The 143,461-nt window shown below is 45.3% G+C and overlaps 3 protein-coding genes across 6 annotated transcripts in view; all 3 read left to right on the top strand.

Moving 5' to 3' along the window:
* The window catches only part of CLEC4F (C-type lectin domain family 4 member F), a 12,746-nt gene extending 11,366 nt beyond the window's left edge, over nucleotides 1-1,380 (top strand). For all 3 annotated transcript variants that reach the window (XM_054586934.1, XM_054586933.1, XM_054586932.1), the window contains 2 exons: nucleotides 275-393; nucleotides 960-1,380. In XM_054586934.1, the coding sequence (XP_054442909.1) occupies nucleotides 275-393; nucleotides 960-1,107 (267 nt within the window). In that variant the 3' untranslated portion in view covers nucleotides 1,108-1,380. The remainder of the gene's footprint in view (nucleotides 1-274; nucleotides 394-959) is intronic.
* A 9,220-nt stretch (nucleotides 1,381-10,600) lies between these two features.
* FIGLA (folliculogenesis specific bHLH transcription factor) lies at nucleotides 10,601-15,536 on the top strand. The gene is made up of 3 exons (XM_054586925.1): nucleotides 10,601-10,801; nucleotides 13,398-13,550; nucleotides 15,222-15,536. The coding sequence occupies exons 1-3, from the start codon at nucleotides 10,601-10,603 to the stop codon at nucleotides 15,534-15,536; spliced, it is 669 nt and encodes a 222-aa protein (XP_054442900.1).
* A 14,941-nt stretch (nucleotides 15,537-30,477) lies between these two features.
* Nucleotides 30,478-130,108, top strand: ADD2 (adducin 2). Of its 2 annotated transcripts, XM_054586815.1 has the most exons (16): nucleotides 30,478-30,780; nucleotides 83,514-83,631; nucleotides 89,063-89,273; nucleotides 91,010-91,148; nucleotides 97,718-97,869; nucleotides 98,287-98,367; nucleotides 101,728-101,877; nucleotides 103,278-103,421; nucleotides 105,295-105,393; nucleotides 109,853-110,029; nucleotides 111,529-111,786; nucleotides 112,629-112,748; nucleotides 113,637-113,726; nucleotides 115,562-115,709; nucleotides 117,006-117,131; nucleotides 123,818-130,108. In XM_054586815.1, the coding sequence occupies exons 3-16, from the start codon at nucleotides 89,097-89,099 to the stop codon at nucleotides 124,123-124,125; spliced, it is 2,169 nt and encodes a 722-aa protein (XP_054442790.1). In that variant the 5' UTR covers nucleotides 30,478-30,780; nucleotides 83,514-83,631; nucleotides 89,063-89,096; the 3' UTR covers nucleotides 124,126-130,108. The 2 variants fall into 2 exon arrangements, with proteins under 2 accessions (XP_054442790.1, XP_054442791.1); XM_054586816.1 differs by lacking the exon at nucleotides 105,295-105,393.
* The last annotated feature ends 13,353 nt before the right edge of the window (nucleotides 130,109-143,461 follow it).

The raw sequence follows: 143,461 nt of genomic DNA, 5'->3' as shown, positions 1-143,461 counted from the left end.
GAGTCTTAATGAACTGTGGCCAGGTCTTTTTGTTTCAGTAAAGCCACACTCCTCATTAAATCAACATGGGAGACACTGAACTTCCCTGGAGGGGACCTGGCTCCTGCTCTAGATCCTAGACGAACCATGGGAGGTGCACGGAGGGATGCAGCTTCTTCAGTGGAGTGGACTGCATGCCCCGGGACCAGGATGGGATGACCTTGACTCCTCTTCCGCAAGACTGGGAGAAGCAGCTCCTCACTCAGGGTCAAACAACGTGGCCTTTTATTTACAGGCATATCTGATCCAGTTCACAAGTACCTCCTACCATTGGATTGGCCTCAACGACAGGGACAGGGAGGGCTCTTGGCGCTGGACTGATGGGACACCATTCAGTTCTTCTAGGAGCAGAGGGTGAGTAGTCACAGTCTGGTGTTGTCCCAGGCACTATCTTGGGCAAGACTGGTTAGAGACTCCAAGTCCTGTGTGTATATACCTGCCTAGTAAGTATTAGTGTTGTGTGTGTGCTGTATGTGCGATGTGTTTGTGTATGTGTGATATATATGGTGTGTGTGCGCGCACACATGGGCATATTCGTGACCTTTGCCTCAACCCCTCCACAAGGCAGGTCCTAGGGTTGGCAGGCAGCCTATGAGTGGATCTTCCTGATTTGGGTTTTTTTTTGGCTAATCTATATACCCTATACAAGCCTACTCTCAAGAGGTGCTGTCCCCATCACTAGGTATCTGAATGTGAATTTGAAGGTGGGGGCTTACAGTTGCAGACACCCTTCTGTCCCTTGATCTTCAATAACTAAGGACAACCTCAGTAGAGCCACCCTCATGGCAACTCTGGACCTAGCTTTGTTCCCATCCTGGGGCCACCAGGGGATTAGGGACCCATGTCACTTCAGCTCCCTATACCACAGTGGGGGAAATGATGCCTCTTTCATCTAGCAGAATAAAGCCTTCTTCTTCCAGGTTTTGGTCAGATAAACAGCCAGACAACTGGATCAGCAATGGGCAGGATGAAGATTGTGTTCATATTCAGCAGAAGTGGAATGACATAAACTGCAACACCCTCTATCACTGGGTCTGCAAGAAGCCCATCAGTCAGGGTGTGGCCTGAAGTAGGCCAGAACTGAGAGGTCACCTCCACTGTCAGCTCTGGACCCTTCCCACCATGGTGTCTTGTGAGCCTCTGAACCCAACTTGTTCTCTGGAGCTTTCCATTTGGCCTTTTGTATTTACTGCTCTGTCCTTTTAATATTTAACTCTCAAACATGCTTATCTTGTATGACCCTATGACATCAACATTTCCTCCAGACAAGAATTGTGCTGTGCTTCTGTGTCCCCCTCAGCAACCAGCACTGGCCTGTCAGACAGCAAGTCTTCAATAAACACTTGATGAATGAACAAAATCTTTGTATTTGTCTCTGTGACAGCCACCATACTCTCTTCTCCTTGGGTTAGTTCTTTCTCAGTGTCCCTTCTGTTCTGAAACAACTATATCCTTATTTTAGGGCTTTATAGCTAGGAACATCTAGTTAGTTTGTTGGATAAAAAAAAACACACCACCACACAACAGCAGAGCTTTAACACAAATGACAGGAACACCGTACAGGGTTCAAGTTACCAGGAAGTCACAACCATCCTGGGTGCTTCCTGCACTTCCTTTGTTGCAGATGGGGCTGGAGCTGCATTCTTCCAGGCCTTTAAATCACTCCAAAAACACATTTCTCTCCTATGGCTGGCATTGTCTCATCTTCAGACTGTTAATTCTCAGAGCCTCTCCTTTGACCCCATTCACCCTTCTGGGGACTCAGCTTTCTGCCAACTCAGTTTAGAATAAGAATTTCTAGAACAGTTCTCTGTCCTGCCCTGTAGAGTCCTTCCTGTGCGTGCACAGGGAACCTTACAATTTCTGGAGCTCTTTCACTGCATAGCTCCCTCCGTTTCATTTTCCTCCCCAAATTCCAGCATTCTCTGTCTCCTCAAACTCCCATCTTTCTCTACCCAGCTTTGCTGAGGTTGTCATGCACCATGTGGGGCCCTCTTGCCTGCTCTGTGGTCTGAAGAGAGCCTCCAGGAAGAAACCCAGAGCAGTTTGTGGGCTCATCCAGGCTGCTTTCCTATCCAGGAACTCGAATCACAGTTTTGCTCTGCCTATTGTCCACTTTCTGAAAACAATTGTTTCATGTATTTTGTCCAGTTTTCTAGTTGCTTACAGCAAAAGGACATGTCCACTTACTCCATTATGATCAGAAATGGAAATCTGTTCTATCTTTTATGACATGTTTGGCTGAATAAGACTTTGATCTGCCTGTATTTGTATTTTCTTTTGGGGTTTTCCTTTGACCTTTTCTTTTATGGTTTCTTAGCTTTTTATTAATCTTAGAAACTCTTCCTCTGTCCTAGAATTGAAATAACATCTTGCCCAGCCTGGTCCTTTCTCCCAAGAAGGCGTCAGAAATGCAGAGGAATTAAGTTGTCTTCAGACTGAGTGGAGCCTTCTGAGGAAATAGAGTGTAGTTCTCAGTTGTCCTGGGGGGACATTTCTTCTAGTACTTTTATATAGCTTTATTTTTTACATTTACCATCCGGAATTTTCTCAAATATCATTAAATTTTAACATACTCTTTTCCACTCATTTGAAAAGCCAACTCTTTCAAATACTAAATTCTTGGGCTTGTTTCTGGATCCTTGATTGTGTTCCCATGAGTTCCCTTTTCCTTTATGGGAAGCATGATGTTTTAATTATTGTAATTTTGTAATATGTTTGGTTATCCAGCAGGGCAAGTCTCCCTTTAACCTTTTCAAAAATTTTTAGATCTTTGTGGGACAGGTTTGGTGATGGGTGGGTTCTACTGCAGGGCATGAAGTGGCTAGTTGGATTTTTCATTGGAGCCTCCCTGCATTTCTGATTTCAATTCATCCAAGGGTCACAGAAGACTCCTCAGAAAGGAATTCTTCAATATTTTCCCTGGAAAATAGAAGCTCAGCTGCCAGCAGTCTACAGGCCCCAGAGGGAAAAAGGGGCCGGGCAACTCACTGTTTGATATAGAGATAGTGCCTGATCCCCCGCTTCCTGTCTGCTGTGCAGACCTCTCTGGATATGAACTGCCCTTCTGTAGTGTAGGCAGCTGTGGGTGTTGCCTGGTTACAGAAGGTGGAAGAGGGGCTGAGTAAGCCATTCTTCTGTTTACAGTCTGTCCTGCACCCTTACCTTTAGTGGTAACAGGTACTTCTGAGCTCTGAGTTGACTGGGTTGCCCTGATTTTTATTCACTGCCCGTACTATTGCAGTAGAGTTCCATTTTCTCAGTTCTGCTGAGTCAGCTACCATTCATCCAACCACTGTCAGCCTCAAAATTTTGTTGAAATGTCTTGTCTGCCATTGATTCTTCTCCCATTCTCTTTGTCATCTTGAGTTTTTCTTATTTTCATTCCTCTAGTGTCATTATAGTAGATTTATTGGGAAACCAGACATGAATGTGTGCATTGAATCTACCTCTTTTAACTGGAAACAATATATTCTCTAATAAGATATTATGATATTAAGGATATCATATTGTATTTATTGTATATTAACTACTTTATTGAATACATACATAAGAACTCTGATTAGTTCTTACATATTTTTTTAGTTAATTGTACTGGGTTTTCTGGATAAAATTATTTGCAAGTAATGATAACTGGAATTTATACCTTATTTCTTTTTCTTTTGTTCTTAGATTGGTAAAACCTCTAGGACAATGTTGACTAGTGCCAGTGAGAGATGACATGCCTGTCTTGTTCCTGACATTAATGTGACTATTTCCAGTTTTATATTTTGTTACTTGTTGTTGATTTATGATAATTACCTTTCATTAAGTAAAGGAAATTTTCCTTCAATTCTAAATCACCAGACGTTATTTTCTAAATAGGAATGGGTCCTAATTTCTCAAGTAGATTTTCAGCATCTATCAAAATATTAATACAAATATTTATCTTTTTATCTATTAGTATAATAAATTACTTAATAACTTCCTAATGATGAAATATCTTTGTGTTTCTCAAATAGGAATCTATTTGGTCATGGTAGTCTTTTACTATATTGCTGGATTTGATTTCCTGATAGTTTATTCCATGATATTTTGAACCTATAACAATAATGATATGTAGAAATGTGTTTATTGTTTTGTTTGTATGCACTTCTATTTTTTTAGGGTTTTCCTGTCTCATACAAAAAAAGTAGGAGCCAGTGTTAAATAATATGTCCTACATTTTTGGAATTTACTCTGATTTTCTTTGTGGCCTACTATATGCTCACTTTTTATAAATGTTCCATAGGCATATTTCTTAGATTAGGCTTGTAATTTTTGTCATTCAGATATTCTATATCCTCATTTATAATTTGTCTGCTCAACCTATCAATTTAGCTAAGAGGATTTTTTAAAACACTCTTATGTTTAACATATGTCTATGTGTATCATTTTGTCACACTCTTGTATTTCCAATAGTTTTTGATGTATTTCTGTTGTTTTATGTCTAAGGATCCACAACCACTAAATCTACTTGAAGAATTTTGCTTTTTATCTCTATTCAGTCAAGGAATATTTATTGTGCCTCTACTATGCACCAAGCAGTCTGCTAGGTTTTGGGGACTCAGTAGTGAAACAGACAGATAAAAATCCCAGCCCTCATGAAGCTGGTATTCTAATGGGAAGCAGGGATAGTTAGGATGTCCAGCCCTTTCTCACAGCCACAGAAAGGAGTTCTGTGGAGCTCGACCCTGAGGGAGGTGACATTCTGGAGCAGCAGGCAGCTCTTCGTATCAGTCCAGCCAATGGTGGTCTGTGGTCTAGAGCTGGCAGATCAGGGACAAATGAACATGAAGGATTCTCTCCTGCTCACACTCCAGGGTCAATTCTCATGCCCAGCCTGGTCCTTTCTCCCAAGAAGGAGTCAGAAATGCAGAGGAATTGTCTTCAGACTGAGTGGAGCCTTCTGAGGAAACAGAGTGTAGTTCTCAGTTGTCCTGGGGGGGAAGTGGTCAGCTTGTCACCCTGGAGTGCCTGCCCCACCCTGCCCTGCTGCACTGTGGAAACTGTATATAGCTGCCCCTCTTGGTGACCGTGGATTGTGTTGGTGGCAGTAACAGGCTGTGACAGACAATTGTCACCACACAGGCCATGCTGTTTGCACCTCGATGCCCACAGCCTTTTTTCCCAGAGCCAATGGTTTCTAGACTTTCTGGCTATGAGGACCCAACCTGTAGAGACCAGTGTCTACACACTGCCATTTAGAGGAGAGCCTGACTCTAGCATAGGGAGAAGAAGGCATAGACTTCTTTTCTCAGGCCTGGTTTTCTAGGGGCAGGGAACAATTTCTCAGTCAGGAGAGAGAACACTTTGGAAGAAATTGTCACAGCATTTTGAAGATGATGAAAGTCACTAGCTTGGAGGAAAATGTACCCGTGCTTATAGTCAGCAGCTCCAAGTATCCCCTACTCATGCCCCAGCGTTCCATGCTCCTGAGTTCTTACAGCACTTGATCACACACACTGTACCTAGATTTGGGCCCGGGCCTTGGTCCAATGCCCCCAGTGTACCTGTACCATGCCTACCAGAAAAACGCTCTCCTTTCGTATTGTTCTCTCTTATAAGGACCCCTTATAAATGGTTCTACCTCTACCTGTGGCTAGCAATTCCCGCAGCTCAAAGCCAACAAACTCCAGGGACCCTCACTACCAATGAATGTCCCAGGCTCCAGGGAAAATCACAGAAGAGTAAGAAGGCCTGGGTTACTCTTGGGAAGGGTGATTTAGGATAGAAAATGCCATCTGGGCTTCAAGAAGGCTTCCTCCTACAGGACAAGGGCCCACGCAGCAGAGTAGTCACAGCACAGACGTGCCTCTTAGCTCCCCTTATCCTCCCCACGTCAGCTGCACCCCACTTCTTCTTCAATCTTCCCTAAGCCCTGCTTTTGTTGTAATTTACCCTTCAAGATGAATCCAACGAGTCTTTTTAAATATCTCCGCTACCAGGTCATGGGAACTGAGCCCTGTGCCTTGGTGTCCTCTCAATCATCTCTGATTGCAGCTTTTGCACTGTTGCTCAGAACACCCATCTGAACAGTGGAAGACCCATCAGAACAACCCTCTGAATGGGTCACTTGGGACCTGTCTGTACAATAGCCTAGTTTCTGGACATTTTATCTGGTTCACAAATTATCTCTGCTACTATAGACATTGCTTACAGTATAGTGGGAGTTATGTGAGACAGGAGGCTCTGTGGCCAGACTGTCTGGGTCCAATCCCAGTTTTGCCCCTTTGTAGCTGGAAAAACCAGTTACCTGACTTTTCATCTCATTTGTTCTTCTGTGAGAAAGTTAGAGTACCTCCCTCTTGAGGATGTTGTATAGATTAAGGAAATTATTGCCTATAACAAGTTTAGAATGGTGGGTGGCACACAGATCCCTCTGTACAGGCCTAATTGACTCCTCACTACAACTCTGCGGAAGGTTCTGCTATAATCTCCACTTTACAGATGGCAAGACGAGGCCTCGAGTTTGAATGCCTTGCCCAAAAGTCCTACGAAACCCTGCGCTACAGAAACTCTTCCCTGTGACCCACGACTAACCCTGGGGCCCTGTTTAAGCCTCAGCCCTTTTGTGATGCTGCACAGCCAACAGGGCTCTAAGCTTCCACCTGCCCCTTTGTGAGGCTGCCCAGGCATCTTTCTGCATCTTGTCAGAGCTCAGGGCTACTGACTGAAGCAGAAGCATGGCAGTGCAAACGAGGACCTCTGACGGTCCCTGTGAGGAAAGGACCTTGCACCAGCTTCCTGGGGACAGAGCCTGCAGGTCTGTTCCTCTTATCTTTGGGAAGAAACACTTTTGACTCACTGTTAACCCTGTTGGTGATGTGGCCAAGATTAACCCCAGCTCATACCCATTGGGGTGGGGGAGGAAGAGCCTCCAGGGAAACGAAGTGCGGAGCAAGGCAAGTGGAGCCTCGAGAAAGAAGCAGGGTCTGTGTGTCAGGGGACTTGGCCAACTGGAAGTGTGGGGCTGGGTTCAGTGACCTAGGGAGGAAGGCCACTCAGACCTTGAGGAAAAAGAATTACAATGGAGACAGCAAACCTAACTTCTAGGCTTGGCTTTGCCACTGACCAGCAGCATGACCTTGGCTAATCACTCCACTTCTCTGGCATCAATTTTCTCATCAGTACAATGGGAGTTAAGTCTAATTCCCAGGAATATAGTGAGATAAATTCATACATACTATGTAATAAATAATATGTAATAATAATACAAATTCATGTAAATATGAATAATAATATTGCCAAGTTAATTTGGATGGGAATTCAGACAGATGTGTCTGTCTGAAGGTTTTAATCCCTTTTTAAAATGTCATTCTTTGCATTCTCTTACTAAAGTTGTTTTTTAGCAGCTCTTTTGTGCATTGACTGAGCTAAGGAGATTAAAGGAGTTGTGTCCGAGCCTCACTCTGGTTGGTGTCATAGGATCTCCAGAGTGCACCCAGGATGGCAGATGCAGGAGAGGGTGCTTCTCTGCTGGGACATGAGATGCAGCAAGGAGCAATTTCTCTGTGTCTCAAGGTGGAAGATAATATGGATTGGCCTCTCAACCAACATCCTCTCTCCCTTTCTCCAGGGTTCCTTTCTGCATTGTAACAGCAAAGAAAGCCAAAGCTCTATTTTCCAGAACTCCTTGTACCCATGCTTCTCAATGCCAATCAAGGTGATTTAACTACAAACAGTTGTGTGAGATTGCTAGCAGAGATATGCGAGCATACCTCCCTGTCCTTTTGCCTGTTTCCTGTGGACAAGCCAGGAGGTAGGAACGTTCTTTGCAGCCGTGTTCCAGGGTCCCTTCCCGGCTTTGTGGGCTTGAGTGGGAGCGTGGCTCCTTGCTCCCTAGTCCATAGATTTGATGGTGTGTTTTTGAGCTCAGAGCTCCTCCTGTTCCTCCAGTGCCCCCGATACTTGTGTAAGCACCTAAGTCCCTGAAATAAATTACTTGGCATCTACTTGGTATACCTAGAAGAGTTTCTGAGCCTGCTCTGAACTTTGACTGGGGTGAATGGCCTGGGGCTTTGTTGCTATGGGGCTTGCTCCCTGTGGGGCACCAGCTCCATTTTTGGAAATGACACCCAGGAACAATGATGCAGGAGCATGATTTGGAAAGAATCTAGTTCTTACGTGATCATGAGAGGCAGAGACACATTGCTGACCTATGCCTTTCATGCTGTTAGAGGAAGAAGAAATAAGTCTTTATGCTCATTAGGCCACCTTATTGGGTGATGGCAAGGTTTCGGCACTAAGTCCCTAACAGGTGTAGCGACTTGGCTCAAACTGCTCTGCATCAGAACAGATGGTTCAGTGCAGACATCTAAGAGCCGAGAGGCCAAAAAGTTGTAGTTGGAGTTGATGGGGAGGAGCAAGTATGAAAGAATAAAGTCTGATCTTCTCTCACTGGGTTCTTGATGCACACCAGCTGGTCTACTGCAGGGTCTGGCAATAAAATAGAATAATGTCAATAATGTCCTTTTTGATCATCAAGGAAAGTTAAGGAAATGTGTAAACTATCTCCATTTTCAGCTTTGTTTCCATACATTTTGCTCTTGTTGCCTTCTATCTGCCTCCCAGCAGACAACACCAAATGAACTTAAAGCAAACAAAAATATGTCTTAAAATAAATAAAATATATATTTAAAATATATTTTAAAAAATTATAGAAGTGACCCACGCTTATAATGAAAAATGCAAGCAATATAGAAGATGGGATGCACAGATCATTCCTCTCGATTCCCAGGCCCACTGATCAGGGGATCCCCAGTGACATTTGGTGGGTCTTCTCTTCCCCTTGCCCTCCCCTTGGAGGCAATGCCATGGTGGGAGCTGAGGAGGAGGTGAGGCTGAGGAAATGGCTGTTGTTACTAGGAAATAGCTGATACATGAGAATTGAGCAAATAAGTAAATACACCAAGGATAACCAGAGTTGGGTTTCTCATTATTTGAGAGGAGAGTTACAAATAAGGAAAGGGGGAAACGAGGGAGAAACCAGAAATACTGGATTAGAATTGGAGGTATTAGTGTGAACTCATGCTTATAAATATATCTATTCATCTATATTCACAGAGAGCTAGACATAGCTGTATGTGTATGTATGCTTTTGTGTATATGCATGTGTATGTATATATATGTATATATATGTGTGTGTGTGTGTATATATATATATATATATATGTCTGTAAAAGGGCTTAGAAACAATGATATCCCAAAAGGAATGAACAATCAACATCTGTTCTTGGTTTTTAAATCCTATTTTTCACTAAATGGAGAAATGACTGATTCTGAGGCTGGGACTAGGAAAATTCAAGATGAGCCTGGAACATGTGTTGTTTTTGGGCACAAGTGAAAAAGTACTCAAAGAATGATGGGATCATGTCAAAAGGACAGAGGAGGCCAGCCTGAAGAGCTTCCCACAGGCCAAATCGGGGACATTTTGATATTAAAATAAATTATGATATGTATGGATGGATTACACTTTATTGAGTAATACAGAAATTCATGAGACCATGCTGATGAGTAAGGAATGAATAAATTAATGGGAAGAAGGGAAAGCTCTTCCCAACAGTAGGATGCTAACCTTTTGGCAATGATCAGAATGGTGCTTAATTTGGGAAGGAGTCAGCAATGGATGCTAAGGATGTCTCCTCACAAACTATTTATCATTAAAAGGAAAAATTAGCCAATTTATGGTGTCAGAACCTGGCAGGCACCATCTTGACTGGGGGATCAAGGTTAGCATCACCATGGGGGGGGGGGTAGGCCGCCATCATGGGTCCCCTGATGTGACGCACTGAGAAAAGCCCCGCATCTTTTCTATGGAGTCCTTGCCAAGGGGACACTGCCTGGATCTGGACATGAGGGAACTTTGGAAAGACCCAGGTTGGTGGACGTCTACAGAATGAAAGGCTTCTATTCTTTGAAACTGTCAAGGTCATTAAGACAGGGCAAGACAGAGAAAATACTCTAGAAAAAGAGTAACACAAATGGGAATATTCATAGAGAGAAGGAGGATGACGAAGCAAAGGTGAAAAAAGTTATCAAGTAGCGAATCTCGGTGAGGGGAGTACAGGACCTCTTTGTTACTGCTCTTGCAATGTTTATTTCAGAATGAATTTTAAACAAGTTTTGTGTGTATCCATCAGTTGTTTTCCTTGGTAAATGTATATATGTGCATATGTGTGTTTACCTACATGTGTATGCTTTTATCAGAAACTCATACTGGTTAAAACTGAATTTTGGGGATTGGTACCCAAGTACGTGTATTAAAACAGACATACATACAAAACTCCCCCGGTGATTCCAGTGGGCAGCCCAATTTGAAAACCAGTGCTGTTTGCAATGTGTTCACCATAATACCGGTGCAGCTTGTTAAAAAACACAATTCCTGGACCGACTTCCAGACAGTGGGACCCGGTTTTCAGTAAATGGGCAGGGGAATGGGAACAGGTGGTCCAGGCCCCGCCCCCGTGGCCTCGTGGGCCACGTGCAGCTCCAGGTGCCCCTGATGAAAGGCCTGGACAGCCCTGGGGCCCCGTGCGCCGCCATGGACGCCTTGCCGGGCTTCGTAGTCACCTCGCCGGCCGAGGTGCTGGAGGACGTGCTGCGGGAGCAGTTCGGGCCACTGCCCCAGCTGGCCGCTATCTGCCGGCTCAAGAGACTGCCCTCGGGCGGCTACTCGTCCACCGAGGACCTCCAGTTGGTGCTGGAGCGGCGGCGTGTGGCCAACGCCAAGGAGCGCGAGCGGGTGAGCGCCCTGCCCCGCGCGGGTCCCCGAGGCCATCTGGGCTCGTCCCCTCCACAACCCCGCACTGGGACAAGAATGACTTCCTTCCCTCTTCCCCATACCTGCTACCCATTTCCGAACACCTGGCCAGGTCCCGGTGAACCCACTCATCGCCCACCTGCGGGGTCCGGAGGCGACTTTGGCCTCCTGAGGGCCAGCTCGTGTCCTAGCTTGAGAGAAGGGGAGTGGCCTTGTTACCCTCCACCCTGGTCCAGCTGCCTGTTCGCTGCCACTGGGATGGGCACCTCACGTGCCAGCCCATCTGGACTTGGGCAGGAACTCGTCTGGGGGGAGCTGAGGAGGCCCCGGACCACTTCAAAAATGTCTCCCTGGGCGGGTGTTTTTAAGAAGCTTAGAGCACGGGAGTTGCGCTGGAACCTCACAACCGAGGGCGCTGGGTGGGTGCTTGGGGCTCGCAGAGCTCTCTCCACCCTTTTCCCTGTGCTCTGCGTCTCAGTCTCGAAGCTTAAATGGGGTGAGCACGACCTAATAGAAGTTACTCCTTACTTTAAACAAAAACCACGACGCCCCAGTGTACGCCTAGACTCCCAGTCGACCTGCTGCCCGGAGGGAAAAAGGGCCCAGGTGCCAGTCAGCCGGGGTTCGCGCTGAATCTCCAACCAGAACGGTCCTGTGGGTCGTAGTAGGAGCGGCATCTACTGGTAGCTTTTAGTATTTCTAACTTATCTTGGATCCCAGACTTGTCAGATCTTTGGGACCCCTTTGGTCCCTTTGCAATCTTTGGGTTGGGTTGAGGTAGAGGAGGGAGGGTCTCAGGGACAGAAGGGTGAGTGGAGGAAGAGGCAGCGGCGCGCATTTAGGCTGGGACTTGAGAAAGTTCTGCTGGGGCCTGTTCCTGCACACCCCTGCCCCTTAGAAATGTTGCCCCAGTGAATTAACTAGGACCTTTGCCTGGGAAAGGGTGTGCAGATGAAGGACCAAGGAAGAGTAGAAGACTTAGTGGAAAGATGGGAAAATTGCAAGAGTGGAGAAGCATGGTTTTACCAGGCACTAGACTTTGTGAAAATAACCTTGTGATCTGATGTGATGATGTGGCCTTCAAACAAGATTCTGATCCAATATTTTACATTTTATGTGGGCCTTCCCACCAGGAAGGAATCGCTTTCTGCAGGAATTGGCCCTATTTTAAAACTAATGACTTTTTTTTCTTTATAATGATACAATTAGCACACGTGGAAAATACAGAGATGACCAAATAGGGAACAGAAACACCCACAACACCAACATAATGACTATGAACTATTATTCTTGGGTATATGCTCCCAGTCTTTTTTCTAGCTCTCTGTGTGTGTGTGTGTGTGTGTGTGTATAATCTTACAAAATTGTGATCATCTAGTACATATCTTTATATCCTTTTCATTTAATATTATCAAAAACATTTCCTCATATTCCTAGGTATTCTTTCAAAGAACAGCTTTTGACTGCATAGACTGACCTAGAAATGGACCATAACTTCTCTAGTTTCGTATTGTGGAGCATGTATGCTTTTTTTTTTTTTTTTTTTTTTTTTTTTGCACCTTCTTACTGGTATTCAAATCTCTGTGCATCCCTGATCATTGCTTTAGAATAAAATATTAGATATGCAATTACTGGGATATATAGAATCCCAACTTTTGATACAAGTCACCCAATTGCTTTCTAGAAAAGTTAACCAATTTTAATCCCATTTTACAAGATCTAGGACTGTTCCCTTTTCCATCTTTAGTACAGGGCATGATTAACAAAATGAAACAAAAATGTTACTAGATTGGTACATGAAAAATGGCATCTAATTTCTGTTATGATTTGTAGTTTTTGATTATTAAAGTTCAGTATTTTTATGTTTCTTGGTCCATTGACCGCTTTGATATGGGGTGGGAGAGAGCTCACTAGGTAAGTGAGTATATTGATTGGCTTTATGGTGTGGTGGGAGCCAGGTGTTTCAGGGACTGTGTCACTTAGAGGGTGCTCACCAGTTTCGGGCTTTAGAGCCTAGGAATTAGATCCTGGAGACCAAAAAAAAAAAGGCATCTCATCCGACCTTTCAAGCCTCACCAACATACGGACCCTCTGGACTCTAACACTCTAAATCATCTACTCAGCAGGGCAAAAATTTCAAGAGCTACAAGATGGGTATTTTCACTTTGCAGATAATCAAACCAAGGGCTGGTGATACGAAGTATGCTACATACTCTTGTAAAGCTAAATGACAGAGCTGGGCTTTAAATCCTGCAGTGTCCACTCAGAGCTTTTAGCCACCCCCCCAGTGCCCCTACATGACAGCGCAGGGGATGTGTTCTTAGAGGACGAGGAGGGGATCAAGTATAGACACTCCTTCCAGCCTGTCTACCCACAGTGCTGAGTTTATGTCACTCCCTCTCCCCTTCCTTGCCAGGGACTGTTGTCCGTGGAATGGCAACTCTTTGGCATGTGCCTGCTTAGATTCCCACACAGACAAGAGAGCTGTGGAAATGAGCCTTCAAAACCCCCTTCTGTGGTTTGGGGAATGTCTGTACAAATTAGTTTCTATGTGTCTCACTGCCTTTTTGTTTTCCAGATAAAAAACCTAAACCGTGGTTTTGCCAAACTGAAGACACTGGTGCCATTTCTTCCTCAAAGCAGGAAGCCTAGCAAAGTTGATATCCTTAAAGGTGCAACTGAATACATACAAGTTCTCAGTGACGTTCTGGAAGGAGCCAAAGACTCTGAGGTAAAGATTGAAGAAGTTAAAACAATTATATCCATCATTTATTGAGCCCTTTGCGTGTGCCAGGCAGTTTATTTATATGTTCCAGTTAATCTACAACAGTTCTCTGAGTTTTTTATGGTCCTCATTTTGCAGAGGAAGAAAACAGAGTACAATTAATGTCCACACAGGTAAGAAATGCCAGGAGTGGGGACTGAGTCCAGGCCTATGTTAGATTTGGGGCCAAGTTCCTGACCTGAGCTATATACTGCCCTCCTGCCACAGTCCAGGGTCCTGAGTTCCTAATTGCTGAAGCTTTAATAGGACCTTGACAACTGGGCTAGGAGAGGAGGCTTCCATAAACCCACACTCTGGTGGGGGCTTTTCTTCAGCAGGAAGAACATCAAACAGGACACAGAAAGAAGAAGCATTTCTGTCCTGAAGGGGCCTTCCCTAAGGGTCTTGCTGGAGAGCGCAGCAATAGTCTGGTGATACCAGTCTTGTCGGATTTTCTGACTATTCAGTGGATTGACATAAATGAACCTTCTTTGCAAACTGCGAAGCACCATAGTGTCACCGCTGTTGCCAGAGTACACAGCTCAGAAGTATCTGTTAGGCAATTGAATGTGTGGGTTGGTTTTATAGGCTCATTCCATGGAGAGGCAAACCATCAAGGCCTGAAAATGGATTAGTCATCAGAAGAGGTAAAACATGAAGAGAGGAAAGGCCTTAGAAATGAGCCCTAAGTGACATCATTGACAGGAGGAAGGAGCAGCCATCAGAAAGAAGGTGACAAGGAGGAGTGGGAAGGCAAGATGGGTCCTAAAGTCAGGAATGGGGGAATTTTGAAAATCTGAGAGTGGGAAGGAGTGGAAGCTACAGAGAGGCCCAGAAATGCAGCCAGGCCCAGCATTTGAGCTGTGGAATAGGAATGGGCTGGAAGCCAGCTCATAGCGGATTGAGGGTGTATTTTTGCTAAAAATCGGGAGTCTATGCAGAGGGAAGGGGCAGACTTCAAGTCCATGCAACCTGGAAGTCTGAGACGAGAGAGAGAGCGAGAGAGCGAGAGAGCGAGAGAGTGAGAGAGAGCGCGCGCACTTGACTGTTAGAGTCAGTAAAGGTCTTTTCGAAGTAGCAAAGGGACCATGTTTAGGGACAGAAGAGAAAGACAGATACTAGTAGAGAAACACTCATTTGAGAAACTTAGGACAAAAATATCATGGTGTATAACTGTATTTTTTTGGTGTTTTTTGTTTCCTTGTCTACTAGTTCTACTTAGGTGACTTACTGGGAGGATACATTCTGCAGTGGTGGGAATGGATTGCCCTATTGGCCAAATGGGATAGTTCGGTTGTAACATGGTTGTAGTGTTTGCAAATGTGCAGGTGGCTGCCTTAGTTTTTTCTCGCATGTTTATTGTGTAACAGAAGTGCTTTGTTTTGTGCTGGATTCATTAAAATACAGGATCTGTTCTGTGGTATAATATTTTGAATGCAGTTGCCCATTACACAACATTTTAAGATTATAGAAGAACAAAATGCAATCTATTTGGCAATGATTTTTCTCTCCAAAAAAAACTTAAGCATTGCCCTTATCACGTTAATGAAATTTTATCCATTAAAACTTCAAAATATATTGATTTAAAATTTCAATATCTGACACTTGCACTGTTTGACAACTAAATTTGGTTTCTAGAAACAAGACTCAGATCATCAGAACTATATCAACAATACTTCTGAACCACATATGGCTAAAGAGCTATTGAGAAACAACGCCCAGCATGCGAGCCATGCTGTGGGCTCAAAGAACGAGGAAAAAGTTCCCTGGGCAGATGGTGGCAGCAGTGAGTCAGCATACGCTTGTTGCCAGTGCTTGATGTCTGCAACTGGAGTTACCTCCACGACCAGGAATCTGGTAAAGTATTTCTTTTTAAATTGCAATGTAGATGTCAAAAAAAGTCAAAATGCTTCTCTTGATGTATGGTTATTCTCCATGCTGAACCATGATTGAAACAAGATCATTTTGTGAAAGCACCTAGGTGGGAGGCAGAGTTTGCTAGTTTGGAAGATCTATTATGATGTCCCCAAATTAACTGGTAACACCTCAAGGGGATGGCAACTTTTCCAGAATCACCGAACATAGAATTAAGCTTATTTTTTATGACCCTAGTTAACGCATGAAAACGGTTTCTGGATTCTGAGGTCTGTAGAAAAAGAAATAAGTACTAGATTACCATATGTAAAGCTGCATGGTGATAACTTATGTAAACACACACACACACAAACACATGCACGCACACATTCACACACTCACCTACATGTGCACACACACACTTTTTAAAAAATTGGCCTTGTCAGAAGGCAGCATTTTCTAAGTAATAACAAAGAAGTTTATTGTAACAGCTCTTATTACTCTGCCAACCTAACAAAGCCACTCAAATTAGCAGCCTGCTTCTCCAAGTCTGCAAAGTGGACTTTTGGCTCTTGCTGTGTCTCACTATTACAAAAATGAGACCCCTTGCTCCAACCCACAACACGATTGCTACGGAAATAAGAAAGGCTTGTCAGACTCTGGAACTAAATGTACTGTAACAAGCAAGTTGCATATTCTGATGTGAGGGGCAGTGGGAACTATGGAGTCACACATGATGGTTGGTGGTGGGAGGCAGTTTCGAATAGCAGTTGAGTGCAGGCTTTGGAGACAGGATGTGGAGGTTCAAACCCTGGTTCTACCGCTTGCTAGCAGTGTGACCTTGGGTGAGCTACTTAATCTGAATCTCCCAGTCCTCAGTTCCCTCATCTATAAAATGGGAATGATAATCGTACCCGCCTTGTATATAAGATAACTGCGAGGTTCAAGTCAATGGCATCGGGTCAGTGAAGTGTCTAGCACAGTACCTGGCATGTCAATGTTCAATTGAATATACATTATTAAGCCTGCCTGACTCACCATGAACAATCAGTATCGATTGAGCAATCAACCATGAGCTGCAGGCACTTTAGCTCTGTTTGTAGCCAGTGTTCTGGGTTTTCTCACTTGGCTCTCACCAGTGCTTCACCCTTGTTTGAGGTCTTACAGGCTTCCTGCTGACTGGCTGGCCTTGGTTCCTATTTATGATTTGATTACTCTTCTAAGAATTCCATTTGTGCACATGCTCCATCTAGGTTTTCAAATTCTGGGCCATTTGAAATATAAACCTTCCCTTGCCAGTCAACCCTTAGGAGACAGAATTTCTGTTGCTACTACGTGAGCTGGCAGGAAATGACTAAGAGCAAAAGGAAAGAGTGCAGAGAGGTCCTGGACTGAAACTGGAACCTGGCTATTTAAGTTAATATAATAATGCTTCCACAAATGTAAGTTCTAATATGTACTAGATATTAAGGCAAGAATCTTACCTGCATTTAATCCCACTGATCCTTATCAGGTGAGCATTACCATGCCCTTCTCAGGGTGAGTTACCTGGCTGTTCATTTCTGCTGGTCCTGCTGAGCCGGGTATCACGGCAAGCCTACAGTGGCAATGCCAGCAGCAAGGATAGGAGAGCCATGTTTTCCAAGGACAGGTGATCCTGGAAATAGGCCATTACTAGTAAATTGATTTAAAGTGGAGTTTAACATTTTCCTTTAAGAAACAAAAGTTCTGATTGAAAATTTTTTAAAAAAGGGAACAAGACACTTAACTTCTAGTCTTTTGACTAAGTTTAAGTTGTTAATTGAAAGAGTGTGCTAATTCTTAGACTTAACAAAGAATTAATAAATTTGAGATTTTTAATATATGCATATAACTTCTGCCAAGTGTGCCTTCTAAGGCCTGAATTTTGTAAAGAGTGCAATTTTCTGCAAAAATGTGCTAGGGTTTCATTAGTTTTGTCAAGAGTTTCCCATTCTTTGACATTCAAATCATTTTAAAAATAAAAACATTTATTCTGGAATAATAACCCATTATAAAAAAGTTGCAAGTACAGTACAAAGAACTTTTTTTCCTGATGCACTTGAGAGTAAGTTGCTAACCTGATGCCCATTTACTCCTTCTTGCCCTTGAAGAGGACCTGGTGCTAGCAGAGATGGTCATATTTGGAGATTTGGGAACCCCAAATCTCCAAAACAGGCTGTGCAAGATCAGCAACATTCCCGAGAAGCAAAATCCCAAATGAAGTACTAAGAGTCTGCTGAGGGCAGAGGTGGAGGTTAACTTCTTGGGCAAGAGTAGGTTCACTAGGGGATTGAATCAGCAAATACACTTGTGTGTGCGGATGGAGAGGGCTGTGGGCCCTGTGAAGCCACAGCCTTTGACCTCGGCGGGGATAGAGATTAATGGCAAGGTCCAGGTGAGGCTCATTTACAACTGGACTTCCAGGTGTAAGGTTTTGCTGTTTTGGGATCGAGCATTGCCAGGGGGCAAGATGTTCAGTAACCCACCGTTGTTTACTCCTATTTGTCACCTGTGGCTACGACTTGGACATTTCACGTGTCTCAGGGCTCTGAATTTTGTTCAGAGTTGCCTGTGATCTTGTGGAGGCTGTGTCCCTGGATGAAGACCCTCCTCAGTGTTGGAGTGAGATGCCAATTGTGCTGGGTCAGAAAGGCACTGGAAAGAGATATAGGAATGAACATATTGTCTGTCATGAGCCCTGGATGTGTCGCCACCATACACTTCTAAATTTTGGCCTGTCGTGGCAGCATTCCTTGGAAAGAGCTTCTGGGAGAAGGAAGCCTGTGTGGGTGGTAGATTTCTACTGTCTCCTCTGCAGGTTGTGGGATTCTCTCTGTGAAATTAATCACGGGGGGGGGGGGGGGGCATTTCTTCTAATGGCATTTTAAGCTCTAAAATGAGATGGTCTGGGATGAATTTATAAACACTTAGGGAAAGCCCGGAAGCATCTATCTCCTGTCTTCCCTCTCATTTTCCCCAGGCAGTGGCTATGTTCTTTAGGAAAAATCTTACCACAGCAGTAGGGTGGGTCTAGGCTTTTCCTTGGGGAGCATTTTGTCTGCCCCAGTGTTTACCGATGGCCCAGGGGCCACATTCTGATAAGTTTAGCCGGCAGAGTATTTTAAACATTTGAACTTCTCTTTTGATGAGGTGGGTGTTCTCTGGCTTGTCAGTCCCCACCATGCCTTATTATCTTACCAGCATCGGCATTTAATTTTGCAGCCCTGGACCGAGGACACTGAGGCTCAGAGGGAAGGCTCTTGCAGTGGTTGCATTGGGATCTAGGATGTTATTGTGTCTTCTGTACTTTGGGGGTTTCGGGTTTGGTACTGTGATGGTACGGATGCTGGTCATTCTCTCTGGAACTTTGGAAGGGTGAGGTCTGGGGCAGGCAGGACTGGATCCATCTAACTCGGGAGTGATGCCACCTCCAAGGGAGGGTTCCCCAGGCTGCAGCTACTCAGGAAGAGGTTCAGAGAGCACCCAGAGAAGACTCTTAAGGCCAAATCTGATTAAGATTTTTTTTAAAAAGTTAGAAGAAAGACAAATTTCTATTTTGTACAAATAAGAGAGTTTGAATTCTTTTTTTGGCACTTTAATTTTCCTATGAGGACAAAATGTTGACTCAGTCATGAAGTGGGTTTTGGTGTGTTGTGTGTGCATCCATGTGTATGTGTGTGACATCTGGTGTGTTTGGTAAGATCTCTACCTGGTTTGTGCTCCTATCCCCGTCAGTGAGCATAATTTGAGAAAGCCAATAATTTCTTTTCTATTTCACTGACATATATGGGCCTGGTGGTTAAATTAATTGAAGTAAGTCCTCATCTATTCTAGTGGACTTCTTGAAGGGATATTTTTCAGTTTTATAAAAGGTTCCACATTTATATAGAGGAGCACGACAATAATTGGATAGAAGTTTCCCTCAGAGGTAGAGGCAGGACTTCTCTGATGTGCTGCTGACCTTCCTTGGACAGATGGCTCCTTGGGGTAGCAGAAAACCAAATGCTAGGACCACCTAAGGTAGCACCTGAGGGAGGTCTTGTGTACTTCCAATATCCACCGTCCACCTTTTCCTCTTATACTAATTCTGGGTTCTCCAGAACAGATCAGGGATAAGATGGCCTCCAAAGACACAGTATTAAAGGTACGTCTTCTAGTGGAAGGATAAAGGACTCAAATACAATTCAATTATTTTTAGTAACTAACTCTTCTGGTCCTCTTTGGTCACCCATCCTTTTTGGAAGACTTTTTCTTCCAGGAATGTGTCATTCTAACAACTTTGTTGTGGAAGACAAACTTGGGGCACCTGCCTCATTGGAGGTGCTCTGAGACAAGAGTAACCAAGTTCCCTTGAGTCATGCAGTTTGGACCAGGTCCCCAAGAGGAGAGAGAGGCCACATGAGGTTTGGTAGCCAAAACCCTGTTTCATTATAAAGGAGCTTAATTTACTGGAAGATTATCTTAATGGCTCTTTCTCCAGATATGAGACGGTGAGGCTGTGGCCACAATGCTGTGTTCTGATCTCTGGGTCCTGGCTGAACTTTCACACAGTGGAGTAGGATTGACAATTATGAACACCATTTAGATGGAAGAAATGTAACTTTACTTTCTACAATCTATTCCACTTGTTCATGAAAATCCAGTAAGGCCCTTAAGACTCAGTTGGTGGGAAAACTCTCTATCTTGTCCTATTAGGTCCATCGTCTTTGAGTAAATACAGGATCAGTTCAATGTTAAAAATCCCTATGGGGGCTCTTTGCTTCTTAAGCAATCTCCCCACTCCTCTTGCTCCTCTAGATACAGTGAGGAGTGTATGCATGCACTATGGAGACTGGAATGAAAATGCATATGTGTTTCCCCTCCTCTGACCCCAGCTAGTCCTCTGGCCCCCAGTCTTGGTGGTGTTGAGCTGACATCTGCTGTGAGTGTCCCTGCCCCCTCACCCACACTGTGGCTCTCTTCTCTAGGCCAGACTTGCTTGACCTTCTGCATTCAGAACCCAGGCCTCTTCTTGTGTCCCTCGCTTTGCCACTTTCAAATGGACTATGAGGCTGTCCTCAGGCCCATATACCTGGCGGTATCCCTCAGTCATGTGGTCACTAAACAACTCAGAGGCTACATCCCAAAAAGTGGGTGCAAATCTTTGCTTTCCTCAGATTCTACTTTAAATTTCTTGTGTTCTCTTACCTTATGTAACTCTTGCCCCTCCCTGGTCAAGGCCCAGGATGTCATGGTAAAGGGGCCCTTCTTAGGGATCAGGCAGCTTCTACACAGTAGTTTCATCCCATCTGAATAACTATGTCCTGCTCTTTCAATTTGCCTCTCCATTTCTTGCATCTTTTCTGCGCTGTGGGTGCCTGATGAGCAGACGTCTAAGTTCTGGCCCACCAGAACCCACACATTAATTCTCCCTTTCAGCAAAGTCAGCTTCTTTCAAATGAGAGCCTTGCTTTTCAGACTCTTGTTAAACTGGAAACTAAATTCCAAAGCTGAGTGAATGAGGACTTCTGGTTGATATCAATCCTGCTGCCCACCCTGCGTCCCTACCCACAACCTTCGATTCCATGGATGGAGAGAAAGATACATTGGATAATGTCAAATTATATAGCTACACAACTAACAACAGGTACACCTGCCTCATTACAGGAGTTGAGCAGGAAGTTGGGTTTCTATTCCTCACACCATACTCTTTTTGGTCCTTTAATTCTTTGACTTAGGTGAAGTCAGCAGGCATTTTTTAAAAAATAAACTATGAGAATAAGGCATTAATAAACTTTGTTTTCATATTCTGATACTTAAGTGTTACCTTCCTGGAACTTTCCAGGTAACTCTTAAGACAAAAACAAGACAATGATCTATAATATACTAGATGATCGGCTAAAAAAGATTAAATTATCCTTTAACCTTCAGGTAAACACACAAATACATGAACTTGTTTCTTAGGTTGAAAACATTCTAGATCTGTAAAAACTTTTAAAATAAAGCATCTAAAGCTAAATTTGAACTCAAGAAAAGAAAGCTTGATCACATGTATAGTGAAAAGGCTTGACCAAGGTCAGGAAACAAAAGTTATTAATACTTATGCCTGTTCCTGTCAGATTGTACCTATTAACCTATTAATTTTTTGTAACCAACCTGTGATGTATAAACAATGATATCCACTTTACATGTCCGGAAACTAAGGAACAGAAGTTTAAGTAACTTGCCCAATATTTAGTGACTCAATGGAATGTGGGTAATAGTGTTAAGTCCTTTAACTGCCTTTCATTCTAACAAGACTCGCCCTGGAAATGTGAATGAGGGTGGGCTGGGAAATAGATAAAAAATTTTAATCTAAATTAAAGCATTTGGTATTTTATTCTCCACAGTGATACACATCTGGGTTCCAATATATAAACAGTCTGACTATGATTTGAGTGACTTTATTTTTTAGTTAAGCATTTGTATTTTCTTCAAGTTGAGATTTCAGGAAATTGAGAAGATACAAAATGATGTTAGTAAAATCACTGATGGAAATACTCTAAAATACTTCCAAATATTTCCCCTATACAACTGAATTAAGAAATTATCACAGGGCAGATAACATTGTGTATCTGTTTTTCCTTTCTCTATCATGGGCAAGTGTAGAGGTTAATATATACCGATAGTCTTGATTACAAGTTTTAATGGACCATTAAATGGGACAGTTTTCTAATTGTCAGACATTTAAATTTTTTTTCAGGTTTTTGTTCTCATAAACATGGCAAATAACCTGATATATTTTGCTCTTTTTGTATTTTTTTTTTAAAGGATAGATTCCAGAAGTAGACCTCCTGAGTCATGGTAGGTACAATCTATGACTTGCTGCCTGATTCTAGTTTATAATACTCTAGCGACGTAAGATTGCTGATTTCCTCAATGGGATGTGCCTTGCCAAGAATGGGGTCTATTAAAATGATAGAATTTTAGTGGGTAAAAGAATGGTGTCTTTAAATTCAAACATCTTTGATTACTAATGACATTAACTCCTTTTTAGATATTTCTTTTGTGAACTGTCCTTATCTTTAGCCATTTACAATAAACTCTCTTCTGTGTTTCAGGCTCCCCCAAGTATGAAAAGTGAAAAGCTGGTCCAGGCCTATCTTCTAGAGGCAAATAAATACAGTTTTTAAAGTTTTGGAGTCTTGAAAAACATTTTTTGTGATAATTCAAAGTTTACAATTACCCTTTAAAGAGACTTGCTTGTTACAAATCTGCTCAACTCTATTTTCTCCTTAATTTCATGCTTTGAAGAAATAGGCCTCAGGGCCTTCGGCCTTCAGCCTTACCCCTCAGGCCCTCCAGAGGTTTCCGTCCTTGTCCTTGCAGGGCCTTCACCTAATACCTTTCATTCCATCTGTTTTCAGGAACAAGTGACTGTTACCCTTCCTGGGCAAATTAACCTTTAAAATGAATACAAATTAAAGCAAGAAGAATATGGAGTTATAACTACTAGCCAATGGGAGGGAGAATTTTCAGGGTTACCTCAACACCCAGCTAGGGCCATATAGCCCCTTTGTACAAATTAGACACCCAAACACCTTGAGCATAGAGACAGTCTTCATCTTTGTAACAGTTGCTCAAAACTACATAGCATTTAATATACGCTGGCTTCTCTTTTCCATATTTTACCTATGTTAACTTTCCTATAATTTTCCTACTAGCATGATTATCACTGTTTTACCAATGGGGAAAGTGAGGCACAAAGTGTGTATTAGTTGGCTTTGGCTGCCATAAAAATACCATAGACTGGGTGGCTTAAACAACAGAAATTTATTTCTCAAGGTTCTGGAGGCTGGGAAGTCCAAGATCAAGGAATGGAAGGTTTGGTTTTGGTGAGGATGGTCTTCCTGAATTGCAGCAGCTGCGCTTTTCTCCTTAGTTACACATAGTGCAAGCTAGTGCAAGTGAGCAAGCTCTGGTATCACTTCCTCTTTTTATGAGGACAGTGATTGTATTGGATTAAGGTCTAGCTTTTATAACCTCTCTTAACCTAAATGACCTCCTAAAAGCCTTATCTCCAAATAGTCACATTGTTGAGTAGGGCTTTTAACATAGGAATTTTGGGGAATCACAATTCAGTCTATAGCATTCTGCCCTTGACTTCCTCAAATTCATGTCCATGCCACATGTAAAATACATTGATTCCATTCCAACAGCCTCAGAAGTCTTACCTCTTTCCAGCATTAACTCTAAAGTCTGAGGTCCAAAGTCTCATCTAAGTATCTAAATCCCTATGGGTAATATATGGGTAAGAGTCTAGGTGTGATCCCTCCTGAGCCAAAATTCCTCTTCAGCTGTGAACCTATGAAACCAGACAAGTTATATGCTTCCAAAAGACAATGATGAATAGGCATAGGATAGACATTCCCATTCCAAAAGGGAAATAGGAAAGAATAAAGGATGATGGGTCTCAGGTAGGCCTCCAATCTAGCAAGGTTAGTTCCATTAGATCTTATGACTTCACAGAAGCCCTGGTTTAGCGGCATCATTCTCCATTCCTGACTTTCTCCTCCCACCACCTGCCACCACCCTGTCCCTATGCAGTGGTGGCCCTGCCCTCTGAAATCAGGACTTGCTTCCTGGGCTTGTGGTCAGAGCAGCAGCCCTGATGATCTCTCAGTTGCCTTTGGGGTCATGCTTTTTCTTCATAGAGTAGTGCATGTTTGCAACCTATGATTTGGTTCTGTAGAATCTGGGAAGTCCAACACCTGCCTTCAATCTGTCCTGTCCCTTTTGGTTCAAACTGGCAGTGTTGTTGCTGGTATAATCCCATCTCTATTCCTGGATTCTGTTGAGATGACTGATCAAGTCTAGGAGTTGTACCCATGATCTCTTTATCAAATGGTTGTTCAACTATACCCTTAGTGCTCTCTTCAGCACAAGCATTCTCACTTTCTATAATATAGGTAGGCTGAAAATTTCCCAAATCTCCAAGTTTTGCTTCCTTTTTGTTTAACAATTCTTTCTTCAATTCATCTTTCTCTTGCATTTTACTATGAGAACTAAGAAGGAACCAAGTTGCACCTTCAATATTTTGCTTAGAAATCTCCTCTGCTAAATATCCAATTGTGCCACTTGCAATTTCTACCTTCTTTAAAACACTTAGGACACAATTTAGCCAAGTTCTCTGCCATTTTATAACAAGAGTTGTCTTTCTTCTGGAGTCTGGGGCCTCTTCACCAACTGCATGTGGGAACTCACTGCCCTTCATAGTTCCTCCCTCGTGTGGCTGGTGTTACAGCTGCTGGTTGTCTCATTATAATCAGTAATTACAAATGAGATTGTAAATATTTTTTAATTCTCACCCTAGGAAATGTTTATTGTTAGAGAAACATCAATCAATTGCACCCTGACTGGTATGGCTCTACGGGATGGGCGTTGTCCCACAAATCAAAAGGTCACTGATTTGATTCTTGGTATGGGAATATGCCTGGGCTGTGGGGTTCCCAGTTGGGCAACTGATCAGTGTTTCTCTCACACGTTGATGTTTCTCTTTCTTTCTCCTTCCCTTCCCATCTCTCTAAAAATAAAATCTAAGAAAAAAAAAAAGTTGCCTCCCATACGTACTCCAACTGGGGATTGAACCTGCAACCTAGGTAGGTGCCCTAACTGAGAATTGAACCTGCCACTTTTTGGTGTACAGTACTGTTGGAAAACACCCTGTCTAGTTTCAGGAACTGTAACCCTGCCGATAGGTGGGCGGGAGGGGGAATGGCGGCGCCCAAGGCTGGAAATAATCAGGGAGGCCTTGGAGAAACAGACCCCTGAGGAGACATAACCTGTCCCCCCAGGCAGGGGTGTAGCTCCTGCCTCTCTGCTTTGCCCTGTAATGGTCGCTTGTTGGTGACCAATAAGTTTTCTCATGTAGTGATAACAACCTAAAGCCAGACATCGATTGGTATGGGAGGCAGACATGAAATTGGGGGACATGGAGAAAGGGCAAACAGGCCTGCACCCCTCAGCTCAGCTTAGACATGGCTGGAGTCCTCATTCTATCTGAAAAAAGTCTCCTTGTCTCTTGGCAGCTCCCTACCCCTGCCTCGCTCAGACCTGAAACAATACTGAGGTCAGTCCTAAACCAGATCTGGCGGTTCCCAAGGAAATCAGGCCTAAACGTAAATTCTTTAAAGTGTGCTTTGTTCTTCCCTGAGAAGCTATAGCCACCTCATGCTGGGAAAGAAATTTACATTATTCACAGACCCTAACACTTTACCCTTAGGCACTCTTATGTTTACTAAGCTCTCATCTTTAGTCTCTCTCATTTACTAGTCTCCTCTCCGACCCATGTAAATCAGTGTGTTCCTGCCATTTGTTTTCTTCAAAACATCACCTATTCTCTGTAAACATTAACATAATGATATAATGGGATAACCTGTGCATTCCTGCTTCCTAGCCCTACTGATAACCTTTTCAATAAAAGCCTTTGAACAAAGGGACTCTGGGGCCTTCCTCCCCTCTAGAGGAATGTTCCTTATCCCTTCTCCTGGCAAACAGAGAAGTGTTTGCTATAACTCCTGTTTATTCCCACCATCCATGACACCCTCGGGACCGGCTCTGCGGGATTCAGAGCCCCCGCTCCCATCTCAGCTGGCCCCGGACTGTGGACTGTAATCCTCAGATCCCGGCGCCACATGCCCCTCGACGCTCTCTGTCTCCCCGCGGCAGTTGCTGCCTGGACCCGGGACAAGCAGTGACCCATGACGGTACTCCCCTCACGCGCCCACTACGCAACAGGTGGCGTCCCCACACGCTACACAGGATGGTGCTCCAACTAACTGAGCCACCTGGCCAGGGCATAAGACTGTTACGTACTTTCATCTTGCCTGCGTGACAACCCTGGGTGGTAGGAGAGGCTGGGCTGCCACAACAAACTACCACAGACTGGATGGCTTGAACAACAAAAATGTATCTGAGATCAAGAGACCAAGGTGTCAGCAGGGTTGGTTTCTTCTGATGCCTTTCTCGGCTGTGGGTGGCCGTCTTCTCCCTGTGTCTTTACATGGTCTTCCCTCTGTGCCAGTCTGTGCCACATTTCCTCTTCTTATAAAGACACTAGGGCCCACTCATATGACTTTATTTTTTCAACTTCTTAATTATCTCTTTGAATACCCTGACTCCAAATAAAGTCACATTCTGAAGTACTAGGGGTTAGGACTTCAATATAGAGATGTTGGGGGGACACAATTCAGCCCATAACTGAGGGTAGTCACTGCTGCCCTCACTTTACAGCTGTGAAGTGAGACCTGGGGTCAGGGTCTTTCTTGAGGCCACACAGTCCCTGGGACGGAGACTACAGCCCCAACCTTGGACTCCCTGTTCTCCTTCCACAGCAGGCGTTGGCCACAGGATTGGCTGACCTTCTACTTGTTGAGAGAGTGGGGTCTGCAGGAGATCTAGACTTAAAATTTATCATTGGTCTTACTCTAAAAACATTGTCTTTCTTCCATCTACAGTCTTAAATTGGATTCCTCTACAAGTAGGCCATGATGTGTAGTTTACTTGAGGAAAGAAAACACCAATAGGGGAGTGGGAAAGTGATACAGGGAAGAAGGCAGCCTGCGAAAGACGCGTGACTGAGCAGGTTACTGCTGTGGGCAGCTGCGGCTCAGTCCTGCTGAGGCCCTCTGGGAGACTGCATACAACAGGCCACATAAGTGTCCTCCCAGCACCTGGAATGAGGGACCCAGGCTGTTTATCCACTAACTCCTGATGGTCATTGGTTGAGAGTTGCTCCCTGGAGTGTCAATTCCTCCGGCACTTGCAGCACACCCGGGGAAGGTCACCGGTAAGCATGCCTGGGCCTGGAGAGTGCTAAGGCACTCTATTAGTTATCTACTGCTGTGTAGCAAGTTACTACAAAGCTAGAAACTTAAAACAACATGTTTGTTATCTTACAGTTTCTATTGGGGAGGAGTTGAGCCCAAGCATGGCTTAGGTGGTCCTCAGCTTCAATGTCTCTCTCAAGGCAGGAGCCAAAGTGGTGGCCTGGGCTGTGGTCTCAGCTGACAGCTTGGCTGGGGAAGGATCTGGCCTGGTGTCACCCTCAATTCCTCAACATGTAGGTTTCCCTAACATGGTTATTTCCTTAATCAAAGCATTCAAGCCAAGAATGCAATCAAGAGAGTCGGCAAGCAAGATGAAGCAACATATAATTGCAGAACTGACACCCTGTCCCCTTTGCTGTATTCTGTTAGTTAAGAGCAAGTCGCAGATCCTGCCAGCACCCAAGGGAAGGGCATTACACAGGGCATGAACACCAAGAGATGGGGACATTGTGGGTGTCTGTTACACAGCCATCTGCTCTCTTTACAAGTTATTGCCAGCCAGAAACATTTTTTTCAAGAGATTTAGAGATTAGAAATAATTTTATTGCAAATCAATCAGAAAATCTAATTTTAAATTGGTCACTGGGGACTAGCCAAGTGTGATTTGATTTTCTGGGTCTGACACAGAGTCTCCTATGCTTCCCTGTCCCTAGTTAAGGGCCAGGCATCTTGGACTTTCTGCAGTGGGGCCTCTGAATTCTAGGGATCTTCCCAGCACAACCTGTGAAGCCAGCTACACTGACGGTTTCTTTCATTGGATTTCAACATGAATTTGGACTTGGATGAGAGAGAACTTTAGGAACTTCAACTAAAATTCCATGTAGGCTATGAATATGGAAGTTAATATAATAGTCTTGTCTTCTGTTTGGCATTTGAACAACTCCTAAAGCCACAGGATGGTGCTACTCTTCCCAGCACTCTTAATATTCAGGTGTCAGATTCAGAGGGCATCTGGGAGAAGGAGGGATTTTTTTTTTTTTTTTTTTTTTTTAGAGTCTAATGGCTAGGTGAACACAATAACTTTCTGGGGAAAGGAAAGTATATCAGCCATATCCCCTTTACCAGTGTCTTAAATTAATTCTGCTTTTTAAAGTCCACATTTTATCTCCTCTGAGAGGTCATGTGCGGGGTAGTGGTCAGGGCTCAAGCTCTGAAACCATAGTAGTTAACATAGTACTTAATCATAGGGCTCAGCCACACACTAGCTGTGCAACCTTGGGCAAGTTACCTATCCTCTCTGTGCTTCAGTCTCTTCATCTGTAAAATGGGGCAATGATAGTACCATCCTCACAGAGTTCTCTTGAAGACTAAATTAATAAAAATGCATGTGAAGCCCTCAGAACAGTGGCAGGAGCCAAGAAGAGTTTGCTATTATCAGTTTGAGAAAGCTAAATAATACACCAGGAATATAAATTTTTGAGTGATGGAAACGACTGAGGGAATTTATGAAACCTGCTCTTTCTGGACTGAACAAAAATTCTCTACTTCCTTTTTGAGTTCTATTTCAGAAAAGGCTCTTCCATACCTGTGATCTCAGGGCTCTGGAGAAGGCATCCCCAACTTCTCAGGTATAACCAGCGCATAATGATAATGCACAGCTACCTAAAGTGTATCAATAAACACTTCACTTCCTGGTTCTGGCCAGACAGACTTTGGGTCCTGGTGGTGGAGCTGCTTGTAATTCTAGCAGGTTTCGACATGAGAATGGGAAAAGTGCTTGTGTGACACAGTGACTCTGAAGATGAAATGAGAATGGGTGAGAGGCTCTGAGGGGGGAAGGAAGGTGCAGAGAATAGGGGATGAAGGGATTAGAGGAGCTAGAGCAGAAGGGAAATGTTTGCTCTGGCATCTGAATTGGAATGCCAGGTAGTTGTTCTAGGGTTGCTATACCAGGCATTTTTCTCTCTCCCTTAATTAAAAACAATTATTAATTTTTAGAGAGAGAGGAAGGGAGGGGGAAAGGGAAGAAGCAATTGGTTGCTTCTTGTTCACACCCCAATAGGGGAACTGAACCCACAACCCAGACATGTGTCCTGATCGGAATTGAACCAGTGACCTTTCACTTTGAAGAACTATGCTCAACCAACTGAGCCACACAGATCAGGGCATCTCTCTCGCTCTCTTCTCCCCTCCTTCCCCCAACCCCACATCAGTCGTAACTTGCATAGAGTAGAATTTCTTAAATGTCAGTGTGCAAAGGAATCACTAGGGATGCTTGTCACCAATACCAATTCCTAGGCTCATCTGCAGAGATTCTGGTTCTGTGGCAGCTCTGTGGTAGGGTCTGGTGGTTTTTATGGGGATGTCGAAGGGCTGTGGTGCCCCAGAACCTAGAAGGAGCAGAGGGGCCATAATCTTGTTAGGGACAGTAACCAGAGGATTTTCTGGAAGCTGTACTTGCCCTGAAGTCACATTTTTAGAAACACTTGGAGTGAATATTGATTTAGGGAATTTTGGGGGAGATGGTGGAGATTGATGAGGTCTGAAGTCTCAAGCTGCCACTTGATGTCCCCACTCTCTGAGAAACACTGTCAGAGAGTGTAAGGAATGGGAGGTGCCTTAGGTACTGTCATTTTACAGAGGAAGGCAATAAGGTGCCAAGAGGTTAAGCGACTTCATCAAAGGGCATATCTGAGACTGTGGCCAAGTATTCTGGTTCTTCACCCAGTTCCCCATTCACTAAATACCTGCTCCCTCAAGTCAGGGAGGGGAGAAGGGTGAGAAGAGGAGGTAGTGAGCAATGCAGGGAGCTGGACCCCTCCACTTGACAAACCATATTCCAGGTGTAAGACTTTTTTTCCTTCTTTTATTTATTTTATTATCCTAAATTCTCATTTTATTTTATTTTTTATTGGATGTGTTGGGGGTTACCCTCTAAGCGAGCTCACGTTTCAGATTTTCTTCCTAGTAACAAAATCCTCATATTGGCTCTTGGCTGTCCCGGCCGTTCGTGGTGCCGGTGTGGACGTGGGCAGAGGCCCGGGGCTGCGGGACTGCGGCAGCGCCGGCGGCGGGCACTGCGGGCGGGGGCACTGCAGCACCGTGGCCCCGGGCGGCCAGACAGCGGCCCTCTGGAGGGGGCGCTGTAGGCACCGCCAAGTGTCCTTTTGTCAGCGTGCACAGCCAGGAGAGCTTCTCATTTCCTCCCAGCCTCGTGCGGGAAATGGATTTAATTCTGACGGCAGGGCTGTAAGGGACGAGCGGGAACGAACATCTTTTGTCAAGGAGTGGCAGGCAGCCGCTGTTGTGTGTAATCATCAGTGACGCCAGAAGCTGCATTGCTGGTGGAATTCTAGGCACCTCCGACAAGTGCGGGGCTGCAGGATGGGGAGAAAACACTGCTTTGCAGATTAGCTGGGTGCATTTATTAAGCAGATCCAAAAAAAGAAGCAAAAAAAAAAAAAAAATCAACCGAGCAAAACAAAAACAACAGCCTACAGTGGAAGCCTAGAGATGGATAAAGAGCCGTGCAGAAGGTAAGCCCGTCTCCGGAATGGGCACCGTGAGCCCAATGGGCTTGCCTCGGTGTTGTTTATTTTAATGGAATTTGAGACCTTACAGCATCCTTCCACTGTGCCGGAGCTGGATGGTCCAGATCGGCAAGCATCTGTTAGTAAGTGCGTCTGCGATGCAGCCCTTCCCCGCGGCTGTTTTATGGCTAAAGGTTTCTGTTGATGATGTAACGTTGGAGGTTCTTTGGAGAGCCGGGCTGCTGAGCCCTGGCCTCGGCCTGGGGACGGCTGGACCCGCTCGCCCTGAGCGCAACGCTTGACAGGTGGAGCTTTCTTCAACGCTGGGCTAGCGGGTAGCAGCTTCGCTTTGCAGCGGCCCCTCCTTCCCCTTCCGGCTTGGCCGCCGCCCTCCGGGGCAGCGGTGCGGGCGCGCCTGGCTGGGCTGAGCGCGCTCCCCGGGCCTCTCCAGCTCCGGGTCACGGCGCTTCCCCGCAGCTGCCCCGAGAGCAGGTGGGGCGTTGGCAGCCGCCTGCATTTGGAACAGTGAAGCTGTGAAGTGAGCGGGTCCCGGTGGGCTTGGATTTTTTACGCGACTCCACTACTTTGGAGGGAAAAAGGCCACTGTCCCCTAGGAGGTCTTGACAATCTCTTCATGTCTTAGCTTCCATCTTCCCTCCCTTCTCTTCCCGTGCCTTTCCTCCTCTCCCGCACCCCTGGTGGAGGCCACCCTCGATAGTCCAGAGGCGGGAGGTGGAGGCCTACGTCTGCTTGTTTTGAAATCGCGACCACAGCCTACCTGCTGTGGGGGAGGGGTGGAAGGGGCAGGCTCCTTTAGGATGCTGAGCAGGCGCTCAGGGTCTAGCCTATTGTCTTCCCTTTACTCCCCCTTCTTTTTCTTCTCTAATCTCCACCCTTGCTTTCCACCCCCACCCCACCCCCAAAATAAAGGAGGGGGAGAGAAGGAAAAAAGCCCCAGCCCACACCCTATCAAATTCTTTTAAAAATTTGTCATTTATCTGTGGCACATGATTATTACCCGTCTGTTTCTTTACACCCACTCTTCCCTCCTCTGGCAGTTTGTCACCTAAAATTCAATGGACTCAAATGAGCCTTATAAATAACAGAAATAAAATCTCAGTTTCTGAAATGGACATTTAGTGTTTTGTGAGTAACCTTAAAGAAGGGGAGCAAATGATTGGAGAGAGTGGACTCCCCTCTTTTCATATCTAGTGTGTGGGTCCAGCTGCGATACATGAGATATTTAACTAGGGTAGTAAGAGATGGCCTCATGAATGGGATTTGAAAATGATGTTTCATTTTAAGGGAAAAATAGTTGGTCAACATTCGAAATGAAAGTGTTTTAAATGAATAAGATCAGAGAAGGTAACTAAAGTATCAGACTGCAAGCCGTCTGCCCACTAACATATGAATAATAAATGTTAGAGATTTTAAAAAGGGGGTTAGACCATTTGCTATGCTCACTTTGTACCTTCATTCTGTAACATGATCAGACATTTCTCAATGCCTGTGGACCAGGATCTTGCCCAAAGCACCACCCCCAATAGGGAACAGTGAAAGCAAACTTTTCAGTATTAGTATGCTGTCAATACATTTTGGAGCACCACTAACAATAAAACATTCTTTGATCCAAAATCCATAACATTTCTGTAGCAAGCCCTATATTCTTTCTTGCCCATCCAACTGCTTAGCCCCGTTAGAAATGTACTAGTCACATACATACTACACAACACTGCCTGAAATGACACAGCACATGTAGTTTCTAGGCGTGGACTGAATTTGCTTTCAATGTTATTATAGTGCTCAAATTAGTGAGCCTCAGCTATTCTTAAGAGTTTGCAGGTGATTAAATGTGTTTGTTGGCAGAGAATTTAATGTTAAGATTTTAAATATATACATGCGCACATGCGCGCGCACACACACACAAAAAGACTTTGATAAATATATTATCCCTTGTTTCACAAGGGATTTAAGACAGTTTACAGGAATTCATAAAATATAGCAAGGCAGACTAAGAAGTAGATGGGAAAGAAAAAAAGGAAACAAGGAGTAGAGACATAAATGGAATTAAGAATGAGACTAATACAAAAATATAAGCATAAGATCCCCTACACCTTTCATGAGGTGGAAACAAATCTAGCTCTCAACTTTCTAGTAGCTCATGCAAAAAGGGAGGTTGACCAGCCCATGGCACATATGTTTCATTTATTTGTTGACTCATTCACTCACTTGTTCAATCAACAAACATTCAGTGAGCACCTACTATGTGTCATTTTCTGTGAAACACAGACATGGTCTCTGCCCTGGTGGCATTTACAGACAAATGCAAGAAACAGACATTCATGAAGAAATATCTCCAATGAATATATAATTACAAATTGTGTTACGAGCTGTGCAGGAAAAGCACAAACACAAAACATCACATGTCCAGAACATAAAAACATAAAATAAAAATCTCTTAAGGAAAACACAATAATTCTTGACTCGTAACAGCAGCAAGGAATTTTTTTCAAATATGATACAGTGTTTGGAATGAAGTTTTCAATCATATCCTCGTCAGACACAAGGAGGGGTTGTCTTCAGTTGTTTTTTTATGGGATTCCTCCATGTGAACTCACATGGTCACAGGTCTCTCAGGTCCCTGAGGTTCTGAGGATATATGTCTTTTGTGAGATCTTTTGTGTCTTCTCTAATTACAATGATAACTTTAAATAATGAATAATAGAAATGTGTCTTGGGTCATCTTGATGGTCCCCTCCAAATCAATGCTGAGTCTAACCCTCTGTATCTTCCCTTGTGAGCCCAGGGTGGGCCTGCTGACTGGGTCACAGCATGGGTGAGGGAGGGGGATTGAAACAGGGTCATGTGGAGAGAGAGGTGGGTTCAAATAGGCACGGGTTTGCCAACCTCATAACAGCCCCTGGTGACCACTGCTGCTTTGGCAAAGAATACAGCTTTCCTGCCAGATCCACCTGCATATGGACTGAGTCCCAGCAATTTATTAGCAGCAGGTGTTGTAGTAAAAACTCAACGAAAAAGTTGCTCTTGCTGGTTTTAGCAGTAATTGGATTAGATCTGTATTTAAAGCAGAATTAGTAACCCTCCGATAACTACCTTATGTCCAAAGCAATGGCAGGTAATTTGGTGCAATGGCTAAGTGGAGCCAGACTGCCTGACTTCAGATCTACTTTTCTACTTAAGCAAGTTAGTCAACCTCTCTGTTTCTCAGTTTCCTCTTGTGATAATATGTGGTATTGATTTCACAGGTATATTGAAAGGATTAGAGGTATTACATGTGAAAGAATTGGAGCATATGGTAAGGTTCAATATATGTTAGAGATTATTACTATTCTTATTAGTATGAAATGCCACCTCATTTATGTAGGCACTCCTGGATGGTTTTGATAGTCGAACCTTAAACCAGACACATTTTTAATGTTAATATTGTTTTGAACAGCATGCTTTTTGCATTGTCTTCATTCAGATTGTTGAAGTCAAAATTCAGAAAATGAAACTGTGCAGTGACCAGACCCGAGGCGACATCTTTCTGTTGTTAAACCCAAAATGGTGTTTTAGTTCCAGTAAAACAGTATTATTAGTTGCAGTGAATTTATTTCATTAATTTGACATTTTAAAGTTTGATAGTTGTATTTGTTTGTTTTGGCAGTTTATCTATGTAAAAGCTATAAAGGACAAATGTTTAGAACTGGCCTTTATGAGTATAATATTTAAGTTACATTTTAATAGAAGTGACTTAGGTCAATCGTGGGCCCATGAGAAATTTTTTCTTTCAAAAGGGTTTTCTCTGCAGCGTATGCATTTTGAACTGTGTACAAGGACACACCCAAGATTCTTGGGATAGAATTATGAATCTCTAGAAAGAAACAGCCCCAGTAATTGATTCCATATACCTTGATTGACATAGTTTCAGCCTGAAAGAATTTTAAGGAAGTAATACCAAACACTGCCTCTGTCTTCAGCAAGATAAATGACACATGAAAGATGAGCCAATGTTATGAAATGAGGTAAAAAGAAAAGTCGGTTCTCTGTGGAGTACAATATTTAGCTGTATAGATGAAAACACATTTATTGACTATATTGTTAAGTCTATTTTAAAATTTTCTTTGTACCTACGTGACCTGTCAAAGATGACAAGAAATATGTTAGCCTCCCATTATAATCACGTTTTTGGTAGTTTTCCTTTTTACATATATGTATCATAGATATATACATATATATGTCATACACACACAGCTATATTTGAATCTGTGTCTCTAGGGCCTTGATTGCCCAGGACTGATGGGTTTCCTGGGATGAGGGATGTTCAATGCTAAAACCAGGACAGAGCCAAGCAAAGCAAGACCAAGAGAGATCCATTTTAGTTTTAGAGAACAGGGAGAGAACAATGGGCCCAGATTCTTTAAGGACTGTGGAAGATACGGTACAGATGGTGCCAACCAACATCAGCCATCCCATGATTAACAAGGGTCCCTCCTGGGAAGAAGCAAGGATGTTCTCGCAGATAAGTTCTAGGATATTCCTCAGGCTCACTGAACCAGGTCTGGATGGGTTGTGGTAGGTTGAGGTGGGCAGGGCGTGGGGATAGGCAGGGGAAGGGCTCTATGAACTCTAACAGCACCTTCCACCTTGAGTGTCTGGACCCCGAGTCTGGACATGTGCTGAGGGAACCCCCAGTGAAGTGGGGCTTTAACATAGCCAGCTTCAAGCCAGGTCAGTTCTGATCGCCCCAGCAGTTGCAGCTACAAATAAAGATGCATAAGTACATAAGTAAATGCCACGTGGCCCAGCGGTAAATATTTCTAATGTACTTGATGTGACACAGGACCTTACCCACAAGCAACCCATGCAGGACCTAGAAGCCAGGGAGTGTAGGATATGGTTGCCAGAAAACAAATTTCTGTGTTCCACATGGTATCTGGAATGATACCTAGGAAGTAGCTGGACTTATCAACACAAGCAGCAAATCCCTCTGACTTCTATGAGTGGCAGCTCTAAGGACCATTTGACATCTTCCACTGCATCCCCATACATATACACATAGCTGATTGAACCAGCCAGGGGACCTGTGAGGACATGAAATCTCAGTCTGGTGGCCATATTAGACCTAAAAGGGGAGAGGAACAGGGTGAGGAGACTAACCCCCTGCCCGCCCCACACAGACATGAGGGAAAACTTCCCCAGCCAATTTAGAGAAGAAGCCACTTGCTCCCCTGTGGTGGCCACAGTGATTCCATGAGGCCCCACTAGACTTTGGTCCCTACTTCACTGAAGTTGCACTCTATCCTGCCTGGACTAATTTGCTTGCATTTTGGTTTCACACAGCCACCTGCTCCTGGCTGGAACCCTGGATTACTCCAGAGGCTCCGCCTTCTTGTCAGACACTGAGCCTGACCTCCCTCCATCCATCCACAGTGATCCTTCGTAGGCAAACATCAAATCTCCTCATTCCTCTACCCTCAGGATAAAGCCCAAACTCCTCACCTACCTTTACTGCTCACATCACCTTTCTGTACACTCTCCCACTAGGTAGGCTGAACCACCGTCCTTCTGGACATTAACTTCCTGGACATACACCGCCCCTGCCTGCCCCCGCCCCCCGCCAGCTTCCACACACACCTTTCACAGCCTCTTTACTTCACCTTGTATATTCTCCCCTCACCTTTTTGTCCGGCAAGTTGGTTCTTTGAGAAAGCCAATGAAATAGACAACCTGCTAGGAAGCCTAATTAAGATTTTTAAAAATGTTATAATACTAGACATGATATGTGGAACAAAGGGGAGAAGAGATTTGAAATCATAAGAACAATTTGCATTATTGTACTCTTAACGTGTGAAAATCTTGGTGAAATGGACAATTTTTGCAGAAAACATGAACTACCAATATTTATTCCAGAAATCAAGTGTCAAGTTCCTGGGTGGGAAGAACTGATGTTGCAAAAATGTCGACTCCTCACAGACTCTGCCGTGCGGATGGCAGCCTCCCTGATAACTGGTCCTGGTGCAGATCTGATCCTGTTTTTATGTTCCTTTGGTCATTTCCTGTGGAACATGGAGAGGGGTAGTTAAATGCTTGTGCTGAATTCTGAGTCAGTTTATTGAGGGGAAAGTCAATACATGTGTATTTGAATGTCATTTGTAAATTGTTTTTCTTCAAGAACAAATTAAGTTATTAAACTTTGAAGTGCATGGGGCCTTACTGCAGACAGAATTTCATTTAACAATGGACACGATTTTCCACCCATATTATTTTACTGAGTATGAATTTCATCGTGTTTGCTTTCTTTGCTCAGCATGGAGCCCATATAAGAATCTCTTGACTTTTGCTTTTAAAAATCTGGGCTGAAAAGCCACCAGAAAAGTGAGGGCGGCTTCCGTTCTTTCCTCCTTTACTTGTGTCAGATGGCAGAGCATCCACACTGATTATCTCAGCATTCCTGTATTTAGAATTTATTCTCCTTCCCTCTTAGCACCATATTTCTCTTAGAGCCTTCCAACACCCTCATTTGTGTCCTAAATTAGCTACATCTGTTACCATAGTTATGCAGTATCCAGCTTAACCCATTCCATGCTGTTCCAACAGTGCTGTGAGATGTTCTTTCTCATATTTCATAAAATATTCCATTATTTTTATTTATTCTTCTCCTGTCCCCAGTCTTTATTATTTTAAAGGCAATACATGTGCATAGTTATTAAATCAAATAGTACTGAAGGGCTGCTAACAAAAGGCAACGTTCCTGCCCCACCCTAAATCCTCCATCCACAGAAAAACCACTTTTAGCCGTGTTTTCTACTCTGCTATAGTTCTCTCTGTATCTCAAAATAACATGCAGAAGCTACTGCTGTTTTGAATTTATCAACTTCAATCATCATCTAGTGACTTTCTTCCATGAAAGTCAAGGATGCAGCTCATTTACACCTCATGTCTCCTCACCACCTTCCATCCCCGCTACTCCAGACAATGCATTTATTAAAACCAGATATTTCATTCCATGGACTGTTGATTGGGTCATTTAACTCTCAGCTCTGTAAGATAAAGGTATTACCACCACCTCTCCTTTACTGCTTCTTCCTTCCCTCTAGCTGAACACTTGCGTTTGCATTATCAAAACTGATACAATATTCATTCTGTTCCCTAGCCATAGTTTTCCATGATTTGTCTATAAGGTAATTCTAAAAGCTGAAAACTCTTCAAGTGTTCATTATCTGACGGGGTTGATATTGTTTATTGCACAATAAGTAACACCCTAGGATTTCATATCTTTCTTAGGCGCTCCACTCTCTCATCCCTCGGGTCCCTAGTGAAAAATGCTCCCAGGGGGAAGTTCAGATAGATTCTGTTTCGCCGGGGGCGCCAGCACCACCACAGCTGTTCTTGTTCACCTTCACAGTGCGTGCAGCTTCTCCAAGAAGACCCACCCAGTGATCAAGCTGATAAGTTCAGAACCAGCAGTACATGCATGCTATTTTGAGATACAGATACAGAGGTAATGACAGCTGAGTGTTTGGCTATGGATCACTGTGGAGGTAGGAGAGGGAGAGGGAAAGGTCTACTGCTCCACAGACAGACCTGCAATTTGTGCCCCTATGTTCAGTCTCTTTACTTCCTGTCCTCCATCTAACCTCCGCTCTCAGAGGCTGGGACATCTTTCAGGCTCTGCCGGAGAGATCATCTGCCTCCTTGGCCCCAACATCCTCTGCCTGAAATCTAGGCTGAGGCTTCAAACAGCCACCAGCTCCTCATCTGCTTTTTTGTCCCCCAGAAACTTGTAATCTCTCCTCTGGTAATGAACTACTTTAATTTGTTATTGTGGGATTATATATTTGTATTCCCTTATGATCAATTTCATGGGGGACTAAGGAGAGATCAAACATAGGGATAGGTGGGTTAGGCCTGCCATTTTGAATTAGAAGCCAAGGACATTAATTTTCAGTCGAGCCCTGCAAGTAATGGCAAGACAGACTACTGGCATGGCTGTGATTTAAATTCAAACCCTTATGAAGTTAGCTTTTCTTTGTTCTGAAAATGCCTTCAACTCGATGCAGTAACTATCAACTCCAGTCCAACATCTTCTCCCAGCTACAGGAATCCGGAAACATTGAAACATTCTCCCTGCCACCCCCTCAAAGATGATGCGCTTGTAGTTTACATGCGAGGCTGACAAGTACTGTTGTTTTTCTTCAGAGACTCTGGAGAAGTGAAAGTGGCAAGTGAGACAGAAGAGTTTGGCTAATAGTCTAAAAGAGATGGGGATACAAATGAGGATTAAAGGAAGATGAAAACTGCTCCTAGGGCCCTGGGGCACAGTACTGCCCAAGTGGTACAGAAGATCATTGGTCAGAGTTGCCTATACTCGATTTAGACGTAGGAAGTAAGGACCTAAAAGAAAAAGTGAGTAAACTAACAGAGTGTATCCGCCCAGGGGAGGCGCTGCTGGCTTTCCTCACCTGGACGACGAGGAGGGATCTGAGGGTGCCCCAGGCTCTTTGTTCAGAAAGTAAATCTGCACAAGAAATTTCATTTGCCTCAACGTTTCCATCTAATTTCAAGATTATTGCTTCATTTTTCAGCCTTAGCAATCATCACCAAGACTGAAAAGTTTTGGTGTCCTGCTGTATATATCTTAATTCTGTTAAAGCCACAGGCTGTAAAACTGTTGTCAGCTTTAAAGTCTGTAACTGTTATTTTTAGTTCTGAACTGGAGGTATATCAAGATTAAGGATGTAAAAGGATTTTTTAAATCTCCTCCTACAAGTCTATTATGTTTATGGGTGAAATGGTATAATACCTAGATTTTGTCTCAAAACCACCTTTTTTTATTGGGAGATAAGTAGGGTTAGAGGTGAATTAAGATAAGGCCATCTGTTGATAATAATTATTGAGATTGGGTATTATCTGTCATCTAAACTGGCACTTTTTAGAGTGAAAGGAGGTGCAGTTAACAATTATATTGGGACAAGAGGCATAACCTGGACTCTCTTGGGCAAACTGCAGCCTATTCTGAAGCTAGGTGATGGGTACTTGGGGTACATTATAGTGCAATCTCTCATTTTGTATACTTTCAAATGATCCCATAATTAAAAAATGCCTTCTGTTTTATTCTGCTTATTGTTTTATTAAAATTGGAGCTTTTCATCTTAACCATGATGTTAAACATTAGTCAACTTCAAACCCCAATGAAAATAGCTAGGGGATATTATCAAAGGATAAATCTATTTGGTTGATTTATAATAATGGGACAAATAGTTGCTGCAACTGGGACACCCATGATCAATGCTTAATTAAGCCGACAATGTTTTAAAGCAGATCTATAGCTGTAGTTACTCAAAGAAACCTTGTTTTTATTATTGTGAATTAGGATCATCAGGATTTTACAAGTCAGCTGGGAAATGAGAAGCAGGCCAGGAGAGCAGGGCTTCTGTTTGCACAGCAAGTCCTCGGTGCTGATCCGAAACTAGCTTGGTGTCTCTCCTGTTTGAAGTTCCCCATTGCCTTTCACCTGCTAAAATGCTCAGTCAGTTAATCAGGTTTTGAGGAGAAGGTCTCCATTCCCATGCTGTCATTCCCATTGTCTGTCATCGCACAGTTTAGTGACGTTTTTCACTGCTGTACTGGGGCGGTGGTGTGGGTGGGGCTCTTAGACAAGGCAGACTTTCAGGATGTCAGTCATTTTGCTTCTGCCAATCAGAGGGCTCAGGAGGCTGCGGATTTGGAGTCTGATCCTTCGTACCCTGTTCAAGATCCTTTGTGCCCTATTCAAGGAGCAATGACCTCCCAGCTCCCAGATGGATGGTTGGAAATGGGTGACCGCCTAGCTCCCAGATGACAACTTGAGAGGAGCCTGGGATCACCAGGCAAGGTACTGTATCATACGCAGGGTCTTTCAAGGCTAAAATGCTACTGTAGGATCAGAAACCAGGTTTTAAAAAGTGATTTATTCTTATGCTGTTTGTGTTGCTGGTATTTACTATTTTGTTCCCCCAGTATTATATAGAAGGTCATTTTTTTTTTTTTTCTTGAACAGCCTTGTATAAAAACTATGCAGTGACTATAGTTGGAGCCTGGGTCCTCTGCACAGAGACTCTGGTGTGGGTCTAGAAGGTCATTTTAAAATTTATTTATTTGTGTTTTTTTAAGTCAAGCTTGAGATACAATATACATACAGAAAAATTCACCTTTCTTTGATGTACAGTTCTATGAATTTTGACAAATATATACAGTTGTGTAACCTCCATCACAATCAAGACAGAAGAGAGTTCCCCTCATGCCCTTTTGTAATGAATCTCCTCCGTCCACCCACAAGCCCTGAAAACTATCCTTCTCTTTTGGGTTTTGCTTTTTCTAGAATGTCATATGAATGGGATCATACAATGTAGTCTTCTGTATCTGACTTCTTTTACTTTGCGTAGTAGTTTTAGGATTCGTCCATGTTGTTATAATACTAATACTTTTGATGGCTGAATAATATTTCTTTGGATGGTTGTACCACAAGTTATTTAGCCATTCAACTATTAAAGGACATTTAGGTTAATTCCAGCTTTGACGACTATGAATAAAGGCACTATGTATATTGGCATGCAGGTTTTTGTGTAAACACAAGATTACAACTCTCTGCCCTGTGTTTGCTTGATTTTATAAGAAACTGAAAAATGGTTTCCAAAGTGACTGTACATACTATTTTGCATTCCCACCAGCCATGGGTGAGAGTTGTAATTGCTCTGCACTAGGTATTACTTTTTTTTTTTTTAAGTATTATGATAGATGTGGAGTATTATCTCATTGTGGTTTTAATTTGCATTTCCCCAGTGATCAATGACACTGAGCATCTTTTCATGTGCTTGAATGTCACAGTACCTCTTCTTTAGTTGTTTCTTGTCTTTTAAATGTCAGCAAGTCTCTGCCATTCTAAGGCAAACAGGGGAACCATGTTTTCTTAGTCTCAAAGGGGCAGCAAAAGCATAATAGAAGGTGGGGAGGGCGAGCAGAAGCAGGGGATGGAGGAGAGCTGCTCCAGAGGAAGGTGATGGCAGGTGGGGTAGAGTCACAAACACTAGCGTGTCTGATCCTTCCCTCCTGCACAGGCTGCTTCTGGAGTTGTTCTCTGGAGAAGTCTGTGGTTTGTGTTATGAGAGGCTGCTCCTTAGGGATGGAGGGAGGGAGGAAGGGAGGGAGGAAGACAGGAAGACAGCTGTAATATTGATTGTATTATTTTTTACTTGCTTACTCCAAGTTCTGGTCTTCATACTTTTAGTTCAGTTATCTCTTTCAAGTAGATAAATCGGCCCAGATAGAAATCCTACTGTTCATTTTTGGGGAGGGGGCAAAAAGGAGCTTACATAAAAGATGTTTAAGGAAATGTATATTTAAATTTGATTGATATAGGGACTCAAGGAGATATTTGCACACCTGTGTTAACAGCAGCACTATTCACAATAGTTAAAACATGGAAGCAACTCAAGTGTATTATGTACATACAGTGGAACATTATTCAGGGTTAAAAAGAAAGGAAGTTCTGACGGACTACAGACTAAATGAACCTTGAGGACATGCACTAAGTGAAATAAACCAGTCACAGAAAGACAAATACTGTATGATTCTACTTACATGAGGTACTTAGAGTAGTCAAATTCATAGAGATACAAAGTAGAGTGCTGGTGGCCAGGGACTGAGGTGGGGTGCACATGAAGCTATTGTTTAATGTGTCTAGAGTTTCAGTTTTACAAAATGAAGAGTTATGGAGATGGTTGCACAGCATTATGAATATATTTAATATCACTGAACTGTACACACCAAATAGGATTCAGATGACATTATGTGTATTTTACAGCAATAAAAAATTTCTTAAGTGTGATTGAGGTATTATAGCAATGATGAGTAGTTTATCACAGTGGTAGGTAAATTTGTAAGGTTTGACTATGCATTTCAGTGAATCAGTAAGTCAACAAGTGCTTACTGAACACCCCCTATGAGCACCTACTGTTCCAGGTGTTGGGGATGCTGTGGTGAACCAGGAGGTTACACTCTCGTAAGGAGAGAAATATGCTAAACATGCAAACACTCAAACAGTGCCAGGCACTAACACTTGTGCAGAAGGTAAATTCAGGTAATAAGAGAAAGGGTGACCAGAGGAGGCTGCTTTTGCCAGTGGCCAGGGAATTCTTCTCTGGGAAAGTGACATATAGGTGACACAGGAGGGTTAGTGGGACTGAGTCAGAAGATGAGGTGGTGCTGGCTGGTTTTAGGCGTTTTATTACACTACGTGAGACAACATCAGTGGCTGAGAGTGGGGGTGAGGAAGGTGTGGGAAAGATTTGAGGAGAGATGAGAAGGTGGGAACCTATCCTCTTGAAGAGTTTACACCAAGAAAGAACAGGTTGCCTAGTAATGGTAAGAAATCATTTGAAAGGTGTGCAGGGAATTTTCAGCTGAGTCCTTTCTGCGCAGTTGTGTGCAGGGGTCAGTGGCTCAGAGGCACACCTGGAGCAAGGTCATGCCGCACTTAACCAAAGGGGAGGCTCTGTGATGCAAAAACAGTGGAGGGGAGCGGGACAAAGGAGTCAAAGGCGTTTGCAAGGGAATGGTTACCCAGCGGGACTAGTTATTTTAAGCTAGGTAAGGAGGGATATTTGGGGGCAGGTGGTGAAAAAGCGAACAGAAAGTTCCAGAGGCATTGGCAATTTTCTAGAAGGGGTGTAGGTGGGCTGGAAGGGGATGGTCAAAGAGTAGGAGGTGAAATCCAGATGCTGGAGGCAGTGATCTTATTGGTGACATCAAGGTCTAGAGTATACGACCATGAGACTGGATGGCTGAGGGTGGGCTGAATGGGGGAGAGGATGGTGTTAGGAGGCCAGGAAATGGGAGGCTGGGTGTCAGGTGGATTCCTGTGTGGGTGTGTATTTGAAGTCATCAGGAATGAGAAAGGTAGTGATGGGGGAAGATGGTGGAGTCATCAGTGCATGAGGGGAGTGACTGGGAGAGTGGCAGAGGACGGCCACAAGGGGAGAGGGATGATGGGAAGTCTCGTCTATCTTGCAAAATGTGTGCTCCCAAGACAATGAGGTTTTGGAAGCAGTGGAAATAGATGGAGGTGGGAGGAGGGCACAAGGGGGCTGTCTACAGTGTACTCAGGCCCCGAGTATGTGGAATGTGTGTTATGAGAGAACAGAGAGCTCAGGGGAGAGCCAGGCTTCAGATATTTGACATTTGGATCACAGAAATGGGCTTTAAGTAGCTGGATTAGGGAATGCTACGAAGAATTATGTGATTATTCGATAACATTGGTTTCCAAGCTGGAAGGAAGGTAACCAAGGAAGCATTATTGACTGTGGGCTTGTTCAAAACTCACTTAAAGGCAATTAACAGTATGTGGTGTTGTGGTGTTCTTTACCAAGGTAGTAGTCTCATGAGAGACCCCCTAGCAGTTCTTGTGAATTGTCAGAAGAGAAGGAGAAACTTCCTCTCTTGAGACATCTTGTGTTTCCATGTTGTTAAAAGTTCTGCAACACCCCCAGCCATAAATCTCATGGAGGAGGTGAAGGGCTTCTGCCACCATCTTGCTGTGGCTCTGCGATGACCCTTTGGTCTAGCCTTGCTCTGCTGATGATGGCCTTTAACATCATAACTGCTTATAGGAATACTGAGGATTGATGGAGAAGATGCATTTTCTCATAATCTATAGTTCATGCATTAGAACAGGACATTTTTGGAGAACTGAAGCTTGTGATGGGAAAGTGTGGGGTTTCTCAAATGCATGTCCAAAAAAATCTCAAAAAAGCACCTTGTACTACCCAGCAATCCTGAGGCGTTTACTTTCCATTCTCCAAAATAACTAATTCAGTTCTTCTTTCTTTAAGTCTTCTCTCCCCACCCCCACCCACCTTGCTGCATGCCTTGGACTTCGCTGAGGAACAGAAGCAAGGAGCTGAGTGGCCCTTCTTCTATCAGGGCCTGTCCTTTGGGCTCCAGGCCCCCTTCCTTCTCTTCTTCTCAAAGCAGCACTCCAGCAATCGGTCTTTCTCGTTTTTCCATTGCCTGCCCCCTTCTTTGTTTTTCTCTTTACTTTGTCTCTTTCTCTGTCTTCCTTTCTTCCTTTCTCCACCCCCTCTCCCTCAACTGCAACATTCCCGTTGACATTCAGACATGTTCCAGTGTCTGCTACCTGAGCAGCTCAGACACGACCCCATTTCTCTCGTTATGCTCTCAGCAAAACTTGCAAGAGCTGCCTTTGCTCACTGTCTCACTTCCTCTTCCCCACTGTCTATACTTGGTCTTCTCTTCTCTCTGTGCTATTGAGGCTACTCTTGCCGAGGCCACTGATGACCTCATGTTGCCAAGTCATGGCCCCGTCTCTGTTCTTATCTTACTTAACCCATCAGCAGCATTTTACACAGTGGACCACTTCTTGAAACATTCTATTACCTGGCTTCTGGGACCCTTCACTACCCTTGTTTTTCCTTTGCTTCACTGGATGTTCCTCCTCTTCCTCTGTGGGGTTCCCTTGTCCTGTACCAGACCTCTAAGTGTGGGACACCCCACGACTCTGGCCCGGGTCCCCCAGTGTTCTTTACCCACTCTCTCTAGGAGAGCTCATCCAGGCCTTAGCTTTAACTTCATTTATATGCTGAGGAGTATAAAGTCCTTCTCTCCCCAGAACTCTAGCTTAGTTCTTCTCAAACTTTAACATGCATACAGATCATGTGGGGACCTTGTTAAAATGCAGATTCTGATTCCATTGGTCTGGGGTGGGGTCTAAGGTTCTACATTTCCAACAAGCTCCTAGGCGATGCTGCTGATGCTGCTGGTCTTGGGATCTTCCTCTGAGTGGTGTGGAGTGGTGGGGCTGGAGACTTGTATACCCAGCTGTCTCCTTGACATTTCCACATGGATGTCTCACAAGCATCTCAGACCACACCTAACATGACCCTATTAGATTCCTTGACTTTTTTTTTTTCCTTTGCTCACACCAAAAATCTTGGAATTGTCCTTAGTTTGTCTCTTTCCTTTTCTTTCCCATCCAATCCATCAGCAAATTCCGTTGGCTCAGTTCGCTCAAATATATCCCAAGTCTTTCTACTTGGCTCCATAATGATCACAGTACCTGACATTTACTGAGTACTTCCTACATGTCAGACTGTTAACAATTGCTGTAGATCGAATGCTTGTATCCCCCAAAAGCCTGTCCCCATTCTGACAGTGTTTGGAACTAGTGTCCATCTCAGAAACCCGAGAGAGCTCCCTTGCCTCTTCCCCACGTGAGGACACAGAGTTCGGCTGCCTGCAAAGCAGGCCCTTGCCAGGCACCAAAGCTGTCAGCTCCTTGATCTTGGATATTCAGCTGCCAGAACTGTGGGGAATGAATTTCTGTTGCTTATAAGCCAGGAATGGTATTTTGTTATAGAAACCTGAGCTGATTTAGACAATAATATACATTTGTATATTTATGTATTTAAAGTCTAAATATTATAACAACCCTATAAGACAGATGATGTTAATTTTTGGATTAGAAAAGTGGGCACATAATAGGCAATAAATAAATCTTTGTGGATTGAATAAACAAACTTATAGCTTTAACCCTACATAGTTTATATCTTTAAAAAATCCAATTCATTTTTTTGGTTTATTTTTCTCCTCTGTTTTAAATATAATAGTCAATCGTGCTATTGATATACATAGAGAATTAGTGAGACAGCATCCTATTTTAAGGTTTCTGTGTCCTTGCTCAGCACAAATTACTTGCAAATGTCCACAGGGTGTGCATGTTACAGAATTTATAGTCTCTTTGGCTTCCTCAAAGCACCTTTGACAAGAGTGATAAGTATTTAAAACATTAAAATTATTTATGTCTGACACAATATTATGATGTACCTCATAAACACATTGTGTCTAGCGTGTCCTTGTAAAAAGCAGGGATACTTTTATTTCTCATTACATCACTTCATTTTCTGTAACCTGTAGAATATATTGAGATAATGACATTTAAGCTCCAAGATGTATTCCTTTCCTCGGCTTTCCTTGTGTATGTCAGTTTTAAGAGTACTGGGCTCTGTGCTGGACATGTTGGACATCACACTAGTAAAGTATCATGAAGAGTGGCTGGGGTTCAGGAAGAAGCCACCTCCATGAGCAGGTAGACGGATGCTAGTTCATAAGAAGACGTCTGAAGGAAGTTGCATTGTTTAGGTTGGAGAAGAGCAGATTAAGCCACTAGTTTCCTATGTTATTCATTTTAAAGGAAATGCTTAGTAACCTTGTTTATAAAATAAAGACATCTTTTGTAATGTGAATGGTTGACTTAGCTTTATAAGTGTGAGTTTCTCTTAAGAGTGGGAAGGGGAGATGCACATTCATTGTTGTCCTTCCGATTTCCATACCGCCTTCTCTTTAGAATCAGTCATCTCTTCTAGAACTTTCAGTATGCCAAGGCAAACATTACACTAGACACAACACTGCGTTCCTTTCTCTAGTTCAGTTCAAAGAAATATCCTAGGAGGTGAAAGTTATATATATATGAGCTCACAAAGGCTCAAAAGGAGCCCTACACATTAGCAAGGGCCTTTCTGTCTTTATGTTTCTGAGTAACATGTCAGATGTCACATATGGGAAACATTCCCACTGGAATCTCAGCAGGTCAAAGAGAAAGAGACCATAGAGATCTTCCAGTCCAGCCTCTGAGTTGCCGACATCAGACAGATGAAGCTCAGAGAAGACAAAGCTCTGACCCAAGGCAAGGCAGGCGCATAATTACTGGCAAACACAGTTTCTGAAAAGTTGCTCTTCAGGGCATTTCTTTATAAATGTCAACTTCTTCATTTTTTAATGTCAGAGTTTTCAAGATGTCATTTGATTTCAAGAAAAAGAGACAGGAGGACTATATGTTCCTTACAAGAATCTAAACTATGATGGGAGAGACGCGTGGGGCTGAGGCAGGCCCTCCAGATGGTCAGGCCTCCGTGCTGACCCTTAATTTTCATCCCTGGATACAGGGGGACAGTTACAATGGAAACTTTGTTATAATTTTACAAAGTATAGTAGTTTCCTAGGGCTGCCTTCACAAAATACTACAAATGGAAATTTATTCTCTTAAATTTATGGAAATAAAAATTGATTCTTTCACAGTTCTGGAGGCTAGATGTCTGAAGTCAAGCGTCAGCAGGGCCATGCTTGCTCCAGAGGCTCTGGGAAAGGATACTTCTTGCCCCTTCCTGCCTTACAGTGGTTACCAGCCATTTTTGATGCTTTTTGGCTGGCAGCTGCCCCATTCCAGCCTCTGCCTCCATTGCCACATGGCCTTCTCCCCCATGTCTGTGTGTCCTATGTGCCTCTCTGTGTCCAAATCTCTTTCTTCTTGCAAAGTTATAACGCAAAGTTTGCAAAGTATGCAAAGTTACAATGATTTTATGTTTCAACTTTTGCCAAGAATTTATGCTTGCACATACTAGAGAGGCATGTTGTTTCCTGGGTCCAGGAGGAGGGGGGAGAGAAAATGAGAGAGAAGTGTTTCTCAAAGTATATCCGGTGTGACATTCTTGGATATAACATCAAAGTATATGATGTGACATTTCTTGAGATTAGTGTTCTGAGATAAGACCACTTATCTCAAGAAATAAAAGTTTCTATGGTCAAGAGAATTTGAGAGGCATTGTATCTAACCTCTCGAAGCATCATCAAGCATCTAGGATATAGAAGGTTGGGAATGGTCCTGTAACAAGCACCTGTGTTTATCCTACCAATTCCCAAGTTTATTGGACGGGGAACTCTTGCTTTGCTAACACTCTATATTGATTAAGGATTGCCTCCAGCTTCTTGAAACAGAAACCTAGACACAGTAGTGTAGTCCAATAAGAGTTTATTTCCCTCGCCTTGAAAGTCCAGGGGTCGGCAGTTTGGGGTTGGCACAGCAGCTCACGATGGCACCAACATGCCAGGCTCCTTCTGTCTCCCTGCTCTACCGTGCTTAGCAGGTCGTGTGCTTTCTCTTGAAAGGCCTGCTACTTCATTTCCAATCTCCCAACTACCTTCCGGAAAGAAAGAGGGAGGAGGATGTGGTGAGAGAAAAGGGATAGCATTGCTATCAGGAAATTAGACTTTCTCAGTAATTAAAAAAAGATTTCTGCTTACATATTACTGACCAGGGCTCTGTCACATGGTTTTTCCTCACTTCAGGGGAGGCTGAGAAATGCAGGGTTGCTTTGTTGTTGTTGTTGTTGTTGTTGTTGGGCACATGGTACCTTGGACAAAATTGCAGTCCTGTTTGGAAGAAGGGAAGGTGAATATTACCTAGGTTGTTGGCAGTGACTGCCACACACATAATTTCCCAAAGCATTAGTGACAAGGAAATCACCCTCATTAAAAATGTGCCCCCGTTGTCCTTCACAAGAGTGCTTTCTATAGAATTGCAGATTTTTAGGATCAACCTCCAAGTTTAAGCCTGCCAAACACTTTAGCTCAGTACAACTCAAGCAGTTTGAGTGTCCGTGCTTGCATGGCACCATGCTACACTAAGTGCCTTTTAAAATTATTTAACGGCCAACTGTAATTGCACAACAATAAAAAAAGGAAAAAAAAATTTAATGGCTTAATGTGTGTTTGCACTCCTAAGCTAATTTCATTTTCTTTAATGTGCTCTAATGGAATTTGGAGCTTCCCTCTCTACAACACCAATTCCTTAAATATAGAGTTGCTGTGTTTAAAGTGATGCACTCAATGCATTATAGAAGCACCCCTATTTCTTCTGGCCAACATTTAAAGTAATAAAAAGGCAGAGGCTCCTTTCTTCTCAGAGGCAATGGAGGCTACCTGTGGCTCAGGAGACCTCAGTGGTGGCGGCGGCAGGGGGTGGTCTTCGATGCTCACTGCTGGGGTCACACATCTAATCAGCAGGGGCGCCGAGACACGTGCCTCCATTCCCAAGTAGGCCCTGCAGTGAGGCTTCCTTCTAGTTTTCGGTCTCCCTCTTTTACTTTGGCTGGTCAGGGAGGCTAGATTTCAGAAAAGGTTTCCTCTTGATCTCTGCTTGAGTAGGTGACATTTCTAATCTTACTGCTGGAGATGGCTGAGGAAGGGGAGAGGGCCCACGTGATAAGGCCATGAGGTCATCAAACCTGAGGCCTGAGAACAGGAATGTTCTTCACAATTGAGGGTCTAGTGGCCTGGGTGGCAAGGGGGCGGCGGGAACAATGGTGGGGGGGACTGTGCCATTATCCATTCTCGGCTATGAATATAGGCTCTTTCCTCAGTTCCAGGTGGAAGTCACCCATCTAGGATGTCAAAACACATTTTTCCTATGGGCAAAAAATGTCAAGATTTTTTTTAAACCATCAAAATTTTATGCATTATTTTATGCATTATAAGTTTCTGAGGAAGCATAGGTCGCAACTGGCTTCACAGCCAAAGGCAGCATCTAAAAGGAGCAAACGTCCTTGTACGTTTTGATAGTTGACCTTCTCTACAAAGCAAAATTGAATTTTAAATTGTAATCAGTGCAAAGGAAATGACCTGTTTATCACTGAGTGACATTTCAGAAAGGCTAGCATGAAAATTGTAAGTGGTTCCCAACCCACTGATCCACAAAGAAACACTGCCCCTGGAATATGAAATGTGTGTGGAAAGTATAAGGAAAAGGATAATGTAACAAAAGACAAGGTGGTCTCTCTTGCCCGGGTGACTGTGCTGTGGCAGGATGGGAGAGCACATGGCCTGATGGGGCAGCTTGTGCCGGAGGGCTGTGGATTGTAACCTCCAGCATCTGCCTCCTTGTCTGAATCCTTTGTTGGACTCTTAGGTCCTAGAGTGCGGGGACCACTTGCTAAATCTTTGCTGTCTCTAAGCACATAGCCCAGTGCCCCATTCTGTCTTTAAATGCTATGAGATGAGTAAAGACATCGGGAAAACAATGATGCCCAAGTAAATCCATCCTAAAACATTTATCTCATCAAAAACGTCTGGCTCAAATGCTAATTCCGTAGACCCAGGATGTGTTCAGCGGTATGAAGCCCAGCCTGGGGACAGTTGCTGTCTTGCAGGTGATGGTGAATGAGACCTGGAACTCTGGGATTATAGGGAAATCCCAAAGGCCAGGGGGGGCTCAATGAATATCCTGGGGCTACAGCTAATAAGCTGCCAAACAAGTACTTGACCCCGGTATTTTGACTCCCAAGCTAGGGATTTCCCAGCTCATACCAGTCAGGGAGAGGGCAGAGCCAGAATGCCTGAATTAGAACCCTGATAGTCCCCACTTACTAGCAACACGCTGATGGTGTCATCTCTTTGTTGCTCTCGCTCAGTTTCTTCATCTTGGTGGCGCCTGCCTCTTTTAAGGTTAGGGTGAGGATGAAAGGGATGAGTTGCACGGAGTGCCTGCCTGGCCCCAGCACTTCTCCCCTAAGTGTTAGCAGCTGCCAACTCTATTACTACGATTTTCATATTTGCATCTTCTTTAGGGCCCCAGAATGAGAAGGAAGCTGAGCAGTGTGCGAGGTGCTGAAATTGCCAAGACTCACCAGACAGACCTACCATGATGAATAATTCCACTACCGCTGATGAGTGCCCTCAGGGCTCAGAGGACAGGCCTATTAATTCAGCTCGAGAGATCATAGGAAACGTCACAAAGGGCGTGACACTTGACCAGGGCTTAACAAAGCAACTTGGAATACTCCTGCTTGATTTGATTCCTTCTTGGAAGAATCCTTTAAAGCACAAAAGCTTTAAAAAAAAAAATTATCAGGGTGCTACTTTATAAGTGACCATCACAGTTGCAGGCTTACTGGCTCCTTATTATTTGATTTCTGCCAAGGAGATAGTTATTATTTACAACTTTTCCCTACCATTTACATAAACTGTAGGTTTTTAAAAATTTTGTTTCATGGTGAATTTAGATTTAAGTAGTCCTTATTTTAGCAGTAATCTACATGGAGAGATATTTTTATAATATATACAATCAGTCTTTTTCTCTATCAGCTGCAGGGGCTGGACTCAATTTATCTCCTCTCTGCAGGGTCTTTTGTTGTCCTTGGATACTCACCTCACATATGTCCCTGAGAATATGCAACTGATTAATCATAAAAATCATGACATTCCTTGGAGTAATTGGACGTTGTAGGAGAGCATCTGCTGTGTGTTCTCAAGAGGGGGAGCAGGCAATCTTCCAGTCAGCACAGGCAGCTGCTCTCCCTGGGGGGATGTGTTCTGAGGCCATAGTCTGCCTGCGGAAGCGGATCTGGCCCCTCCGCACAGGGCACTTCCCTGCTTCATGCTGGGACATTAGAATTCCGTGTTAACCTCGGAGGTGTGGCCTGTGCCCCAAGAGAAGACCAGCCCCCGTTGGTCTAGGCACCATTTCCGCACACCTAAAGCTTCCCCACAGTGTAAACTTGCTCCGTCTCTGGTTCTGTATTTTGAGCCATTGTCTGGAAGAGGGGTGTGGGCGTAAGGAACACAACAAAACCTGCACCTATAGCAAGGACTGGGTTAAATAATTCACCTTGAAATCTTAGGTTTAGTTCCATTAACTGACCCAGAGCTTGAAAGAAGACCAAAGGGCACTTTCAAGTCACCACCAAGTTCTATTTCATTTTTTTGTCTCCTCAACAGCCTCAAACCCATGCACTGCCTCCATCTCCCTCATGCCTTGAGTTCCAGCCCCATCGCCCCCATCTGGATATCTGAATTGGCCTCTAACTGGTATCCCCACACCCACTTGTGCCCCACCCCCTTGCTCTGTTGCTCAAGCTGCAGCCAATGTGGGCTTTCAAGATGCAAACTGGACCTAACTATCCTCCTTTTAAAAATGATAATTGTTTCCTGTTACTCTTAGAAAAGAAGCAAGAATCCTCCCTGCTTGACTCTTACAGCACTTGCTTCCTTGCCCACTCGGCTTCAGCCACACTGGGCCTCTTTCTGCTCCTTACACCCACCAAGTGCTCTCCAGCCCCAAGGCCCTTTCACTAGGTGTGCATATATATGAATGTGTGTATGCATATATTTGCATTCATTATATACATATGTAATATACATCTAACACACACATATGTAAGTTTTTATGAACCATTTGAGGGCAGACATAATGCTGCCCAATTACTCCTAAGTACTTCAGTGTGTGTTTCCTAAAAACAAAGAAGTTCCGTTACATGACCAGATACAATGATCATGACCAGGCAATTAAATTTGGTAAAATCCAATTACCTAATCTATTTTATTGAAATTTTGCCAGTTGTTCCACTAACAGTCTGTAAAGCAAAACAAAACATTTTTTTTCCTGCTCCAGTTCGCTTTATCCAGGATCATGTCTCTTTAGATTCCTTCAGCCTGAAACAGCTAATGTTCAGCCTTCCTTTATCTTTCATAAGCTTGACATTTTTTAAGGGTCTAGGCCAGTTATTTTGCTGCATGTTCTTCAGTTTGGATTTGTCAGATATGTTCTCGTGATTAAGGTCAGATTATGCCTTCTTGGCAGGAATACCAGAGAGGTGATGCCCTGTTCTTCCCCATGCATCCTCTGAGGTGGCGCATGTGGATTTGGCTTGGTTAAGGTGGTGTCTGTGAAGTCATTGTTTATCTCCTGTAATTACTAAGTGTCTTGTGGGGATACACTCTGAGACTGTTTAAACATCCTATTTCTCATCCTAGTTTCGCCCAATAGTTTTAACATCTAGTGATGTTTCTTGCTTGAAATAATTATTGCCATGTCTGTTGCCAAATGGTAAATACATCAATCTCTTTTTTATGCATTTGTTTAGAGTCTATTTTTCTATCTCTCCCAATATTTGTTATTGTAATAAAATACACATAGCATACCATCTTAACTATTTTTGAGTGTACAGTGTAGTGGTTGCCCTCTTTTAATTCTCTTCATTGCTCTTATGACTCTGAGTTTTAAAAAGTATGTTATTTATTATCCATCTAGGATATAAACCCCATGAAAACAGGACCCCTACCTATCCTGTTCACTGCTCTATTTCCTCTGGTGCCTAGAGCAATGTCTGACACATAGAAGACTCTTATGTTAGTAAATGTTGATTAGTGAACAGGTGAGTAAATGGCTGAGTGGGTGAATACGACCCGGCACTGCTTCGCTCGTACATGTTACCCCCCAGCCTCTCTAGGCCGCCCGGCTCCGCTCTGGCCACACTGGCCTTCCTGCGGTTCCCCATGCTCGCCAGGCTCTGATGCTCCCCTGGGCCTTTGTACGTGCCAGGGGCCCAGCCCGGAATACCTTCTCCTTGCTGCTTCATTGTTGTAATTTACTCTTATCTACAATGTCAGCTCAAATGTCATTCCCTCAAGAAAGGTTGCGTTTGACTCGCTCTCCCAAGAGGCCAAATTCTCCAGCCACAGGCATAAACTGTTTTATTGTGCTTTGCTTTACTACATTTTACAGATATTGCATTTTTTTACAAACTGAAGGCATGATTTTTCATCAGCAAAAGATTACAGCTCACTTTGTTGTGACACCCATTTTATTGCAGTGGTCTGGAACTGAACCCACAGGATCTCCGAGGTCTGCCTGAATAGGGGTTCCTGGCACAGCTGTGTCTCTCCTGCAGGGCAGTGATCACAGGTGCAGGTCCAGCAGTTTCTGGGATTACTGGTCAATTCCTGTTTCCTGTACCAAGCTGAAACTTTCATGCTTGCAGGGAGGTTGCCTGGTTTTGCTCACCATTCTACCTTCTATATAGTGTTTGCTGAATGCTTTTTTTCCCCTCAGTTGAACCACTGGCTACATCTAAAAACAGTGTTCACTTCTTTTCTCTGAGTGTTCAGTTTGGATGAAGTTGATTAAATGAGCAACTCAGCAATTTAAATCTTCAGTGTTTGGTAGGGATTTATTCTCAGTGTGCTTTTAGTTCTCCAAAAATGTTTAACAATGTTATTGAATTTTCTTTAGACTTTACTTCTCTCAGATACTTACTCAGAGTTTTTAAATAGTCAGATGTATTTTGTTTGGAATAGTAAATCCAAATGCCTTCATTTTCAATGTTGAATGATTTGTAAACAGATAATATCATAACCCTATATTGCCAAATTAAGCTCATTTTGATTTATTAAAAATATCAACTTGATATGCAAGCTAGGTGCTCATAGAATGTTTCAGAGGTATTTAGCTAAGTTTCTTATCAGAAAAATAAACTCTAATTTCCGGTTTCATTTTAAATACTTGTACCTGCACCTTGCTTTGGAACAACGGATGAGCTTTGTAATGAAAAACAAACATTCTGGAATTTACTCCCCAAAGTATTACCAGTAATTCTGAGAAGGGACTATTTAAAGACAACGTCTTGCCCTGGCCAGGTAGCTCAGTTGGTTGGAGTGTCATCCTGATAAACCGGGGTTTCGGGCTTGATCCCCGATCAGGGCACATGCAGGAATTAACCAACGAATGCATGATGAATGGAAAAGCAAATCGATGTTCTCTCTCTCTCTCTCTCTCTCTCAAATCAATAATAACAATTTAAAAAAAGACGATGTCTTAATTAGCTTGACAAATGAAAACTTTGGTTTGAAAGGCATTGTCCCGTTCTTATAGCTGTGCTTTCTTTGCCATGCACAGGGGCTTTAAATAAGATACAGCCATGGTTTCTGGGAGGCCTCTACTCCTGGGTTTTTAAAATCAGGTTAATTTAAAAATAAGACTGGGTTATTTGGGTTATTTGTAAATCAAAAATTGAGATTTTACATACTTATTGAGAAGAAAAACATACACCAGCATTTTTTGTTGTTGTTGTTGTTTTTTGTTTTGGTCCCTTTACACGTCCATTGAGTTTTAGGGGAAACCTGCTCTATGTCTTCCTTACTCAGAGGCTTAGGCTGATGGCATTGCCATCAACTGGAAATGGCTCATGGCTGCAGCAGGTGGACGAGTTCTCAAATGCCTTTTCCCGGATGGACTCCTGTTCACATTTCATTGATCACAAAGAAAATGCATTGCAAACCTGAACTGGAAGACAGTGGGCAATGATCGTCCCCTTCCACCCCCAAGAGTATAGAGCGAGCAGACACGGGTGAATGATGGCGTCCGTCAAACTTGAAAGCTTGCTCCCCAGAGGAGCTGCCCTCCTTATTAACACACTTGCCCTCACTAAACACTGTCCTTTCTCCTTTACTCTCCCAAAGCACCACTAGCACAAGGCTCCTCTGCATATCAGACTTTAATCAAAACATTAGGCCAACAGAAGGTATTTATAGTATAGTGCCAGAAACAACTTTTAAGTTCAGTGGCAGATGTCAGTGATTCTCAAAATGGATTGGCCAGTCTCCATCACTGGGAATTCCTCACTGGCTGTTCTTTTGGTCTCTGTTCTTTGCTGTTCTTGACCCAGTGCCCCCCCACCTGCCCCGCCCCACCTGTCCTTGCATCTCTCATCTTTCCCCATGGCTGTGGGTGCACCATTTAGGATTGTTTGTAACTTCCTCTGCAATGATGAGCAGTTTACCCCTTTGCTTCACCATCTTCCACATCAAGGCTGGTGCGGACTGGCAAGTAAAAGAAAAACATGTTTCATTTATTTTACTCATAATGTTTCTGACACAAATTTATGCATTATTTTCCACACTGACCAATTCTCTAACACCCTCCACCAGCTGGGCATTCTATAATTCGGTTCAATTCTGACACTATCTACCTGGAGTCTGCATCATATTCTGTAAATTAAGGGCTCAGGCCCACAAGACTGCCCCCGCCTCAGATACCACTTACAAGTCTGGGCTTCCCATACTTCTGACTGCCTGGCTATAAACTGGGGTTCCCACAGTCCCTTCCTTGGGTTCAGTAATTTGCTAGAACAGGTCACAGAGCTCAGGGAATCACTTACTCACATCCACTGATTTATTATATAATATATAACATGATGAAAAACACAGTGAACAGCCAGATGAAGAGGTGCACAGAGTGCGGTCCAGAAGAGTCTCAAGCACGGGGACTTCTGTCCCCTTGGAGTTGGGGTGGGATACCCTCCCTAAACCAACCTGGAAATTCTCCACACCCTGCACTTCAGGGATTTTTATGGAGACTTCATCGCATAGGACGTGATCCATTAACTCAATCTCCAGTTCTTCTCCCCTCCCTAGAAGATGAGGGTGGGGCAAAAAGTTCTAAGCTTCTATTTACAGCTTAGTCTTTCTGGTGAGCAGCCCTCATTAGGATCCCAAGAGTTACCTCATTAGAACAAAAGATGCTCCTATAACTCAGGAAACTCCAAGGGATTTAGGAGCTCTGTGTCAGGAGCCCAGGACAAAGACCAAATATTAGACAAATGACGTTCTTAGAACCCCTATTACTCAGATGATTACAAGGGTATTAGGAGTTCTGTGTCAGGAACTGGGCACAGAGACTAGTATATGTATTTTTATTCTGCAGCAAGGGAGGAAGGAACTGACACTTCATTTTTAAGGGGGCTGTTAAAAAATTTCTTGGACCAAAAAACAAAACAAAAAAACCTGTTATCCCCCTCAGGATAGATGATGCTTTTCCTAGAATGAAGAAATGTTTTGCTGAAGTGTTGTTTTTTTTTTTTAACTTGCATTTTATCCTACTATCGATGCTTGCAATGAAATTGCTTTCTATAATATAATTGTTTAATATGCATCTTGCTACCCAAATTTAGGCTTTCTGAATCTGTAATGTGAGAATGCAGACAGCCAGAGACACCTTCCCTTCTGATTAATCAACCTATTTAGGTTCTTTATATCCTCCTCCCTCACTTTTTTAACATCTTTAATTTATATGTATCGAGAGGCAAGTTAGTGTCATCCATTATCAGGATCCTGTTATTTTCACACCAATTTTCAATAATTGTTGCTTTATATATGCAGTCCAATACTATGTTACTTTTGCTCAATATATTTTCTTTGTGGTAATTGCTGTTTCCAAATATAAAAATAATTGAATCATGGAGAGGGTTTTATTTTGAATTTTATAGTTTTGATATAAACATTGCAACCCCACAGTTTGTTTACATTTATTTTCTCTTGGTGCATAGTTATCTGGCTAATTATTTTTGATTGTGTTGTATGGCTTCGTCTTAGAGATATCTTTCTGTAAGTGGCCGAGAGGTGGATTTTGTCTCACTCCCACACCCGTTCTATCACAGCAGCTTATTTGTGTCTTCCCCATTGGAACCCATGTCTGTCCCTGGCCGTGTTGCATGGCTGACACTTGTAATCCCAGTACTGATGTAGTATGAGAGATGCTCTCAGGGGTGATATGTGTGTGAAATGGCTCCAGTCACTCAAGGAGCAGCTTCCACATCATAGTGGGAAGGTTGCTAAATTTTCTGGAGCCAGAAGACAAGCAGAAGGGAGCTCTAAGGCCTTTCTTTTCAGCGGATGAGTGACAAGTAACATCAAATAACACTATTTGTGCCTCTCCTTTCAAGCCCATAAGTCTCGTGATAAGTGAATGTTTATTCATCATCCTGGCTCTGGTCTAATTGCCAGTTGTCATTCATGGAGCTCTTATGAGTTATGATCTAATTGTATCATAATTACATCATAAGTGGGGGCGTTGACATCGGTTTGTGGTGAAAAGTTGGGGGAGGGTGAGTTATAAATCGTTGACCAGACTTTATCCTAAACTAGAATTTCTTATAATATTTGTAATCATTTAAAAAATTCTAGTCATCCCTTACTGGATTTTGGTTTTCATTTATAAATAAGTCTTCCAAGGAGTATTTATCTTTTTTTAAAAAAATAAACAAGCTACAGAAACAACCGGAGGCCTCATAGTACACTGGACTTTGGAATCAGATAAACCCAGGTCCAGGGTTCAGTTCTGCCATTGATTGGCTGTGTGTTCCTGAGCAAGTTACTTAAACTCTCTGGGTCTCCGTTTCCGTCTCTCTAAAATGGGGATAATTTTCACTCGAAGGAGTAGAAATGAAGAGGCCTCTGTGGTATGTTTGCCAGTCTTGCTCCCTTTTGGTCTCAAATGGATGTGAGAAGCTGAATCACAATCTGAATTGTGAGAGAGGTGGAATCAAACGAGGGGAACTTGATGAATTGAATGTTTCAAAACAGTATCAAGCCTGAAGTATCCTTTTTATAATGAGTATGGCTTCCCTCTCTCCTTAATTGTGCTTTAATGAGCATCCTGGGTGGACTAATGATTCTGCTTCCCTCCAAGCTGATGTTATGTAAGTATCCAGTCAACCATTTTTTTTGTTGTTGTTTTTTTGTTAAAGCAGGAATGGGAAGGAAAAGATTCTCTTTGTGTCCAAAATAAGGAAAACATTAATAAGATTTTCTGAAGTAGGCAGCTTCTTGGAAGGCATGTGAAAAGCTCTATCAGTTATATAGTAAGCTAAATAACTGATCTCAGTACATAGCCCTTATTTGGCTATGAAACTTCAACTGGATGTGATGGCAGACTTCAGGGGACTGCCAGGCATATACCATGGCACTTAGAGGGGCAGTTTGCCAAAATACGTAAAAATTGTACCTCAGCACAGTCCTGTCTACTCAACAGAAGGAGAACCAGTTTAAACTCCATCGTAATGTGAGGAGTCATTTAGGGAAAACTGAGCTAACTGATGCTGTTTCCATGAAAACCTGGTTAACTGATACTTTATTTCTGCATAAACCGGAGTTAACCTGTGCCCGCGGTATTTTAACGCTGCCCCCCCCCCACCCTTTGATCCGGCTCTCCTCTGACCACGGCTGCCGCGACACTCCCCTTCAGCCCTTCCCGCCTGCCCCATTCTCCTCCCGACACAGCCTCCTTAGGTGATGAGACGGACGAAAGTCATTACCATCTGTGTCATTGTTCTCAGCCTTCCTGCTCCCCTGGCATTGGAAGAAGACTCTGGTTTTGTGTACACAGCTTCTCCCCTTGCCATGCTGTACCCTCCTGGGGAGGGGGGTGCGCGGGGCAGGGGAAGGACGAGGGCATGACCACCTCGTCAGGCCTGTTCTTTTGGCTTCTCTGATGAAAAGGGGGTGGGGAGGGTAGAGACAGGGCTGGGGAGGAGCGGTGGGCAGGGTGGGGTGAAGGAAGGACCAACTGAATGAACTTTAAAGTTGAGGCTTTCGGGGAAAGAGTGAGAGGAAGGGAGGGACAAAGGAAGTAGGAATAAGGCAAAGCTGGCTGGGGCAGAGGCTTTTTGTGGTTTTGGGGGGTTTTTTTGGAGGGGAGATTGAGGCTTGAGGAAGAGGCATGTGGTAGCTGTGTAGGTTGAGTGCAATGGCTCAGAAAGAAAAAGGAGGGTTTTTAAAAAGCACTGCCGGAGACTCTATTCTTCATAGTGCTTGAGAAATTCAAGTGAAGGATTTGAGCTGTTTTAAACTGTGTTGCTTGAGTTATGTCCCCGGGGTTGTGACATCCCTCCAGGACTGACCCAGGTGTGTGACAATGTTTTGTTGGGCTATTACACTGTCAGATTAAAGTCTGTCTAGTCCTACCGGCCAAGGGGTCGATTTCTCTCTCAGTTACTCATTACGTAAATCTCTCAGGGTTTAATTCAGAGGACACTCTTAATTCCCCCATTTTTCTGTCCAACTTCCCTTGCTGATAAGAATCAATAGCATCACTAATAATAATAATAATAATAATAATAACAATAACTGGGACAGTCAGATAAAGCACCACTAAAGGTGAAAATCCAACTCGTACTCTGAATTCTAGAGATCGAAATCTTAAAATTCTTTCTCAACATCAAAATGGTGAGTTCTTTTTGCAGATGATTTCACAGTGTCTAGAATAAGAATTCATTGGTTCATGGAAACTTGGCAGCCCCTCTTCTGTCCTGGTATGTGCAAGCTGTTCTGCCAGGGTTATGGCAGATTGAGAGATGAGTCTGAAATGGGTCCCCTGGGGCTCTTGGTTTAAAAGGACAGATGAAACAGGTAATTGAAAAGATATAATGCAAGGTCAAGGGTGCTCACCTTTGACAGGAATACTGGCAAAACGTGGGCTCAGGGAGTTCATAGGATCAAGGACATGGACTGTTTTGTTTGTTTGCTTGTTTTTGTTTTTTGGGTTTTTTGTTTTTACTTTGAGCGAGACTGCCCTTACCAGGCATCACCTCAGAGCTCTTTAATTTATTCCCCATGCTTGGTTTTCGCAGGGCATCATATCCCTGAAGATGCTGGTGTCTTCTCCACCCCCCCGCCACCCCGCCCGGCAGCTGGTTCACTCCTCTGCCTTCCCCTGTTTCCTTTCCATCTCAGATGATAGCAATATTGAGGCTCTCCCCTTCTCTCCTTCCAGATCTTGTCCTACCCTGACTCTCCAAATGCCCCCATCCCCCCAGAAGCATTTTACTCAGGCCCTTTATCCCAAAAGGCTTCCCTGTGGCCCACTCCCTGCCTCAGATAGAGCACCAGGTTTGAACCATTGGTGGATGTCGGTGGGCTGACTCTCCCGTTTGGAAAAACGCGAGGGTGGATGTTTTAGAGGGAAAAATGCTGGGCTGGCTTTGGGTGGTCAATCCTACTTCCCTAAGCCATTCCCGGTAACATGGGTCAATCACTTGCCACCTGGCACTTGTCCCAGGCCCTTACTAGTTGTCCTCTCCCCTTTCATGTGGATAGACTAAATTTTTTCCATGGATTTGTTTATGTGGCCTGTGCACCTGCCCACTGGGTGGTTTGGGCTGTCGACGGAGCCCCCGCTTCGCTGGCCAATGCGAGCAATTGTGTGAGCGCGTCCTCAGCATCCCTGGAAGGGGGAGATGGCAGGCCCCTTCGTGGAAGTGGGCCGAAGGCAGTGCTGAGGCCAGGCCCAGGCTTTCCAATTCTAGAGCTAAGAACAGACTGGTTTCCTTGACAACAGAAATGAAGTCTGCTCATCTGCTCCTGGGAGTGGGCTTTGTGTGTCTGGAAAGCACAGGGACTTGGGGACAAGAAAGGCAATCCTTTCTTTATCAGTGCAACAACCCATTTCTGAAAACTCACCCGCTCTTACCGTGTTATTAACAATATTAAACACTTCCCAGGTGGCACAATGACATCAGTTATGTAATCTGCACATTGAAAATCCAGATATAGAATCTTCCTTTCCTTTCCACTTGCATTGCCTCTGACCCTTGATGTATTTTACCTTGATGCAACACCTTTTTGATAACATGTTTTAAGACGTCAGTCAAATTCATACTCACCCCTAGCACTCTTGAAGGCCGGATGAAAAGTATTTCTTCCTTCTTCAGCTAGCAGTGAATTGTGTGGCCAGGCTGCTGGGAGGAAATGCTAATCGGCACTTGACAAGCTGACATTGGCTCAAACCTGCATTTGTCAGATGGCATCTTCAGAAAAGGCTTTGGGATCTAAACTCTTATTCTTAATGCAAACCAGGAGACTCAAGGCTTTTTAAAAGCTGGTCCATTTGCTGTGCCCAGCAGCCCTCGTTTCAAGGCCACCCGTCTGAGCAGTGGCTTGGTGGTTAATTCATGTACTGCCCTCTCCTTCCTATGCATTATTAAAGCCTCCTTAAAAAGCAGCCTACAGATCAGATCGGATCACAGGGGAAAAGACGTGCCAGCAGTGATTTCATGTCTCCTGCAAAAAAGCAACATCTGCTGCCGGAAAAACTCAGAAAAAAGATTCTGCAGAATTGTAGCCTATTGTATATCTATCTAATAAAGATGGCCCCTGAACCATGAGCTGATAAAAGCAGCTAATGTATTCAAAGGTATCTTATTTTGTGTGTGTCTATGTCAGTGCATGGAATTCTTGAACGGTAGGTAATACAGATGGGAAATTGTCAGTGGGACTCATGTGCCAAGAGTGACTGTGTTGAGATGGTAATTAATAAGCCAGTGAAAGCGGATGCAGACATATATGAACACACAGATGGAGCCCAGAGCCTGGTAAGTACCTTCTCCATGAGACGTTTCTGTGACTCTTTCCTCTTGTGAAGATCATGGCACTGTGGCTCAAATTTAGCTCCTGCGCGGTTCCTTCCTCCAGTAAACAGGGGAGGAGCTGTGGCATTCTAAAACCCTCCACAAGTTCCTTTGTTTCTTTTTCTTCCCCCGCAAAGCATACTGACTCCCCCAGGCTAATAGTGGGCTCCCTTAGAGGAGGCTTCCCAGGCTGAGTTCTTTGTTCAGAGGCAGCCTCCCTGCTCCCTTGGCCTTGGCCTTGACGCTCCAGACTCTGGATGCCATAGGATCCTCCTCTCCATCCCCACCTCCCACACCCTGAGGGCCATTTGAAGATGGCTGTGGAGGAGGTGAGGCCAGGGGCTGTGTGTCCCACATAGATCAGACAGAGATACCACTGGAGCTGTTCAAATCACTGACTCACAGTCAAAGAGCACCTCTGACCTGGAAGGAACTTCAGAGGCTGCCTGGCCCTGCCTGGATTTTACAGATGGGGGAATGGAAGCCCAGAGAGGGTAAGTGGCTTGCTGTTCATCACAGACTGAGTTAGCTGGAGATCCAGTGAGCAGGCATCTAGAGTCTGTCCAGTGCTCTTTCCATGACACACTCCTGAAATGCTCTCTTAGGGCCCTGATTTCTCAGTATGGTGTGTGGGTCAAATGCATATCTAGGGATCAGGAAAGTTTCCTGTCTCATACATATTGGATCTATTTTTAAAAATATATTTTATTGATTTTGCTATTACACTTGTCCCAGTTTCTCCCCTTAGTGCCCCTCTTCTCAGTACCCCAGTTCCCTCCAGCAGCCCCCTCCCCTTGGTTCATGCCCATGGGTCATGTGTATAAGTTTTTTGGCTACGCCATTTCTTATACTGTTCTTAAAATCCCCCTGTCTATTTTGTACCTACCAATTTGTACTTCTTAATCCCTGCACCTTTTCCCCCATTCTCTCCCTCCCCCTCCAAATGATCTCCATATCTATGATTCTGTTCCTGTTCTGCTTGTTTGCTTAGTTGTGCATTAGTTGCCATTTTAATGTTCATAGTTTTGATTTTCTTTTTCTTATATATTAAATGTTAAGAGTTCCCTTTAACATTTCATATAATAATGGCTTTGTGATGATGAAATCCTTTAGTTTTGCCTTGTCTGTTAAGCACTTTTTCTGCCCTTCAATTCTAAATGATAGCTTTGCTGGATAAAGTAATCTAGGTTGTAGGTCCTTGCTTTTCATCACTTTGAATACTTCTTGCCAGTCCCTTCTAACCTGCAAAGTATCTTTTGTCAAATCAGCTGACAGTCTTATGGGAACTCCCCTGTAGGTAACTAACTTATTTTCTCTTGCTGTTTTTAAGATTCTCTCTTTATCTTTAACCTTTGGCATTTTAATTATGATGAGTCTTGGTGTGTTCCTCTTTGGGTCCAACTTGTTTGGGATTCTCTGTGCTTCCTGGACTTGTATGTCTATATTCTTCATCAAATTAGGGATGTTTCTTTCATTATTTTGTCAAATAAGTTTTCAATTTCTTGCTCTTCTTCTCCTTCTGGCATCCCCATGATTTAAATGTGGGTACATTTGGATGTCCTGGTGGCTCCTTATTCTATTCTCATTTATTTGAATTCTTTTTTTCCTTTTGCTGTTCTGATTGAATGCTTTTTTAATTCCTTATATTCCTAATTGTTGATTTGAATCTCGGCTTCATCCCCTCCACTGTTGGTTCCCTGTGGATTTTTCTTTATTTCACTTAATGCAACCTTCATTTCGACCAGGGTAATTTTGATGCTGTTACAGTACCCATTGATTTCTGTGGGCATCCTAATAACCAGTGTTTTAACTCTGCTCCTGATAGGTTGCTTATCTCCATTTCATTTAGTTCTTTTCCTGGAGTTTTGATCTGTTCTTTCATTTTGGCCATGTTTCTTTGTCTCCTCAATTTGGTAGCCTCCCTTTGCCTGTTTCTGTATATTAGGTAGAGCTGCTTTGACTCCCTGTCTTAGTAGTGTGGCCTATTGTAGAAAAGCACCCATCTGGATGAATGTGGCTTCCTTAAATCCTTCGTTATTGGACTTCCATACAGCTCAATTTTTTGACAAATCTGGGTGATGTTTGTTTTGTAGTTTAGTTGTAATTTTTGCTGTAGTTGTGCTTTGAGGAAAAATGTGTTTACCTATGGCTCCATCTTGACCAGAATTCTCTTAATCTGCCTACAGCAAGCCAGGCGATCTGGGCGGTGGGCCCTCACACATGCTGTGCCACAGCACTACGTGTTGGATCTTGATTGTTCCTGATACACATGGCATTTAAATGTTTCTCCATTAGAAAGACATTAACTGAGGAATTACTGTGGGCCTAGCATTGTGCAAAGTACTTCTGTATGGAACTGGATTTTTGCAGATGGGATTTAGGTAGAAGTGTTGTTGGCTAAATTGAGCGCTGTTTTTCATTGGTTGACAAAATGGTTTTGCAAACTGTAAAGATCCAGAGGCCTCATACTACATATTTTTCAACTGCTTCTTGGTTTGGTTATAAAACTAAGTTTGTTCTTCTTTCTACAAAATCATGGTTAGATTCTCACCTGCTGTGTATGCCTCTTAATTCTCTGAACACAATGAAAAAGTAGGGGAAAATTGAAAATATGGTCATAAACACCATCTTGGGGCATTGGGTCCAACAGACTATCAGCTGTTTCATTTTGCCTGTGGTGCCTTGAAAATGAAGGGTGGAATATCTCCAAAGAATTCCCCTTCAGTGTCTTCTGGTGTGGAGCCTGCTGCCTGCTGAATGACAGGTTTGGTCGAGGGAAACTTAAGGTTGGAGGATGTAGCATCTACTTCCTGTAATGGGCATCATTGGAGACGATGTCTGGGCCGCCTGATGTGACATGTGGCCTGGATACTTACCAGATGCTGCCTAATGAAGGCAGTGACCCAAGGGAAGAGCAGAAAGCCAGCAGAGCTTAACATACATCTCTAGGGGTCTGCAGAGGGGTTTTCCTTTTCCCTAGAGGCCCATCCATAACTCCAGCAAGAGACTGTGTAGTCATGGATGTCACTGGGCCTCTGGAAATGACTCTATTAGAAGGGTTTGCAGTGTCATCTCGTTGCACTTTGGTCTGTACCCTCTCCTTCAATTCTCACTTCAATTCAATTTTTCAGGTTCTACTCTAGGTGCTAGAGATACAGTAATGAGCAAAATCGGACAAGACCTTTCCCTCTTAGAACTTCCGGTGTAATTTTTACAATTTTGAGAAAAATGTTTCCTCACAATAAGCTTTTCCCCAGTCATCGGCAGTCTTTCCTGTTATTTTTGGCTCCTGACTCCGTGTCAGCCTTTTATTCAGTCTCCTCCTTTGCCCACAAAGAAGAAACATCCTGAGGCTGTAGTGGTGTGCGTGGTGGGAGCCTGTCCACCCATGGTTGTCCTCAGCAGCACCCTGGGTAAGCAGATGTTCCCACCTCCCTCCCTCTTTGGTGCCCCATAAGCCTCTAAGTACCCCTTCCCTCCACGCCCAGGTGTCCAGGGTCCCCTGTTACAATAAAGTAAGGCAGCTTGCATCCTCACAGTGCATCTCCCTAAGTGCTCCATGTCCTCTTCGGTTCCCCAGCCTATCAGCCCCTGATGCCCGCAAAGCTCCAGGGGAAAAAGAGCTGTCTCATCAGGTCACACTGATGTAGGCAGGATTAACAAATATCTGATCAACTCTCCCAGGAATGCTGGCCTTTAAAAAGAGGAAACATGTTAGACAAATGAACCTCTAAACGACCAAACTCCAGGCGCAGAGGGGAGGGGTGAGTGTGTGTAGACGGCTTAGTGAGATTGGGGGCGGAGGAGCCCTAGCCCCTACTCTGCACGCGTGGCTTGGTTGGCCTTGCCTTTCGCACTTACACACACACAGGCCTCTTTGCCCTATTGACTGGCTTTTTCTTACAACTGCTGTGTGTGTATGTATGGATGCACATACGTCCCTGTCTTCTTGTTAGGTCACTGTTTAACTTACGTGCACCTGTGTGACTGATGTTGGCCCACTGGCCCTTCTGAAGTGCCTGATGTGGGGCTATGCTCACGTGTCCCCATCACCCAACCCCAGGGCAGTCACGTCCTTCCCCCACCACCGCATTCACTTAGGGTGGAAGGGCGAGATCCTGCACAGATATTATCCCAGGGTTGCAATTTGGGAAAGAAATAGGATTCATTTTCTTGACACCATCTTTCACCAGTTTCAAATTGTAACAGTCGCCTGTGGGACTCTTGAGAAATTATGAAGTGTTAATTAGCAGAAGCACTGTGTATTTAAAATATACGGCATATTTAAATAACTATTAAATTAAACCTACTTTGCAGAGTTGAGAAACCATCTGGTCCCAAAATCTGAGGAGTTGAATTTGCTGCATATATTAAGAAAAATGTTTAAATGCTTCTAGAAATGGTAATTTTGTGTCATTTTTATGTCTTCAGAAATGGAAACTGAGGCACAGAAGCAGATGGTGACCTGCTATGGTCACAGCCTGGGCTAGTCTATTTGATGTACCTCTGTCTCCCAGAGAGGTTTAAATTGCTCCTCATGTCCAGAGGGCGTGTTTGGGCTGTGGAAGGTCTGTCTTTCTATGACTGTGGTTGTTCCTTAGAAGTCATGTATTTCAAATTTGTTGATCCCAATGACTTGTGACTCTTTTGGCTTAAAACCGCAAAGCAAGCATTTCAGTCATTTTCTGCAGAGATGAGGAGGACAGAGCCAGGAAACCCAGTCTAGTCACTGGCAGCTAAATATCAGTGTGTCTTTTCTTTGGACAAATCACACACCCTCTTGGTTTCAGTTTTCTCATAGGTTTAATGAAGGGGGAAGGATGCGATTGGCTGTATATCAGTCAAGGACTAAGAAGGAAAATAGCAACTTACTCAGGTATCTCAACAGAGAGCTTTAATGCAGGACATTTGCACGGGTCGTGGAGGAGCTGGAACAGACTGGACATGCAGGGGCAGCCCAGAAATTAGGTCCAGTGGGAAGCCATTTCCACTTTGAGGCTGGAGGGAGAAGGGGTGGAGCTGATGCCATCCCAGCCCGGGGGCCAGCCAGGGTCACTGTGGAAGCTGGAACATGGTAGGTCTCTCCGGCAGGAGCTGGGGCAGTGGAGGAGATGCCACCTGAGGCAGAGAGTGAGGGACGAAATGCCCCATTTCGGGTCAGTGCGTCCTACTGTCCTCAGCCCATCAGGAAACCAGGGATGTGGATCCTGCAGGGGGCAGCAGGGAAGGCAAGGAATGGTTAGGCTGAGAGCAACTCAGACCAGGTTGCCTTTCAAGTAACCCGTGATCCTGACAGTCAACGAAAGCTAAAAGTTCAACGTTTCCTGGAGGGTTTGCCAATGGGAAAATCAGGCCAATAATACCAGAGTGGTCTTTCATGAGACTTCCCTACACCCACCATCAGAAACAAGCATTCCCAGGGTGCACCCACCTTTTTCTGCACTGGGCTTTCCTCTGGGCAGGGAAGACAGGCACGCCTGTAGAGATGGTGTTTGCGGGTGAGCGGGGAGGAAATGGTACAAGAAGGGGGACAATGAGAAAAAGGAGATGGGACAGGGTCATAACTGTGGGTGGAGGGCTAAACACAAAAGCAAAGAGGTGAGAGGGCTTCACCCATGACCAGAGGTAGTTACTGTCTGTGTAAGGATGCTTTTCATCATAAAATAATTCACAAGAAGGCAGTGTCCATAGCAGGCTTTCCTGGAATGTTGTGTTGTATTTTTACACAAAGCATCTTCAATCAATACCTGTCAAACTGGATTGGTGTGGGATCCACTCACCTAAGGTACCTCCTTCTGAAGAAGGGGACATGGTGTTAGCAGTCACACTCTGTCCTCAGCTCAGGACAGATTTCTCACACAGGCAGGCACAGCAGCCACAGTAGAATTCGAGGTGCTAATGGACCCTCCTTCTCTGGGCTTCAGGCTCTTTATCTGTAAAGTGAGAGTGTTGGGTGTGCTTCCACAGCCGTCCCAGCTCTGCCACATGAGGATCTGCCCCAGATCCAGGAAGACAGGTGCAAAAATGGTCCTTCAAGCTATGAAGAGAGTATGTCAGGTATAGGTGGCACACTTACAGGACCATATACCATGAGGTCCAGACTGAGCACAGGGCTTTGGCATCCAAGATGGACTTAAGTAACCAGAAGCTCTTTGTAATAACTCGAGGTCTTGCATTCCTTGACTGTGTGAATGGGAAGTATGTAAACCACAGCAAAGTTTCCTATAAATCCATTTTCTCTGCCTCCTGTTGCCCTCACACCTCACATAACTGCTCCTCTCTCAATACAAGGTTTTAAAAACCTACCAGCTTTCGTTTTTAATCCATACCTGAAATATATTTATTGGTTTTAGAAGGGGAGGGGAGAGAGCGAGAGAAACATCACTTGCCTTCCGTAGGTGTCCTGACCTGGTATCAAACCCATAACCCAGGCATGTGTTCTGACCAGGGATCAAACCCACAACCTTTTCTGAATGGGATGATGCTCCAACCAACTGAGCGACCTGGCCAGTGCCAACCAGCTTTCCTTGAGGATCCCATCCTCTTGTTCTCTCCCCATCTCCCTTTCCTGTCAATCCTGCATTATGAAGCCCTAAAGAGCCACTGTGACGAGGCAGTCTCTTCTTGGAATTCAGGGAAGCAAGAAGTCTCTGGGGAGGGGAAAAGCTGGGAACACTCATGCATTAGTCATTTTTGTCCTGACTCATATACAGAGATGCATAATAGCAGAAAAAGATGCCAGTCTGGTGACAATGAAGGGTACTGAGCCGAGAAGAGGGCGCGAGTTAAGACACTGGAGAATGGAAAGACCTTGACCAGGGGAACGGGAGAGGCCTGGCCTGAGCCAGGCCACGTGTGGCATTCAGGGCTGGCATAGGGTGGAAAGGGTGGTCCTGTCTGCGTTTCCGGGGTGGGTGTTTCACATAGAGGATGAGTGGGTGATGACGCCTCAGTGCTAGCTTGAGGAGCTTAAAAGCCAAGATGACTTTATCCTGTTGTATAGAAAGAGGTGGTGCCACTTCCCCTCCTTGAGCCCATGGGACACGCATTCTTTCTGCCTGAATGCAGAGGAGGACTCAAGCTCTCTGAAGGCAGTTCCAGCCATTCATTGGAGGTGGTACCTGATACAAAGCCTTGTGACCTTCTTGGCTACAGACAACAAGAAGTCATGGATGTCTTAGCTTTAGGATGTGATGGCTTTTGTGAAGCATTTCAGAGATTAAATATGTGTGCGGATTGAATTTGAGGAGGGGCACTGAGGAAAGAAATCAGTGGGAAAATGAATATAGTGAAAATTCAGGCTAAGGGGCATCTGCTGTATCTTCTTCTACCCATTCCTATATTGGATTTAGTGAACCAGATTTAAAAAAATTTTTAAACCCAGACTCTTTTAGGGGGTAAAGCTACCTCACTCCCACCCTCATTCTGGGGTACTTATGACAATGGCTTCTCCCCTCTTGTCTACCAAACTGAGCTTCACGGTACCCAGTCACGGAAGAGCACAGGCTACCTGACAGGCACATTCTTGTCTTCTCTTTGGACCAAGTGTTTCTCACTCCATTAAAACATTGATGCAAAGATGCGTGGATGGAGAGCAGGCTGACAGCTCCGAGCAGGGTGTGGGGCAGTGCAGGGGTCAAGCAAAAAAGAAAAAAGAGAAAGAAACTCCTGGAACAGACAACAGTGTGGTGATTGTGGGGGAGGGAGGCCAAGTGGGTGGAGGTCACAGAGGGTATGGGGGGATAAATGGTAATGGAAAAAATACAATAGTATAAAATAAGTAAATCAATTAATTAAAACAACATTGGGACAAAAATACTGATTTATAGGTCTCCATCCAGTTCATTGAAGTTAGGAAACTGGGATTCTGTCACCAAAGTTTTTATTCTCCCAGGAATTGTTCTGGGCCAGGGATGGAGAAATCTGTTTTTTTAATCCCCCTTCCTCTAAAAGGGTGAGACCATTTCCTGATTGACCCTGTTAGAGAGTGATGGACTAGAGCAGTCAGAATCCATTAGCACTGCCCCAGTGAGCTGCTGTTCAATTCAAAAGCATTGGCTGAGTGCGGAGAGACATGCCACCAGAGGTCAATGACTTGCATTCACCTTTATCCCATTGGCCCAATGTGGTGACTGATTAGATCTACAAATTTCAAATCTTTGTTCCAGGGGTCTCCTTTGTCTTCCTGGTGCTGCTGCTGACAATATGCTCTAAAAACTCTTGCTAACAGCAGCATCAGCATCACCCAGGAGTTTCTGAGAAAAGCAGACTCTCAGGCCCCACCTTGGACCTACTGAATGTAATTTGTTGGCCCATTAAGGTAGTAGAAGTCTGAGATCGTTCTGGAGGCCAGAAGTGTGAAATCAAGGTATCTTCAGGATTTGGGTCCCTCCAAAGGCTCTAGGGGAGAATCCTTTTCTGCCCCTTCCAGCTTCTGGTGGTTCCTGGAATTCCTTGAGATTCTTGAGATTCTTTACTTAATGACATTGGTCAAGATCCCTTTTCCAAATAAGGTCACATTTTCAGGTTCTGGGAGTTAAGACATGGACGACTTCTTCTTCTTCTTCTCCTTCTTCTCCTTCTTCTCCTTCTTCTTCTTCTTCTTCTTCTTCTTCTTCTTCTTCTTCTTCTTCTTCTTCTTCTTCTTCTTCTTCTTCTTCTTCTTCTTCTTCTTCTTCTTCTTCTTCTTTCTTCTTCTTCTTTCTTCTTCTTCTTCTTCTTCTTCTTCTTTCTTCTTCTTCTCCTTCTTCTTCTTCTTCTTCTTCTTCTTCTTCTTCTTCTTCTTCTTCTTCTTCTCCTTCTCCTTCTTCTTCTTCTTCTTCTTCTTCTTCTTCTTCCTTTTTTGTTTTTTTGAGGGGCCATTGTTCCATTGGCAGCAAAATGCCACCAAGTGTTAGGCCTTGGTTCAACAACCTTGGTACTTGCGTTCTGGCTAAGAAAGAATTCAGAGTCAAGACTCAAACTATAAGAGAAGTTTATTTAGAATGTCATAGAGGTAGCAGAAGTGAGTCATGTAAGAAATGGGCTCAGGAAATGAGTCACAGAGGCAAAAGAAAGGCTCTTGGAGCTGAGAAGAGGAGGCTATAGTCCTTGAGAAATGAAAGAGGGAGGAAAGACGTGGGAGGGAAAGAAAGAGAGAGAGTACATGCAGGGTCCCCGTCTTAAGGACTTTTATCTGGAGGTCCCAGGGGAAGATCTCAATAGAATATTCATCAGCTTTCCAGGTATGTCTCCTCCAGAGTGGGAGCCAAGGCAGGGGGTCCTTAGTCAGCACAGCTCATCCTGATGTCAGCCATGGCATCGCTTCATCTGATTTTTCTGCTTCTCTGGACTTGGAGCTGAAACACTGCTGAGGCCTAGATGTCATCTCTAGGGCTTAATGCTTAAGGGGGTGATCTGCAAGGGCTTGTAGTTTTGCCAAGTGCTGGGCACCCAGGCTCTCCACCCTGGTGACCTCTGCACCTGGCCTATTGTTCCTATTCTGCTCATGCCTATCTAACTACCTACTACAGTTCAACCCACTACATGCTCTCATGGAACAGCCCCAGACAATGCTGTTCTGAGACACTTGCCAGCATTCACCTTCCTTAGCTGGTGTAGCTTGGTGTTCTGATTTACCCAGACTGCTAAACTGCCCAATAATACCAGCTATTATTGATGCCTCCTCTAGGATAAACATCATTCTGTGTGTTTTACACAGATGAATCCATTGATGGCAACAGCCCTGTGGGGTTGCTACTACCTTCCTGATGAAGAAACTGAGGCCCAGGGTGGTTCAGTGACTCACCTAAGGTCTCAGCTAGTAGAGGTGAACCTGGTATACAAACCAGGCAGTCTGCACAAGGATCTGTGCTTTTTGCCATATGTAATAATGTTTCTGAAATTATTGAAGGTTCAAAAGGTGAAGATGGCACCAGGGCCCTTTATTCCAGTTTCCGGGGATGCTGGGCACAAAGAAGGCCAACGTGGGGTGCAGGTAGCTGTCCTGTCCCCACCCCACAGTGCAGGGGGGTTATTTTTTCCACCCCCAAACTTTTTCATTTAACACTGCATAAGAGCATGCTTCCATGAAACAGCTTGTCATAGCTAAAGGCTTTGCAGGGGCTTAATATCAAAGGAAATCTTTAGATGGATGTGTAGTATGGCTTACACACTTTCCGTCAGTATCACACCTTGGGTTAATACATTCCATTTGTTTACTAACTAATATGTAAAACCTCATTTAATTTGCTTTAAATGCCCTTCTTTTGAGTGATGAGAAGTGGAATCTCCCCTTGCATAAATGCTTCACAATTTTGGTTTCATTTTTTCCCAGACTAAAAATCTCACACCTTTCTCTTGAGTTCCAAGCTTGACTGCCAAGGACCAGAAGCCCTTGCCAAGGCACAAGTGTGTCAGATGCCTGGGCACAACCTTTCATTTCTGCACTAAATGACTAGGTCAGGGGGGTCAGGGAATTAGCTGGGAAAACCTGCAGTCCAGTCTAGGCATTTTCACTAGTGATGCAGGTACAACAGCATTGTGACCACTGGAAGCACCAAATTACCTGCTCTTGTGAAAAAAATGGAACCCACTCTTTAAAACTGCATTATCAGGCAAGAATCTACCTGTGTTTTTAATACAGAAATTCTACAGTAAACATAACCTGCCTAATTTTATTAAAGCCTGTTTTACGGATTCATTGACATTCCCTTAAGAACATTTGATGAGGTAGTAAGCCCATATGTATACTTGCTGGCAAGGTGGAATCCAGACTGTGATTTAAAAAATTCAATTGTTACAATGTCAATAGACCACATGAAGAATGATTTAATAGCAGCACCTAACATTTATTGAGCCCTTATTTATCAGGCCTGTGCCTTTGTATGTTATCTCATAATCCTCTGAGGAGATACTGTTTCTCTCTCCATTGTACAGATGAAGAAACTGAGGTCTAGAGAAATTAAATAACTTGCCCAAGATCACACAGTTAGAAAGATGCAGATCTGGGCCCTGGCTGGTGTGGCTCAGTGGATTGAGTGCTGGCCTGCAAACCAAAGGGTCCCTGGTTCGATTCCCAATCAGAGCACATGCCTGGGTTGCGGGCCAGGTCCCCAGCTGGACACATCAGTCTCACTTCATACATTTCAGGACACTGTACCTAGAAGAAGCAGGACTGACAGCCAACAAATCTGTCTGCCGATAAACCCTGAGTCAGGTGTCAGGGGGCTCTCCTAAAGCCCATGGCCTCGTTCTCCTGCCTCATCCCTCGGAGGATCTGCCGTCCTCCCTAGCCTATAGAGGAGAGTTCCAAAGTGGTTGATGCTAACTTCTAAGTCGAGTTCCCATACTTCATTCATTCTAAAGCACACATTTTCCCCCACTGTCAACATCTTTGGAAATGGGATGTGTCCTCCAATTAATGATGACTTAGAATTATGCAAGTACTTGCCTGTGAGTTTCCTTTCTTAGTGTTGACAGAAGAAATATCCAAACCTGTAGAGAATTTTTATGTTTATTTGAGATAAACTGACAACATATGCTAGGGAACAAGATCTCAAAGGAGAATAAATTTTGCAGCTTCTTTTACACATTTGAAATTAAGGAGGGGGCGTAAGGAAGATTGGAGAAAGCAAGGTGGGACTGGATTACAGGGTAGTTAACAAGATTATGTGCTCTCTTGAGGGTTAATACCCTCTTCAAGGGGGTGTCTGGTATTTCTGATATTTTACAGGTGTGTTAACCTAGATGCACAAGAACAATGGTCAGGGCTGACTTAAAACCTTTCACTAAAGAAGTTACAGGCTTGGGTGAGACTACCCACCATGACCTGCCCAATTAGGAATTTATGATCAGATCACCCTGTCAGGTTACTTTCCATAGAATCACTCCCTTTTTTTTTGGTCCCCATTAGTAATATTTAAAATAATGATGTCTTAATCAATGACATCTTCGATTTGAAGAAATATAGTGATGCCAATGTTTAGTTTATTTTTACCCCTCACTATCAATTCAGTACCTGGGCTGACAGTTCTCTGACTTCACCTCTGAGGCCTTTTTTACAGGGCTGCTTTTGCTTGCCTGTGTGACTAACCTCCCACATCGTTTCTTCAAGCAGGAGGTACCCTGGGAGCAAGGCTGACTGAGTCTCCAATATCTGATAGCCCTCAAATTATTACCATGATGTTTATCATGTTTATCTTTCATTCCCTTGTTCCTAAATCTTCTCAGTACCAGGAAGTAAAGAAGAGAGTCATATTTTCATATTTATGGGTTCATCTAATTATTTATTTCCTTGCATCTGATGTTCATAGACCAATTTCCTTACCTCCTAGAAATGAGTTTGATTGAACTTCATTAAGTTTTCTGTAAAAGGAGCACCTCTTTTTTTTAACCTGGCTGTGGGATGTCTGGTTTCCTTGAGGGTTGTCTTTAAAAATCTCTGATCTTAAATGGACTGATTATTAAGGTAATTAAGGTCAGTTTAGGGCCCATATTATGTGTGGACCATGTTTGATTTCCAAAAATCATGTTGTTTCCTGATCAGTTTTTGCTAGATGCAATTTTCCCTATAGGTTGTATATTAAGGGACTTGATTTTACCTTATTTGAGAATAAAGACAAAGGAAAACAATTTGAGGTCTCTTGAGAAAAGACACTTTATGGAGAGATAAATGACCTGAAAGACTCAAAAGAAGCACTTATCTGTTATAATAATCTGCTTTAAGAGCCAGAAGAAAAATGTCAGAAAACCATTTGGTATCCTTAATATAATAGTATAGCTTTAAAAAATAGGAGGGCAATCATAGGAAAGAATAGACTAAGATGGAAAGATCTGAGGTGAAAATGGAGATAAAATAAGGAAAGAACACAGAAAAGAAAATGTTCAGTATTATAATTAAAATCCACATTATTTTGATTAATTAAGTTCAGTGAGGTTGGAAATAACTAACAAAAGTCAGAACGCGCAAAAAAAAAAAAAAAGTCAATAATAAAACTAATGAGAGAACCAGAAACCAATATGGGTATAATATTATATGTTAACTGTAATAAAAAGAAAAACTAATGAGAGGAAAAATGAGAGAACAGGTTCAACATACAGCTAATTGGTGATCCTGAAGGAGACACTGGAATAAGTGTGATGGAAAAAACAACCATGGAGTTAATAGAAGACTATCTTGAGCTAAAGAAAAGGTGTGAATATGTTTTCAGGGCAGGCTACCCGCTGTAACAACACCTTCAGAGTCTGTGATCAGCTGACTGACTGCTTTCATTGACACCTGGCTCCTTCCATTTGGTAGCTGCATCATCCCAAGGGTCCTAGCATTTCCACTGAATCCTGTGCATCCAGCAGTGAGGCAAAAAGGAGAAAGTGTGGAGAAAGCACCTCTGCTCTTAATTACCTCAGCTTCAGATGATGCACATCATTTCTGCTTACATCGCATTGGCTTACATTCCACGTGGACCAACCCAGAGGGAAGGGGGCTGGGAGGTGTGGGTGCCCAGGAAGAACAGGAAGTGCATTGGGTGAGCACATGGCATTGTCTCTGACACATGGATATGCAAACACACATACTGATACGTATAGAGAACGGGTGAATAGTTCTTTCCTAAATAACTTCATGATAAGATCCAAACCATACAAGATCATAGGGAGGATCATAGAGAGGAAAGTAAAACAACATGCTTCCTATCTTTTCTATCTTGTTGCTGGTAATCTGTGATAGTCTGAGCCCCACTTGTCAGGCTTTTGGGGTGTCTCCATATACAAGGTCCAGAGGCCAGCAGAGTTCCCCATGTGAGCCCCTGCCCTTTCACATTTTTTCTCCAGTCCACCTTCCCCCTTTCCTGGGCCTACTGACTCACCTCCCTTCCCTCCCCTAAGACAACAAGTCCCAGGTCTGTTGCAGTTGTAAATACTTAGTGCTTTCTCAGTCTGCAGAGAGGAAGGATGGTGTCAGATCCTCCTCCAGTCCTAGATGCAAGGCGTCCTTCCAATTTTCTCTTATGCCCAATTAATAAGAAAAATCCCCCCAATAAACCAATAAAAAAAAGGAACAAAACAATTTTGATATCAAGTGCTACCTCTGTGGCCTAGGATATGGTTTATTCAGTTAGACATAGAAGCCCATGTCATACAATAGCTGTTTCCTGGCTTTCTTGGCTAGGGGTGGGGGTGAGGAAGGACATACAAGGGAAGACCCTCAAAACGTGGAATTACCATCTGGAGGGCAGGCCCCTTGGAGTACAGGCTTCCCCTGCCAGGTGAGTGTCCTAGGAACCCATCTGAATCAGTGTACCAGCTGGCATTGTGAGAGGCCGGGTTTGGCTTCAGTGGATTTTTGACAACTTTCAATGTGTATGCCTAAACCATACTGAGTGTTCAGCAGTTTTTGACCAAAAATGACCCCCATACCCCACCCTCCTTACCACCCAATCTTGCCCCAAGCGACTTTTTGTTTCCCTGATGAAAAAACTCCTCAAAGGGAAATGTTTTGCAAATGCAGAAGGGGTGAAACAAACAATGGCAGAAGCAATAAAAGGCATCAAAATCCTTGAGTTAAAAACTGTTCTGAGCAGTAGAAAAAAAGTCTAAATAGGTGTATTGCATCAAATGGCAAGTATTCTGAAGGTGACTGGAGTTTAAACAGGTAAGAAGAAATACATAATTTTTTATAAATAAATTCCAGGGGTTTTGGGTCCCCTTTTATGCTTACAGATTAGGTCAAAAAGCAGAACCAAATGTTGTATGTGTGAACTTGACCAAGGTGTAACTTTTCAAAATATAGCTCCATTGGTTTTAGGTGTAGTCTGCCTGGAGGCAAAAGACAGATTAGATAACCCCTTAAAAGTACCTGAGACTAGATTCTAGGACAGCCTGAGGTGTGGAGCAGTGAATCAGAGGATGTGTCAATTCAATTAGACAGCGTTTTCGATGAGTTTTTATCCACAGAGCATGCAAGTTTGGCTGACCTTTTCACTGAAGGGCATGAGTATTTGAAGGCTGAGCCCAGCCATTCTGCTAGTTTAGCTTTGTCTCCGCATCACCAGGGCTTCCTGAATCTTTTTCTTTCCCCTTCATTGAAGGCACAGAGTCTGCATGGTTTTGTGATTGGTGGCAGAGGTATCTGACAAGTGAGTTGAAACTCAGTGCTGGAACCTAAGGCTGAGATCTCCATGGAACCCGCCATTCATGAGCCTTTAGTGAAGCGCAATCTCCCCAGTATTGCAATGATCTCTCTATGAGATCCGTACCACCCCCCACCCCGCCCCAAGTCCCTCATGGGCCTTTGGAGAGCAGGGACTGTGAGGAAATCAGAATTATTGTTTAAGGTGCTAGCTAAATCCTTGGAGCTTCTTCCAGGAATATGGTGCCTGGGCCTTGGGCTCTGGCTACTTGCTGATTTCCATTCCCCATCTTCCTACCAGGGTCCTTGCTTCTGCTCACCTTCATTTGGACGAGGGAAGGAAAGTGTGCTGAAGTAAAAAGAGAGAACGGGTTCTGGTTCAGTCAAACCAGCCCTGCCCTTCACTAGTTCTATGGCCCCGATCAAATCACTCCATTTCCTGGGGCCTCAGTTTCCTCCCCTGGAAACCAGGATGATGGGCCCTTCCCTGCAGCACTGATGAGAAGGGCCCAGCGCAGCACCAACACGTGTTTGGGTTTAACAGCCCAAATTTCGTTGATTGAATAATGTCTTCATTAAGGGTCTAACTCAGAACTGTGGCCTTCATAAATGTGGACTCAAGGTTTCCAGTCTTCTGTTCTAAAAAACATTGAACGCTTTCATTTATTTTCAGTTTCCTGTATTGTGTTGACCTTAATAGTTAATTTTATATGCACACATATATAAAAATCTGAAAATGAATGTCAGAGGTGGTCTGAAATGAATGTTTTCAATGCTTGTTGGAAATACATATATATTTTCATGTTAACCCATTGTGGGCTTCTAGCAGGCTGGGGACAAATCTCCTTTCTTTTGGGAATCTTCCCTCTCATGTCCAATTACAGTTCTTACTCCTGGGTACCAGGAGATACTCAACAAATAATTGTGCTTGGCCAGTGAGAGGAAATGGAGCTGAAAGAATGCTGGGCCCGTTCTTCTCACAGCAGTGAAAATCCTAGATAACAGAAGAATGGAAAACATTGCCTACCAGCCATTAGGTTTTGATTCCTTTTGCTAGAAGGCCTTTAAAATTCACTGGACTGCACCAGGAAATCATGCATCCGAGGCACGCAGATATGAGTGCTGCTTAGGCCTGCAGCCGTCAGGGGGTCCAAGGATCCTTCCAGCCAAGGGGGTCTCCAGAGCTGGGCAGAGGCAGGCTTGACCATCTCTCTCTTTCCCTTAAACTATTTCTGTCCAAAATGGTTGCAGCAGTTAATACCCAACGTAGAACTTTGAAAAAGCCAGAAGTGTGAAGAAGCTGATGATAAGCGGTACCGCTAATTCCACCACCCATCAGTGCGAGCTTTCTCGTTATCTGAACAGACCAGGCAGGGTGTGGTCCACTCTCTTATTCAACAGTCTTCATTTACTCTGCTAAGTCACAGCGGCAAGGCTGAGACAGGCTCCTCCCTCGCGTTTGGAAGTGTCGTTTAGGGATCGGTGAGTTTGGGCTCTGACTTCGAGAGCGAAGCTTGGAGCAAATTCTGTGTGTCCTTGTCTGGAGCTGAGCCATGGGACAGGGGACCAGGAATTTCAAAGGCTGGCACCAGCACAGGAGTGTGGCCTTGCCTGGGGCGGTGGTGGGAGCAGCTGGGAAATGATACCTTGTAGCATCTTTTCCATTAGACTCAGGGTGCCAGGCCATACAGACTGTCTGTTCCTGTCTAGACACCTCCACCTGAAGTGGCAGGGGACAGGCAACTGCCTCTCCTTGGTGCTCACAGCTTAAACAGATTTTAAACAAAAAGTCAGACAACTTGTGCATCTGTTATCCCCCTTCTAGACCTTCTGTTTCTTTTATAGCTACAAGGAAGGACCCACAGAAATGCGATTTCATACTCCAGTGATTACATGTACCTGGTTTTCAGAGGGACAGGAAAGAAAACGACCTGTGACAGGGAGCGTCTTTCATGATTTGCCATCCTCTGCTGCTGTCCTCGGGTGCTCAATCCCACACAGAGTCCCTGCTGAGTAGGGTCAAAAGTGTGAGAATGCCAAGTGGAGGTGCTTAGAGGGAGCTCTAGGGCTCCCGCTAGCAAAGAGCGGAGGTGGGGGCAGGCGAGGCCTGCAGGCGGGAAGAGGTGAGACGAAGGGCAGGGCTGAGCTGTGGAGAGCCAAGGGAGTTGTGGCGCATCATGTACAGTATGTAACATTACCTTCTCTTGTCTTCTCATAATCAAAGTTATATTGTGGAGTGGGATTTGGTAGTTTGAGAGTGGTAATCAAGAAAAATGGCTGCCAGAAGGGCCCAGCATTTGGGTTATGTAACAAAAGAATGTTTTGTTTCAGACAGGTGATTTAGGCACTAGGGCACCTGCCACGCAACCTCCATTAACACGCAGCACCTTACCCTGAAGTGGGCTGTTTAGGGTCTGTCTCCCCACACTGTGCCTGGGGCTCCCCTTGGGCCTTACTTGGACTCCAGGCCTGGACAGTGCTGCTTTGCCGAACCAGCCTGACTCCTCCCAACTCACTGTTAGTTGAGTTTTAGTTCCAGCTTACATTTATTTAGGATCTACCTGGCCGCAGGTCCTAGGGCAACAGGGTGAATAGAGAAATGCTGAAGACACAGGCCCCGCCCACTAGGAGCTCCTGATAATAGACCGTTACTCTTGAACTGGAAGTGGAATGAAAGGGAGGAGTCGCAGTGACTTGAGAGCCTAAGGGACAGGGGTGGGGGGAAGGTTTCTGGGAGAGGACAATCCAAGCTGAAAGGACAAGGTCTAGAGGATCAGCATGAACCATCCACAAGGTGGGAACCAGCCTGATGCCTTCCAGGTCCCGGGAAGAGCACCAATGACAGGCATGGGGGGAGGTGGCCGGGGCAGACATGGAGAGGTCCGTGGGCATTGTGTGCCAGCTAAGAGCATGGGCCTCATTCCAAAGGGTAGCAGTTTCCAAGAGGAAGGGAGTGGCCAGAACAAGAGAGCCACAGCCCCCAGTCCCCTGGTCAGGACGGGTGGGTTTGCATTTTCAACATGGACCATGTGCTTGGTTTGAAAAAATGAATTCAGAATTAAAATTTTATATTTTATAAATGTTAAAGGAATACCTACCTGTCACTTCTATAATACAATGTGAATTTGACAAAATTTTGGCTAGAGGAGTAGGAATTAGGGGGAAAAAAGGTAAAGGAACATGGCCCGAGGTGATGGGAGCCTCTGATAAGCTTTTCATAGGGCAGTGACAGGCATGGGCCATGTTTGCATTTTTAGAGCAGCAACTCTGGCTACTGAGTGGATGCGGGTATAAGAGAGGAAAGACTGGGTAGAGACCATGAAAGGGATGAGAAATGTGGGCTTCATTCCGGGTATGGTACTCTGGATAAGGAGCTATTTAGGGCAGTGGGGTGCAGAGTGAGAAAGCAGGGAGTCAAGGCTGCCTTCGGGGACCCATAGAGGGTTGGCTGGCTGGGTGGGGGGCAGAGAGGAGAGGCTGGCTGGATAAGGGAGGCTCTGGAACAGGGTTGGCCACAGGTCGATTTCAAGGTGGCCATGGGACATCCAGGTGGGCAAAGGCCCCTAAGCACCTGTGACTTGTCCAGGTTTATGGTTTGCTGGATGGCCCACTAGGATTAGAATCCCATATCCTAATTCTCCCTCCTCCCAGCCCAGCCTGAGAGCATGCGGAGAGCAGGGAGCAGGCAGCCGGAGGAGCCTTGCCTTCCAGGAGATGTCGGGCACCCTGGGGGTTGATGCTGCTGTTCTCACTGTGCAGGGTGCCCTCCGCTTGCTTCTCAGCTCTGCCCCAGGCCTGGGTGGCTGGAAGCTGGGGCAAGCTAGGCTCTGGGATCACGTGCTGAGGAAACCAAAGGCTAAGTGGGTGGTGGCGCTGCCCTTGACACCATAGCAGGCCCAGGCTCAGAGTGGTGGCAGGCCAGAGTCCCCCGAGGCTCGCTGAGGCTGGCAGCCCTGCTTGAGGCGCTGGACTCTCTTGAGGGGCCCCGGAATCAGGCGTCTTTCTTTTCCGTTCCCCGCATTAAGCCGTGCCAATTCGGAGCCTGTGCTGCCACTGCTCGGCCTGGCTCTGCAGTCAGAGATTTGACAGTTCTGGTACCACGGGAGAATCTTTTACAAATAACACATTTGCTTACAATAACTCCCAGGTCTGTTTTCATTTAAATTGGGAGATAACCCCATAAGCCAAGGAATGAAGCTCTAATAGTGCAACTTCAACACCGGGGGAATTGGGGTGGGAATTATTGTATATAGTGTATACTTATCTGAGGGTCAGATGCCTGTCTTACATGAATGGTACAAGTCACTCTGCAGGCAGAGGATTAATTCTTTCAGTGGACATAAAAAATAGCTCAGACTCCGAAAATTCAAACGGTAGCCGGATAAGGGACCACCTCCCCCTTCTGTAGCAGGGGCCCCCAGGGAAGGGGGAAGCTGATGTTTCAGGGAAGGCAGCATACCTGGCTGCTGGGTTGGTCCTGAGGGAGGGTCAGTGGCCACCCATCCACAGAACAGCATCCGGAGGTATGTCAGCAAAGGCTGCCATGGAGCCAGCCTACCCTGGAAGGGAGGGCTCCCACGTTGGTGGGCATTGGACAGAAGCAGCATGAAATGGTGGCTGTGACCCTGTTATAGCTAAAAATAACACCAGTGAAAGGAGGGTCAAGGCTGGCCACTGACGTGCAGAGCATAGAGAATAGCTTTTGGAGGTCTCTCTCTAGAGTCCCTAACTAGAGGAGTGAGCATCAGGCCTGGGCCCAGGGGCCACCCAGGCACTGAAGTGCCGAGCCCTGGGTACCCTGGTGTCCTGGACTCCCTAAGACACGCCATACCTGCCAAGAGGAAGCCTCCTTGTCCCTCAGCGGTGAGACAAGTCTTCCGGGTGCTCTGCTTTTGGCAGCACCATGTCAGGCATGGAGCCGAGCTGGCTGGTGAGGAAGGCGAGGCAGGGCCTGGCTCCCACAGTTAACACTGCGGTGGGAGTCAGGGCAGGGATGCTGCCAGCCCAGGTGAGACAAGCATCTATGGTCTGACCAATAGTGTTCCAAGTGAAAATGGACAATGATCACTTGTCTTAAAATTTTTTTTTCGATGATCAACCCTTTGAAGACCTTGATCCCCAGGAATTTTGGAGTAGCAAGTTGACCTTGTTTGTAAGATATTAACAGTTTTTCATTCGTCCTTCAGTAGTACCTTATAACCTGTTATCCAGGTATTAGCTGGGGCCTTTCTTCCCCTTGCACTCTAGCTGAAATTGTCTTGAATCTGCCAATTCCTGGCCTGGGCGACACCAAAACCCTCCCACTTGCCTTGGGGTGTGATATTCTTTAGGCTTCTTCTGTCTCTTGGGTAGCATCCAAAAATCACTCAGGCAGCATTTGTGAGTTTAGTAGCTATTAGCGAAGTACTTGGGGGCCGGTGTGAGGAAGGTGTCAGATCCCTCTGGCCCAGCAGCTCTGGGTCCCTCTGGGCTCACCCTCCACTCCTGCCCCTCCCTCAGAGCACCTCCCTCCTCTGGGCCTCAGCTGGCCAACCCTCAGCAAAGGGATTTTGCATTTCTTCTCTTTGAAATGAAATTTGATCCCAATTATAAGGATAATGACACTTGCTTTACTTTTTTATATGCATAATTTGCTTTTAAAATAAAAATCCATTTCAAGTTCATTTTAAAGAATTTCCCAACAGTCCTTAAACTAAATCCCCACCGAATGGCGCTGTGAAACCTGGGTGCAGGAGTCACGGTGGTGCAGACCCGCCCCTGATTTTTGTTACCTTTGTGTTTTCCAGTTTCCACCCAGATGTTTGAGATCCTGTAGATGTGGATGGCGTCCCTGAGAGCAGAGCAGGGTGCACAGGCTGAACGCTGAGAAGAGACAGCCTGGGACAAGGCCGGTCCTGCCTCCAGGTAATAGTCGGTAGCATTTGGTGGTGATGAGGGTGGGGCGCACTTTTCAGTTGGGCCTGTCTCACCAGCATGAGCTTCCAGACACTCAGGTCATTGCACAGCTCCTCAGTCCTGCTCTCTCACGTGCTACCATGGAATCTGATGGACTTTAGACGTCATGAGTCCACCCCTCCAGCTGGAGCAGAAGCCCCTCTGTGGCTTCCATTGTCACTCCCAGGAGAGAGCTCCCCACCGAGGAGGCAGCCTGTCCTGTCCAGTCTTCCTGTTACTGAGCAGCTCCTGCTGGTGGAAAGTTCTCCCTTGCGCCCTTGGCTAGAATCTGCCTCCTGCCGCAACCACTGGCTTTTCTGGTTCTGGGTCCCGAGGCTCTAAGGAATCAGTGTAATCCTTCTTCCTCAGGACAACCCAACAGATATCTGGGGACAACTGGAGTGGAAGAGTGCCGCATCTGGAGCCTGAGGGAGCCCTGGTTGGAATCCGGGCGCCGCTGTTATTGCTGTGATCTTGGGCAAGTTAGTTAACCTCCCTGATTCAGTTTCTTTATCTGTAAAACTGGACAATAATGTCTGCCTCATAGAATGGTCCTGGGACTGAAAATAAATCATGTATAGAAGTTGCCTGCGGCTGTTCCATCACCAATTATCTGACACCCACTGGGTGTCCTACAGTTCAGCTCAGTTCTGGCACTACTCAGAGCCAAAGGGCACACAAGTTAAAGGGCAAGGTTGCCCACAAGATGGCCCCTGCTTCAGAGGCCAGCTACCGTGGGATCCCCAGGCGACCCATACTTCTGACCGACTAGGATGTAAATTTGGGGGTTTCCACATCCTCCCTTCAGTTTCTGCAATTCACTAGAACAATCACAGAATTCGCTGGAGGCACTGTAATTGTAATTACACTTTTATTATAAAGTATCCAACTAAGGAATAGCCAAATGGAGGCAATGCCTAGGGCAGGGTCTGGGGCTTGGGGGAGGGACACAGAGCTTCAGGCCCTATCCTTGTGGAATCTGGGGGTGTCACCGGCTCAGCCCAGCCTTGTGCTCACGAACCAGGAAGCCTCTGTGTCCAGACAGTTTTAGTGGGAGGGGGGAAGGGGTCACCACTAGGGAGCAGGACTTTGTTACTAGGCATATTTGCCACTAGCCCCTTCCTCTCCCTTCCTCTATGGTTGGCTGTGGGGCTGAAGCTGCAACCCTCTAATCAAATGCTTGGTTTTTCTGGGTGACCAGTCCCTCCATTGAAACTATCTAAGGACCCCGCATAAATCACTTCATGAGCATAAATTCAGGATTCATGGAAGGGCTCATTATGAATAACTGAAGACACCCCCATTGTCTTTTGCACATTTTACAAATCCCAAGGGTTTTTGAAGCTCTGTGCCAGAAACTGGGGACAAAGACTAGATATATTCTTTACAATGTTACACCTCTGCAACAAATGTGGGCCTCCTGATCTTCAGCATCCTGCTCGCTCTCTTTCCTGTGGTCCCAGGTTGACATGTTTCCCTTTATCTATTTGGTCAGAGAACCAGGCATCTCAGCAGTCTTTCCTACATGTGCTTCTTTTTGTTCCTGTAGCTCAAGATTGAATTTTTTTATTGTTGTTCAAGTACAGTTGTCTCCATTTTGAATTATTTTTAATTAAAACATGTAATTAGTTTAGTGTGCACCTGTTTACAATCAAATCATAAGCCTCTCCTCACTCGAGTTCTTAATGCCATGATGATTCTAGCCTCTAAATGACACATAATAAGAGCAAATGCTTAATAGCACTTGCTATGCATCAGACACTATTTCAAGTATGTACTTCATATACATTAACTAATCACAACAACATGAAGAGGGAGCTGAATAGTTGCAATCTCCATATTATATATGGAGAAAATGAAGCACATATAGGTTAGGTAACTTGCCCAAGATCACACAGCTAAGAACTAACAGAGCTGAAAGTTGAACTTATTGTCTTGCTCCAGAGTCCATGCTTTTAACCACTAAGCCACTCTGCACATAACTTGGATCACGTAAGAAACACTGGGGGAAGAGAAGGAAGGAGCATAAAAGGATGCCTCTGGCTCACAAAGTCAAAGGGCTTGAGCAGACCCTTATTGTCCTGGTGAGAGAGTTGGTGCTTCCATTTCCTACCCCTCATCCACGGGAGCACCTCCGGAGCAGCCCTCTGGGGCTGAGCTCTAAGAAGTAAAGGCAGGCCCAGAGGCATGGAGGTATCCATCAGGCCCAGGACTTCTTTGTTCCTGGTGCTTCAGGGAATGGAGAGCTAATTCAGAGCCTTTTCAGACCCATCCCTGGAAATGCAGCCACTGCAAAGGGAAGCTAAGAGACTCAGCCTTTTCCTGCCCCGGTGGAAAGGGTCCAGGCCAGGAAGCTCCAACACCAGGCTGTGTTGGTCAACATCTCAGGCCCAGAGAAGCAGAGAGTTCAGGTGGTTCTGGAGCTGGTGGGACCAGCAGTCATAAGGAACACAGGGGTCTCCAGTCTCACATCCAATGCACCCACTGTGTGTGCGTAGAGGAGAGTCACTTGTTGCTATTTTAAAAAGGATTTGAGACCCTGAAAGTGCTAAGGAGTATCAAAAGGCTGGGGGACAGTGAGCCTTGCCTCTGGAAGAATTTTGGTCTGCAGCGCGGTCTGTCCAGAAGAATTGGGTGGTGACTGCCTGTCTGCATTCCCATTTTCTTTGACCTTGCAATTTCTTCTTAATCCCTAAGTTCCAGGGATGAAGCTGGGTGGGAGCACAGTGGAGGTGAAGGATTCTTAACTCACCCCATCACGTAGAATTGACTTGAACCTACAAGGGCACTTCCAGTACCTCATTTTTGTTCTTTGCGGATATTTCTCTTTTGGCATTTGGCTTGAGGGAGAAGCATAGGGGTGAGGTTGGGGGGGGAGGGTTGCAGGAAGAAGGCCTCTTGTGCCAGGAAATCTGCATTCTCTATGCTTCCATCTTTTCTACATAAATCGATCTCTCTCCCTATAGTGTCACAGCTGGAAAGGGCCTGGGAGGTCATTCTGTCCATGTCATCATTTAGGGATGGACAAAGTGAGACCCAAAGAGAGAAATTACTTGCCTAAGTCCTTGCAGCTAGAGAATGACAGATTTGGGGCTAAATTGCAGACTCTGACTTCCAGTCCTTAGCTAATCCCACCAGAAACATCCTTAGTGAATTCAGTTACTCTGGCCTTATATGTTAGGAAGTACAACCTCAACCATTCTGGCAATCGGATAAATGTCTCAAAATATTTCTTTAGAGAATGTTTGTTTTTGGCCACCGCTCCTAGTCTCCTTCCTCCCTCCTCCACCCCATAGACATGACTGGTTAGGGTGGTACTGGTTGGGGGAGATCTGGTGAGGACTTTCATAAGAAGACTAATTAGTGAAAGAATTAAGATCAGAGATCATGGTTTGGTAAACTTGCAACAGTGGGTTTTAGTGGCATTTGGAGCACCCTTGCTGTCCCAGGTTGTGTATGGTGGCAGGTGGTGGTTGGAAGGGGAGGAGGAGAAAGTGACACCTGGCACTAGCGTTAGAAACATGAGGCTTTGTGCCATCTTTGGCAGGCTTGCTAGAGATGGCCAGTACCTGGAACGGACATTTTCATTACACGTTACAACCATTAGTATCAGTGGCATTCCAACCGTGGCTGCCTATTAGAATCACCCGGGGAACTTTTTAAAAAATCTTGACATCCAGATCATACTCCAGACTAATAACATCTAAATCTTTGATGTATTTTTTAAAAGTTCTCCAGGTGATTACAATGTGCACCCAAGGTAAGGAACCACTTATTCTAGGCCAAAGGTTCAGGCCATCAGCTGATTTTTAAGGGATATTTTCCATGTGTCTTCTCTTAAACTTGCTATATTCTCTTCCCCAAAAAAGAGAAAATGGAAAGAAGGACGGAAGGAAGGAAGGAAGGAAGGAAGGAAGGAAGGAAGGAAGGAAGGAAGGAAGGGGTCAACAAAGTGTTCTAGGCTGACAGGGTAGACCCCCACTCTCCCACTTGTCCTCTTACCTAGTGTATCAGCCTCACCCGCCCCACTCAGAGGAACTGTAAGGTGGGGGTAGAGTCATGACAGCTCATGGACAACTAGCTGTTATGAGCTGCTCACTGGAATGATGGCTGAGGCTTGGGCTAACAAGGTCACCAAGGGGGCAGAGGAGATCAGGGCCAGGGAGGCCAGGAGCGCTCTGAGAGAACAAGAGAGCGCTTCACCTCCTCATGGAAGGGGAGCCCTTGGAGGTAAACTGAGGGAGGGGCAGGTTAAGGATGAAAGCCAGGTGTGCTGCTCTTATGGAATTTCTTTTGTTAGTATCTCCTTATTGCTGTTTCAAGCCTAATTATTGTCCAATCAAGACACTTGCCTCCTTTGCTGAGAAGGGGATCACACACCAAGGAGAAGGCTAAAGCTCTGAAAGCCCCCCTGGGTGTGACCCAGATTTGAGGGCCCAGCAGTGCAGACAAAGGGGGACTGGCTGTGTGGCCAAAGCCCCATAGCCGGGAAGTGGAGATTGGGACTGCAACATGCTTCTCCTCATGGGCTCCAGTATGGTGGTAGGAGATACTCCTTCATCATTCGGGCATTTAAGAAGACACGCTTGAGTAGAAAAAATATCCCCCCCTCCCCGCCCAACTCTCCAAAGGCTGTCCTAGTCCTCAGTCCAGGGACCAGGTCCAGATAAATGGGACTCTGGGCAACCTGGCAACCTGGTGCCCTTCAAACAGGGTTTATCCTTTCATTATTTCTCAATGTTGATTTAACGTAATTTTGGAAAAACTAATTTTTCATTAATGGAAGTTGCAGACCTCTTTTAAACTTGGAATGAGGATCTAATTCTGCGTTGGGACATGTTTTATAGAAAGAGGTTCACTAATCACTCCTGTTAAGGGGCCAGAGCAAGTAAAAGTTGTGCAGAGAAGCATTGCACAAAGCCTCCCCACCTTTTAGTGTTCTTGCTCTCTTTTCAGTTTTCTTTGTGAATTTACCACCAAAAAGTTTTAGGAGCTTTCATAGAGGCTTGACGTTTTAGATGACATACTAAGTCCCAGTACGTCCCAGTAGCTTTACTCTGTGTAAGGCATGCATCACAGAAACCCTCAAAAAAGTCTGCAGGCCGTGCTGGCCCTGGGGGGACCGTCTACTTCAACCGGAGGGTGGCCCTTTCAGCCTGGCGGGGGAGTCAGAGAGGGGTGGCGGACGCCTGAGCCGGTGTCCTAGTTTCACTTTTCCGACGATGCATTAGCGTCCGCTGTAGATCGGCAGCTGCCGGCGCCCTGCCTCGAACCCGCAGCTCCGTTTACAACCTCCTGGAAATAGCTTCATCCCTCTGTGAATCCTACAAAATTCAACCCCTCTGCTGTGTACTGCGTCTGGGAGCTCCAACCGGCCCGCCCCCTCTTCCTTCCCCTGCAGGGTTCCAGGAGTGGACTGTAAACCCCCCAGGACAATGAGTGAGGAGACTGTCCCCGAGGCTGCTTCCCAGCCTCAGGGACAGCAGTACTTGGACCGCTTCTCTGAGGAGGACCCTGAGTACATGCGCCTTCGCAACCGTGCGGCAGACCTGCGGCAAGACTTCAACCTGATGGAGCAGAAGAAACGCGTCACCATGATCCTGCAGAGCCCAGTGAGTGGGGTCTGACCCAGGCCAGGCCGGGCAGGCGGGCGGGGATGAGCGGGGAAGGCGCTGATTCACCTGGGTGAGCCTGAAAGATCACTCCTCTTTCACTTGCTCAGAGTCCTAGCAGTTTTAAGCCCGCTGAGCTAGATAAGGGTGTTTGATTCTCTCTTTAGTCTCTGCTGGATGGCCAAACCTGGTTTACATGCAGGTGGTTTGGCTCGGTGGTGGGTGGAGGTGGGGCTGAGAGGCAAGAGCCCCACCTCAGTTACCAGTGCCCCTTCTGAGCCTTAGTTCCCATTCTTCTTCCCCTCTCACCAAAAGCTAACAATGAACAAATCTGTGTAAACCAGAGGCCAGCAGAGGGCGCCACGTGGAAGGTTTGGGACTCTCCTTTCTTGAACGCCAGAAAGAACTCACTGTTGAAACAATAAGGCTGACATGCAGGGGTGAAGAGGGCCTGGAAGCCCCAGGAGGTGGGGGAGGGGGGGAGGGGTTCAGTGTGTAATGGACAGGCGCCCAGAAAGAGAGAGCAACTCAGGATAACCCCACCAAGACTCCAGGCGAGGTCAGTTGGTGTCTGCTTGGCATGGACACAGAGCTCATCCTTGAGGCAAGGAGAGAATGTGGGTCTAATGGACCACAGACATAGGAAGGTGGCACATGCTCTGGGGCAGGGAGGAGGAAGAGCAGGGGGAGTCTGAGGGCGACAGAGCTGAGGGGTCCTCAGGAAATGGCGCATGATCCTAAGGGCTGGAAAACTCAGGGATGGAGCTGGTATCGCCAGGGGCTTGCCAGGATGGCTCTGCCTCAGCCCCCACTGTGCTTTGGGGAGCCAGGGCATTGTAGGGGCCATGTGTGACCCTAGCAGGGAGCACTCAGTGAATGCTCTGGCATCACAGAGGAGCACTGAGGGACGGGCCTGAGGTCTTGGTGACAGGTGACACTGTGTTGGGGAGCCTGAAGGAATATGGCAGGTGCTAAAAGCATTTGAGGTGATGGAAAAAACCCAGAGTATGACTAAGAGGGGTGGCAGGTGTGGGAGGAGAAGTGGCAGAGTTAGTACCGGCCCAAGTTCCAGGCCTGATTGGATGGGACTCTGTTCTCAGGCAAGTGATGGGGATGAGAGAAGAGCTCGGGCTGCTTCTCTCTTAGGGATTTACCAACACCTAAGCAGCTTGCTGTTTCCTCCTGAGTGTCCCCTACTGCCACCTTGTGGACAGGCATGCTTGATTCTTAGCCTCATGGTCTGAAAAGCCAGACTTCAGAGTAGAGGGACATCAGAAGTGGAGACCTCAAAGATCTTTGAATCCTTCTGAAACTGAGGAAACTGATGCCCAGAAAAGCCATAGACATGCCTAATGGACAGGGAAGATGGCATACTTTTTCATTCAGTTCTGCTTTTTAAAATGTCCTGATTACTAAAGTGAAGTCCTGTCGTGCCTAATGGGGGAGGGGCCTTGACTACCACTTTGACACAGGCAGGACCTGGAATCCAGAGCACAGCCCATGGCGGGCAATGGGAGCAGGATCCATTCCCAGCATCTCCTTGTTGCTCCCGCAGTAGCAGTTTGGGGAGGCTCCTAAAATCCTGGCGGAATTGCCTGACATCCTCTAGGGCCCAGGGATCCCAAGTGCAGCCCTGGCCTAGCTGTCCTGGGGCGAAGTGGGCACTTGGAAGAGGGGCCCTGGGTCTCTTGCATGAGATGCACTAAGGGGACCAGCGCCTCTGGACCTGCTTTTAGTCTTTCAGGGAGGAGCTGGAAGGCCTCATCCAGGAGCAGATGAAGAAGGGGAACAATTCCTCCAACATCTGGGCCCTCCGGCAGATCGCGGACTTCATGGCCAGCACCTCCCACGCAGTCTTCCCAACATCTTCCATGAGTACGTGGGGAGCTGGGGAGCTGCCAGGAGTGGAGGGTGGGGGAGGTGGGGTGGGGAAGAGAAGAAGGAGCAGCAAGAAGCAGCTTGGTTGCCTGGCTACGGGGTGAGTGCTGCAGTTGCATTAGTAGACCTGGGGGAGCTGAGCAGCCACCAGAGAGGTACCTGGCTCTGCTTCCAATGCTGCTGCCATTTAAAGACCCACAGGAGAATGATCCCTGATGCCCAGAAGTAGGAGAGGCAGGGGTTGTGGTGACTCAAGGGAGAACCCGGTTCTGGTTATGCTGGGGGAGGGGGCAGGATAACACAATGTCACTGCTCTGAGAGGCAGAGCAGCCTATATGGGAACCTCTCCCACCCCGCCTCATCGGTGGATTAGCATGAAGGGAAGAGCTTTGCAATTCAAGGTTCCTTACATGGCCTTTGCCCAGGAGTGGAGAATGCGGAGTGAGGATTCTGCTCCCGGATAACTTTAGCTATGGGTACGGAGCTGAAGAAAAATCTTTCTGTACAAGCTGCATCCCTGACTCAGGTTGCTCTTCCCTAGTCCTGTGGAGCCACTCCCTTGGAGAAGGAGTGAAGGGATGGAAGGTGGCCACTAAAGCCAATGTCTCCTGGGCCCAAAGCCAACCTGACTCTAGAGACCAGAGCGGACAGCAGCAGGGACTGGGCGTGAACCCACCTTCCTGGGTTCTGAAACAATGTTTACAATCTTTAAGGAACAAACATCAAAAAATACTTCCCCTCAACAAGATGAATACAGGGTTATAGTGGAAAGTTAGGAAAATATTCAAGAAAGGGAAATTGCTGTACTGTGTTCTTATAACCAAGAAACTGCTATTATCAATATTTTGATATATGTCCTTTCAGCCTTTTTTTCTTAACATATATAGATTATGTAAACAAAAATGGAATCACATTATTCATACACATTTAGTAACATGTCTAGACTAATATTTCCTTAAATTATGGTTTTATAATGTAATTTTGAGTGGATGTATGCTATGGCTAAATATGCCATATTTTAATCAATTTCCGATTTTTTGGACATTTAGATTGTTCCCAACTTCTTGCTCTTATGAGCTACACAAATGCAATTAACAACCTTGTAAATAAGTCTGGTTACATCTATGACTATTTCTTAAGATAAATTACTAGAAGTAGAATTGCTAGATCAAAGTATATGCATGTTTTATAGAGTTTAATGCAAAATGCCAAGTTACCCTGGAGAAAGATGGGACCAATTTACATTCCCACCAGCCATGCACTGGCGTGCCCATCTACCCCACCCTGACCCCGGTTATGTGTTCCATTTGTTTCATTCTCATGATTTGATAGGTGATGGAAAGTATTTGTGTTTTAATGGGCAGTTACTAATGAGGTTGGATATATTTTCATATACATATTGGACATGATTTTCTTTTTGTAGTAAATTGCCTCTCACATCCTTTGCCAAATTTTCCTACTTGTGTGTTCTTATAGATTTTCAGATCTTTATAAAGTAAGGCTAATTCTCTATTATCTGTCAAATATATTGTAATTTTTTCCCCAGTGTCTTGCGTGCCTTTTTATTTTGTTGATGATGTTTTTGTCTGGTTGAATGCTTTAATTTCCACAGAGTTGAATCCACTATTATTTTCTTTCACTTTCTACTTTCGATTGCCTGCTTAGAAACAACTTCCCTGTGATTTATCACCTTACAGAATACCCTTAATTATTCATTAGCAATTTTTTTTAACTATTTTGTACAAGTTGTTTCTTTAAAATAACTTTAGAAGTGTTTTGTCAAGTCTCCCCTTTAGCTCAAAAAATTCCTCTTGGGATTTTGACTGGGATTACATTAAGTGGATAGATTAAATTGGTGGAGAATTTTTAAATTTACAGTTTTATATTAGAATATAAGCTCCACAGGGGAAAAGGTATATTTGTATGTTTTGTTCCCTGCTATATCCTAGAATAATGTTCTGGACTTAGGAAAATGTCTGGAACATAGTAGGTGCTTAAAAAATATTTGCATCAATGAATTTTAATTTTTTTCAGAAATGATGTATGTCTTCTGTTTATTTAATTTTTCTTTAATGTCCATCAGGAAAGTTTAGGAGTTATTTTCATATAATCCCTACTAATTTCTTGTTATGTTTATCCTGAAAATTTTATGTAAATTTGTTATTTTAAATGATTCTTTCTCCATTTAAATTTCTTCCTGGTTTTTGCTGTAATTGGGGAAATCATTGGCTATATATGTTTAAACTAGCCCCTTACCAAACTTCTAGATTTTAATATCTTCTCATTGAATTCTTTTGGTTTTAGTATATAGAAAAATCACATAATTTGCAAATAATGGTCATTTTGCATCCCTCATTCCAACATCTTCTCTTTGGTTTGTATTTCCAGTTTTTTCATTGCATCTGTTAGAACTCTTAGAGCAATGTGTTAATAATAAGTTAGAGAGTAATCATCCTGATCTTGTTTCTGAGTTTAATGGAAATTCTGTTAGCATTAAGAGCTCAAATTAGTTGTTCTTTATCATTTTGAGGAAATAGCTTTTTATTTTAGCTTGATATGAGTTTTTCTCAGCAATGGATGTTGAATTGTATAAAATGCATTTTGGGCATTTATTGCATTTGCTTTCCTTGGACTATTGATGAGATGAATTATATTAATAGATTTCGGAATATTGAACTCTTTTTTCATTCCTGAAATAAATCATTCCTGGTCTTGATGCATTCTTTTAAAAATAATCTTCTGTGCCCTAATGGAGTTTAAATAAAGATAGGAAGCCTCTGTTCTTGAAAGTTTATCATTCACTTGGAAAGCCATCTTGATCTGCAATATTTTTGATAAACATTTTTTCTTAGTTTTATCTAGGATTTTTAAAAACTCTATTTTGCTGGCTCTATAATTTGCTGGTCATACATTTTGTATAAAATCGTCCACTTTTTGGAGCTTTTCAAAATTATTAGAGTGATTTACAATATTACAATATTTTTGTCATTTAAACTTTCTGCTCTGAGTGAGATGGCCTCCCAGTCTCGTTCCTGGTGCTGTGCATTCCCACTGTCTCTTTATTGGCCAGTCTGGGTGTGGGCTTATGCATAGAACTTCTCACATAAGCCAATTCTTGGATTTTGTATTGGCTCTACTAATTTTCTTGTTCCCAATTTATTGCTTTTGTTTTTATATTCATTAATTCTTTTCTTCTTTTTCATACCATTTTTTTTTTGCTTTATTTTGTTGTTTATATTTTTTCTGGAGAAGAATAAAATTGATGATTTCTTTTCATATTTAATTCAATAATAAAGATATTTAAGGCTATACATTTTTTTCCTTTGAGCATGTTTGGTCTTATCCCATGAATTTTGACACATTGTATTTCCTATATTTCTAATTTCTAAGTAGGCGATTGCTCTTTTAATTTTATTTTTATTCTGAGAGCTATCTGGGAATATATTTTCTCATTTTCAAATGGTTGAATTTGCATTCTTTTAAAGATTTGTTGACAATGTCTAATTTTAATGCCCTATGTTTAGAAAATGTGGCTTATCTAATGTCTGTTAGGGATTTATTGAGATTTTCTTTGTAGCCTAATAATATCATTTAAAAATGATATATGGGTATATACTCCATCTCTAGGGCATAGTGTTTAATTTACATCTTCATTTATTGTTTTTGTAATAAATGAAAGTTGTGTTAAGTCATTGTATTTGAATTTTGTTCATTTGTATTTGTTTTTCTGATAGCTTTTGATTTGGGTATCTTGATGAAATGCCATTGAAAGCATAAGTGTTTTTTATAACTGTAGCTTCATTTAGGACTAAACCTTTCCAGGGGTGTCCAGCGTTTGGAACAAGAAGAGCTGTTTGGGGCCACACATTAAATACATTGCAACATATAATCACAAAAAAAAATCTCATAGTGTTATAAGTAAATTTATGATTTTGTGGTGGGCCGCATTCATAGCCATCCTGAGCGCTCGTGGCCCGGGAGCCGCAGGTTGGACACCCCTGCATCCATGGAAAATAACCTACAAAATGGCTCTCTGTCCAAAAAAATGTTGTTTCCCTAAATTCTGCTTTGATAATAACATTATGACTTCTGTTTACTTTTTGTTTATATTTGCCTGACATATTTTTGAGGATTATTGCATTTCAACTAGTTTTATGTCACTTTATTTTAGTGTTTGTTTTTTGTAAACTTCCTATAGCATTGTCTCCCGGCATCTATTGCTATAGTAGAGAAACTGGAAACAACCTTTTTTTGTTCTTTTGTAGATAATCAAAATTATTTTCTAGATGTTTGTGGGGTTTTTCCTTGTCCTTGGATTTCAGAAATGTTGCCAGGAAGTGAATAATTGTAGGCTTCTTCTTTTCACGGACTCCCTGTCCCCCACACTCTGCAGAGTGCAGGAAATCTTTATAATTTATATACATAGATCTTTTTTCAGTCCAGAAGTTTTTTCTGTCAGATCAATACTGATTATCTATATGCTGGCTCTCTGGTATTTGTCTCCCATATTTATCATATTCTCTTTTATTGATTTCACGTCTCGATCTTTATACTCTTCCATTTGAGAGAGAAACAGGGCTGACCAGCATTCCCGTCGCCTCAGCCACCAGCATCGGTCAGGAAGGCAGCTGCATGACTGGAAGTCTGATTAGCGCACATCCAGGGTGTCTGAGCCAGGGAATGTACAGATGGGAAGTCAAAATGTCATGAGTTCAAGCCCAGAGAGTTCTTTGTCCCTCTCCATTAGCCTTGGAATTTATTTTTCAGTAGTGTGTTCTTTAGTCTTAACTTTCAGGGGGTTTGGTGGGTTTTTATCTTTTTCTGTGTTTTCTTAAGTAATTTGAATAAATGGCTCAGTTAGATCTGAGTCATAAACCTGGGGCTCAGCCATCCTAACTTGTGTGGGCTGGTCAGAATAGGCTTTCTTTTCATTAAGACCCTGAGAGCAGAGGATGGAGACTCCTCTGGAGCCCTTGGTTCCCTTCTCTGGCCCTCAGGCCTGTGGGCGGAGTAATCCTCACAGAGTGGTGGTGGGAGAGGGGGCTCTGATACAGGATGCAGGGGATGTGACAGGGTTTTTATACCTATTCTGACCTCCTGGGCATCACTGGGACTCCATAGTTACTTGTAAGAGAAGGACTCTAAGAACTCTGGTTCTGAAGACCCTCCCCGAAATGGCACCCACCTCCCCCTGCCTGGCTTTGTCTAGGGGCCTTATGATTTTGATATGCTTCCCTTCTTGGTGCCTGGGGTGAAGCACGTAAGTAATTTCTTGTCAGGATGATGCACGGAGAGGAGGAAGGGATCCCAGATTGGTCCCTTTGAATTAGAAATTGTTGAGTTTGGAGTTCTTTTATTGCTCTTCTTGCCCATTGAACTGGATCTTTGGATTGCTTCAGTCCTTGTCAGCTACATTTTCTGGAACATGCCCTGAAGGTGTGCCACCCTGGTAATGCACCTTTGGGTGCATTGTCCTGCCGTGGGTGTTTGAGGCTTGCTCTGCTTGCTTTATGTTGGGCCAACAGCACCCACTCCACCCTCGTCTTCACATCCATCTCATTATTTCAACTAATGGCAAACCTGGTTCAAGACATACATCACATTGTGTAGTAGTGAGGTTTATAGAGATGGCAGAAGTTCCTAAAGAACATTTTAATCCATTAAAGTTTTTGATAGGACGCTAGGAGAGGCAGCATCAGGAGGCTCCCAGCCAGACATCATTTTTAAGCCAGAGCACTTTCCTGTTTATTCTCTTACTGGTTCCCACACACTGACAAGTCAGAGTGCTGGGGCTCAGACGCCCTCTGCTGCCTTCTCAAGGCCTTCAGGCCACAGTCATCATGGTTAATGGGGCAGACTGGACGTAAACTCCTAAACCCTTTGGGTGCCCTGAGGACAGGACCATCAAACACTCTGTGTTCATTTCCAAACCCCTTCCACAGCCCCCAAAATTCTCGAAAAGAAACCATAAGGAACCAAGAGACTCACATCCAGAGGGGAGCAGATGAGGCCTGAAGCCCTTCAGCCAACCACAGCCACACTGGCTTCTGGAAGTTTATGACTTGTCAGAAAAGGTTGAAGAATTTACTTCCTGGCTGACTTGCCATTCTATCTGCCCTGTTTCCAAATCAGAGAAAAAGTTATATCACATGGTATAGTTACAACAGTTTGGTAATAGCAGGTCTAATGATTAGTAACTTCTTCATGAAAGCTAAATGATGAAATATACCACATTTGCACTCAGAAACGTATTCTTGCTTTTATTCAATGTCCATCTGTAGGATTTACGGTAAGCTTGGCCTTCTGAGAATGCTTCGTTCTGTGGCCTTAAGCCTTGTCATGATTTTTTGACCAAAAGCAATTCCATTCTTACCCATATAAGCAGAGGACTTTTGGATTTTCTCTGCCTGGGTTAAGATGGGAGAATGTTGAGTTTCCTGCCTGTGGAAGTCTCTCATGCAGTTGTAGTGCCAGTGAGAATTTGGAGAGGACTAGGGCAAGGAAGGGGTACAGATGGGAGCCCCTGATCTTGAGAGCTGCCCTGTCCCCACCCTGTCCCCCTGCAGACTTCTCCATGATGACACCCATCAATGACCTCCACACAGCCGACTCCTTGAACCTGGCCAAGGGGGAGCGGCTCATGCGGTGCAAGATCAGCAGTGTCTACCGACTCCTGGACCTCTACGGCTGGGCCCAGCTGAGCGACACCTACGTCACGGTGAGGAGAGCATGTTGGAGTGGGTGGGGCCCCCCAAAATCTGAAGGGAGGACTTCTGACTTTTGCCATGACCATGGCACTGCTGGTGGCCTTTGGCCAAGGTTTCTAACCACTATGGCATCCTGAAATAACCTGGCCAGTGGACATTCCTCTAGATGGGGAGCTGGAAACTCCTGGGCCCTGTTTCTATGGCTACCCTTCACCATCAAGAGATTCCTCTTGTAGCTCCATTTCCCTAGTTCCAAATAAAGGCCAAGTTCTCTTTATCTCTCATGGGTTGAGGTGGGTGTGAATGAGATAAAGGTTCTTAAGAGGAAGATTTGGGTGTAGTGGATTCAGGGGAAGAGGGAATTCAAGCAGAATGTCCTTGGAAATGACCCCCTCCCCTGCCACTGAGAGTGTGTGTCTTTCCTCCAGTTGAGAGTCAGCAAGGAGCAGGACCACTTCCTGATTAGCCCGAAGGGAGTTTCTTGCAGTGAAGTCACGGCATCCAGCCTGGTGAGTGCAGTCCTGTGTCTCACTGCTCATTCCTTATTGAAATGGCAGTACCCTCTGTGCTCCTACAGCGATGGTCATCTCCAAATTATCCGCTGCTGTCCTGTCCCTTGTGGAGCTTACAATCTGGTAGGACAAGAAGACACTTGGGCACCAAAACAAACTGAGGGCCCAGAGCATGATGCCACTACCAGACCAAATGTGAAGCACAGGCAGCAAGCCCCACAGAAAGGAGAGGAGATGGGCCTGGTCCTCTGAGCCTAGGATTATACCACAAAGACTGGGGGTGGGGAAGGCTGTTGGGATGGGAGATACATTAGAATGGCAGCCAGTGCTTTGTCCCAAAGCAACGCAAGACTTGTCTAGTGCTGGTGTCATCAGTGATAGCTTTTGGGACCCCTTTCAGTTCTCTTGCTCCTTCAGGTATGGTAGGGAGAAACTTTCAGAAGCTGGTTTCAATCCAGAAATATTCCTGGGTGTAAGGAGGAAGGCAGTAGAAAGGACTGTATTAGAAGCAGAACAGGCCCAATGTTTCTTCGATGCATGGGCAACAGCTCTTGTGCCAGCTATTGGACCTGGGAGAGAAGATGCCACCTTGGGGCCTCTACCAGGCTTGAAACACGCTCAGATGTTCAGTCCAGGACTCAGTTGAAAGGTCAGGCCACTTTACAGGCAGGAGAGTACACTGGTGCCGAGTGAGGGTAAGTGACTTGCCCAGAGCCACCCAAGGAGGTCATGGAAGAGCCAGACACAAAGATAGCACAGGCTCTGTCTCTAAGGCATTCATAGGAGGGTGGAGGGATGAGGGGAGGACATGAGTAATTAAACTCAAACTGTAGAGTGCTCTGACAGAGACGAAGGAAGCCTGGGGAACCTAGAGAGGGGCACGGGGCTCACTGGCTATTGTAGGAGGAGCAAAGGAGGAGCTTCTAGGTTGAAATGGTGAAGGAGTGGCGTCCTCAGGAGCTACTGTGGATAAGCAGACATAGACAAGGGCAGCAGGGAAAGACTGGGCCGAGGTGGCCATGTCCTCAGCAGGAGGGCAGCACGCACAAAGCCCGAATGCATGCCAGGGCCTGCTGCACCTGGGAGGACCTGCGAGGTGCCAAGTCTGGCTCCCATTGTCAGTGTCTCAAGGTGAGGCTGGGAAGGTGATAGGGACCAGATGATAAAGGGCACCGTGGGCCTATTATGGCACTTTATTCTGCTGGACACGCAGAACCTCTGAAGCACTGTCAGCAGGCAAGTGATGCCATCAGATTTCCATCGTGGAAAGTGCCCTCTGACAACTGTGTGGGGGCAAACTGACATCACGCCACCGGCTGGGGCTATTACAGTCAGCCAGGAAGGAAATTCTTGGCCAGCAGCCTTAGTGGGGCTGGTGACCACTGGGGTTGGGGGTGTGGGATTAAGTTTGAGGAATTGGTGGGATGTTCAGGAAGAGAGTCAGTTGGCATTTGGTTGCCCTAGGTTCAAAAGAGATATGACCTAGACATACAGGTTAGAGAGTCAAGGGCATGAGATGGTCAGGGTGTGTGCGCTTGTGCACTGCCCCAGAGAGCCTGGCTGGTGAGGGAGGTGGGGAGAGTGAAAACCAACCTGTGCGAAGTATGTTCCGGTTCTGGGCTTGTTTTTCAATTTTACTCAGTGGAAGCCTCTGTACACTAAGCCCTGTGCCCCTGGTGCTTTTCTCAAGAGGGGGCTGTTCTCACTTGGACAAAAAGTCACTATATGGGATAGCAGCGGCCCTATTAGGCCATAGAGATTCTTAAGTGACAACAGATCACACATTCATGGCTGAGGTGAGGATTGCATGAGATCGGAGAGAGGCCATCCCACGGAGAGAACTGTGTGCAGGCCACACATCTGAGAAAGTGGGGGAGCTGGGCTGAAGGGAAACCAGGGGTCAGCACTGGACACTCAGAAGGGGGAGTTGCTGCCGCTTCCAAGGGTCAGCCACTTCGAAGTCATGTTCACTCTGTAAAACTCACTTCAAAGAGAACTTTGTAAGATGGAATTTGATGCTTCTGCTTCAACAAGTGATGTCAATAGCACATCCCTTCCCTGGAGGAGTCTGTCCCTTCCTGTGGTACCATCTCGTCTTCTGGGCCTTCTGGAATGGGGGTGGTGGGCGGTCTGTGGCTCTGCCCAGTGTGCTGCATTCAGGCTGTCATGGTGGTACAGCTTTAAGGGCCAAAGCTGCTGTGATTTTTAGAAACTAAAATCTAGCTTGTTAGTAATGCTAGGGAACACCTGTCGTCAATGAGTTAGATTAAGTACCAGCTGCAGGGTGGTTGTACCCTGGAGACCAGGAGGCATGATCAGGAAGACCAGGGGGCATGTTAGGTGGGTGCTCATTTCAGCATTTGGGTTTGTGCTGGGTGATTTGGGGAGTGTTCTGAGAAGGTGGTGTTGCCTTGGCTAGTACACTGTCAGATGCTGGGGTGATTCTTAAGGTGGGGGAGGGGAGAGGTCAGTGAGGGGAATGGAGCAAGGCTGGAGCTGCTGTAAAGAAGCTCCAGGGTCTCCTGTTGGCCAGGAGCGACGTGTTGGTCATTTTTGTGCTTGTGCAGTGTTGTTTTTGTCTGTGCTTAGATATGATTAAGGAGCCAACTTTTGTCTTGCTGTGTCACAGTCAAAAGCGATCTTCTCTGATGGTGATATTGTGTGAGATTGTTGATGTTACATAGGGCACACCACAGCCTCACTGTGGGCCACGCCAGCCAGAGCCATCAGCAACTGTGCGTGCGTGCACATGTACCCACTCACACACACACTTTCACAGGAGCATGTGATTTTTTTAGCCATTACACCTATTGCCCTTAGAGTCAAAAGCATATTAAAAAACCAGTGACTACTTTCTACTTGTCCTTTAAAACCTAGCTTTTGGGTCACTGGTAAATAGGTGTTTTACCAGGATTAAGGACTCCTCCCATCTGCTTTTAAGGAATTTTGCAAATGACTCTATTCCAGCACCTTGCTACTCAGAGTGTGATCCGTGGACCAGCAGCCTGGGTGTCACTTGGGAACTTGTTAGAAATGCAGGCACTTGGGCCCCATTCTTGGCCTCCTGAATCGACACCAGCATTTGACAGATCTCCAGGCGGCTCCCTATGCACACTAAAGTTTGAGAAACTCTGCTGTAGCATTTTTCATGCTGAATTTAATCCCCTGTGTCCCACCTTAGCCTGAGCACTCACTGAGGCCAGGAGCTGGGTCTTTTTCTCCCCCAACACCAAGCACAGCCATTGCTGGGTGTGATGGATGAATGAATGCTGGTGGGTAGTCACGTGCGGGCCACCTGTGGGGAGGGAAGTTAGTGTCTATTCAGCAGCCATAAGTCTCTCCTTTTCTCTGGCGCAGATCAAGGTGAACATCCTGGGAGAGGTAGTGGAGAAGGGCAGCAGCTGCTTCCCAGTGGATACCACGGGCTTCTTTCTGCACTCGGCCATCTACGCAGCCAGACCTGACGTGCGCTGCGTCATCCACCTGCACACGCCGGCCACGGCAGCGGTGAGTGTCCTGCCTCGGCCAACCCTTCGCCCCTGAGGCCAGCAGCAACCCCACGTACTGCTTCTCTGAGAGTCCCCCTGGGCAAAGATGGAAGACCCCCAAGCTAATGACAATGTCATCATCTAAGCAGTTCTGGAAAGATTTCCTAAAACTCGTGCTACAGTGGGGAGAAGGAATGCCCAATGCGGCGACCCTAACTGTCTCCACTTTTCTAACCACGGAAGCCTTGGTTTGGGAAGAGAAGGTAGAGATGTGTAATGTCTGCCCCACCATGTCCCTCACCCTGCCACATACACAAACTGGCACCACTTACCCGGGTGATGGCCCCTCCTCAGTTTCTCTACCCAGGGAGGGCCTTCGGGCTGAGGGCTGATACCACGCCCTCTTCCACCAGCCCAGGCTCTGGTGAGGAGAGATCTAGATAGAAGATTTCGGGAACTTGGACTTGCCCACTTCTCATAGCCCAGGTGGGCTGAGATCTGGGGATGAGGGCAAGGAAATCTTGGAGAGAGTAGAATAAAGACCCACCCTCCCCAAGGAACAGGTTGTCCCCTCAGAGTCTCTGGTAATTTCTCTACGTATTTCCAAGACACTGCAATGTCAATTGGAAAGACAGCAGACAACCTGTTCTGGTTGTCTCCACCTTTACCCCACTGTACCCACCCCCCAGGCCACACACTTATAGGGGCAGGGCAGACTTGTCACTGGCCTGTGGTTTCTGCAGCAAAGCACATTCATTACGAGCACTGAGACCTTGCAGAATTTGGACCAAGAGTGGATGATGTCTTTGTGCCAAGTGTGCAGAGCCTGGGCTTACTCATGGGGCAAAATGAGTGAAGGAGGCCAAGAAGCTCTTCTAAACTTCTCCTTGCTTTTAATAAAAGGCAGAGCGTGGGCCATAGGGGTTACAACAGGTACCCTTATTGATTGCTTCGCTGCTGTTGAAATGAAGCTTCACAACAGGCCTTCCAGGTAGTGAGGAGTCACGGCTGTTTCTGCATTGACCTCAAGGCTGAGGGTCTCCACCAACCCACCCCAGGGGGCCCAGGCCTTGCTCTGCCCCAGCCTGGTGCCAACTCCACCACCTCAACCTATCCCCAGAGTCCTAGGACAAGAGCAAAGCAGGCAGCTGGCAGCAGCAATAGCTCTCTCCAGTGCATTCTTTGCAGCAATTTTACAAGGTGATATATTGACACAGCTGTTATGAAAACTGTGATGGAAGGACACTAGAGGAAGTAGCCAGAAAGCCAGACCCCAGCCTAGTGGAAGAGAGTCAAATGGTAGCGCTTTTCTCGTGTGCTTGGTCCCCACACCCATCCCCAGGGTAGAGCATGACCATGCCGCTCTGAGGAGAGGGCCTGGGAGCTCCAGGTGCTAACCATTCTGCCATCCCACTGAAGGTGTCAGCCATGAAGTGGGGCCTCCTGCCTGTCTCCCACAATGCCCTGCTGGTGGGGGACATGGCCTACTATGACTTCAACGGCGAGATGGAGCAGGAAGCGGATCGGATCAACCTGCAGAAGTGCCTTGGACCCACCTGCAAGGTTTGGCTCAGCTGTTCTGGGAAGATATTTCAGGGAGGGGTTGTCAAGAGCTGACATTACAAGTGACACATGTTCATTGGATGATGTTTAGAAATTGTAAATAAAAACAGTAACATAAAATTCTCTCTGTCATACTACCGTGAGATTCTGGTACACACCCCCAGATATAGTCACATGTATTTATAAAACTAGGATCATAAAATATATTCTCCTTTTCCCACTTAGCAACATACAGTAAACACCTTTGTATGTTATTAAATATTTTCTGCATCGCTATCTTAAATGATTAAATTTTATCTCATTGCCTGAATAGCTGTGCCACCATTTACCTGAACAGTCCTTTATGATTGGACATTGGAAGTGTTTTGTTCCCCAAATTACCTCTTGATATGAACAGCACTGCAAGGCAAATCCTTTCAGCTAAATCTTTGTATATGCTTGAGATGATTTCCTTAGGGTAAATTTCCATGGTTGCACATTTTTAAATTCTTATGTCATGTGGCCAAATTGTTCTCTCCACCCTGCAGCATCCAATATATGAGAAAGCTGTTTCTCTGTGGCCCCTCGAACTTGAGTGTTAGCAATTTTTTTTCCTAACTTGATAGAGAAAAACAGAACCTCATTACTGTTGGTTACAGTCTAAACACTATTTTATAACTGCATAGTTGGGGTGGTCAGCTTAGTATAGGAAGTTTAGAAGCCAGACCTGGGCTGATGGACGCCTGCTCCCGTCCTTGAAAGGTACTCGCTGTCGTTTCCATCTGGCTGTCTTCCCATTTCTGACACAGAGGAGAAACCCCTACCCTTCTCTCCTGACATTCTCTGAAGCCTCATGAGCAGTGCCCGGGAAGGAAGGAGATGTTCACCTCTGTGAACTGTTACAGGAATTTGAAATACGGAACATTTGTTCTCTGCAAAATCTCTTGTGGGCCAGAGCCACTGCCTCATTCCGCTTCTCTGGCACTTCAGAGGGAAAGCCTCCAGCTGTTTCTGGCGAGAGAGGATGTGATAATTAGGCCTCCGCCCAGGTCAGCGGGGAGAGGTGCGATACACAGATCTCTGTCCCAGCTCCCAGGTGGGCACCAGCTGGTTTCAGAGAGTTCTCAAGGATAAAACCAACCAAGAATTTTTGGCATCTGCACCTTGAGGAGTCAAGCCCTTGGGATAAAGCCTTTCTGGGTTTTCCCTCCTTTTATTTGCTTTCCCCTCTGGCTAAGTCAGAAATGTGGCACCAGCAGTGACACAACCTGGGTCCTAGTTCCCATCCTGCCCCTTCAGGTTTCTATTTCCTCTACTGTAAAACCAGTGAGTTAGATTGGAAGGTCACTGCGACGCCGTTCATTGAACTGTAGGATCTTACAGCGGCTGGGACCTCACTGAATGTATGGAGAGGAACGCCAACGTCCAGAGAGGTCACGGGACTTGCCACCAGGGACTCAGGCTCCTCACCTGTTTCTGCCGAGTCACCTCTTAGACAGCCACCCCATTGGGTTTTGAATCCCAAATTGACTAACTCACAGGGGCAAGAAATTTCTTTTGAGGTTAGATACTCATTTGAACATAAAATAATTTCATTTACTTTAACAAAAACACTAGTTTTTCAGACTTCTAAGATCTCCAAGGCCTAAAAACCCAGGCATTGCCCAAAGAAACCCACCAAACTATTTTGTCTCACTGTTTAAAAAAAACTTTCTATTTCTAGAGTTATTAAAATCACAAGTGGTTTTACATGTGGGGTACATGGGGGTATTTGTGTAAGGAGAAAGGACAAGCAGTTGGGGAGAGGCTGCTCCGGGACTGGATATGGGAAATCTTTCCCTCTTACCTAAAGTTTGGAGGCTCAAAGTTTTAATTGGCCATTTGCTCTCTACAGATCCTGGTGCTAAGAAACCATGGCGTGGTTGCGCTAGGTGACACTGTGGAGGAGGCATTTTATAAGATCTTCCACCTGCAGGCTGCATGTGAGGTACAGGTGAGCAGGTGCTCTGGGGAGTGGCTCTGACAGTGGCCTGTGGACAAAGGCCGCCCCCTCCCCACCCCATTAGCTGTGATTCAGGGAGACCTGTAAGCTGAGTGTCGAAACGCCTGGCCCTATTTCTCTCTCCTGGCAACACATTATTCATCAAACTTAGAAGCAGTTGTATAGTTTTAAAAATATATCACCATGTCTAACAACCAACACCCAGCTCTAGGCGGGGGTCAGTGCCTAGAGTGGGGAGCTGTCTGACCTCATCAGTCGGACAGCAGGAAAACCATAGTAGGGCAGATGAAAGTTCTCGCCATGTTCATATATTGCCTGGGGTGTACCTGTTGCATGTGGCTATGCCTATAGACACCACACATGTAGGCTTCCTTCCTTTCTTCCTTCCCTCTTTCCTTCCTGCCTTCCTTCCTTCTTTTGATGGGACTAGTTTGCAAAGACCACGAACATGGTCAAGTCCAGAGAAAGAATAGGAGTGTAGGCAAGGTGGAGGGTTGACATGGCAGGTAAACACCAGGGCACCCCCAAGGTGATGTGCAGGGAGCCCATCGTGAAATTCCCCTAACCAGTAAGAGGTGGGGAAGTGGTGGGTGGGAGTGTCCATGGTTATGGGACCCCCTAGAAGAGTTGGTGAAGAAGCAATAGGAAATTAAACACAAATCCTAGAGCTTCATCAGGTCAGTGGTGTTGGATAAGCCAAGGGCATGTTCCTTTCAGTGTGGTGAGGTGTGAGGGGTGAGGAGGGTCCTAGCACAGCTGACTGGGCTCCATCGTCCCCAGCTCTGGGCTGGGTGCCCTTGAGTCAGGGACTTTTCCTCTGTGAGCCTCAGTGTCCTCAGCTACAGATGTAGGGCCTGTAGAGTCCTTGTGAGGACAGACTTTTGTATAAAGGAGAGGTGTTGCTGATGGTATTTTGGGGATTCAGTGGACAGAGTAGGGTCTTGCTGCTCCAGTATGAGCCAGCTTCTGTCTGCCCTCCCCTGCCTGGTCTGGGCAGAGCAGCACCCCAAGAAGAAGGCCTTTCTCCAGGGAGTAACAGGGAAGGGGATTGTGTTCCAGAAGCATCACTAGTGAAGTCTCTACAAGTAGTTCCTTTCTTGATGGTTTTTAAAGGAATGTGTTAAGAAAACAGTTGTTAAGACAGTGGTATGAGACTGTCCTCCTATCTTACTCTTGGCGGGGGAAAATCCCAGCAGCTGTCAGAACAGGAGAAAGTGGAATAGGACCAAAGCAGTGCCTTCCTGACATGATGGGCACCCTGTCCCCTAAGCAGCGATGCTGGCCCTGAGTTCTGACCCCAGACTGGTGTCAGAACATGGCAGAGCCTCTGATATGCCCACTTTCCCTACCCCACATCTGAGCTCTTTAAGACCTTCCCATCTTTCTTCTGAAGAGGCTCCCATGAGAAATAGTTCTTATCTGTTTGCAAAGATAGCACAGCCCTAAGAATGAATGGAGAGAGGTACCCCTGTGACCCCCATGGCGAAGTGTATCTCTCCCAGGCCCCAGACCCTCAGAAGTGGGCAGTGTGCAATTCAGCCAGAGGCAGGGTGGCCACGTAACAAACACAGAGATGAAAGGGCAGAGCTGGCAGCTAGCCAGCTGCTTCTCTTGGCTCTGCCAGCTGTCACTTTCTTTTCAGTCAAGACTGGTTTGATGCGATCTGGTTACAACGCATCAGGCGACAAAGGCAGAAAACCCCAGAAAAACTCCAGTAGCTTCTTTGAGCTGGTGGAGCAGGGAGGCTTCTAGAGGGAGAAATAAAGCTGGAAGGTGAGGAAGGAAACCTGGCAAGGTTAGACCAGAGGTTTAAGGCATGGAAGACCCCACGTACTGGCAGTTTGCAGATGCTGTTGGGGTCCCAGCATCTGGCCAGGTCATTTCTGGTTGATGGCCAGCAGTGAAATTCTCTTTACAGTGTGGGCCTAGTTTTCTCCCTCAGTGACTCTGGTGAACAAGCAAACATGATTGTGGTTATTTTAGTGATTCAAGACTAAAAGCCTATTTTGTTCTCTTGGGACAGTGTTCTCTTTGCTCCCCATCAGTTTGGGGTTCCAGGAAACTGGGTCACCCCCAGCTGAGAGAGAGAGCTCTCTGCTCTGCTTACAGGCAGATGGGAAGAAGCTCAGGCAGTTCTCCATCTGCTACCCATCGCCATGGAAACCAACGTAGGAAGAGGGAGGTGGGAGGAGGCAGCTCTTGCAAGGATGTAGGCAGTTTCCTCCTCCTCCATGAATGACCAGTATCCAAAGGATATTGCTTCTCAGCCTTCCTTAAATAAATTATAAAATGGTAAAACCTTATAATTTATTTGCCATAAATATTTATACAGCACTCCACATGCACCAGGAAGTATTCTAAGTGCTTTACAAATATTATCTTCAGTAATCCCCATGAGGTAGGTAGTACTATTTTCATTTTGCAGATGAGAACACTGAGGCACAGACTGGGTCAATCACTGCCCAAAGTTACACAGTAAGTAATTGGCAGAGCCAGGATTCAAACCCAGGCAGCCTGGTGCCTCAGTCTGGGTTCTTAAACACTATATTGCATTGCACTGCCTCTCGGGACAGTAAGAGTTGGTAGGAAAGATCAGCTGACAGGCCAGGACTTCTCTTCAGAGAACTGGCACCTCAAGTTAGGGTTTCAGGTCGCAGGCTAAAGTTCTGCCTGGGCAAGCTGGGGATCCAGGTGAACTAGGTAAATTGATTGGCCAGGTGGAATTTACCACCTTTGAGGGTGCGTTCCAAGCACTCAGCCTCGGTGCTGGGTGTGAGGGACTTCAGGATTAGAAAACCTGGCAGCAGAGCACAGAACTGGGACCAGTAGATTTCAACTCAATGTAATCTATGTCCACTCACTGTGACCCTTGAACGCTTGGACAGCAGTACCGTAGGCTGCCTCCCCAGGCATGGAGCTGATCACCTCCTAGGGAAATCAGACAAGGACTCTTACTGTCGGTGGGAGGATGGAAAAAAATGACCCCTAAGGTTTCTATCTTTGCCAGCTCATGGTATCATCTTTTTCAATTAAAAATAGAGCCTTCCATTGGTCATATGTCTTGGATAAAAAGGATGTGGACAATTAGAGTTCCAGCTTCCTCCTCTTCACAGGGTGATGGGGTCACCTTGGGAAGGTGGCCTGGCCGAGCTCCAAGAAGTCTCATAGGAGCCATTCATTACCCTGGTGAATTTAACATACTCCAGGGCATGTCCAGGATCCTTATAGAATCATAGACTTGTGTTCATCAGCAAGCTAAAGCATTGTATCCTTTCATTTTCAGTAAAAAAGAAAAAAACTGTCATCAGAATGGAAACCCTGAAGGCTTATATAATAGGAGCTGTTCCCCTGTAATGAGCAGCCTTACACAGATTATCAGGTGCTAACTAGAATGCTTGGGTATTGATGCGCAGTGCAAAACTCCTGGCTCCATTACTTTCTGTAGCTGAACTTGCCCAGGATACCAGATCATGACCAATTATTTGAGTGGCAGATATGAGGAGCAAATAGAATGTACTATTAGATGAGCATGGAATTAAAAAATAAAGGAGTGATATTGCTGAATGTTTTTTAGGATCATTCTAAAATTGCCTGCTGTATACACACCCCTCTTACCCTGATACTCATCATCTGTTGCCTGTGACCACCTGTATCGTCCCCTCCCCGTGGAGACTTGACAACACAACAAATACTCTAAGTCCCTTGGTGAAAGCTGCCTCCCCGTGCACAGTGCCTGGCTGTGCACTATTGGCATTCTGCCTGCCTTCGTCTGGGTTTCCTTGATGGACTGATCCCATTGTGGAAGATGCGTTCTTCCTTTAGACCTCTTAATTCAGCCCATCGAGCTGCACTTATATTTCATTGGCCTAGAAGCCAGCCTATTTCTCTTAAGTGACTTCTTTTTAAGTAGAAGATGTTTCAAATGCATAGAAAAATGCAGAGAATAATATAATAAATACCTGCTACTCACCACTCAAATTTAACAATATTAACAGCCTTTTTGCTTCAGTTCTATTCCTCTTGAGAAATAAAATATTGCAGAAGAGACTTTAAATCCCTTTGGAGCCCTTTTCAATCCCATTCTCCCACCTTCCCCAGAAATAATCACAATCTGAAGTTGCCTGTAACCCAGGTAACTTTCAGTTCTCTATATTGTTTTATTCTTAAGGTTGAACACTTGCTTTGTCCTCTATCATCTCTAAGGAGTGACATTAAGAAAGAAACTGCTAATAGCTCTTTCTCTGGAATTGGTGCATGCCCAACACATTTGGGGTGGCTTTTCCTTTGGGAGGAAAAAGCTAAATACAGCTCGATTTTCCAGCCCATTTCTGTTTCCAATCTTCCCTTATCCCCACTCTCCGTCACACATGTGAGCTTAAGTGCACAGGTGTGTGTGTGTGACATGCGCGTAGGCACACCTGAGTTGAGGGCTCTCTGCTCTTTGCCTCAGGTGTCTGCTCTGTCCAGTGCTGGGGGAGTGGAGAACCTCATCCTCCTGGAGCAGGAGAAGCACCGGCCCCACGAGGTGGGCTCCGTGCAGTGGGCTGGGAGCACCTTTGGGCCCATGCAGAAGAGCCGGCTGGGGGAACACGAATTTGAGGCCCTCATGAGGATGCTGGACAACCTGGTGAGTCTCCTACCATTGTCCTTCGAGGCCAGTCTGTTGAGTCTTAGCCCCTGGACCAGTCAGTACGAGGCACTAAGTGGGCATCAGAATGGCTGACATCACAGTTACAACACGAAAGCCTTGTTGTGCTAGTCGGGGCACAAACAAGAGGCAAGCGATCGATGCTTCTCTCTGACATCGATGTTTTTCTTTCCTCTCTCTCCCTCCCTTCCCCTCTCTCTGGAAATCAATAAGCAAGTCTTCAGGTGAGGATAAAAAATTAAAACATAAAAAAAACTTGTACAGGTATTAAAAAATGAAGATTAACATTTCTGATGCTCTTGTGCTGGGGCAGACCTTGTCAAGCATGGCAGGAAAGCTGAAATCACGATAACAAATATTGACAAATGTGATATTAAAATTCAAAGCTGAAAGACAAACTGTGGTTATTTGCAACACCTGTGACAGTCAAGCATCTGTAAAGAGATATTACAAATCAATGTGAAAAACATCTCAGCAGAACAATGGACCGAGAACACAAACAATTTACAAAGGAATAGATTCAAGTGGCCATTAAATGTAATTTAAAACATCCAATTTTACCAGTTACCAAAAAAGAGCAAAACAGAGTTGGAGAAGACGGGGCAGGGCTAAGAATCACTCCATCAGCCGCCAAGATTCCCAAGTGTTCATTCTCAGCACCAGTCAGCTTCGCCTTTGCGGGACATGGTCTTGCTTAGGAGACAACAATGTTCTTGAGTCAGATTTCAGGGTTCTAGGAGGAAAATAGTTAAGCCTTGGAGTTGAGGAAGGGAAGGCTGACTGCTAGAATCAGCTAGGGAGCTTAAAAACCCTGTAGCTCAAACCATATCAGCTCCAATGAAATGGGCAGGACTCCAGGCATCAGGGTTTTTTTTTTATCCTCACTGGAGGACATGCGTTTTGATTTTAGAGAGAGGGGAAAGGAGAGAGAGAGGGAAAGAAACATCGATGTACAAGAGAAACTTTGATCGGTTGCCTCTCATATATGCCCCTACCAGGGCCTGATCCTGCAACCTAGGCATGTGCCCTGACCAGGAATTGAACCCACAACACTTTGGTTTACGGAATGATGCTCCAACCAACTGAGCCCCTCTGGCCAGGGTCAGGCATCAGCATTTTTAGAGCTCCCACGTGGTTCCAACATGCAGCCAGGGCTGAGAACCACTGTACCAGATGAAAAGTTGGAGCTTGGTTTAGATAAGGAGCTCTGTGGAGATCACAAGGTTCCAGGGATTTCCTCAGCCCTAATCAGAGGCTCGTTGGGGTGGAGGAAGGGAGGGGTTTGGACATCAAGAAAGGAACAATTCTGAAACACACCAGAGAAGCAGCAAGGTCTAGGTTGTATTGCAGAGATTAATGTTCAAACTGAGTCATTAGGTAGAAGGGGATGGAGTGCATGGCGGTGTGTGTAGGTGGGCATGCAGGTGCATACAGGTCATTTTCCCCACATTAAGTGGTTCTCTTTTTGTCCTTTGTAGGGCTACAGGACAGGCTACACATACCGCTACCCCTTTGTTCAAGAGAAAACCAAACACAAAAGTGAGGTGGAGATTCCAGCCACAGTCACAGCCTTTGTGTTCGAGGAGGACGGCACCCCAGTGCCCACCCTGAGGCAGCATGCCCAGAAGCAGCAAAAGGAGAAGACCCGCTGGCTAAACACACCCAACACCTATCTGCGGGTCAACGTGGCTGACGAGGTCCAGAGGAGCATGGGCACCCCCCGGCCCAAGACCACAGTAAGGCGGGCAGAGGGGGGTCTCCTGCTGGGGGAAACCAGGGTTGGTAGAGAGTGCTCAGTTATGTTTATGGGTTAAGCAGATGTAAAATAGGGTAGAACAAGTCTTCCCTGGGCATGTGTTAGTACGAATCTCCCCTTTAGGGCTTCCTGTCAGGCAAACAGGAGCAGCTGTTCATGCCCATGGAGTCTATGGTCACCTCTTTCTTACATGTCTGCACTGAGTTTTTGGGTCCAGAGGATGGCCGGACAAGGCCACCCCCAGCAGTCTAAAAGGGAGGAGCAATTGTTTTGGGCTTCTTGCTCCCACATCTAGAGGGGAATTCTGGCAAGTTCAAGGATGGGTATCCAACATTTGAACTGCACATCTGATGCAAACCCAGGAGGTGGGTGGGATATTCATTTCTACTACGCTGTCCTCCTCCCCAGGCACACAATCTGGCACTTAATTTGATTTTTCATTGCCATTAAAGTAGCTGGCAGCCAAATAGAATAGCTCTTCATTTAAAAAAGAATAAAAATGAAGCCCTACAAATCAATATGGAGTCATCTAATATGTAAGCTCAAGGGGCTGCCTCCCTGTCGATGCTGGTTACGAAGATTCTGGCCCCTAGTCTTAAGTGTTCTTTATGGCTGTTGACCTTGGGCCTTCTTTGGCAGCTGGGTCATTTGTTGCCCATCCTGCTCTGGGAGACAGACATCACAGACAGGAGAAAACATGTATGTATAGGCTTACTGACCTTCCATGTAGGCCGTTGGGCCCAGGTGGCATGGGGCGGACCACAAGGGAGGATGCGCGGGCCTTACCCTTTTGTCTTACCACCTGGCTCTGTGTGTGTTCAGTGGATGAAGGCTGATGAGGTGGAAAAATCCAGCAGTGGCATGCCAATACGAATTGAAAACCCAAACCAATTTGTGCCTCTCTATACCGACCCCCAAGAAGTGCTGGACATGCGGAACAAGGTATGGTGGTAGCTAGTTGTCTCACTATCTCTTCTCCCTCAGGAGTTGGGGGGAGGGTCAGTGTCAGGATGCGCTTGACTTACCAACACCCCTGATGCCTCTCACAGGAAAGAAAGCACTGTTTACTGGCCCTGTTCCCAGCACTGTGCTGAGTGCTGGACTTGTGTAGTCTGATGGGACCCTCTTTCATAGAGAGGTGCTTGCTTTAGGCGTTAAATGTGTCTAAGAGACCCAGCCACAGATTGAGTTTTTATGAATTTTATGTTTTTTATACTATTATCCTTTTGACCAAGATTTCAAAATCCTTTGTTTATTTTTCCACCTTTGCTTTACAGTTCACTTATATTTCTAACGTCACTTTAAAAACCCAGGCTGTAGCAGACCACCTCCAGTTGGTCAGATACAATCATAGAACTTTGCTTCAATATGTGGTCCAAGGCCCCTCTGCAGTCCTTGTTTAAAATGCAGATTCCTGGGCCATCTGCCCTCCCCCCGCCCCCCCCCCCCGGCCCCCAGCAAGAGATTCAGATTTAGTAGGTGTGGGGTGACCTCAGGAATCTGTATTATTTTAAACAAATCCCTCAGGGTCTTCACAGGAATATTAAAATTTGAGAATCTCCCTCAAGGGTCAATTATGCCTCCTTTTATTCTTCACCCCCTGCGGTTATCTTCTCTGAGTCAATGAGACTCTGGTGTTGTGCATAAACCGTGTCAGAGTGGATGCGCTGTGTTTGGAATAGAGGAGACAGACTCCTACAGCAGGGAGGACCTCTGTAGACCAAGGCACAGGCCACACTAGACAGCACTGTGCCCTGGGAATAACCCCTCCCAAACTCCGCAGCCTGACTCTGCACGCTGAGCTTACTCTCCCCCTCCCTTTCCACTTAGATTCGAGAACAAAACCGACAAGATGTGAAGTCAGCGGGGCCCCAGTCCCAGCTCCTGGCAAGCGTCATCGCTGAGAAGAGCCGAAGCCCGGTACAGCAGAGGCGGCCCCTGTCTGGAGGGGAAACAAGTTTGCTTTCCGGGTCTTCAGTGCCTGGGACTGGGCAGCAGGACCCCTGAGTCCTCATGCCCACCTCCCCTGTGATCTTGGGTGCTGGTGCTTTGCTGCAAAACGGATGTTGTGAAAGACCAGGGACAGTGTCTAATCACCCGCTTTGGGCACTGGATGGGGCAGCAGCTGCCCGGCCTGGCCCTGGGGATGACGCTGGCTTTCATGCTTCCTACATGGAACTCCACTCTGCCCTCTACCAATATCTTGCAAAGTGGGGATCACAGAAATGTGGCTGGCAGCTCCCAGCTGCTCCAGACCTGCTTGCCCTGAGCATTTCTGGCCTCTGTATGGATATGGCATCATGAGGTTGTAGCTTTGGGACAATGACCATGTGCTCTCAGAGGGAAGGCATATATATAAGGACCGGTGCTCCTACCGATGACAGGGCCAGGGAGTTGTCTACACAAACCCACATAGAGTTAGAAAGTATAGTCGTTGTCTCCAAGCTTGAGATAGAACAGTGTTTGTCTAGTGTTTAGCAAAAGGGGTGAAGGTCAGAATTCTTGCTCATGTTGGAAATAATTGCTGCTCATTGCAAACCAGCAGTGGTCATGGCATCTTCCTTAGCAGTAAGAAAGGGGGGAATATGGGAACCATTCCTTGCTGCTGAGCAAACTGAGGTAATGCCATGATTTCTAATCACACCCAGTTCCACCCCTACTTCAACTGTGCCACAGGGTCGAGAATAGAAATGCTGCATGATACTAGGGGGAGGTGAGAGTTCAATGGAATGAGCAAAATTGTAAAAACAATAACAAAAACAAAAAACCTCTGCCACTTATACCAAATGCTCTCTTTGGAGTCCCTCTTCTTCGAATCCTGATCTTGGACTCTGTTTTAAACCCCATGATTCCTTAAGATAGGCCCAGTGCTGCCCTCTTTTGGAAGGCGCCCATGGGAGAGATGGCCTGGAGTACATAGTACAGGCCAGCTGCTCTGGGCTCACCTCCCCTGAGCTTTACTTTCTGTGGCTCCTCCTCAGCTTCAGAGCACTGCATTCACAAACGTCAAGGTGAGGATGCTGGGTTAGGAGAAAGGACTGTGGAGTCTGAACTTTAGTCCCTTCCTTGAGCTACACAAGCTAACCCAGCTAGTGCGCTCCCCAGAGCAAGGGGCTCCACAGAGGTGGTGAAAGCATGATTTTGCCAATGTCCCCACGGGACCTGCAGTACAGACGGTTGAAGATCCAAGATTCAGGCCCCTGGTCCCTTTGTAATTTATGACCGTGTGCAAAACAGGACAAACAGTTTGGACTGAGAATGCTGAAGCCACTGTGTGTTTTACTGCTGTGTGCTATAGCTTGTGTTGCTTTGCGGGGTGGGGGGTGAGGCATGGCGGGGAACAGTTGGCACGAAGCTGGTTGAGCCAACCCTTTGCTTGCTGAATTTGGAGCTGACTGACTTTGGGCCGCTGACTGTATTTGCATAGTGATGGCTTGCAAGCGTCTACAGGAAGGATTGCAATAAAGCTGTATCTTCCTTTTGCTTGGGAGCATCCTTTGATTTTTATTTGCGGGGCAGAGGGTGGATCCTGTGCACTCATCTAGGCAGTTGCAAAGAATCTGGGTCTGAGGCTGAGGTAGCCATAGGGAGGCGTGAACAAGCCCTACCCCAAGGCCCTGTGCTGTTTCCAAGGAGCTGCATGTCACGCTATCCCTAGCAAGACCACTGGCAGCCACATGAGTGAAAGGAAGCTCGGGCCTGGGCCCCAACCCCGGCGTTCAGAGAGCAACACGCACTCTGTGGTTAACTTTCAGTCTACAGAGAGCCAGCTGATGGCCAAGGGTGACGCGGATACCAAGGATGAGTCAGAGGAGACGGTGCCCAACCCCTTCAGCCAACTCACTGACCAGGAGCTGGAGGAATACAAGAAAGAGGTGGAGAGGAAGAAACTAGAACTGGAAGGTAAAGAACCCAGTGCTTCTGGATCTTCCAGGGTAGAGGGGAGAGCTTGGGGAAACCCAGAGAGCAAGCAGAGCAACCAGCAGCCCTGGAACCCAAGCCTCCCCTGGCAGGGCCCTCCGGGCTCAGTCTAGCCTCTGTTTTCATTTTTAGTGCTTCTTGTCATATCCTCAATTTGACCTTCCTAGCCAATCACCAAATAATATTCTTAGCATAATACTATATTAACCACAATAATGACCCTCATTGTGACATGGTGTCTTCGGGATCTCGTCGACCCTCTCATCCGGGTATAAAGAGTTAAACGTTTTAGAGTGCTTAGAGAATTGCCTGTAAATATGGCATAGGCCAGGAAAACACCAGATAAATGTTAACTGTAATAGATAATTATAATAGTGGTAATTACTAATTATCTTTCAGATCTGGTATAAACTTTTTAGGCAGTCAAAGCTCTCCACTAGCTGACTTCTTTATGTCTTTTTCGCACTCCTTAATTTCAGAATCTTTAGTTAAGCCCATCTCTCCCTGTTGATTCCCAGATAGATATTGATAGTCACGATCATCCATATGTCTTTGTTCATGCCCTTGTCCCTGCCTGGCACGGCTTCCCTTCTCGGCCAGCATGATCCAGAGTTATCTATACTTCAGATTCCATCTCAAAGCCCCCCTCCTGCTGAGAAGCTCGCTTTGTCTCTCCCTACTCCCCCACATCAAGCTGTCCCTTCTTTGCTTCAGGAGCACTTGGAGCCTGAGACCCAGGACTCAACTCTTGGCTTTGTCCGCCAGGCTAGGCTTTCATTCCCTGGGGGCAGGGTCTTCCTCCACCATCCCCCTCCCCACTCAGAGTCAGATGTCTTCCTATCTACCAGCCGAGCAGGCACTAGAAAAACCTTACTGGCTTGCTCAGAGTTCTAATGTACCAGTTGAAAATGTAGGTAGAAAAATTGGTGCTTTTTATTCCTAGGCATTCTTTGCACTGAGCATATAAATCAGATCAATAAAAATGAGCTTCATGCCACCAAATTGTGCGTGGCAATGCTCCTGCAGTCTTGCTGTCTACATCAGGGGTGACATATTCCATGGTTGGATGTGCTTTGGTGGAGGAAACAGAATATGACTTGGACTCCTCCCATTGGCTTCCTCCAGGATGTAACAAATAACAAAAGGTTAGGGGAGCAGCTAACTCCAGCCAGGAGAAATGAAGATCAAGTAAAAGAAAACCATTTTTTATGCTCTCTCTTTCTGTCCATCTCTCCTCTGCTTGACCTCTATCCTGAGGTGGTTTTCTGTATTTTTCAGGAGAGAAAGAAACCACTGCAGAGGAGCCTGGCTCACCTGTAAAGTCAGCACCTGCTTCTCCTGCACAGAGTCCAGTGAAGTCGGAGACGAAGAGCCCTGTGGTCTCTCCCTCCAAGTCTGTAGATGGTGAGTCAAGCTGAAAGGCCAGGAGGGAGGGCGGTGCATCCACAGGCTGAGAAAGTGGTCTGCGTGGACGGTGGGGCAGGTGTGCACATGACAGGTACCTGCCTTTCAACAGGTGTTGCCCCCTACCCGAAAAGTTTTCCTCTGCCATTTCTAGGGAATCTGAAATAGAGTTCCCGGTTTAAGCTTGTTTAATTCACAACCTGTGACCATACACCTTAAAGTTTAAGAAATGATGAGTAAGTTCACGGCTAACTCAGCCTTCTCACCTCTAACTCAGACTGGGTTGGCTGATGGGCCTTTCTAGATGCACTAGCCCAGGGCTCAGACCTTCGTGTGCCTAGGGATCACCTAGGGATCTTGTTAAATTGAAGATTCTGGTGCAGCAAGTCCGGGGTGGGACCCGAGACTCTGCATTTCCAGTGAGTTCTCACATGAGGCTAAAGAGGTCATTTTCAACCTTGACTGCACTTGGGAATCACAGGGGTGAGGGCAGGGAGGAATGAGGCCTGGAGTTTTAAGACCACCCCCTGTAAGGTGAATCTAATGTGTAGCCCAGGTCAAGAACCGCTTTACTAGCTACTAGTTTAGAGAACTGATTTCTAGTTCCAACTCAACTGTGAACTAATAATAATTCAACTGCTAATTTTAGAAAATCAGGTAATCTCTGTGCCTCAGTCTCCTTGTCTGTCAAATGGGGCTACTATTTTCCCTTTTTAAGGTTCTTATATGTATAAGGGAAGTTGTGGATGAAAAATACCCCAAAAGAGTAAAAGTATGATTTAAATGTAAGATGTAATTATGGTTATGATTAATAATACACATGATGGATAATAATAGTATTACAGTCCCTACCACCTAGATCATAAAAGTGTCTTTAATGAGCTCCCGGAATCACTCCTGGGCATGCATACTCTTCCCTGGACCTCCAGAGCCCTCATGACAGAGGACTGTACCTCCACGAAGGGAGTGGCAGCAGGTGGCCTTTTGGACTCTTCCCCCTCCTGGCTAGAATGGCCACATTTGTGGAAGCTGCCAGCATCACCCAACCCCTTTGTGCCCTCTATAGGCAAATTGCTGCCTCGCATGCAGTGTTGCCAGAGGAAACCCATCTGCTTGAGGCCAGAGCCCCAAGCGGATGTCCCCCAACCGTTTGTGTTCATTGTGTCTCATCGAGGTGTTGTCAACCTGTCTCCACAATGTCTTCCTTTCTCTTCCCATTTGTGCCTTCATCAAAGGAGTTTCCTCCGATTGTGAATACTTGTCTCTGTAGTAAGTATAGAGAGGCTGCTTACTAACTCACTCCAACACTCGCAATGGGGGAGGGAAGACTTTTACAAAAGAAATATATTTCTCTCCATTTTTTTATTTTGCAACTCACAACTCTGCCTTCGGGAGGTTTCCTGGCTGTAAAATTCATCACCAATTCCGTATGTGCTATGCATGGACCAGACTTCCCTGAAGGATATACACACATAGGACACACCCATGCACCAACACACATCAATAGTCACGCAGAGCATGCCACCCAGAAGAAACAAGCCCCGACAGTGAATGGGCAGTGGAGCCAGCTGCTGGGCACTCCCTGTGGTAGAGTGCTTATGGCCCTTTGGAGCACATCTCCATCCCTTTCCTAATGCATGGGCACCTCTAAGGAACCCATGGCCTCTTCTAGGGCTGTTGGTCAGAGTCTGAATGACCTAGGGACCTTATACGGATGCATAGAGCACCTGGCTTGACTGCTGTCTTCAGCATCCCTCAGGCATGCATACCTACTGCACAAAGGAAATCCAGGCTGGAGAGGAGGCTCATGTCAGGAGTGGGACAAAGGCTGGCAATTTCATTTTAGCTGGTGGAGCAACCTCTGCTGCTTGGCGGGACACGGGACAGAGGGCAGGAGGAGGGCTGTGTGGTGGGTGGGATAACTGCTTACCCACCACCTGACATCGTCCCCACTGCAGCAGGATTTCTGCTTCTCTTCTGCACCCTACATGCCCCTGTGGAGAGAACACTGAAGTTGAGTTGTTAGAAAACTAAAGGTCTTCCCTGAAGACTCTTCCTATAATGTAGACATAGCTGGTGAGTGTGGGCCTCCTTGGAACAGATCCCACGTGCTGTGACCAGTGTGAAGTGGTGTCGGTGGCCCCGGCCAGCTGCCCAATGACTCACCCAGCTCCTCAGGGCTGACAGGGCTGACCCCTGAGCAGCATCTGCAGTTTCCCGTTTAGCTCACCCACTGGATCAGGGATGACTTTTTCACCGTGTGTCACCATTCTCTCAGGTCCTCTTGTGCTGAGTCACCTCAGTGTCACTCCTTATCAGTCTCCCTTCCTCCTCCCCAATCAGCCTCTCTGAACAAGAGTCTTTCAAATCCTCTTCCTTTAAATCTGGCCATCTCTTGTCATTGCTTTCTCTTTGACTAGTTCCTGCCTGGCCCTGCCCCTGCTGACTCCCTCCCTCAGTTACCCCTCAGGAGCATCAGCTATGCCTACAAATAGCCCTTCATTTAACATTATATGGTCAGCTCTGCCACTTATTAGTTTAGCCATACCAAATAACTCACTTCAAAACACTGCAGAATGGAGGAACAAGATAAATCCTTGCCCTTTCTAGCTTATAGCATTGTTATCAGGAAAAAAAATGAGCTAATGAATATAAGAGGACCTTATAATATGCTTAAATAAATGGGTTCTCATTGTGTATTATATTCTCGGGATTGTGAGAAGGAATATACCAGTTGCTGTTTTAAGCCACTCAGTTTTGGGGTTGTTTCTTATGCAGTAATAGGTAATTATTGAATCTTGGTGCATAATAAGAACTGGTTTTATAGAAGTTAGTTCTTCTGTGGGTTGACTGAGCTCAGCAGGATGGTTCTTCTGCTCCACGAGTGTCAGCTGGGGCTGCCGTCATCTGGGAGCTTGGCTCAACCGGAACTTCCAAGATGGTGCACTCACATGTCAGGTGCTATGGCCAGGGCAGCTGCAAGTCTGGGCTCAGCCAGAACACATGGGATGGTGTCTGTCTGTCTCTGTCTCTCTCCATGTGGTTGTAGGGCTTCTCCACTTGTGTTTTCATCAGGGTAGTTGGACTTTATACATGATGGTTCAGGGTTCCCCAAATTATAAAAGCAGAAGTTGCTAGGCTTTTTTAAGTCTTTGGCCTGAGGCTGGTCCAGTGGCACTTTCTCTGCATTCTGTTGGTTACTGGGAGCCACAGGACCAGCCCAGATTCAGTATGTGTAGTGGTGGTGGTGGTGGTGGGCACCACAGCCAAGTGTGGGCTCTTAAAAAAAGATAAATGACACATGCAAGTGTAGAATGAATATATTGGCAGTAGGTTTAGAGGAGGGCAAGATCATTGTCAAATGTTGAGGGAGACTTGAGCCAGACCTTGGGTTGACGTATACTTGGACTAGCAGACAGGAGTAGAGTGGGTGCTCCAGGGCTGGTGGCTAGGAAGCTGGGGGAGTGTACATAGTGGGAGAAATCCTGGAAGATGGAAGGGCAGTGAGTTGTTGGAAGCTGAGGTATGGTGATAAATCAAGTCTGAGAGATGGAATGTGTAAACAAGCTGGGAACCTCCCTATAGAAGCACCTCCCTGCCTCCTCCATCCTCTGCAAGACTTTCAGCCCTTTGTCTCCCCATTCACAGGGGTCTGGATTTTGACCCTGGCTGCCAAGTTTAGTCTTGTTCCAAATAACCCAGTTTCTGCATCTCACCACCCCCCGCCCCCACCTTCATCCTGGCCACCAACCATCCTTGGACAGAACCTCCAGTTTTCAGCCTCTGTTGTGCTCCACCCACCCCCACATCTCTCCCCTACTCTCAGGGCTTCAAGTACCCCTCCCAGGAGAGAGAGAGCCAGTGGTTGTTCTTAGGGGATGCTAGAAGGCAAACTCCCATCTGTCCCTAGCTCCTGGGGCTTTTCTCAGCCTGGTCTCCAATTTGCTGAAGACTATTTGAGAGCTGCATGTAGTTCCAGCCTTAACTCTCTTGAGATGTTAATAGAGAGGAGATCTAGGCTCTCAGGTCTGGTCCTTGATACTTTCTTGGAGCCCAATAAGTGCTTATCTCTGGAGCCCTGAGTGGTTACCCCTTCTCTCGGCCAACCAAACTTTCTAGCAGTCTCTGTCCCCTATAGCTGAGGGACAGGTGACCTTGGTTTGGAGCCTGGCTCCTCCAAGGCCCACTGTGCCTCTGTTAGTCCCACTTTAATTTATTGCTCCTTCCCCATACAATTGACAGTGTGGGAGCTGAGATCCTGGTGGTTATATTTGGTGCGGCCTCATTTTCTAGATAGTGAGAAGAGTTTTGAGCGCCGTACTCCTAAACCAAGACACAGGCCAGGGGCTGAGGCTGTAGATGTGGTTGACAGCAAGGTGGGTATGGGAGAAGGGCATGGATGAAGGGCTTTGTTGGAGTGAGGATACCCATCCACCAAGGCAGGAAAGGACACGTGGACAGAAAGCGCCTCTTTTCCATAGTTATGTTCATGGAGCAGGAAGACAAGTACCAAAATCATCTGAGAGGGTCAGCCTTGAGAAACGTGTCCTATGGGTCATCCAAAAGAGTGGACTGTGGTGAGAACCTAGACTGATGTTGCAGAACCATGGGAAGACATGAGCCCAAGAGGACGAATAGGGACAGAGGACTAGGTATAGGAGACAAAGGCCAGCACTCAAGGCTGCTGTTTGTGTACATCGCTGGGTCCAGATCAGCTTAGAAGGAGCAGGCTGGGACAGACAGAAAAGAATATGAGGTATGGTGTTGTCTTGGTTAGAACAAAACCATTTACACATTCGTTTGTTTGCTCATGCATTTGACCATTCATGGGTTCCACATTTTTTTAGTACCTTCTATGAGCTTGTTATTACATAGATAATTTAGACACAGTCATGCCCTAGTTTCAGTTTTGAGGGAGAGATAGACATATACAAGGAAGTGTGGTTGTTTACAGTGTCTATGATGGAAGTTTAGATAGTGAGAGCAGAAAGAAGGAAGTGATCAATTCTACCTGGAAGTAGGGAGGGGTCAGGAGAGACTTGAAGGAAGAGGTAACACTCAGGATGATTCATTGTATGTGGTGAAGGTCAGGAACACAGAGAGTGGAAAGAAGGGCCTTACAGACAGAGGGAAACAGGCTGGAGTGACAGGGAGGGTTAAGGGGCTAAATAGCAGATGAAGTAAGGAGAGTGGACAGGGTCTGCCAGTTTACTGCATTCAAGAGTACGGCTGGGTAAAAGCCGTGAGAATATAGGGAAGGAAGAGAGAAGTGGTGATAGGAGTCAAGAGCATTGGGGAACTTGGTTGTTAGAGAACAGAACGTGTACTGGACAGTAGGAATGGGGGCCAAGGTCTCTGGTAGTAAGAGACAGGCAGTCCTCAGAAGTCACCTGGGAAGGAACTTTGACTTGCCCAGCCAATTTCAGAAGTTACAAGATAGTTAAACCAGTTCATTCTAACTGTCCCCAGACTTACCCATCTCTGTCCCATCTTCCATGTAACTATACATTTCCTTAGTCTATACTCTGGTCAAGAACCCCAGCCTTTTCCTAAAGCCCATCCTCACTCACTGTCTCTATGATACCAGCCTCACCTGTCCCCATTATATTCCCGCACAGTGGGACATGCCGGGGCTCCTTCTGTCACATGCTGCTTCTCACACTACCACCCTCACCCTCACACTCTGACACACTCCTAAGCTTCCCGCAGTGAAAAGGACACTGAGCTGGATGACAGGATACTGCTGTCTCGTCCTCTTTTACTGTTTACTCAGTTTGCATATCTGTAACATGAGGAGGAGGTGAGCTAGATGATCTTGACATTCCTTTCTACTTTTCAAAGTCTTTGGTTTTTGTCATTTTCCCTCCTCCCTCCCCATTCGGGCATTTCACAGCTCAAGTGGAAGCAGGGTGGTATGAGAGTGGGAGGGGAAAGAAAGGGCCACAGGAGGGTTTTGTTTTGGGATCTGAGAAATTCTGGCCTTGGAGATGGTGCCAATCCTCACAGGTTCCCTCCAGGCAGGGTAAAGTCCTGGGGTGCAGAGTGGGGCGGTGGCTGCTAGAATGGGCGAAGGTATCTTCCCCTTTTGGTTAATCCTCATATGTTAGAAACACAGGGTCCACGTCGCTCAGGAATTCCATCCTCCTTCTGCTTTCTCCTCTTTGCCTATGGAGAATGTAACTCTCCATTTTTCTAAAAGTTTCTCACTGATGTAGGAAATGAAGTGGGTATGAAACATATAATTTTCGTACATTTACTGGTGAAATTGAACCAGTTACAATTCTTAGATGCCTCCACTGAGTTGTACATGGCACTGCTCCCCTCCCCCACCCTCCTACAGTCTCCATCCTCACCTTGTCTGTTTCCTTGTTCTGTGCCTAGAATGGTCCTAGCTGGGCCCCAGCTGGGCCCCCTGCCATGTTTGGACACCATCCCCTGTTTGCAGTTGTAGACAGAGCCCAGGGTCACTGTCCGGCCAAGGGCTGTTCTCGGGGCAGGCCACGTGGAAGGGTGCAGGTTTGAATGAGAGCCCTGCCTGCCCCGAGGCCCTGCACCGTCAGCCTGCTCTCTCTCCTGCTGCCCTAGACTTACTTTGTAGGACTGCCTAGAAGTGGTTCTGGTAACCCCAGGTGGAAGCTCCCACCTGAATGACATCTTATGGGTCACATCTTCTGATCTTTTTCCAGAAGGTACTAAGAAGACAGAAACGAGCAAAGCCGCCACGGAGCCCGAAACGACACAGCCAGAAGGGGTGGTGGTCAACGGGAGGGAGGACGAGCAGACCGCAGAGGAAGTTCTCAGCAAAGGCTTGAGCCAGATGACCACCAACGCCGACACAGATGTTGACACCTCTAAGGACAAAACCGAGTCGGTCACCAGCGGCCCCATGTCCCCAGAGGGCTCACCTTCCAAATCTCCCTCAAAGAAGAAAAAGAAATTCCGAACCCCATCCTTCCTGAAAAAGAGCAAAAAGAAGGAGAAAGTGGAGTCCTGATTCGTAGCACCCTGGGGCTCCCATCTGCATCCTCTCTCCCACCTTCCCTTCTCCCATGTCCATCCCGGGAAGCACAGGGCCAAGGAGGGATAGAGCAGGACCCAGGACCATACTCTGATGGGGAACACAGAGATCGCCCGACCAACCCCTCATTTGCAATTGCCCCAGAGAAATCAGGTGGCTTTGTCAAGATCACACAGCTCGTTAGTGGCAGAGCCTGCACTAGAATTCAGGTCTCCTGGCTCCCAGGCCAGTGCTCTTTCCACTACACAACACTGCCTAGTTGTGGGCTGCCTTTGTGAGGGTGCTGCCCACTGAGCTGAGCCCTGGGCAAGAGGGCCAGAGTGGGTCACAAGCTCTCGCTGGCTCAGACTAAATCAGGTCGAGGCTTCCCCTGAACAAGGTCCTTTTCCTCATGGGAACCCAGCCTCCTGCTGATGGAGCTATCACTATGTTTAGAAATCTCTCTTTTTCATAGGGTCCCTGCCTTGCTGCTCAAAGTAACCAGACAAATTGACCTGTCCCCTCCACCAGAAGTTAATCTCTGTTCCCGAGAGCTGATGGCTTAGCTTGTTCTTCCCCAGCCACTAACCCTGAGCTTTCTTCATGGAACCTCCTGAACTATGGTTGGAAAAGTTGAAAGAGTTGGCAGGCACAGAGCAAGCCAAGTCAGCCACAGGGTGGGAAATAACTGAAGCAATAGAAGGCGCCAGGGGCTTGACCCATTACAATTGTGCATCTCAGGAGCTTCAAAAGTAAAACCAAATTTAGCTTAGAAAACAGTTGTCTCATGCTCAGGGCAGAAATTTGGGGAAATTTGGATCCTCTGTTGGCTTTGAGTTATATGAGGATGTTCAAAACAACACAGGAAATGCTCTGCCTTTCTAGCTTTGCATGACACATGGAGCTCTACCTGTCTCACTCTTGTCCAGCAGTGAGGTGTCTCCTGACCTTTCCTCAAACCGAGGAGCACTGGTCCATAGACTAGAACTGGCATCTTACCTTTGGCACCCTCCTTGGCTCCTTTGGGTTCCAACTCAGTCACCTGGGGTCCAATAGAGGAGAATGAGATGAACCTATCAGGATTAATCAGAGACATGCTTAAGGGTCCCCAGTTCTGTCACTATCTGTCCATCCTGGGGCCTGATAAGAGCCACAGTTATTGTTTTAAATGCCAACACTATCTTTTTGTATTTGTCCATTGGGTATTAATTAATGAGCATTGTTGGCTTCTAAAAAATAGACAATCCATTCTCTTTAAAGCACAGTGTCTTCGAAGGATATTTTCCCTTTTTGTCCTGATTATTGTAAAAATATTTCTGAAAGTTCTTAATCCTAGTTCTCTATGTTTGAGCACTTACTATATATGTAGACACTGTGTGGGCTTTATATATATTACCTTTTAATGCTCACAATAATCCTGCAATGTGGGTAAGATTGGTCCATTTTATGGGTAAGGAAACTGAGCCCCCAGAAGGATAATTGATTTGTTCCAGGTGACTTGGCTAGAAAGCTACAGAGCTTGGATTTCCCTCCAAGTCAGCCTGAGTCCAGAGCCTTTGCTCTTAACAGCTATGGTGATCAGAAATCTTTAATCTCCAAGGGCAGTGGTTTTAGTCCAGCACCCATTTTTGTGTCTCCACTGCATAATGTCAGTACCTGAAATGAAGGTAGGAAATTAACTGTGTTCTCCCTCACCAGTATGTTATATTCTTGGTTAATGTAGACGGTGGCAAGGCCAGTGTGGACCTCTGACAAAGGAGATGCAAGGGTCTTCTGGTTGGGGCAGGAAATACCATCCATAGTTGGGCTATTTCTTGAGAAGGAAGGAAACTGACACATGACTAAGGAAAACCCAATGCTGTGTCTCTGTAGTGCAGATTCCCAAGTGCTATCCCAGCCCCCTCCCCTCCCCCCCACCTTTGTGCACCCCTCCCCTATTCTACTTTCTGATTGGGTCTTATGATGGACAATGCAATGATCAGGGGCACTGATGCCTCAGAAAAGTCTGTGATGTGGGAAATGCCTTTAAAAGCCAATCCTTTGATGCCTTCTTTAAAAAAGTAGATTCGCCATTCATTCATTCATTCCCTTCACGATATTTGTTACACACCCATTAAATGTCAGGCATAATGCTGACATTAAAGGAAAACAATCATTGTGACTAGAATAATCAGTGGCAAGCAATGTTAAGAAAAGGGTGGAATGGACAAGACTATTGATGCAGCTTTTTGTGTTTGAGTGGCTGCACTCAGAGATATGTTGATTGACTCTGCATTCAACAATTCTCTTTATATCCTTCACAGCAGTGAAGCCTCATTTAGATGAAGATGCCAGGGCTTGCTGGAATTTCAGCATTGCCCTTGGAATTTATGCCTTGTGTCCTTCTCATATCTATCCATTTGTTCATTCCTTGTAACATTCAAAAAACACATCTGAGCTTAGATCCTGGGCCAGGCCTGAGGGCAGGGCTTAGACCCTTCCCTCTGGAAGCTCCTAAGTAGAGAAGGCGAGTTATGAACAGGCAAGGGTGCAGAGGTGGCATTAACAAGCAATGATTTACCATCTTCGGGGCCAGAGAAACCTTCCTGAAAGGAGAAATGGTTGAGTTAGATTTTCAAAACAAAGAGGAATTTTCCATGAGGACAAAAGCTTTGGCACGGCATTCCGTGGGAAGAGCATGAGCAAAGGCACGGAAGTGTGAAACTCTATGATTCATGCATTGAGAAATTCAGTGTAGCCCAAGCCTAAGGTGTAGGGTGTGGGGTGAGGGGTAAGGATGGAGTGGTTCATTTCACAGGTGGTGGGCAGAGCTGGATCATAAAGGAACTTGTAGAAAGTATGAAGGGATTAGCCTCTATCCTGTAAGGGGTTTGGAGCCACTGAGGACTTACTATTGGGTAGAGTCATGATCAGCCCTAGATTTTAGAAGGCCTTTGGTGGCTGAGTGGAGAATGGACTAAAGAGGAGTGGGATGGAGGCATGGAAGATGTCTCATAATGAGGCCATTCTGAAATGTCCGTTCTAAACCACGTTTGGTGACCTGCCTTATGCTACATTTTCCCATATGGCAAAAAGTGAGCTTCTAGCACAGAATTCATTTCCATCAAATTATTTGGATAAAGCATTTTAAGAGAGATACACACACACACACACACACACACACACACACACTCACTCACAAAGGAAATATTCAAAGAGCTACTGTTTAGCACAGTTTCTAGTTCTCTGTTAGCTTGTGTAGTTGCTCTTCCCTTGCACATACTGGATGTGGCATGCTTAGCTCAGGCGTGAGGTCGTGCACGGGATGCTGTTGCAGCAGATGTATAGTCCAAACAGAACCACAGGCTTTTAGGATGACAGGAGGGGATATCGTTTTTGGTTCTGGTTAGAAGCTGGCTGAAAACTTGGGTCAGCATCTGTCCGGAGAAAATGTATATATGGGAAGTTCAGAATTGGTAGGCAGTAGTTCATTTTGAGCTTGGATATGCTACAGAAAAGGAACAAGAACGTGGAAGCAGGCTGCCGTGCTATGGCCAGCTGAACTGAAAAGAGGTTTCTGAGGTGGTTTCCTTGGGGAGATGGGCAGGAGCAGGGAGGCAGAGGGGCAGATGATTACAGGGAGGCAAGCGGAGTCTCAGTGGCTCTCCGTGCACTGGAGGCTGGTCCCCAGCAGTGGTATGGGGGAATATCCACACCGTGTGACCTTCTCAAACTGCAAAAAGTGCTGACAAGATACAACCCCCAGCCCAGATCTGGGTTCCCTAAGAGCCTGCTGGCCTGCAGGTGACCCAAGGAACTGTCCTACCTCGTCCAGGTTATACACAGATAAGAATAACCTTCCTCAATATTCCTGTAACAAAAATGGGATTCTTCCTCTGCAGACAGCGAAGTTCTTTTTCAAGGACTGGGTGTGTTTGGATAAACCCCACGGCACATTGCCCTTATACCACTCACTATGTATATGCTGAGCCTGAATCCTGCTCCGTGCGTCTAATATTCTGTCACTCGTTTTTGAATGTGGCCATGCAATCATTCAGATGTCATTCATCAGTGTCATAACAGAGGGCTACTGCTTTTGTCAGCATGGAGAGAACTGCTATAAAGCCACTTCTCTGACTGAATGGATTGGAAAGAACCATTTGCCCAAGAGCACAGTTCACTTCTGGAAGTCTGAAAGATGAGAAAGAAGTGTGGAGTTTTTCATGCAGGTATGCATAGGGATAGATGGACACAGCCCACCATCGGCCAGCCTGCCATCTTTTGCAGAAGTGTGTTTATGTTCTAGTTCCAGGCCAAAAGTGTTCAGATTGTGACTGTTGAACAAGTGAGAAAACAAACGGCACTTATTTCTTTCATGGAGGTCAGCAGAAGACCTTGATCTGGCTGGCACGGATGCAGTTGACTTTGAGCTCAGAGGAAATGGGTCTTCCATTTCTCACCGCTTGAGCCTAAGCACACTGTCTAAGATGATAAAACTCAGAGTCTGAGAAGAAATGAGAGAGGAGATAAATCTATGCCCTGCACTCCCCACAGAAAAGACAAGACACCTCACAAATCAAAACCCATTAGGGACATCTTATTGCCAATGTCCCACATCTATTCTGAAAGTGATAATGTAATATGATAAGTAAGAGGCCTTGAATGAAATATGCTGATTGGTTACCTATCTGCAGAGGTCCACTCACACTACAATACAAAAAGCATACAGAGGAGAGCGATTATTTCCAAATGTGCCATCTAACTAACCTGTGTCCCCTTGGATGGGGCACACACACAACCCTGTCACCAAAGCACACCCAACCCTGTAGCCTCTCCCAGTGAGAAGCCACCCTCGCCCAGGAATCAATGTGGGGATGTCGGGTGGGGAATCTTCAGTGGAGAAAGCTCCTTTCATCATTTTTATCTAGACAGGCTTCTCTCTTTAAGAACAACTAGACAGAACCCCTAGTTGGGGGTGTTCTTAAATATGTGTACGTAATGGTTTGCATTGGTTCATACTTAGGTGGTATTAGGTTTTGTCGAATTGATGTTTGGTGCCATTTTCCTTCAAGATGTCCCCAAGATGGGTCATGTCTTTGAGAAACTGGAGCCTGAAGGTGAGGGAGAAATGGTCACTATTACTGACACGGGAGCAGGGGGACACTCGGGTGTAGCCGGAGCCTCCGTGTGAGAACGTCCAGGTGGCTTTCCCAGGGCAGCTGCTCCTCAGCTCCTTGTTGCATCCCCTGTCCCAGGCAAGCAGGATGAGGCCAGCTGTCATGTTCAAGTCCCCTATCTCTAAGTTGTGTAAAGATGTTGCAAAGGTTTAAGTATTGGTGGGGTGGGAGAGACAATAGAAGAACGTAAACTCTTCTCCCCTCCAGCAAATCACCTTGTATAACTTTTAGAAGCTCAAAGGCCAGATCATCCCTTTCAAAGTGAATCAGAAGGCGGACAACAGTTGGACTAAGGATAGAGGGGCCACATTTAAATACATCAAAGCCCTTATATAATGGAAATATATTTTGGGGACCCCACCCTCACCTTTCAACTCCACCTCATTCCTCTTGGGCCTGCGTTTTGAGTGATGGATCTCAGTGGCTGACTCCACCTTTAAATTCCTGCAACGAGTGCTATGCCTGCTGAGCCCTGCTGGGCGTCCTCCCCCAGGAGGAGGGGCAGTGAGGGCCTGGGCTGGCCTGGCTGGGGTGCGGGGCCTAGAGAGAGTGTGTGGCGTTCTCTAAAGCTGTGGATGGTTTCAGTGACATGTCCGTGTCTGACAATCGTCTCCCTTGTACATACACGGTCTGTGTTTAGGTTGTCCTAGTATTGTAGAATTTCAAATAGGGGTTCCATGTAAATATTCTTCCTGCTACTGAAACGCCAGGCCCCGGATCACGCAGCAGCCCCACAGTTTTGCCTTTCCCTGTGCTAACACTTTTTGAGCCACTGATGCGCAGACTGAGGATTATTTCTTGGGCTTTTATTTTGCAATTTTATATATATATATATATATAAAAACACACATATAATATATATATATATATTTATGGGTTGGTTTTGTATAGTTTTCCGTTTGAATCTTTGAGCACCAAAGTTGCCCTTGGATTTTCAAGAGAATGTCCCAAAGCCACTTCCAGACCCTCACCTCCGCTTTGGTGTTTGTGGTGCCGAGTGGCGTCTGCCCGTGGATTTCTGTGTGTATGTGCTGTTATCTCACCTGCAGATATTACCCTAGTAAATCTACCGTGCTTGGCTTCCTGGTGTGTGACCCGTCTCTGTTGGCCACGAGTTCTGACAGCTCCCTGGGGAGAAGCCAGAGAAGGGCTCCATAAATGGAAACATCCGACCACACCTTTATCTTTGAAACCATTCCTTGCACATGGAAAGCTGAACATGTGAATCATTGAGCTCTGATTGGGGAGGGAGGCGATAAATTGCTCCAGTCCTCTGAGAAGTTCAGGCCACATGGATTTGCGAACACCTCTGTGGATTTATAAGAGGATGGATTTAGATGGTTGGGATGAGGGGAGAGGGTTACAAAAACATACATGCAGATGGTCCTGGAAGGGAAGCAGCAAGGCCAGACTGGGGGGTGGGGGGTTGGAGTTGAGAGGGGTGTCAAGCCAGAGTCAGAGGACCAGGGAGAGCTGAGCTGTCACCTCAAAGGGTGAAAGGGGAGTGGAGATACTGGGGAAGAGAAAGAAAAGGAAAGAGCCCTTTTTGCCCCTCTCAGCTCTTCCTTTCACAAATAAGAGCCCAGGACTCATGGCAGACCCACAACGTATAGGTCAGTATTAGTGTCTTACACATAGCACCTCATCCAATCCCCCCTAAACCCTTGAGGGTGGTCCTATCATTATTACTTATGTTACAGGTGGGAAAACAGGCTCTGACATAAGGAGTTTTCATGGGTCACAGGTTAATATGTGGTGAAACCCAAAGTCAAATCAAAATCTTCTAGGTAACCAAGCCCCTTGCTCTTTCCTCTACTTCCCACTCACCTGCCCACATGTGCTGAGCAAAGCCCCACAAACTCAGTCTCGATCATCATGCCCTGCTGCCATGTGACCTGTTCCCCAAAGCTGCCTCTTACATCCAGGTGCCCTGAAGCTCCCACAAGGAGCCCAGGCCCTGCCCTGCCCCAGAGCTGTCGGTCTTTCCTCCCCTGAAGTCCTGGAGCAAACTGCCTGCAAACAACTCCTCAGCTCTGTAATCTCGTAGCTGTGTGTGCTGACCAGGCCAAGGACCATAGTCAGTGTGCTGACCCCCTTCATAAAGCTGCGGGGAAGGTGGGGATGCAAACCTGCAAGTTGAACTCTTCCTTCTCATCCTCCTAAATTTCCTCTGCAGAGACTAAAGAGATACAGACATGGAAGCAGGGTGCCCTCTACCTGTCAGATATGCTGAAGAATTTCTTCAGACTATGTAGCGTAGTGGAGACCAGCTCCATTCAGGGCCAGCTGGTAGCAGGGCAGGAGGTGGGGTGAGGCAGGGACGCTGGCGAAATGTGGCGGGTGCCAAACCTGGCCTCAGGTGCAGTAAGGTAAGGAGCCAGGGTTCACACTGCAGGAATCCTGTTTGCAAGGTTGAAGGATTGAGGCAAGGAGGGGGGATCGCTGGGCACCAGGGTCCTGATAAGCATCAGAGAAGGGCGCCGTGTCCCCAGCGAACTTCTGCTCCCCTAATTAATATGAAAAAGGACACTTTCAGCCAAGTTATTGTAGATTCTGCTGCAGCCACACAGATAACTGGCTCTCTAATTTCACAAAATATTACCATTAGAAATAGAAATCCTCCCTTTTCTCTTCCTTTGGGCATTTTTGGACAGGGAACCACACATCTCTGATGGGAACCATCTCTAATCTGATAGAGATTTCACTCTGTAAAGAACAGGCATGGAGAAAAAATGTGGTAATGATTTAGCAGTCCAAAAGCAGGAGACCAACTAGAGAAATTAGAAGGCGTGCTCCTCAGTGAAGCTGAGTTATTGCAAAAAGCAAGAGGAAGGTTAAGAACATCTCTATTATTAATTTAGCAGGGAAGACCAGCCAGTAATGAAAAGGGCACACTTTAAATCACGAGAACATTTTTTGGTGATATACTTAAAATTGAGGCATAGGCATTCATTAGCAGGGTGAGTATTATTGATGAATGAGGAGAAGATAAAGATATGTTTAGACATGTGAAGATCCCAAATCCACCACTTGAAAACAAATTAACCAATCATGTATCAATACAAGTAAGTAACTTTAAAAATAGGAGAGACATGGGGTTAACAAATGTTAGCAGTTAAATAAAATAAATGTATAGCTAAGTTTAGTTTTTCATAGTTAATTTAACAAACTTAAAGCAATTGGAATACATGTGCACATTTGGAGCAGCAGAGAGGCAAAGTATGCTAAATTATCATTATCGCTGAAAAGGATATAATAGATTTTTTTAATTTTATAAATTGTTAGAGGAATACTGGTTCAATTACATATAAAGTTGTGAACTTAGATATGATTTATAAAATTTTAAAGAAAACTTCATTAAATGGCCAAATAATTTGCAAATCATTGAAAAACAACAATAAAAAAAATAAATCAATAGAAACCCAGCTAAGACAGAATAACAGAGACGGTGTTTACCATATCGCTTAAAATAACCCCCGAAATTGATAAAATATATGAAACAACGATGTTTTAAGACAGTTAAAAATGATCATCCACGCAGGAGGCGAGAACATTTGCCTATCTGTTTACCTACTCAGGCGGTCAGGCCACCTACTGCCACTACCAAAGAATTCCACCAAGAGGCGACATTGCTCTTCTCTTGTTTCCACTTCGCAGAAATAGTTCTTAAGCAGCAGTTGCCCTGTTTTTTGGCCCCCAGCAGCGCTCTCATGGACCTTAGTCTCTCTTTGTCACCACCAAAGGGATCAAGGATGAGCAGGGAGCCTCCTTACACATCCAAGACCTGGGAACTTTTCTGATTTCTGAGGAGCCCTTTCCGGCACTTTCTACCTGGCTTCCAGTGTCCCCTCTCCCAGCCAAGAGGCCACGCATGATAGTGAGCAGGTTCCAGAGCTCTGGGGCCATCCTGCTTGGACTGAATCCTGGCCCTGGGCTCATGAGCTCTGTGCCCTTGGGTGAGCCACTTAGCTTCTCTAAGCTACAGTTTCCTCAGATGTAAAATAAGGAAATAATCAATAAAGGAGAAAATATCAGAATTTGGGAATAATTTTTTATTTTTTAAGATAATTTTAATTTTGGGACGCCAAAATTTTCACTTCTTCAGACTTCAAAACTTAAGTCTGTACATACTGACTGGCCGCTGTACATACACACAAACACCCCCCCCCCCCCCACATCAGTATGTATATAACCATATATACCCACAGAAACTCACACAGTCACACTCATGCACACCCACACACATAACATATACACAACCACATACATCCAAAGACACACATACACGCAGTCATTCTAAATAAACTTAAAATTTATTATCCCCTTTTCCAGCATTTTATCTGTTCAAAAGATCCTGTCTTCAGAGCAAGCAGAGGAGTTCCTCTCTAGAGGCAGGCCTTCGCCTTGTGCAATCTCAGCATGCAACAAAGGTCGCCCCGGCCAGCATAACTTTCTAAACTCTTAGGGGTACAGGGCCAGAGTATAGCTGGAAGCTCACATACTATATATCTAAATACCAAAAAGTTTTAAATCAAGCTAAGTGTTTTAAGTTCAATATGCTCTATCCTCCTACCTTACAAATATACATTCATAATGGGGTAGAAGGCCAGGCTCAAATTTAGAATTCTCAGACTCATCAGAGTTCTGCAGAGGATAATGGCAGTGCAGGGAAAACTCATCCCCAGCCTCTAACTGCCAGCCGGAGGTCTATGACCCTTCTCTTCCTGATGTTGGATCCATCCCTGCCACATAAACCCATCCCTGCCACATCCCTGCCGTGTGTGCCCCTGTGTGGACACCCCGAACTCCGGCTCAGGTTCTGTCCACACCCCCAATGCAAACGGCTGCTCTTTGGCCACTCTGAGTCCTTGGGAATTTGAACTCTGCCAAGAATCTGTGCAGACACTAGAAGCAGGCAAGGGGCTGCTTGTGCAGGGAAGTCTGGGGTCCTGGATAGCCAGAGCATGGGGCAGCACCAACGGGGCATGTCCCCTTGGCCCTGCTGACTCCCCATCGAAGATGTGGCCAGAGAAAGGGTCAGAGAAGGACCCTCTGTGGGGCAGGGCCCAGGGCAGGAGACCCTGTTGTTGGTGTCTGTGGGCAGTATTGCCATAGGAAGTCCTAAGGAGGAGCAGGAAAGCAAGGGCTCCCCTCTGCGAAGTTCCTGAGAAGGAGGTACAATATCCTCCTTCTCAGTAACTAAGAAACAAAAGCTCACCATGGGTTTGGGTGGGACATGTTTTGTTATAACAAGGGAAGACTGACATTTAAGAAGATCTGGTCTTAGATGGCTGGTTGATTTGCCAAGTTGCCGGCGGCTGAACGAAACCAAAGTCTCCTTTTTCCTTCTCTGGGGTCCAAACTCTCTGTGGTCTCTTTTCAGTAAATACTGAATGTAGTGGGACAAGGAACCCACTTATTGTCTTAAAATCTCAATGGCAAACAATCTCTAGTCTCTCCCCCTCATTCTTGGCCAATAACATGATAAATACAGGCAGGAAACTGGCCTCTAGGTTAGTTCACCATCCACCTGGCCCTCCCTGATGCGGGGCCAGAGAACTGACTTTATCAGATCACCCGGGAGCGATCGGCTGAAGAGTACAGCTTATTTCCCACAGATTGCATTTTTAGGTGGCTACTTCCTGGTGACATGAAGGGAGGTGCCTTCATCTTATCCTTTAGCCATCTCCCAAACACTGAGGCCGCTCCTGGGAAAATATTCTAGGCCTCTAATGTCAGTCTCTGCATCGCAATTCTTCTTTGTGTTACTCCTGACAGTGGCATTTGCTGACCTGCCCTCTAGTTCTGGGCCTGTAGCCTTACTGTATTGCGTGTGAATATCACCCATGAGCCATTACTAAGCTTGGGGTACAGACGTGATCACATCTCTTATTTTCTCCCCATTGATTTTCAGTCTGTTTATGACCATGTTGGCAGGAAGGCCAGCATTCTGTTCTTAAGGCCTCTGCCAGCTGTCTCTAGACTTGTCCCAGCACCCAGGGTAGGACTAGGTCTGAATCTGGCATTCAAACATTAGGAAGACACACATGAATCCACTTCTGTCATTGTGACTTCCACTGAGGTTCAGTGTGGCTGTGAAACAAAGCCCACACGTCTGACGGACATTTGACTCCTGCTGCAGTGGCGTCTGACAACTGGCTGATCCCCACAGAGACTGAGGCCTCCCCAGGGTGGCTCAGCTCAGGTAATGGAGGGGCTCAGATATTTATCAAACTGTCTCAGAGCAGTAGACTACCGGAGCTGGAAGAAGTCCCTGAGATCACATAGCTTACTACCTCCCACCATTCTACAGATGAGGAAACTGAGGCACCGAGGAGAAGCAGCTTGCTCAAGGGCACATTGCTACTCAGTGATGGAGATCCAGAAGGTGCCAAGAATAAAGACTCTCTCCAGAAAAATGCACATATACACAAAACCTTACACATATATGCTCACAGGTAAAGAACACACCTGTATCTAGTGTGCGGTGCCCCTAAATTCTGGTCCGTTGTATGTGTCAAGTGATGAGCCTGCAGTCAAGTGACAGAGAGGGGCTCTGGAGCCAGACTGCTTGGGTACAAGTCCCAGCACATTCATTTACTAGCTGTGTGGTATTTAACATCCTCGCCTGTCAACTGGACATGATAATGGTGCCCACCTCATGGGCTGTTGCAAATATTAAGAGTTGATTTGTTGAAAGCTTCTAGGGCCCAGCAGAACATGTGGTAAGTACTACATAAGTGTTCACTGCTATCATTTTATCACCAAGTGAACCTCTGAGTGAAGAATGACAACATCAACAATTTTTTAAAAGGATTTTAAAATCCCATGAAGAATGTTTGGGTTCATCTATTCAAGTTTGCAATTTGAGACCCTTTCAGCAATCACAAAACAACTTACTTTTGAAGAAATCTTGCTTTGTGTCCTAAATTCTCACTAACTACATCAAATATTCACCAGATAGCAACTGCTTTTGCAGGAAGTTGGACAAAAATGTTAAAAGTAGCATGTGCTTCTGGGTCCCAGGTGAGTTGGTAGAGATCTGTCACCCAGGTCAGGGAAGTGGCCCACCCTTCTGGGGCTCGCTGCACTGCCCCACGGCCTCCCCAGGGCACCCTGCCACACGTGAATCCAGTCCATTCACACCCTTGTTTGAGATCCTTCAAGACTGACTGCCCATTCCCAATGGAGCACGCCACTTGTTTTATACAACTTACGAGGATGCCTTTTGGATCTGGCCCTAACAGAGTCACCAGCCTTCTCTGCTGGACTCCTGGGCACCACCCTGTATTCTTATGCCCACCTAGCCTGCCCTTCCCCTTGTCCTTCAATACTTGGAACAAGTGTTGGCTTCTATGGTTCACCACCCAAAGCAGTAGTCTCCCCAGATGCATTCCCTGTAACTGAAGCACAGTGTGCAGTGAACCTGAGTGGAGGGAGGAAGAACAGAGAACCCTAGGTGCTTAGAGGGGCTGCCTTTCCATTGCAGGGGTGTGATGGTCCCAGAGAGATTTCTCCTGGCTAGCTGTTCCCAGGCACTCAGCTAAGAAGTAGTGCTGTAGTGCTGTGGAATCTTGATGTCACCAATTTAAAGTGCACCATCATTAATTACACAATCAACAATCTTTTCAATAACAAAAGCAGAAAAAAACACTTTGTGTTCCACCTCTAATTTTTTTCCACTGTCAGATAATGTGCCTCAAGCTCTGGGAAGGGGTAGAACACAACACCCAGCATCAAAATATTTTTCTATTATCTTCCCACTTTGATGATTGCTTTTCCAGAATTGATTAATGCTGGAATGGGTTGGCTTTCCTACAATGAAAGGTTCAGAAGCCATTTGGAAGGTTTTGAAAGGAACAAAACATTTTAATCTAGGACTGTCTATGCTGTCTGTTCCTCCCACATCAGCCACTGGAAGTCTGACTAAATTTTACCCAAACACCAGCAGCAGGGCAACTGGACCCAGAGAACAACAGTCTGTGGTCTAGGATGGAAGACAGGATGGCAGCTGGGACAGAATAGTGGCCCTGAAACTCCCCCTTTTCTCCTGTGTGATGTGGGACTTCACCAAGCTCTTCTGTATACTATGTCTCATTAGATTTTCTTAGCCCATTAGGCCTGGCTCTCATAGAGCAGTGTCTCAGCTTTCTAGCCACGTCCATCATTCTCTCCAGGCCTTGGTTTTCTCTTCTGCACAATGGGCTCCATTGCAGTACTGGCCTCCTGAGGTATAATGCAGGCCTCTTGGACAAGGCAGTCCCTGTACAATACCTGGCACTGCAAGTGCTCTCTAAAAGTCACTATTTACTATTATTATTACTAGTCTATCATTTTTAACATAATAGAAACAAGACCGTGGTTCAGGAATTTGCCTAAATACCACTACTTTGACAGGACTGAAGCCATCTCTTGCTTCCAGCCATCCAGTGCCCTTTCCCAGAGAGTTGAGATGACGTTCCACGGTGACAACCACATGAGCCCTTCTCCATCCAAAGGGAGGAAGGCGTAATTAGTGCTTTCAAGACATTCCAGATGTTTCTGGATGATGAAGGGAAGCTCAGACATGTCATTACCCAGCATTCTTGTCTTATCGCTGCCTTTGAAGTTTGTTTTCTTGGAAGAACATGATGGTTTGCTTACGTCTGGCCCGTAGGGCCAGCCTGCTGGGCTCTGGGCTTGCCATGACTATTGCCAGACCCTGGAGGTCCCCTCCACACCCTCCTCTGGCGAGCAGATCAGGTTCCTGACATGAAGGCTCACTGTCTACGTCAGTTCTGAACAGAGTTTGTGGTGGGCTAACTGGAAGCTCTCCCACTCCCCCAAATCACCTTCTTTGTACAAAAGCTTTGTTCTCTTACGTCCCTCTCACTGCTGTGCCCTTTAATAGTGAAGAGACTCCTGGGAGGGGTGACACCAGTTAACACAAAGGCATAGGCTATTGCTTTTAGAAGGACCGGTACAACTTATGACACAGGGGGAGAAAGGGAGCGAGGAGCGGCAAGTAGAGGCCTCAAGACAAATTTCTCCTCCCTCACAATTATGGGGAAGGCTGAATCATTGAAGACATGAATCAGATTTATTCTTAAGGCATTTAAAATAAACACCAAAGGACCAGCATGACCTGACAGCCTGTTCTTACGCACAGAGGCCTGTGGTCTCAAAAAAAAGAAGAAGACAGCACATTCCAGCCCCAAAGATTACATAATTCTAAAAAGGCGAGTCCATCATTCTTGCCCTTCCATGGCAAAAGAGGAACATGTGACTCTTGGCTCCTGTTTCTGCGTCATTGTGGGCCTGGTTGGGTCATTGTGGCAACTGAAGGGGATCGGGACATTGGATGCAGGCCAGAGAGGTACAGTAGCCAAATGACAGGACAAAGGTGAGCATCATGGGAATGTTGTATTGCCACTTGGTTTCTCTGATCTCCCAGCCACAACTGGGGCCTTGAGGTTTGGAGGATACTGAGGTACAGAAAACACACTTATGCTCTTAGATGCAGATGAATGTTTCTATCCCCAAATACCCACCTTCTCACATCTGAGCTCATGAGTAGAGAGTAGAAACTCATGAAGTGTGATGGAGGGATATCAGGGGGGATGTATCTTTCACACTGCTCTTCACTGAATTTTAAAATCTGTCTCTCATTTATCACTTATTACATTTATTTAGCTCTCAAAGAAACCTTTGGTTTTTCAGAGTCTTCTTTAAAGTGCAAACTCACCTTTAAGTGGTAATATTAAAGTATTCTATCAGCAAGCTGGAAGAGCTGTCTTTATGGGGTGGAGGCACAATGGAGCTAGACTAAGCAGCCTAGACAGATAGGAAACCATGTGACCTAGTGTAAACCTGCCATTCCAGGGATAGAAAGTCTGTTTTCATGCTGTGATGGGTTGAATTGTGTCCACCCCCTGCTGCTCCAAAGGTATGTTCAAGTCTTCACCCTTTAACCTTAGAATATGACCTTATTTGGAAATAGGGTCATTGCAGAGGCAGTTAGTTAAAATCAAGTCATACTGGACTAGGGTGGGCCTTTGATCCAATATGATGGCTGGCCTCATAAAAAGAAGATGTGAAGATACAAGAGGAGAATGTTATGTGAAGACACGAAAACTCCCAGACACAGAGGGAGGACAGCCATGCAAAGGTGGAGGCAGAGATTAGAGTTAGGCTGTCACAAGCCAGAGAGATCCTAGAGCCACCAGAACCTGGAAGGGGTAAGGAAGGATCCTCCCCTAGAGCCTTTGGAGGGAGCCTGCAATGCCCACATCTTGATTTTGGACTTCCAACCTCCAGAACCATGAAAGAATAAATTTCTGTTGTTTAGTGCCACCCAGCTTGTGGCACTTTGTTACAGCAGCCCTAGGAAACTAATACACACACTTACTTCAGTGTCTAACTCACCAATTGACTTGAACAAATGTTGGCTCCTACCAGGGATTCTGAAAAATGAGGTATCTAGACTAAATAAACTAGGATCCTGCCGGCTTTGTTTAAAGATTGTTCTGAGGTTAGGAAGGCAGTACATTCACTCAACTAATTACCTTTGATTATTTTGTGCCAGGCCTGGGGAGGTGAGCAGAACACTGCTCTCAGGGAAGGCATGACCTTGTCTCTCTAGGAGAAGGTGAATATGTTAGAAAGGCCTGGATGTGGGCTAAAGCCAGGAGAAGCCTGGGCCTCTCGAAGTCCCCTAGAGCAGGTCCTCAGGAGCTGGGAGGCCATCAATAGACTGAGAGCTGGGCTTCCGCCCAGGAAGCACAAGTGGGGAAAGCTAAAAGGAAATTAACTACATGATAAATTAAGATTGATGTTTAGGAAGGTGTTTAACTTGTAATAAAGTGTTTTCTGCAAACAGAATAATTATAGTTATAATTTTCTTGCCTATGATCCCTCTCTTCATTCTCCATACATTTTATATAGGGCGTTGTTCTTTGAAATAATAGCACACTTTATGAAACATATAGAAAATAAGAGGTATTTTTTGGGTGTGTAGGTAGGTGGGACTGTTGTTTTTTCTTAGCTTTACCATTGGGCCAGGGAAGCCAGGAAAAGTACCCCAGCACAGAGAGGCAGCCACAAGACTTGTAAACAAAGGTGCTAGGAGAAATTAATCAGTTTTTAAATTTAATTTTTGTTTTGACAGTACACATAGTTTCAAACTTCAAATTGAACTAAAATATTTATAATAAAATATGATTCCCTGCTCTACTTCCCCGATTCCACGTTTCCCTCCCCAAAGGCTACTTCTGTCAACTGCTCTTTTCCTGGGTTTACTCATTTCCATGTTTCTAAATAACAAATATGTGTTATTACATTTTACTTTATCAATTTTAGATGCTGTCTACTGCCTCCTATTATTGTAGATGAGAATCTAGATCTCTTACACCACCTCCCCATCCCTGTTTCCGGTCTGTTCCACCTCCCCATGTAGTTATATTATAGTTCTTAGATCAATATTCACTGTTTACATAATATGCCTACACAAATATTATTCACAGCTGAGCATTGTAGTGCACTGAGATTATGTTTCCTTTCTTAATTTATGTTTTATCAGTAATTAATAATTGTGTTGCTTTTTTATTTACTTATTTTTTTTGTACTTAATTGTCCATTCAGCCCACAACTTCCAAAAGTGTCTCAGAACATTTTTCTACAAGGCCAACAACATCAAGAAATCTAATTATTCCTTTAAAAAAATTTTGCTCTCGGAACCATCCCTCATGAACACTTGCTTTCTCATTTCCGAGCTGGTTGCTCTATAGACCCACTGCAGAGCTATCTTCCTGGGGTTGACTGTCAAGAGTGACTCTCATTGTTAAAAAGGGTGCTTTGCCCCCAGCCAGTGTGGCGTAGTTGGTTGGGTGTCATCTTGCAAACTGAAAGGTCGCTGGTTCAATTCCCGGTTGGGGCACAGGCCTGGGTTGTGGGTTTGGTCCCACATTGGGGTGCATACAGAAGGCAACCAGTTGATATTTCTCTTTCACATCAATGTTTCTCTCCCTTTCTTCCTCCCTCCCTTTCCCTCTCTCTAAAATCAAGATTTAAAAAATAAATAAAAATGGTGCTTTGTTGGCTTTTTCTGAGAGCAGTGGCCATGGCACCCCCTCTCTGAAGATCCTGTCTCTAAACGAACACCCCTCCTCAAACGCCTGTTATGGCAGTCCTTTCATTTATCATATGAACTGGTGTTTTAGTTGTCTCTAAGTTTCTTTTTAAATGGAGTTTGTATTTTTGTTTCTCATTCTCCTTGTTGTTTTTGGATGAATGCCAGGAAGGAAGAGGGGGGGAAAGGTAACTTTGAGCAACCAGCTTCAAACCAGACCTTTTTTAGGCCTGTTGCACAACATATTTACTGAACTCTGGTTAGGTCTTCCATTTATATCTCATGTATTCCTCATTCTGATTTTTTTCTTTCCCTTTTCCCCCTTGTTGTTGCTGGTTTTTCCTCAAGAATGTGCACAAGAGGTAAACCTTCTATTAGTCTGGTTCCATTGAGAATAGATTTCAAGATAGGATTAAATGTACCTGCATAAGGAAAATTAGGGACGCAGTTGGGCAAGGCCAGGAGAACTATCAGATCATGGTGCAGTTTGAATCTTGAGTGATGGAGCGAGGGAGAGAAGGTTGGGTAGAAGTGTCCCCGACTGCCATTTAGTCAAAGGATAGGTCTGGCAGAGACATTCGTGAGTCCCCTGTCTCCCAGAAACTGATCTTAATATTTCTGCTATATTCAGTCATTAGCTGACAAATGTGTCAATAGATTTTAGGCACAAAAGTGGGGCCCGTGTCAATTATACTCCCCATAATCAGAGCTGTACCAGGTGTATTCTTGTGGCGGACATAATTTCTTTGCTTTCCATTTATGGAAATATTTCATTTCAGCCTGATTTTCAATGGATAATTTAGCAAGATGTAGAATTCTAGATTCAAAACCATTTTCTCTTAGAACTTTAAAGGAATTGGACCCATTGTCTTCTAGAATCCTGTTGTTGATGAGAAGTTTGAGGTCAATCTGATTTGGATTTTTAAAGAATGTTACTTTCTCAACTCTCCCTCTCCCCATTCTCTCTCCCCTTCTCCATTCCCCTTCCGTTTCTCCTCTCTCTGCTTTAGGATATGCCCTGTGCCCTACGTGCAGAAATTTGTTAGAGATGTGTGTGGCTGCCAGTACTATGTGAACTTCTTAAACCTGAAAACTATAGTTCTTTTGAGCCCTGGGAAAGTTTCTTATATTATTTGTTTGAGCCACTTTTCTCTGTTTTTTTCTCTCCAGAAATTTCTATTAGATAACTCACTTTCTGGATTGATCCTTTATGGCCTTTTATCATTTTTCCCAACTTTCCTTCTCTTTGACTTATGTTCTTGGAAATTCCTTTGGCTTTTTCTTCCAGTTATTCTATTAATTTTTTTCTAATTACTTTTCTGGTTGTTCCCTTACAACAGCATCCAGCTTTTGTTTTTATTCACACCTGCACAACATCTCAAAAACTCTGAGGACACTTATTAAAGACTTGTTTGTGTTTATGTTTTCTTCTCTTCACTGAGTTAGTTATCTGTTTGTTTGTTTGTTTGTTTGTTTTATTGATTTGTTCTGTTTGTATGTCTTTGTCATTTCATGCTCAGGTGTTTGTCTTCTTTCTGATGATTGTTAGTTCCTACTTAATAATGGGAAATGGGGTTGATTTCTCTCTGCAGCTGTTATGGGTTCCTTTGCTTATATAGAGGAGTGCCTATTTTTCTCCCTAGGTGTCTCCTAGGAATGAATATGCTGCTTGGCTGCTCTGTAGTGTTGGCAGGGCTCTGCTGCATGCACACTGAAGTAGCATGTAGATAGACAGATTTTAAGCTGAGACTCCCCTAATGCTTAAGTGAAGGGTTTTACTCACCAGTGGTGGGACCCACCCTGGAGTTCTAGTTGGCCCCTGGAAGTTCAATAACTTTAGAAAAAAAGGCCTATAGTTTGTTGTTGTTGTTGTTGTTGTTGTTGGCCTGAAGGAAAATGCTGGGCTTCCTAGAATCTATTTCTTGGCAATAGAGCTAAAAAGGGGAAGGGAGAACGGACCACTGTGAATTAACTCTTTCATTTTGCAGCTCTCCTTCTCACCACCGCTCTCCAGCATCCCTGCCAGCTGTGGCCTGTTCCTGGAGCCTCTGGGTTTTCTCATGGCCACTGG

This window comes from Pteronotus mesoamericanus, unplaced genomic scaffold (assembly GCF_021234165.1).
Source record: "Pteronotus mesoamericanus isolate MK-2021 breed Mesoamerican mustached bat unplaced genomic scaffold, CSHL_Meso_final contig_98, whole genome shotgun sequence".
NCBI lineage: Eukaryota > Metazoa > Chordata > Mammalia > Chiroptera > Mormoopidae > Pteronotus > Pteronotus mesoamericanus.
Note: the sequence above shows the minus strand (reverse complement) of the source record. Positions and strands in the feature narration are given on the sequence as shown.

Coding starts and splice junctions, on each gene's coding strand:
- ADD2 (XM_054586815.1), top strand. CDS start 89,097: ATGAGTGAGGAGACTGTCCCCGAGGCTGCTTCCCAGCCTCAGGGACAG. Junction 101,878..103,277: donor ACACGCCGGCCACGGCAGCG/GTGAGTGTCCTG, acceptor ATCCCACTGAAG/GTGTCAGCCATGAAGTGGGG. Junction 113,727..115,561: donor CTGAGAAGAGCCGAAGCCCG/GTACAGCAGAGG, acceptor GTTAACTTTCAG/TCTACAGAGAGCCAGCTGAT.
- FIGLA (XM_054586925.1), top strand. CDS start 10,601: ATGGACGCCTTGCCGGGCTTCGTAGTCACCTCGCCGGCCGAGGTGCTG. Junction 10,802..13,397: donor ACGCCAAGGAGCGCGAGCGG/GTGAGCGCCCTG, acceptor TTTGTTTTCCAG/ATAAAAAACCTAAACCGTGG. Junction 13,551..15,221: donor AAGGAGCCAAAGACTCTGAG/GTAAAGATTGAA, acceptor TTTGGTTTCTAG/AAACAAGACTCAGATCATCA.